Below are 144,179 nucleotides of genomic sequence, written 5' to 3'. Positions count from 1 at the left end.
TCAATCAAATAAATTGAATGACCTACCATGGTTTCAGGATGGATTTGTTATACATATATCAGACCACTATACAGATGGATGATATTTTGTATTAGGAGTACGGACTTTATATATTTATTATATGGGCCATGGTATGAGCTTGAGTCTCAGGACCATGGTTAGGGTGTGTATATTGCCTAGGATGGATAGCTGGACAGAGGTGTTGTTCCCTGGTAGGTCTAAATATACATGACCACAGTATGTGCGATTTGCATGGTATCTCTATTCAGGCTGAGACAGACCTTTTTGGAGTAGGTAGCGTCCTATAGTGTGTACTTATACATATATGGACTACTCTAGATATTGTTGAGTCTTTCTAGTATGTATCTGCGTATCGGATTCCTGTTTGGATTGTAGTAGATCAGGACTTGCATATGGGCCTGACCCACCCTTATATTTTTCAGGTACTCGTCAGTTCCAGGGTTAGAGTTTGATCGTGCAGAGCAGATACAGACTTTTATTCTACCGACAACGTAGGAATTCTTTCCAGATATTAGATTTGGATTTTATCTTCAGTTTTCTTCCATGCAGTTTGGGATTTTATTAGGGGTCCACTAGAGATGGATTCCCGAGTTGTTAAACTTATAGAGATTTGGATTGTCAAGATTTAAATATTTATATTTGAGGATTTATTTTAGTTTCTTTCCGCTCATTATATTATTTCTTTAATCACTTTGTATTCCATGTTCATTTTAACATATTAATTGTTTGATATCCCTCAGGTTCGGGCCTGGGCCTGATCAACCCGTGTCTCGAATTCGAGGGGTATCACACCCAGCCCAAGCAGAAGCTCTGATAAAAAATGCCGAACCAAAGACGATCAAAGAGGTACAATCCCTAACATGTCAGATAGCCGCATTAAGTCGGTTCATTTCTAAGTTATCAGATCGCTATAAGCCATTTTTCGAAACAATATGAAGCCATGGGAAACAGGCTTGGGGGGATGAGTAACGACATGCACTGACTAGTTTGAAAGAATATATGCAGAACCCTCCGGTTCTATCTGATCCAGAGCTAGGAGAGAAGCTATTTTTGTATCTCGGAGTATCCAGCATCGCGACAAGTGCCGTTCTGATCCGATGTAAATAAGGAAAACAACACCCAATGTTCTATGTTAGCAAAACGATGATTGAACGAAGATATCCAAAGGTCGAGTGAGTGATACTTTCGCTAATAAATGCAAAAAGGAAGCTCAGACATTATTTTGAATCCTACCCTATCATAATTCTGACCACCTTTCTTATCAGAGTAATCCTGTATAAGCCAGACCTCTTAGGGAGGATGACAAAGTGGGCCATAGAGCTAAGTTCGTTTAACATTACATATGAACCCAGAACGGCTATTAAAGGGCAAGCAGTGGCAGATTTCTTGTTGGAATGTGATTCAGAAGATGTGGAGGAAGACCTTCGAGGTTGTTCGTAGAAACTCTTTGTAGATGGCTCCTCGAGTCAGATGGGGGCAGGTATTGGGATCAAACTGCAGATGCCAGAAGGTACATCCCTAAGTTAAGCACTCAGACTGGAATTCCGAGCCACCAATAATGAGGCATAATATGAAGCGTTGCTAACTGGACTCAAGTTAGCCAAAGAGTTGAAGGTCAGGAAGATAATCGCTTTTAGTGATTCGCAGTTGATTATTCGGCAGGTGAATGGAAAGTACGGAACCAAAGATGAAACAATGGAAGCATACCGTTCTGCCGTCATGCGCGAAGCTAAGGACTTTGAGAAAACTGAGTTCGTCTAGTTGCCGAGAGAGCATAATGAGGATGCCGATCGGTTAGCATGCAGTGCGTCGAGTTCTGGAGAAACACTGGCGAAGGTGATTCCAATGGATGTACTGTGCCAGCCATCTATCTTCGAAGAACCTGCCGGCTCAGATTCTTAGCAAGTGAACGCCATTCCATATGAACCGAGCTAGATAGATCCGATCATAACTTATACACGGGATGGTGTTTTGCCCGAACAAAGGGATGAGGCTAGGAAAATCAAATCAAATGCTGCAACATACGCTATAGTACATAACCAGTTGTACAAAAGATCTTTTTTTGGGCCGTACTTGAAATGTGTTGCCCCCACAGAAGCTCGGCAGATATTGCGAACTATTCATAAAAGAGTATGTGGAAATCATTCAGGGGGGAGATCTTTAGCGCACAAAGCAATGACACAATGATATTTTTGGCCGAACATGTCGCGAGATGCAGAAGAATTCTCTAGAAGATGCGATAAATGCTAAAGGTTTGGACCACTGATTCACCAACCACCTGAAGACTTGCACGTAATGGCTACACCCTGGCCTTTCGCGCAATGGGGGATGGATGTGGTTGGCCCTCTGCCGATAGTGAGGTCACAGAACAAGTACTTTCTGCTAGCAATAGATTATTTTACCAAATGGGTGGAAGCAGAGCCATATCCTAGTGTGACCCAAACTCATGTGAGGTGCTTTATCTGGAACAATATTATTTGCCGCTTTGGTGTCCCAAGGTCGATCGTTATAGACAATAGGACTATCTCGACAGCAATCAAGTAAGAGAGTTGTTAGAAGAGTATGGAATCAACCAAAAGTTGGCAGCAGTAAGTCACCTGCAGGCAAATGGTCAAGCAGAGATTACAAACTGAACAATCTTTGTTTGCATCAAGAAAAAGCTCGAGGATCAGAAAGGAAAATGGTTAGACGAACTTCCAAACGTCTTATGGGCTTACAGAACGACCCCGAGACGGCCGACTGGAGAAAACCCATTCGCTATGGCATATGGTACTGAGGCAGTTATACCGGTCGAGCACTTGGTTCCAACTGTCAGGAGCTAAGCATGGAATCAAGAGCAGAATGATAGTATGTTGAGGTTTAACCTTGATATGTTGGAAGAAAAAAGAGATGCAACAGTAATAAGGCTCGCATCCTATCAGTAAACACTTGTAAATAGCCACAACAAAAGGGTGAAGCATAGAGATTTCGCCCCTGGCGACCTCGTTTTGAAGAAGAAGGTGGGGATGGTTAAAAAGATGATGTCACCCTAGGAAGGCCCATACAAAATTGCAGAAGTCTTAGGAAAGTGGGCATATACCTTAGAGACCATGGCTGGAAGGCTGGTCAACAAGCCACGGAATGCTACATCTCTGAAAAGGTACTACCAATAGAAAGTTGAGTTCCAATTCTGGCATTGTTCATCTTCAATTGTGTACGTATAAATGTACGAAATCTTGAAATGTATAAAAATATTATCTTCTTCCAAAAAGCTAATTAAGCAGAGGTATCTTAGTAAAGTAAGTGGCAGCTGGCACTATGAGCCGAATGCCAAAAACTTGCCAAAAATGAAAAGTGAAAGTGGCAAGTGGCATTCTAGCCGAGCGCAAATCACTTAGCAGTGTAAGTAAAAACTTGTCAAAAATAAAAAATAAAAGTGGCAAGTGACATTCTAGCCGAGCGCCAATCACTTAGCAAAGTAAGTGGTAGCTGGCATTATGAGCCGAACGCCAAAAACTTGCCAAAAATGAAAAGTAAAAGTAGCAAGTGGCATTCTAGCCGAGCGCCAATCATTTAGCAAAGTAAGTGGCAGTTGCCACTATGAGTCAAACGCCAAAAAAAAGAAGTGAAAGTGGCAAGTGGCATTCTAGCCGAGCGCCAATCACTTAGCAAAGTAAGTGGCAGCTGGCACTGTGAGCCGAACACCAAAAACTTGCCAAAAAATGAAAAGTGAAAGTGGCAAGTGGCATGATGATGATGAAATTGCTGATATACAGATAAAAACAATAGGAAATTATTAAAAAGTTGGATAGAGTACAGTAAAAAATTAGTCATTTCATTCATGATAAAGCTCTGAAGTTACAAAGATTAAGTATTCAAATGACATAAATACAAAGGAAAAATTAAGGCGTCATAAGGGCCCTAGCTGGTTGCATCAGCTCCATCAGCCTCCTAGTTGCGTTGAGTTGTCTCCTCACCATCATTGGTTGTCTCATCTCCATGAGGAGGAGAGTCGAGTTGAATAATAGACTTGTTCTGCTGAGTTCCACCCTCAGTAGCAGTGGCAGGAGGAATTACGGTAGACAAGGGAGGAACGTCCAGAGGCTGAACGGAAGAGGGAATAGGGATGACCCCAGAGGATGCAATCTCTTGGCTTTCTTCAAAGATGTGCTTGGCTGGAGCAGAGTCTGGGTCAACATAGACTCCTGGAGGATTGATCTCCAATTCCTTATTAACCTCATCTGGAGAGGAGCTGGTCTAACCCTCAGCAGGAAGACGTTTGGTGAAGCCTTCTCGGTACCCCTAGGCATACCTGAGGGCCCCGATCCTCGAAAAACGAGCATGAAGGGCCAACATTCCTCCATTCACCTTGCCAATAATGCTGAGCAAGGCATTGCGCTCATCCAGAGCTCTCTTCTCGAAGACCATTCGAGCGGTCTGTTCATCACTAAATAAGCGTTGAAGTTCTTCTTTTTCAGCTTTAAGAGCTTCACGTTCAGTCTACCAGACACTCTTCTCGATCTGAAGAGCATCCCTCTCATCTTAAAATGAGTCTGCATCTTTCTTCAGAACGTCCCTTTCATTCTCAGTTTTGCTAAGCTGCTCCATCAGCTCAACATTTTTAATGCTGATAATTTTATTTTCCTTTTGAGCTGAATCGAGATTGTTGGCAAGTTTGCGCACCTTGGTATTGCCTAACTCAATGTGTTTCTGCATGGTCATCATGCCAAACAAGGTCTACAGAGAGATAAACGAATACTAATTAAGCCGAGCCTATAGTCAGAGGAATTAAAGTATGAAAGCAGTTATAAATCAACCAGCCGAGGGATAAAAATTACCTCCATTGCAGACAGAGGGAAACGGCTGAACACCTCCTTCTGAGTCAAACCTCTAGCTACTTCAATGTCCTTTGGGGATCACAAGTGCTTGTAATAGGCTAGAGCGGTTGGGCCATCCTTGAATATGATCTCATTTGATTTAACGGTCGGCCCATTTGTTCGAATAAATCGAGGGGTCCATGGCACCACTCCTGAGGTGGAGGCTGAACCGAATCTAAAATGAGCATTTGGCCTAATTTGAGGAGGAATAGGCACGTTCGGCCCAGAAGACTGAACCCTCCTTGTCAAAGGAACATATTCGGGATCTACTTCACTGTTAGGCAGAGGCCTCTTTCCTCGCTCTTTATCCTGAACGGATACAATGGCAGAAGAGTTGTTGGATGGAGAAATGATGTTCGTGCTGACAGGTGAAGCATTGACGGTCGGGATAGCAGTCACCATGTTTGGAGTGGTGCTGGAAGTAGTGGCAAATGAGGATACCGATGCTGGACAAAGAGTTGCGGTAGAGGCAGCAGTAGTCTTAGGAGGGTTTTTCTTTTTGCTGAAGGAAGGGATCTGGAGTTGGCTCATTGTGCTGCCGAGGAGTAAGATGTCAGCAAGGTTCTCTGACACAAGGAGATCGGAGCAGGAAGGGATGTTGTTCAGAACGTATTTCTTCAGGTAGTTGACCCTATCCCTGCAAACACCGTAGCTCAATTCGTTACAAGGGATGCCCAGGGAATGGCATAGAAAAGTGCAGAAGCGATGAATACAAATTTCACAAGGGCAATCACTTTTGTGGGTTTTGAATTCTTATACAAGGAGACGGAACACTCGCCAAAAGCGCTTGGGATAGGGTAATCCCTTGCAGCCGGAGCAAACCAGGCTCCCTTAACCCTAACTATGTTGTTTTTCCAACCCTTTTCAGAATTAAGTTTGTCCGTACATATGGATCTTTTTTCAATTGGGTAAAAATGGTAGTACATGTGATCAAGACGGATCCTACTAACTTTATAGCAGAGGAGAAGATCTATAATATCAAGATCCAGACCCCTGTCACGATTCAGAAGCAGCAGAATGGATAAAACCCTAAGGAAATTGGGATTTACCTGAAGAGGAGAAAAAACGTAGTTGAAGAAAGGGTGCAGAGAGAATCTAATGATGTTCAAATGAAGAAGAGAAAACAAGATCCTGCCAGGGAGAAGTCCATCACCCGTTCTAATATTCACATTTCTAGGACATTCCATAATAAGAACGTCGCTGGGAAGATTAAGCTTCATATGAAGAACATCTGAGTCGATAGGCATGACGAAAATGAACAAGAATCCTAAGGAAGTAAAAGAAGTCTCTAGAAGAGAAAGAGAAGCAAAACTAACCTCAAGAATTGAAGATCACAAAGAACACTCCGAGATCGCTGAAAGATAAGAAGCTTTTGCAGGAATTCGCCGGAGAAGGTTTGACTTGCTTTAAAAAAGACAAACAATGATCTGATTGACAGAGAGATGAGATAGAGACGGTAAAGAAGGTTGATAATACATCTTTGGGGATTGTAAAGGCAAGGTAAACCCAGAGGCCGAGAGGTCAGGGAAACAAGGAGTTTTTGAATTTCAAAGCATCAATTCTAGATCCAACCGTTCATCCCCTCATACAATCGTCTTGAGCCGTCAAGTCATGATTAGCAACCATTGATAATCACTCCCTAATTAATTAGGGAGTCATCATGGGGGCAGTTGAGGATGCCAAAGACGGCATGGGCCGGATACGACCCGCGAAAGGCGCACCGGGTCAGATAGTTGATCTCGGCCCATACCAAAACCCTACAGGACAAGCCTAAAACTGAAGACCAGTTGAATAAAAGCCAAGCCCAAGAAGGAGAAGGCCCGAAGATGATGGCCAGCAGGAGAAGTCAATTGGGAAACTCCTAGAACACTTGTAACCCTCTATAAATAGAGGGGAAATAGAGGGAAAAAGGGGAGATAATTCTTGAAATGTAATGAAACTTTGTCAAAATTGAGAGAGGGAGATTTCTTGCATCTTCATATATATTTTCCATCCCTTATTATTATTATTTTTTTAATCATAAATGTAATATTCTACTTACCATTTTTCGAGGGTTTTTCAGTGGACCATATGTGTGTAATACCCCTAATTTTAAAAAGGATAAAATTGAAATTTCAATTATTTTTATTACATTTTTATGTGACTAGTTGCTTAAATGTTTGATTGTTTTATTTGTTTTAAACTGTTAGTCTTGTATTTGAATTGCCTTATTTGGTTAAATATATTTTAATTAAATTAATTGTATTTTTGGTTGCTGTAGTTACTTTAATTGTATTATTAAATATTTTCTTGCATGGACGTAACTGTTTAATTAGATTAAGTGTATGAATTATCTTTTAGGGTTTTAGTATTTTTATGGGCTTGCCGACATAATTAATTGGGTTTTAAGTTTAGGGTTTTTATGGACTTTGGAGTTGGATTTAGTTATAAATATATAACTTATACATCCCTAGGGTTTGATAACCCTATTCACGGCACAGTGAAAATACAGAGAGTTTTGAGAGAACTGAGCGAGAGAAAATAGAACAAAACTTAGGAGGAGAATAGAGAGGGCCAAGGGAGAGTTGTGGTGGCTTAAACCAAAACCATAGGAGGCTTGAAGGTGGTCAGTGGTTGCCGGAAATTAGGAAGACGACAACATAGTTTTGAGACCAAAACTACAGGCAAGTTCTTCTCTGTCTCCTTCTCTTTGGCTCGTGTTCTGTGCACCTAGATAATCTCTAGGGTTTAATCAATCAGTAACTGGAATTTACATGTTTAATATATGTTATATTAATGATCTAGTTGTGTTGAAATCAAAACTGTTACAATTTCTACATGTCTCGTTTCAGTTTTCAGTTCTTTAAGCATGTTGCTCTGTTGTAACTTTAGACTTTGTAATTTATTTCAACTACTGCAAACGAACCATGGGGATGTCATAGGGATTTATATAAGATCCTTAGGTTCAGTGGTGAAGAGGAACAGAGGGTTTGGAAGATAACTGAAATTTCTTAAATTAGTTTCAGTGTTGTTCTTCAAACATATTGGTTTAATGGCTTTGTTTAATCTCTGTAATTGATTTCAAATTGTTGTAAACAAATCATGGGGATGATTCTAGGCTTAAATAAGACTCTTAAATTAGTTTTAAAACCAAACTAAAAGGTAGCAACTGGCCGGAGTTGGAACAGAGGTCAGAACGAAGCTGAAACCGAGAAAGCTCACAGGGGGAGAGAGAGGGCCGGCTCTGGAATGCCAAGAGCCGGCTCCCACCTATTTAGAGCCGGCTCCAAGGTGGTTTAGAGCCGGCTCTATGCTGCATTGAGCCTGCTCCATTTTTCTAGAGCAGGCTCTTTCCTTGTTTTGTCCGTACAGGACCTTTTTAACTACTGTTTTGAGCACTTGGGGTTTCTGAACAGTTTTAAAATTCTAATGGGCTTTTCAATAATTAATTTAACATATAATCAAAGTCTTAGATTGTATAAAATACCCTCTTTGTATTAATGGAATTAACAGTGCGTTAATTAACAACTTGCGCGCGGTTAACTACCGGAAGGAAGTTAAATTGCCTAATTTCAATTTGACAATTTAAGGTGCTACAATATGATTCTAAATTAAAATTTAGATGTATGATGGAGACTTTTAATTAACAAAATTAGACTTGTAGCATATTGTGGCTTTGTGCTAAAAGATTAAACCGTATACTAGTATACAACTTAGCACGCTATTACCGGATGGAGAGAATTAAATTGCTTGAATTAATTTAGCAATTTTATTGGACTATAATATGATTGAAAAGAACTTATTTTAATGCATGATAGAGTCATTGATACATTAGATGTAATCTACGCATGCTTTGGATGCTAGTTGTTGAGCCTTTAAACCGTTTCCTGCAAATACATGGTTTAACTCTTGGATTTAAATTGCTGAAACTATAAATAGTCTTCTGTAATTATTTGGGATGGTTTTGGATTATAAATTGCTATACTGTTATTTATAGGTTGTAATTTACATAGTTTGGATGTTAATTGTGGGATCTTAGATATTATCATACAAGTAATTGGATTATGGTTTGGAATTGTACTTGCTGTAGTGTTGTATAAACTATTTTGCAATTACCTGACTTTTGGTTTTAGTTATTCAATTGCCGTACTGTTATTGATAGTCCGTAATTTTTGCATGGTTTTGGATTTAAATTGCTGAATAAATATATTCTGTCAATTACATGGATATGGAGGATTGTATGCACCGGTATGGGACGATGACATACTAAGGAACGGTTTAGCTCAAAACGCCTAAATCTAACCTAATGGATTAAAGGAATGGATTTAAAAATATTGAATCATAATTGTGTTAAGTCAAATCAACTACAACTAAGTTGAGTGGCTTCCTGGATTAATGGATGATGGTTAAGTCATATCAACTGAATAAGTTGATAGACTAACTAGCTTATTTATTGTATGTCAGTTCAATAAATATTTGAACTACATACCCTGGTTTTGGGACGGACTTTATATATATGTTTATGGTACCACGAGATGAGCTTGAGCTTCAGACTCGTTGGTTAGGGTGCGTATATACAGTGGATGCGTAGCTGGCTATAGTAGGTTGAGGTGTACCCTGTTAGGTCTAGGTACTCATGCCCACCTTTGGGGTGCGTTTTCGCATGTTGCCTTCTATTCAGGTTGAGACCCCTACTGTAGTCCAGTGAATGTCCCTTAGTGTGGATATATATATATATATGTATGGACTAGATAGCTATTGTTGAGATATCTAGGGTGTATCTGCGTATCGAGTCACTGTTTGGATTGTAGTTAGAGAAGAATTTGCATGTGGGCCTGACCCACTCTTATTTTTACAGGTGTTTGTTAGTTCCAGACTTGGAGCTGGATCGTGCTGAGCAGATACAGTTATTCACTCCACCGATGACCAGGGTTTTATTTCATATTTTAGACTTAGGTTTCATTTCCAATCTTTTGAGTTCAGTGAGATATATTAGAGGTCCACTAGATGGATTCCCGAGTTGTAATAGAAATGGAGAAGTAGGATGTATCAGAATCATTCTTTGTTAATTAAATTTTATTATGAGGTTTTTGGATTATTATTCTAATTTCTTTTCAACAATTTATTTATTCTTGTTTTCTTATTTGTATTCTGTGTTCGATTATTACTAATTGATTTGATATCCTCGGGTTATCGGGCGTGGGCGTGGCCAACCCGCATCCGAAAATTCGGAGGTATCACAATGTGTATATATATGGATAATAATTTAGATGTATTATTATTATTTGTAAATTATAAATATAATATTCTACTTACCTTATATATGACACCTATTAACTCCCGTTGCCTTATGTAACTCGCAAATGTAACTCTCGCCAATGTTGCTGACTTGTATAGGTCTCACCCACTCTAATTACCTCCTCTATAAATAAGCCTTTATTGTACGGTTTTATACTTGTAATTTGAATAGAATTTGGTGCTTGCTTATTCAAACAAGATGGCCAATTTTCTAACCTGTCTCTTCCTAACATTTTACATCCTCCTCATTCTCATGTCAAGTAACATTTATTTATTTTTTAGAAGGTCAGAGTAATTTTTAAAATCATAAAGAAAATTCGTGTAATTACTACAAATCTTAAGAGACTCAATATAGTTTTTTTTTTTTTTTTTTGTGGTAAATAATGTGTAAGATAAGTTTTTCATGTATTGACAAAATGACACACACACACACACACACACATATATATATATATAACTTAATTACGGTTGAGGAATAAATTTTGGTACTGCTTGCATTTTTATTGACGCACCTGATCATAAGATGATTAATATTGTTTTCATAAAAACGGTAACATATATTTATGTGTATAAATTAATGCAACTACGACGTCGACGCGCGTGGTGGAGGAGTCTGAAGGGGTGGGATTAGTGGGTACGGCGGCGGAGCCGGATTGCACCGCCAAGGAATTAAGTTCAAGCTTATGCCAAGGAGATCCAGCAGAAGCACAACAAAAATGTGATGCAGCGTGTAAGAAATTTGTGGCTAAAGGAAAATGTAAGGTCGGCCAATTTGGCCCGTGTTCATGCTACTGCGGCTAGAAAAGTCTCATCTCAACTTTTCTCTTTTTTCTCAAATGAATAAATGAATTATAAATTCTGTCTCTCGCATTTGGCATGTGAAGAAATTTGGAATTTGCGGGGAATGGTTTGATTTACAAGCTAGAGCCACAAACATAGTATATCGTATTAAAGTATTAATGGAGGAAAAGTATGACCATATAATAGGAAAAAATTATATTAAGAAAAAATTACATAATACATGAAGTAAAACTTTTTAAATAAAATAAAATAAATTATTTAAAATTACGCTTTGTGCACATAAGATTATTAGCATACATACTGTTACACTCGAACATTTTTGAAATAGTAAAAGGGCAAAACGAACATTACCATATTCCCTAATGTAGTATCAAATTTTGTGTTTGAAGGATGTTTATGCACAATGTTAAAAGAAAAAAAAAAAAATTATTTGTATATTTTTTTTAAATAGGGATAAAAGTGCTTACACGAAATATGTAATAAACTCCAAACAGCTCCTCCAATTTTACGGAAAGATACACACAATAAAAGCCCCTTAACTTATTTATTTATTTATTTTTAGTTTTAAAAAACTTGCTATTAAGGCCGAAATTGCCTAAATATATAGAGACAAGAGACAACCAAATGTGCCCTAATTACATGGTACCGAACTGTATGGCTGTATGCAATAAAAGCCCTTAACTTAAAAAATCTTGCTATTTATTTTATATATATATATATTCCTATTTAGGCCGAAATTAGCCTAAACACATAAAACACGAGTTCTCCAATTACATGCTACTAAAACTGTACGCAATATAAGTTCATTAACTTGGACATTTTTTGCTATTCAGGCGGAAGTTGGCCCAACCCAATATGCAAAACCAATGGTGGGCCCACCATTGGGGCAAACAATTGTTCTTTAAAGTTAGAAACCCACTATACCACATAGCCAACACTCTCTAACTGTTTATTTTTTATTTATGTGAAAGAGAAGTTTTCTTTCAGAAATTCAAGTAATGGCATAAGTTTTCAGGTATCTTTTCTTCTTCCTCTTTATTTCATTTGTAATTTTGTAACTTTTGTTGAATTTTAGGAGAGATTGGCATAATATACACCCTTGGCGTGGAGAAATTATTCGGGATCCATTTGACATGTAGTGGAGTAATATAGTGAAAGTTTATGTTAAATTTTTTTTATAATATGCTATTACACTCTTGTGATGTCATTTTTTTAATTTAATTAGTTCGTCAAATATTAATAAATTAAGACCATCTAATAATTTCTCATTGTTATGGATGTATGAAAATTTTGGCTTGCCTAAAATAAAAACAAACAAGATTAACTTTTTATTAATAGTTTAAGTTCAACTTGACTAAAACTTAGCTCGAATTTTAAATTCCTTTAATAAATAAATCGAGTTTTAGGCACATAAATTTTGCGAATCGTGAATAAGGCTTGAAGATGCAAGAAACTCCTTCTATTCTTTCTCTCTCTAGAATTCTTACACCTCAACCCCAAAAAAGATCCCCCTCCCCTTCATTCCAACTCCTATTTATAGATACTTACAAGATATTTACAAGATATTTACTAATTGCTGGACCTGGGCCTATTCCTCTGTAAGCCCTGGTCACCCTTGATGGGCTTACTCCCGCCCGGCCCATATGGCAGTGTCTTTCTATGGGCTGACCCAGCTGTTCGGACTGAAGGTTGTGTTTTGCGAGTCGGACCTGGCCATGTCATCCAGGGCCTCCTCAACTGCCCCCATAATTGCCCCTTATTTAATAAGGGGTAATTATTGATGGCGTCTCATCATGACGCTGACGGCTCGAGATAACCACGTGGGGGAGCGAACGGTCAGATCCAGAATCAATGTTCCGGGGTTCGAGGGATTTCTTGCCTTCCTGACGCTTCGGCCCTCGGGCCCCTTTGCCTTTATAATGTTCTAGAATTCCACTTCACTTCCCTTTACCGTCTCCATCATCAGCCAAATCTCCCTCTTTCTAGAACTGTGCTAAGCCTTTTCCGGTGAAATCCTTCGAGAGTCATTCTCCCAGCGATCTTGCAGTCCTCTGAGGTTAGTTTCGTCCTTTTTACTTTCGGCAGGCTTCCATTTTCCCTCTTTTAGATTCTTCTTGCACTTCCATCATGGTTGTAGATCTGGGTGTTCTTCGTATGAGACTTAGACTTCCTGACAACATCGAAGTTAGGGTTTGCCCCCAAGACGTTAATATTACGACCGGCGCCGGCCTCCTGCCCGGCGAAGTCTTATTCACGAACCTTCAACTGAATGTTGTTAGGTTCCCTCTGCACCCTTTCTTTAGTTACGTCTTCAACAGATTGGGGATATCCCCTCTGCAGGTCAACCCCAACTTCTTTAGGATCATATCTGTTATGCTATTATTGATGCGTGACAGAAATCTGGACCTTGACCTCATAGACCTCCTTCTGTGCTATAAGGTCAGTAAGATCCGTACCAACGAGCCCTTCTACCACCTCTACCCGTTCGAGAAGATGTCCATATGCACTGACACAATAAAATCTGAAAAGGGTTGGAGGGATAGCATAGTGGGTATTAGTGGGGCTTGGTCTTCGCCGGCTGCAGAGGATTACCCAATCCCGAGCGCCTTTGGTGTCTGCTCTGTCTCCTCCTATAAAAAATTCAAATCCCATAAACATGACTGCCCCTGTGAAACATGCGTTCCTCGTTTTTGCACTTACTTATGCCGCTCCTTGGGAATTCCTTGTGATGACTTGAGCTACAGTGTTTGCAGGGATAGGAGTAACTACTTGAAGAGATACGTTCTGAACGATATTCCTTCCTGCTCAGATCTCCTCACTTCAGACAACCTCTTTGCGTTCTCATCACTCGGCTACAATATGAGCAGACTGCAGATTCCCTCTTTTGGCAGGAGGAAAAATACTCCCCCAGCCATTCCTGCTGCTGGGGCGACCTCCTCTCCAGCGTCGGCTTCTTCTTCAGCCACCATATCTGACACTGTCCCGAGCGCAGTGGCTACTAACCTGTTGCCAGCGCCCCTGCTGCCAACCAGAACGCGCCCTCCCCAGCTACCATAGCTCCTGCTGCTGCGGGGGGCGGTCGGGACAAAGAGCGAGGCAAAAGGCCTCATCCTGACAGTGAAATCGATCCTGAGGAGGAGCCTCTTATTAGAAGGACCCGAGTCTCTGGGCCGGGCACTCTCTTGCACCGAGCGATCAGAGCTCCCTCTCCCTCTGGGCCTCCTGCAGCTGGTGGCTCTGCTTCTGCTTCAGGCCCCCCTTCTATCCCCAGCTTACCGCCATGGGCCCCTCGGTACACTCGAACGGATGGGACGTTCGTGAAACCGAACGAGACCATGCTGAAGGATGGCCAGACCGCTATGGCCTACTACAGGAGCATGTGGACTCCGAAGGACATTGAGGCGGCAAAGGGCCTTTCCCAGAAGGACGTGTTCAGTCGCTTTCCCCAATCTGCTATGGAGGTGACTTTTATTTTCTAACTCATGAATTCTCTTATATTACTTGGTCTTGCCTTCGCCCGTTCTGACTATTGGTTTAACCGTTCTTATTGTGCACCTATGCAGACATTGTTCGGGATGATGGCCATGCAGAAGCAGGTGGAAATGGGGAACGCCAGGGCCCGAAAGTATTCTGACAGCCTGGAGGTGGCTAATAAAGAAAACGACCTCCTTGCCATGAAGAATACCGAAGTGCTGGTTCGGCTTGACAAAGCCGAGCAAGAGAGAGATGTCCTGAAAAAGGAGAATGATTCCCTTCAGGATGAGAAGGACGCCCTCCAGCTTGAGAAGAGCGTCTGGCAGACTGAGCAGGAATCACTCAGAGAAGAGAAGGCAGAACTCCAACGCCTTCTAGCTGATGAACAGTCTGCTCGGATGGCTTTTGAAAAAAGAGCTCTGGACGAGCGTACCGCTCTGATCGACGCTATCAGCAGAGTGGGTGGTGGGATGCTGGCCCTTCACGCTCGGTTCTCCAGGGTCGGTGCTCTTCGGTATGCTCAAGGATTCCGGGAAGGTTTCGCCGACCGGGTTCCGGATGAGGGACAGACCAGCTCCACTCCGGATGAGGTAGACAAGGATCTGGGGATCGAACCCCTGGGGGTCTATGTCGACCCAGAACCCACCGAAGCGGAACGTATATTTGATGAGTGCCAGGACATCGCATCCTCAAGGATCATCACAGCTCCTCCTACCGCTCTGCCACTGACCGCTCCCCAATCGTCAACCGTGGCTCCCTCTGTAGCCACTGCTGACGCTGAACCCCAGCCGAACGACTCAGTTATTCACCTGGATTCCCCACCTCATGAAGGTGAGGCGGCTGATGAGGCCGAGGAGGCGAGTCGGCAAGACCAGGATGCTGTTGGTACTGAGGCGTCTAGCTAGGGCTCCTTCGAATTCTTCCAGTTCATATCTTCTTGTAATGATGGACATCTCTCTTTTGTAAACTAAATGTTCAATATTAATGAAATGGCCGAACTCTTTTTCTCTATGTGTTGTGCTCTGTTCAACTTATCTTCAGTACATATATATCTTTTCTCTCTTTTTCTTTTTATATTAGCTTCGCTGTGTGTTTGTACGGCAAGTGCCTGGCGCTCGGCTAGAATGCCACTTGCCACTTGGCTTTAAATTTTTAGCAAGTGTCTGGCGTTCGGCTTATAGTGCCAGCTGCCACTTATCTTGCTTAAGTGCCTGGCGCTCGGCTAGAATGCCACTTGCCACTTGGCTTTAAATTTTTAGCAAGTGTCTGGCGTTCGGCTTATAGTGCCAGCTGCCACTTATCTTGCTTAAGTGCCTGGCGCTCGGCTAGAATGCCACTTGCCACTTGGCTTTAAATTTTTAGCAAGTGTCTGGCGTTCGGCTTATAGTGCCAGCTGCCACTTATCTTGCTTAAGTGCCTGGCGCTCGGCTAGAATGCCACTTGCCACTTGGCTTTAAATTTTTAGCAAGTGTCTGGCGTTCGGCTTATAGTGCCAGCTGCCACTTATCTTGCTTAAGTGCCTGGCGCTCGGCTAGAATGCCACTTGCCACTTGGCTTTAAATTTTTAGCAAGTGTCTGGCGTTCGGCTTATAGTGCCAGCTGCCACTTATCTTGCTTAAGTGCCTGGCGCTAGGCTAGAATGCCACTTGCCACTTGGCTTTAAATTTTTAGCAAGTGTCTGGCGTTCGGCTTATAGTGCCAGCTGCCACTTATCTTGCTTAAGTGTCTGGCGCTCGGCTAGAATGCCACTTGCCACTTGGCTTTAAATTTTTAGCAAGTGTCTGGCGTTCGGCTTATAGTGCCAGCTGCCACTTATCTTGCTTAAGTGCCTGGCGCTCGGCTAGAATGCCACTTGCCACTTGGCTTTAAATTTTTATAGTAGACCATTGGAAAAGAAAATTCTTTTTTTTTTTTTGTAAATTCCAGTAACTTGCTCATTCATACGTATTTGATTGACAACAAATAACATCCAATTAAAGCCAGAACTTAGCTTCTATTGGTAGTACCTCTTCAGAGACGTGGCGTTCCAGGGCTTGCTGACCAGCTTTCCCGCCATGGTTTCCAACGTATATGCCCCTTTGCCAATGACTTCTGCAATTCTGTATGGGCCTTCCCAGGGTGGCATCATTTTTTTGACCATCCCCACCTTTCTTTTCAGAACCAGATCGCCCGGGGCAAAATCCCTGTGTTTTACTCTCTTATTGTGACTATTCGCCAGCACTTGCTGATACGATGCTAGCCTTATAGCCGCTGCGTCCCTCCTTTTGTCTATCATGTCGAGGTTCAATCTTAACATCTTGTCGTTCTGATCCCGACTCCATGCTAAGCTTCTGATAGTGGGGACTAAATGCTCAACCGGTATAACTGCTTCGGTACCACACGCCATTGCGAACGGGCTCTCCCCAGTCGGCCGCCTTGGGGTGGTTCTGTAAGCCCATAGAACGTTCGGGAGTTCATCCAACCACTTCCCCTTATGATCTTCCAGCTTCTTCTTAATGCAGGCGAAAATGGTTCTGTTTGTGATTTCTGCTTGTCCGTTAGCCTGAGGATGACTTACTGCAGCCAACTTCTGGTTGATTCCATACTCCTCCAGCAGCTTTCTTACTTGCCTGCTGTCGAGGTTTGTGCCATTGTCCATGACTATTGTTCTGGGAACACCGAAGCGGCAGATAATGTTGTTCCAGATAAATCGTCTCACCTGAGTCTGAGTCACGCTAGGATACGGTTCTGCCTCCACCCATTTAGTGAAATAATCCGTGGCCAGTAACACATACTTGTTCTGAGCTCTTGCAGTTGGCAGAGGACCGACCACATCCATCCCCCATTGCGCGAAAGGCCACGGCGAGGCCATTACGTGCAATTCCTCAGGTGGTTGGTGGATCATTGGTCCATATCGTTGGCACTTATCGCACCTTCGAGAGAACTCCTCCGCATCTCTTGACATGTTTGGCCAGAAATACCCCTGTGTCATTGCTTTATGCGCTAACGATCTTCCCCCAGAATGATTGCCACACACACCCTCATGAATAGCTCGCAATACCTGCTGCGACTCCGCGGGGGTGACACATTTCAAGTACGGGCCAGAATAGGACCTTCTGTACAGCTGGTTCCGCACGATGGCGTACTTGGCAGCATTCTTTTTGAGTTTCCTAGCTTCATCCCTTTGCATAGGCAAAACGCCATCTCGAATATAGGTAATGATTGGGTCAATCCAACTCGGTTCATATGGTATAACGTTGACTTGCCAAGGGTCCGAGTCCATCGGTTCTTCGAAAATGGACGGCTGGGTCACTACTCCCACTGGAATCACCCTCGCCAATGTTTCACCGCAACTCGAAGCACTGCATGCTAAACGGTCTGCATCTGCATTCTGTTCCCTCGGCAACTGTATGAATTCAATCTTTGCAAAGTCCTTGGCTCTACGCAGAACGGCAGAACGATATGCCCCCATCATGTCATCCTTGGTTGCGTACTCACCATTTACCTACCGAACAATCAGCTGCGAGTCACTATACACTGTCAAACTTTTGATCTGTAGCTCTCTGGCCAACTTTAATCCATTTAGCAACGCCTCGTATTCCGCTTCATTATTGGTGGCTCGGAACTCAAGTCTGAGTGCTTGGCTCAAGGAAGTACCCTCTGGGGTTTGCAGTTTGATCCCAATCCCAGCCCCCATCTGGTTAGAGGAGCCATCCACAAAAAGTTTCCAAGAGCCGCTTCTAAGGTCCTCTTCCGTATCTTCGGCATCACATTCTAGTAGGAAATCGGCCACCGCTTGCCCTTTAATAGCTGTTCTCGGCTCGTACGTTATGTCAAATGAACTCAACTCTATGGCCCACTTTGTCATTCTGCCCGAGAGCTCTGGCTTGTGCATGAGCGTTCTGATTGGGAAAGTTGTTAGAACAGCTATGGGGTGGGATTCAAAATAATGCCTTAACTTTCTCTTTGCATTTACAAGTGCGAGTACCACCCGTTCGGCCTTTGAGTATCTTCTTTCTGACTCCATCAGTGTTTTGCTTACATAAAATACCGGGTATTGCACCCCTTCCTTGCAACGAATCAGAACGGCACTCGTCGCGACACCAGATACTCCAAGATATAGAAATAACTTTTCTTCCGGTTCTGGGGCTGACAGGACTGGTGGATTCTGCATATATTGCTTCAAATGAGTCAATGCCTGACGTTGCTCATCCCCCCAGACCTGCCTTCCATGGCTCCGAATCGTGTCAAAGAATGGTTTGCAGTGGTCTGACAACTTTGAAATAAATCGACTTAATGCAGCTATTCGTCCGGTTAGGGCTTGCACCTCTCTGATCGTCTTTGGCTCGGCATTCTTAATCAAAGCCTCTGCTTGAGCGGGGCTAACTTCGATGCCCCTACGGTTGACCACGTGTCCCAGAAACTGCCCGGAACTCACACCGAACGAGCACTTGGTCGGATTGAGCCTCATCCCATATCGCTTTAGTACATCAAATACCTCTTGCAGATGCTTCAGATGATCATCCTTTTTCCTACTCTTTACCACCATATCATCAATATAGGCTTCGACAGTCTTACCCATTTGATTCTTAAAAACTTTGCTGACAAGTCGTTGATAAGTTGCTCCCGCATTCTTTAATCCAAAAGGCATAACTTTGTAGCAGTATGTTCCTCGCTCGGTGACAAAAGAAGTTTTTTCTTCATCTGCGGGGTCCATAGGAATCTGATTATAACCTGAATATGCGTCCAGAAAGGTTAAACGCTCATACCCCGTGGTGGCATCCACCATTTGATCAATCTTAGGCAACGGGAAGCTGTCCTTCGGACAGGCTTTGTTTAAATTGGTGAAATCAATGCATACGCGCCATTTCCCATTTTTCTTCTGCACCACAACGACGTTGGACAACCACTCAGGGTAGTGCACCTCTCTGATAAATCCCGCATCAAGCAGCCTATCAACTTCTTCCGTTATGATCTGATTACGTTCTGGAGCAAATCTTCGCTGCTTCTGTTTCACTGGTTTGAAATTAGGATTGACATTTAGGGAATGACAGGAGACGGAAGGACTAATTCCAGGCATGTCGAGGTGACTCCATGCAAATACGTCGACATTGTGGGACAAGAAATCCACTAGCTCTTGCTACTCTTCTCTGGTCAGTCTTATACCCACTCTGGTAGTTCGTTCTGGCCTGGACTGATCGATCTGCACATCCAGAAGGGGCTCCTCGGTCAAGTCGGCTGACTCCTCCACCCTATTCTGCTCGAGTGGAGGTTCCTGTAATTGCTATCTGGGGCTTGTCGACCGGACGGGCGCCTTTCCTTTCCCTGCATGCTTTAGTGTGACGGAATAACACTCTTTGGCTGCGACCTGATCCCCCCGAATGTCTATCACTTTATCTCCATCGGGCCCGAGGCACCTCATGACCTGATGCAGAGTTGAGGGTACACCTCGGACTCTGTGAATCCATCCTCTTCCCATCAGGAGATTATACGAGGGGTGAATTTCCACAACCACAAAAGTTTCCATAAGAGCTCGCTCTGCAGCTTGAACTTCTACTTCCACCATCCCGACGGGTTCCACCCTCTTCCCATCGAACCCTAATAAGGGATTTCCGGTGGGCTTGAGCCTCTCTGGTTTAATGTCGAGCCTGTCAAATGTGTCCCTCGGCATAACATTCGCACTGCTCCCAGGATCGATCAGAACTCTGCGCACCAAGCAATCTGCCACTGTCAAACTGACTACCAACGGGTCGTCATGAGGCAGTTGAACACGCTGCAGGTCTGTCCAGTCGAACTTTATCTGCATTGACGGGCTCTGTTGGTGTAGAGTGGTCACATTGCCGACCCTTTTCTTCATCTGCGCCTGCCGCAGGCGCACCCGTAGCAGCTCATCTGACTCTTCACTAGGCTCGGGTCGACCATGGATAGCATTGATTATACGAACTGGTTGCGAATTGTGGGAGCTTTGTTTTTGACTCCTTTTTATTTGTTCCACTGGTCGATTCTGCTCCATCGCCGAGCCTTGAACATAACTCGCAAACTCCCCTCTAGCTATCAACATCTCCACTTGCCTCCTCAGGTTCCTGCATTCGTTAGTCTGATGTCCGAAATCAGAATGAAAAGCACAATGTTTAGTTTGATCCCTCTGTTCGAGGGGTTGTCTAATTGGCAGTGGTGGATGAAACTTGTCCTTGTTCTCCTGATACAACCTCGCCAGAGTGACCTTCAGCGGAGTAATCAACTCTTCCTCCCTGGACCTTTTTTCGGCCTTCCAAGTGGTCTGACGTTGCGGCTGAGCCTGCTTCTGCCTGATCTTTGCCTTGGACTTTTCCTCGGTCGACACAAGCGACGTTGTCCGAGCATTAGCTGCCTCCTCTTCTTCGAGGCGCACAAAGCCATCGGCTCTCTCATTGAGTTCATCCATGGTAGCTGGCGTATTTACTACCAGACTGGTGTGAAACGGAGTTCCGCGTGTCATGGCTAACTTGAAGGCTTGAACTGCCGTAGAAGGATGGCATTCGATTACCATACTCTTAGTGAGATTAAACCTGGTAAGAAAGGCCTGGAGCCGTTCATCCTTGTGTTGCCGCATCGTGAACAGGCTCGAGATGTCCTTCGGCGGGCGTTTGTTCCCATAGTACTGGCTTATGAACCGATCGCACAGGTCCCTGAAACTGCCAATGGAGCTCCTAGGCAAGTTTTTTAACCAGCTGAGCGCCGGTCCGGCCAGGCTTGTAGGGAAGCATTTGCACATTAAAGAGTCGTTTTCCGTATTCAGGGCCATTTTCAACTGGATATGATACACATGATCGATCGGATCGGTTGTTCCGTCAAACAGAATAAAGACTGGCATAGCAAACTTCCTTGGATGCGGCGCATTCAAGATCTCGTCGGTGAATGGTGAATCCACCGTCCGAGCTGCGGATCGGAGAGCTTCATTCTCTCTCTGGAGTCCAGCGGTAGCTCTGTGAGTTACGGTTCTGCCCTCCGAACCGTGATGAGTGACAGTAACCATGGAGGGCCGGTAAGACGGATCGAACGACCGTTCCTCTATGAACTCTCTCTGCCAAGGCGACGCTACTCGACGGCGATCTACCTCCATCACTTCCTCTCGGTCAAACCTTTCCCGCTGCGGATCAACGTGAGTCGAGCCTTCGTGATCTTCAACTCGACGAACATTTGGCGGCAAATTGTCCATCATCCTTTCATCACGGTGGTGAGCTGACTGATTGTTCTCGTTCTGATCGCCTTGATGCGCGATACTAGATGGAACACCTCCTTCTCCGACCGGAAGCGGATGCGAAACTGCGGGTATCTGCCGATGCTGCAGTCCAGCTTTCAATTCTGCATTTTCTTTTCTGAGAGCTTCAATCAAGTTCATCAACTCTTCAAGCTTTGTTTGCTGGACAGCCTCCATCGGATTGGAGCTTTCACCTATCATTATTCCTGAACGGAGTAAAGGCATTAATCTCAAGTTCGCGAGTAGATCTGAGCTTCGTGAGTAGGAATTTTTAGATCTGGTTTCTAATTCTCCGAATTATGCTCACTGTTTACAAGATCTGAATTGTCTGAACTCTAAATCCGTCAGATCCTGCCACAATCGAGCAACTCGTGGTTGCATAGATCTGAAGTCACTCCTGCCAAAGCTTCAAGAATCGTAATTCCTCCAGAGTAGGTCACAATCGCTCAGATCTGGATTCAAATCCGCAAGATCGAGTCTCGATCAACCGAATTGGTTTGAATCCATTCGATACTCCTCATTGATCAACCAAACTTTCATGCGTTTCCCACAGACGGCGCCAATTGAAGATGCAAGAAACTCCTTCTATTCTTTCTCTCTCTAGAATTCTTACACCTCAACCCCAAAAAAGATCCCCCTCCCCTTCATTCCAACTCCTATTTATAGATACTTACAAGATATTTACAAGATATTTACTAATTGCTGGACCTGGGCCTATTCCTCTGTAAGCCCTGGTCACCCTTGATGGGCTTACTCCCGCCCGGCCCATATGGCAGTGTCTTTCTATGGGCTGACCCAGCTGTTCGGACTGAAGGTTGTGTTTTGTGAGTCGGACCTGGCCCATGTCATCCAGGGCCTCCTCAAGGCTAGTTAATAAAGACTACATGAATTTATAGCCCTCTCTCATTTAGTTGAACTGATACACGCTCTAACATTTAACCCTCCATTCTAATTTGTGAGTTGATAAAGTGATTATAAACAAACAAAAGAATTAAATCAAGTTTGATGAATGGACTAAAAGAACAAACAAACTGAGATCAAGTTTGATGAGTAATTTTTACACCAATCTAGAACACATTTTTCATGGGCTCAAGCTTGGCCCTTAGGCTCAAGCTCAACCCGACCCAACCTTGTTTGGAGCCGTATTCATTGCTTTATAAAAAAAAAAAAACCAAAGAGGTAAAAATATAAAATTAAAAAATTAAAAAAAAAAACCGACTACATCTGTCTCGGACGAGAACGGGAAACAGAATTGGGGGTATGTGTGCGCAGTGAAGAACGAAGTTAGAGAGAGAGAGTAGAGAGAGAGAGATATGCTGGAGACAGGAGCAGTTCTGAGCGGCGAGGCCATGGAATCCATATCGGAGAGACTGTCATCAGTCGAGAAGTGTGATTAGTCCAACAACAGAGGAATTGAGATCTAGGTCAACAAAGATAAAAAATCGGAGACGGGCCTTTATGGTTAAATTGATGTGTGATGGGCAGTACTTCTCCGAGGATGCGATGCAGGAGAGAGAGCCATACTTGCACCATGAGTACGTGGGACAGCTTCAGGATCCTAGTGGTAGGAGCATGTCAAGGAATAGAGGAAGCAAAATGTGGCATTGGAGGGATGTTGAGTATTATTTTATCTAGTTGTATGATTCTAAGAATTTCGTCTGTATTACAACTAAAAAGCAACTTCAGAAAGTTTTAATGGATAAAATTAATGCTTTTAACTATTTTTAAGAAAGTAACAATTCTATCTTTAAATGTTATATTGGGGCCAATTTATTTTGGTATCAAAGTCTAGGGTTTGCCATCTCCTTATTTCAATTGAAACGTGAGAGATTAACTTACTGAAACAATGAAAATAAAAATAATTTCATCCCTTCAAAATTTACTAGTTCTCTTCCATTCACAATTAATTAATCAATTAAGTTTTTCATTATGAAAATAATTTTCCTTAATCGTTATTGGTCTACTATTATTAGTGGTTCTAATCAAAGTTTGAGGGTTTGATAATGATTAAGAATAATTGTTGACTGCGGCAATCTAAGTTGTCTGACATGCAAATAAAAATCAATTTGTAATTTGGACAATAATCATATCATTTATAAAAGTGTAAAGAGTTTCAGTATTTATCAATTAATATAAAAAGGAGTTTTTAAAAGAGTTACTAGAACACACGTTTTTCTATTTATTATGACTTTTTATTTTTAAATCAATATAAGTTGTTTAGAAGAGTTTTAATCAATTATTAGATAAGGAAATATATATATAAAATAAATAATTTAGTTTATCTAATTAGACAAGAATGTATATAAAAAGTTTAATAACTGAATTCCTATTAAAAAGATTAATAATTGAATTCCTATTAGAAAGTTTAATTAATAATTAATGTTTTTACCGCTTTTACCTTGTATTAATTTTATGTTCATTGATTATGTTAGATTACATGTTTACTCATTTACCACTTGAGTTTCTTGCATACTACAAATTACCATAATTACACCTACAATATTAATATCTATAGTTTACTTATTCATCACTCACCTACCCCCAAACATTTTCTTATATATATGACCCTTATTTAATCTAAATCAATACAATGTAATATTATCTCTCCCTTTATTTATAGCATGGTATCAGAGCCAGGTTTTCTCTCTTCCAATTTTTGTTAGGTTCTTTAAATTCTTGGTGTGGTTCTAATAGCCCATCAAAGACACATATTATGCCTAGCATCCGAAATAGGTCATTTGTATGTTCGTTTGTCATTTTGATCATATCAAACGAAAGTACAGCCTTTGACCGTTTTGACGCCACCAGAAAAGGCTGAAAACAACACCGCATGTGGTGGTATCAAAGCCACTGATGGGGACGACAATATTAGTCCCATCCTCGGCGGCGGTCAACCAACAAACTCACGCTTCCGCACTCCAAGATCTTCATATGCCCCATTCAGGGAAGCCTCGTTGTTTAAGTCTTCATTCGGGAAACCTAATGAGATGCCTCATTTAGAGAAGCCCCCGCATAGGGATGCCCCATCTAGGGTAGCCTCGTTGTTTAACGAGATGCCTCCTCCAAAGATGTTCAATGTGTCGGATCAGCTTCGTCACGACGCCACCATGCGCCTCAAGCGGTAATCCCACTCTTTCATGCGCTTTCATGCGCACAAGCGGTAATCCCGCACATCACCCATCAGTTTATAGTAGTAATCACCAAGGATGGCAACGTCAACTATTTACGCTCCACACCTACCTCCAATATCTTCATATATCCATCCTATATCACTTGACATGTCAGCATTGGTGCAACGTTAGTCACATTCTGCAATGGTGTTGTAGTTGTGCCACATCAGTTGCCACGCAGTAGAGGTGCCAGAAGTAGTGCCAAGTCACCTGCCACTTCAGTTGCCATGTCATCAACCACGTTAGCATCGGTGCCACGTCAGCTACATCAGGAGGGCTGCTATAATATATTGTAGAATTTTATTGTTACCATATATAGGTTTACCATATAGGGTTTAGTTTTACTTGTTCTTCACATTTGTCGTCTCCTATATAAACCCCTATGTATTCTTATTTTATTTACATCAATACAATATATGTTTCATCTTTTTCTCTCTTTCTTTCTCTTTTATATTTAACATGGTATCATGGCCTTTTAATTTCTGGCAGTGTTATTAAAGGCTCAAGGTGCACCAAGGCGCTAGAGGTCCTTTGGAGCCTAAGCGCGAGGCGCGCGCTTGAGTGAAGTGAGACGCACAATTAAAATTTTAAACTACCATAATGACATTCATATCTCACAAGTCATATCAATATTCTAAAAATTAATAGCAAATATAAAAAAGTAAATCCATCAACTATATAAGCATTCATCTAGTTCAAGGATTAGACCTTGCTCGTCGTCCTTAACGCTGCCAGAACCGTGACTGCGAACCGCCATCACCGACACTCCAACCATGTTGTGCCTCGCCGTTCCGTGTACTTGCTGATTCGAAGTACATCGCCACCGAACAGTCCCAAATTCCCAACGGCATCCACCATCGCCGATGTGCACTGCCACCTCTTCCATGTTCGCAGTGCAGTTTAAGTCCTTTTTGGCTGGTTCAATCTTGCCGGAGGTGTCCGTGAATAACTCGTGGCGGTGCTCAGAAAGATCGATGGCAGAGAGCTCGGATGGTGGAGAGATGGGGACGGCGGGGACAACAGACAGCTCGGTGACCATAGCCTTGTAGTTGAGGTCCATTATGAGGACTTTACAGAAGTAGCATTTGTAATTCGTTTTTCGCTCCAATCCTGAATGTTATGCCGGATGGGTCTGTGCAGAGAGAGATTGGAGGAGAGAGAAGATGGCGGTGAGCTCGGCTTTGATGGGCTCAGCCAATGTCGGCTGTGATGGAGGCGACGACGAGCTCAGTTGGGATGAGCTTGGCTATGGCGGATGTCGGTTGTGGTTGGATTTGGGTCTGTAATTGGTTTTGTTGCAAATAATTTTGTGGTTTTTGCAGTTTGGTCTGTGTCGGCTGTGATGGAGTCTTAGTGGCAAAACCGTAACTTTAACAATACACAAAAAAAAAAAAGATTTTTTCATTAAACAAATAGTTTAACTCTAAGGACAAAAATGTAAATTCATATCGATTCACTAATCACAAACAGTTTAATTTGGGCCTTGCTGTTATATTGTGTCAATCTTCTATCTACATGTATAAGTTAAAAACTTAAAGGGTCCTTTGTGTAATTTGCCCTATAACTTAATTACCGGTGAGGAATAAATTTTGGTACTGCTTGCAATTTTTATTGACGCACCTGATCATAAGATGATTAATATTGTTTTCATTCAAACGGTAACATGTATTTATGTGTATATGTATATATATTAATGCAGCCATGACGTCGACGCGCGTGGTGGAAAAGGTCGGATTTTTGGAGTCTGAAAGGGTGGGATTAGTGGGTATAGCCGTGGAGACGGATTGCACCGCCAAGGAATTGAGTTTGAGCTTATGCCAAGGAGATCCAGCAGAAGCACAACAAAGATGTGATGTAGAGTGTAAGAAATTTGTGGCTAGAGGAAAATACGAGCTCAGCCAATTTGGCCCGTGTGTCTGCTACTGCGGCTAGAAAAGTCTCATCTCAACTTTTATCTCTTTCTCAAATCAATAAATGAATTATAAATCATGTCTCTCGCATTTGGCATGTGAAGAAATTTGGAATTTGCGGGGAATGGTTTGGTTTTGGCACTGATCTTTGTCCCAGCATTGTTGGTTCGGCGACGTGGTTTCTGTGGTTTTCTAGTGGGGCTACGTGGTGGCTTGTGGTTCATTCGTTTTGTTTGGCTATGTAGTCCTTTGAGTCTTTAAAGTTTTGTGACTGGGCTTTTCATTGGTTGGCCCATCGGGGTCTGGGCCTAGGCACTTGCAGGCTCCACTCTAGTTTGGGTTGCTTCTTGTTGGTCTAGGTTGTTTTTGCTATTTAATTTTGGTGGCCATTGTTGTTCTATTTGTTTCAATATCCGCTGCTGATCAGGTGCCGTCTCTCAGCTTCTCATGAAGATATTAAGTTGGAATTGTCAGGGAGGGGGAAATCCTCTCACCACTCGTCAATTAAAAAAATTGGTGATACAACATTCTCCTAATGTGATTATTTTACTTGAGACCAAAAATTATGGTGTTCATATGGAGCGGATACGTCGACAATTGGGGTATCGACACATGCTGTTTCAAGACCCAGTCGGTACTGTTGGTGATATTACGGTGTATTAGGATGCACAGACTACTCTTTAAATTTTGGATGTTAAAGACTTTCAAATCACTTGCACAGTTAAGGGGACCTCAGTTGACGAAGATTGGTGTTTTTCTGGGGTCTATGCTTTTGTGGACGATAGGCAACGTATGGAGCAGTGGTGATACTTACACCAACTTCAATCACGGCTTCTGCAACGATGGGTTCTCTTAGGTGATTTTAATGACTTATTGTACCAAGAGGAGAAATTTGGGGGGCGAAGGAAACAAGGTTGGCAACTACGAGCGTTTCGAGACATGGTGGAGAAATGTCATCTTGTTGACTTGGGCTACTATGGCTATCCTTTCTCCTGGTGTAATCAGCGGGATGGTCGTGCCAATGTTCGTGAAAGATTGGACAGAGCTTTAGCAACTCATGAGTGGGGTACTCACTTTACTTACGCCTTTGTTACCAATATTAGAGTTTTCGGCTCTGATCATTCGGCTATTATGTTGTCTTTAACTCAGCAAAGGGTCTCTAAAGGCAGATGTTTTCGGTTTGATGCTCGGTGGTTGACATCTGAGGAGTGTGCAAAAATTGTGGCAGATTCATGGCAGACAAGTTGTCGAGATACGCTTCAATTTCAACTAAAAAATAAGATTACTACCTGTCGACAATCACTCAAGAATTGGAGTCAACGTTCACAGTGGAATTCACAGTTCAAGATTTGAGAACTTGAGACTAGATTGAAGCAGATGAAAGAGCAATCAGGCCATTTTAATTCGGTTTAGTATCATAACGTGGAGAAGGATTTAGGCGAGGCTTGGAAGGCCGAGGAATTGTTCTGGAAACAAAAATCCAGAATTGATTGGTTAAAGTTAGGTGATCACAATACCAAATTTTTTCATTCGTCTACCTTAAAACGTCGTCGTCGGAATGCTATAGGGGGATTGGAAGATGAAAATGGGATTTGGTGCACTAATGAAACACAAATTCGAACTATTGCTGAGAGATTTTTTCAAAATCTTTTCACTTCGGATAGAGTTGTTGTGCATGGGTCTTTTTGGGATCTCTGGCAAAGCAAAATTACAAACCAAATGAATGAGTGTTTGTTGCAGGATGCTACAGAGGTTGAATTATATCAAGCTGTTATGGAGATGGGGGCTTTTAAAGCACCAAGTCCCGATGGTCTCAGCCCCATTGTTTTTCAGAGCTACTGGTCCGTCATCAAACTAGACATTCTTCAAGCATTTAATGATTTCCTTCACAGTGGTCAGCTTCTTAAGAGCCTTAATGCGACTAATATTGTTCTCATTCCGAAAGTAAAAGTACTAACAAAAATCTCTCAATTTCGTCCGATCTCTCTCTGTAATGTTATTCTTAAAATCTTTACTAAGGTCTTGGCTAATCAGTTGAAACCATTAATGTCATTAATTATTAGTCAAGAATAGAGTGCTTTTGTTCCAGGTAGATGGATTACCGATAATATTTTAGCCACCCATGAAGTGTTACATTATCTTAAACGTCGGAGGGGGAGAACCAGCAAATATCTCACCGTAAAATTGGATATGGCTAAGGCATATGATAGGGTGGAATGGGAATATTTGGAGTGGGTGTTGCTCAAATTGGGTTTTGCCGGCCAATGGGTGAAGGTGGTTATGGAATGTATTACTAGTGGTGATCCACTCTCACCATATCTTTTCCTTCTTTGCACAGAGGGTCTATCAAAATTATTACACCACATATCATTGATTGGAACCCTCTCTGGTGTTCAAGTTGGTCAAACAGCCTCTACGCTTACCCACATGCTTTTTGCTGATGATTCGTTACTTTTTTGCAAGGCAAGGGTCTGTGAAGTACAACAAATAAAACAAATTCTTCATCTTTATGGCAAATTGACTGGCCAACAGGTGAATTTCGATAAATCTTCAATTATATGTAGTGCCAATGTCACGAGGACTGAGAAGGATGAATTGGGTAGAATTTTGGGAATTTCCTTGGCTAACACCCATAATAAGTATTTGGGCCTTCCACCTGAAATAGGGCGATCTAAACGGGAAATTTTTTAGTTTCTTGAAGATAAAATGGAAGCTAAGATTCGAGGTTGGAGGCATTCTTTCTTTCAACTGGGGGGAAAACAGTTCTTCTTAAGGTTGTTCTCCAAGCCATTCCAAACTTCACTATGAGTTGCTTCAAAATTCCTTTGGGTGTTTGTCAAAAATTGCGAAGCAAACTTATTCAATTTTGGTGGTCAGGATCCAATGATCACAAAGGTGTGTGCTGGACCAATTGGGACGTTTTGTGCAAAAACAAAGCAGCAGGTGGCCTTGGATTCCGAGACTTAGAAAACTTTAATTTGGCTCTTTTGGCTAAACAGGGGTGGAGGTTGGAAGTGGAAGAAGTTCCTTGTTTTCAAAGGTGTTCAAAGCTATATATTTTTCCAATTTCTCCTTTATGCAGTCTCGTCTTAAGAGTGGGACTTCGTGGGCATGGCGTAGTATTTATTCAAGCAAAGACATCCTTCTAAAAGGTTTTCGGTGGAATGTGGGTAATGGTCGAAGTATTAACATTTGGAACGACTCTTGGATTCCAAAATCAATGGATTTCAAAGTTCAAACTCCTTGTCCTGTGAGCTGTGATCTTCAACTGGTTTCTGATCTTATTGATCACCATACCAAGAGTTGGAACTGTTCTCTATTACATCAATTTTTTGGTGTTGAAAATTACACGTTTATTCAAAGAATTCTTATCAATGAATTTGTTGCCATCTGTTCCTTGCCACACATGACTTCTGCTCTAATGGTTGAAGCTACAACGGCTCAAGAGGCTATCAAATGGAGTTCGGAGGGGGGCTTTACTGATTTAATTGTTGAAGGTGATTGCAAAGTTTTTCTTGATTCAAAGAGTCCTCAGAGTTGCGTAGCTGCTATTTGGGACGATATTAGCTTTTTGCTTACCAAGTTTCAAAGCATCTCTTTGAAGTGGGTTGGTAGAAAAGCTAATTCAGTAGCTCATGTATTGAGTCATCTGGGTTTGAAAGAGAAACGTGATATAATGTTTGATCTTACTATTCCCAGAGTGATTCAAGAAGCCGCCTTTATGGACTGCCATCAGTTGTAATGTGTTTTTTCTTTGAATCAATGACATCTTCTTTCTTCCCTTGAAAAAAAAAAAAAAAAATGTAGTATCAAATTTCTGTTTGAGGGATGTTTATGCACAATGTTAAAAGAAAAATACGGAATTATTTGTATATTTTTTTTAAATAGGAGATAAAAGTGCTCGCGCGAAATATGTAATAAAACTCAGCAGCTCCTCCAATTAACTTATTTATTTATTTATTTTTTAATTTTAAAAAACTTGCTATTTAGGCCGAAATTGGCCTAAATAGATAGAGACAAGAGACAACCAAATGTGCCCTAATTACATGGTACGAAATTGTATGCAATAAAAGCCCTTAACTTAAAAAATCTTGCTATTTATTATGAATATATATATTGCTATTTAGGCCGAAATTGGCCTAAACATGTAAGACACAACCAAGGGTGATTCCAACGACTTCTCCAATTACATGCTACTAAATTTGTACGCAATATACGTTCATTAACTTGGACGCGGAAGTTGGCCCAAACCAATATGCAAAACCAATGGTGGGCCCACCATTGGGGCAAACAATTGTCCTTTAAAGTTAGAAGCCCACTATACCACATAGCCAACACTCTCTAACTGTTTATTTTTTAATTTATGTGAAAGAGAAGTTTTCTTTCAGAAATTCAAGTAATGGCATAAGTGTGTTTTTTTTTTTTTTTTTTTTTATTCAAAATACGGCATGAATTGGTGCTGGGTAATGCGGATAATATAGCGCTCTCATTCAATAAGAAATAATTATTTTTTGTAAAGAAGAAAGGTGTTTGCAGACAAATATTATTGCGAAGTCATATTATGTTTAATAATCATGTCAAATAATTATAATATAATAGAATCTCTAACATAAGATCAAACAGGAGAATTCCTATATCATCATCGTGTCCAAAAAAATTGCGAAATACATGAAAGGTTACAAGAATGAGATACTATTGCAATAATAGATCTACGTTATATCAAACGTCACATCACGCAAAAGTTACTAATCGAAACGATTAGTTGAATATCTAATTAAGCTATGATTGGTTTTAGAAAGAAAATAGAAGAAGGTCATGTGCTTTTTTATCTTGGAGAAATATTTGGATTATTAGTGTTTATGGGTGAGGAACATGCTTAGTTGCTTTTTCTTTTGCCGGCCCATTTGTAATTCTACTTCTCTCTCATCCCCACAATTAAAATACAATTAATTCTTAATTACCTTTCTATGTAGTATAAATTAGTCAAGCCCTCTCTATCATGTGATCTTTCCTACTCTCCAATTGGTCTTCTTTGTTTTTCCCTCTCTCACTCTGGCTCAGATATGTTAGTATCATATACTCCGTAGTATTGATTATATATTATATGTGTGTGTATATATATATAGAGAGAGAGAGCCCACTTGGTGGTCTTGGATCTGGTGGAGTTCGTCAATGGGGCTGTGCTCGAGATTCTAAAAACTAAAAATGTTAAAAGTGTGAACCAATGAAGACAAAGGATTATGCATGTTCTAATGAAGCATCGAGTCCAGCTCCGGTCTCTTGCCTGCCGACATATGATCAATTGGTGACACCTTTTCTATTCGTTTACATTTTAATTAATAGGGGTCAAGTTAATTAATTACCATGTTGGTATGATTAATATAGTTGCAATTAACAAAACATAAACTAGGCAAACTATCTGCATCACATATTAATTGTCCCCTTCAAAAAAATGTGAGTTAAAGTTATCGAAATAGACATTTTATATGTGATATATGTAATATATAAGTATATAAAATGAATGTTCCTAAAAATGATCTCAAATGACTCAAAAATAAAAAAATAATAGTAAGTCAAAGTTTTCAAAATAGACAACTATTATGGGATGGAGCTACATAAAATATAGCGAATTTGAGAGCAAGAGTATAAAAACAATAAAATTAAGTTACAAATAGTGGGAGCGTGAGAGCGAGAATACATTTTGAATGTGAGAGCTACACATTAAAAATGATTGTTTAACTTAGTTCTAATTTGTGATTATAATTGACTATTATATTGCCTGCCTCTTTCTCCGTCGAACAAGCTTACTTTGTTAAATATACACCGCAACCTATGTGATAAAGGAAAATGATTGTTACACCGAATAGTTGAAGTGAATTGCTAGACCTACCGTTCTAATTGGTCAATTATGAAACAAATAAGAAAATTGAGCCTTCCACTTAGTTGTATTTGATATAAATTACTAATTTAAAATTATTCAGTTAAGTAATTCACTGTAAGTATTCGGTGTGAGTATTACTACCCTGATAAATGAATGAAATTAGCATTCTCTACCTCTAAATTGTATATACACATTGCATATCATAAGTACAAGTAAAATTACATAATATCAATATCTAAACCTTTTGCTTCCCAAAAAAAAAAAAAAAAAAATTCTAAGCCTTCCCATTTTTGATAAATCAGATATGTGTTGAATATATGCACTTTCTACATTAGACTCCGTATTATGTATCAAAACGATATTATTTTGATACATCCTGTAAACAGTATTTTCCCATCTCATTGTAATTATTATTTTTTAAAAGTCTATTTTAATTTGAAGAAACACCGTTCCATATGAGTGTAAATGTACCTTCAAAAATTCATGTTACATTAATTTTTCCTTTATCATTTCTATTGCAAAGCTTCATCTTTAAATGCGTTTGGGAAAAAAATATTTCTATATATATATATATATATATATATATATATAATCTATGTATTTGTATCTCTTTTCACATCATTATGATCAACATCACTTTCATAGATTGGGTTTTAGTTAATCATGTTCCCCAGGTAAAGTAATTTCTTCCCCCGCCCCCACTCCCGCCATTCCATTATTGGCATAGTAAATTCGCTTTCAAAATCACTCACCAACTGCTCAAAGCTAAGCTTACTTAAATTATTTTTAATTTACAAATAACAATCCTAAACTTTAAACTTTCTTAAACTATAAGAAATTTTAAAATTACACGTCAACTATTAATAAAGTGAGTGATGAAACGACATAGCCATCCTTTAAAAATGAGAATGAACAAATTAAGTTAAAAAATGATTTTGAAATAATAAAAATAAACATAATTGAATTAAGACTTTAATAGAAATAACTAATTTGATCCAAAAAAGTTGTATTTGTATATTTAAGACAATACTTTGGTTCTCCCCAGGATAAAGTTTATCGGAGATGTGATCCAATATAATTTAGACACATGTTTAAATTTTTTAAAAATAATCACTACTCATTTTTTTAGGGATTAAATTGAATCCCAAAGTAAGTTTGTTTGTTTATTTTATTTACTATACCTAACCTCCATTTGAAATTAAAAAAAAAAATTATATAGAAATTTTTTGTTAACCTATATTCAAATAGAACTTTTCTTGTATATCTAATTCTAGTAAGATTTGGAGATCTATTTTTTATCATAGTTAGATTTATCGTCTATCTTTTGCATCTCTCCAAAATTCCTAACACCTTCAATTGATAGGGCTTACGGTTGTATTGTGTCACTTATGAGTTTATGTTGACTTGTATATTGTTTTACATATTGAATAAAAGTTGAGTGTTTGATTGATGCAGATAGGTTAAGGTTTCATATGAAAATTGATAATAAAGATATGTAGGAGAGAGAAGAGAGTCCTGCTAAAAGAGGGGTTCTAAAAATTTTAAATACCAAATTTGATTTAGGTTATAATTATTATTAAAAAAATTTAAAATTTTGACCATGTGTCTCAATTTTATTGTCCATTTAGTTATATATGGACCGGCTATTTTTATTTTTATTTTTATTTTTGTTTATAAATGATTATTTGTGCGCTTTTACCTTTTGACCAGATTCATCAGCAGCAATGATTGATTGTACCAACAGAAACAGAGAGGGAGAGAGAGAGAGAGAGAGAGAGGGAGAGAGAGAGTCACATTTTCTCCCTTGTTTTTCTCCTTTTCCTGTGCCCATTTCAAAGGCTTTGAGTTTCCCCCGTAAGACATGTTTGTTTTTTAATTTCCCTAACATGAGAAGACCTCCTAAACAAAATCTAGCAAATCCCGCACTGCATGTTATATTATTAATATAACTAATTAACAGATTATTTTACTTGTTTTTCATTCTGTTCAATGTGATTAACAAATGGTATATATATAAGAAATTAATAAAGAATATAATGATTGATTAGATTCTTTGCAACTTAGATATGTCTATTATTTATAAATAAAATTATTCATTTCAAACAAGTAGTCAATATTCGTACTCTTTAGAGACATTTGTTAAAATTTACTCTCTATCTTTTATTAAAAGAGTTGAGTCTCAAATGACCAAATAAATTTGTGAGTTTCTTGCCGAAGGACAAGGAAAAAGAAAATTATTATCCTTGTTTTATCTTTTCCTTTTGCAAGATCCTTATTTAATTCTATCACATAAGTTTCAAATTCAACTATTATTATTATTATTTAGCATTTCAAATAGGCGAATTTGTTTCATCTGTTGCTTAATATTATGGCTTGTTCCACTCACTAATGTCTTAAAGATGGTATTATAAACTAAACTCTCCTTGTAACTTACTATTACTAGCTTCTCCCACACTATAATATGATATTACAAATAAAATTTTCACTCATTTCATTCTCCCGATTTTAAAATATTATTTTTAATTTGATTCTCACACTTATTTTAAAATTCACTTTAACTCACACACCCACTGAATTCCTCGTATCAGATCACACGCTCACCATTATGTGAATTCCTCGTATCAAATCACACTTATTCACACACTATTTTATGAATCTCTCGTATCAGATCACACACCCACTCATATTTGTAATTCTACAACAATTAAAATACCAAAACTATAATTCTACAGCAATTTGAATAGAAAAGTTCATGAAATAGAATCATAGGCTTCCTCACCCCAGCCTCAATGGATGAAACAGGATCAACATTTATCTCCCTTTGTTACTTACTATTGCTAGCTTCTCCCAATCACTCGCGACTATAATATGATATTAGAAATAAGATTTTTACTCAATCTAGCTCATTTCATTTTGGGGTCCTAAAACATCATTTTTGACTTATTTATTATACTCTTATTTGAAAATTCTTGTAACTCACGTGCTCACTATTTTGTGAATTCCTTATACTAGATCACGCACTCACTATTTTATGAATTTCTCGTATTAGATTACACACTTGCATACTATTTTGTAAATTTCTCAGATCAGATCACGCACACCTACTCAAATCTTGTCATTCAAAATTCAATCTTTATATATTAAAATACCAAAACCATAATTATACAGTAATTTGAACAGAAAAGTTCAAGAAACAGAATCATTGACTTTCTTCACTCCAGCATCAAAGGATGAAACATCAAGAGCAGCATCAACATTTATCTTGACATGACCCATTGGTGGAGGACTCCATTTTAGTCTATTTAAACGACTATTAGTGCAAATCTAACTCTACAAAATTCTTTCCTATTTTAGAATATTTCTCTATGATGAACCATTAGGATGCATTAGAATTAATGGTTGATAACTCTCCACCTAAATATGATATATAGTAACTCTAAAAAAAGCCTCATACTTTTTAGGAATATTTTTCAATCTCCCAACTACTGCGTTGCACAGATTCCATGCAAATAGACACAACTTAAATACTATATTTACCAACTCTACAAAATTCTCTAATCTTTGCCAATCTCCCAATTTGTGTGGTGGTGGTGCAAATCCTTGCAAATAGATACAATGTCACAATTAGCCTTCCAATGAAGGAAAACTGACAATATATAAATAATATATATACATAATACTTATATATAAACAAAACATATATTATTATTTTATATCATTCTGAAATATTGTAGGATAAAGATGTTGCCACAGTACTGCTTAAAAACTGGTTATGCATGTGCATGTCTCTCTTATTGATTATTGTGCACAACTTTAATCAATAAACCCATTGATAAATTTTGTTAATTACTCTAATAAGCATGTCAGGTGAATTATTTAGCGAACAAAAATGGCGGGTAAGATTATTAAGCTCTAATTAAATATACTTGTTAATTGGACCATTAAGCTTATTATTTATATTAATATATTGACATTTTATGATGATATACAGTGGCACACTGTTAAGTTTCATTGGCTTTATAATGATTACAGTGGCATACTGTAGAAAGATTCTTCTGCCTTTGATTTTTACTTTTTGTTTGAGTTTGTTATTATTCCAAGAAATAGTTTCGAAACTTGTAAATTGATGATAATGGTATTTCCTTGAACATCAAGTGCATGTCTCAAATTGCGTGTGCATCTAAATTTCCTTCAACATCGAGTGTTTTTTTCTGTTGCTAAAAGCTTCATGGTAAAAGACTCATATTTGTATGCTAGGTTTTGAAAGAAGGTGTTAGACTGAGATTTAAGTTTTTAAATGGATGTTTTGTTGCAAAGCATGGATTTGTGATGATTAATTTGTTTAGTGTTTTACTTAAAATAGTCTCTCTCTTTTTTTTTATCTCCCTTAAATTCAACAAAATTACCTGGAGGCAATGACGACCCGGAAAGATGTATGAGAGGGGAACAACAATAGTACATGGTAGGGTATCATTAAAAATTGAGTGAGGGCAACAATAAAATGGGAATATTTTTAAAATTTTCACAATATTTATAGGTAATTTTGTAAATAAAAAAAATTCAGTGGGGTGACTACCCCACTGGGCCCTTCATGGGTCTATGCCTGCCTAGAGAGTGGAGGTTAAGTGTTTGAGGTTCTTGTTCCTAGTCGGATCGGGCTGGGGAGAGTGTTGAGTATATATGGGCAGGTATGCAACATTACCCGATAGATTAAACTTTTCTGTCAGCAGACAAACGTTTGATCTTTTATAATTAGTATCAGAATCAGTTCTTAAACCGGAGTCACACTAAGCATTAGTCCCCAAAGTGTCTTCCCAATGGAAAAAATGTTGAGGTTTTCTATAGGTCACAAATATTGTATTTTTTATTAATTATAATTCAAACTCTAATGACGTGGTTGATTTGTAGGATACATTTCAATTTGGATTGTTGTTTGTACTACAAATTAAATTAATTTTTGATGTGAAAAGTCGCTGAAATTGTACTCATATGAGATTTGTAGTAATGTCCATTCCAAATATTACATCCATATATTATAAATGTACTAATGACTAATTTGTCTTGCTTAAAAATGGATATTCTCACTTGATGAAGGTAAGATTAGTGGAACCCGTGAAGTACTAGATTGTGACCAGATCACAGCATTTTTTAAAGATAATCATATATGGTCAACAGTTTAAATTTAATGAAATTTAATAATGTAGTAGCTTTCAAGTATTAGTTTTAATAGATTTGAAATTGGACATTGAATTGAGAGCTCAAATACTAAGTGATTATTATGTAAGATTTTCAATTTCTTAGAGCCACACAAGTCTCTATATGTGTGGGTCTTAGACTCTTAGCGCATGCTTGGTGCCTTTGGGAAACTTCCAAACCACATTTTCAGACTCTCTTTTGATAGCTTGGATTTAGTAAAGACTGTCTGCCTAACTTAACCAGTTTTACAAGTGACTTCTTTTTTAAAAATCTATACTAAAACTAGCAAACTATGACTAATCTATAAATAGACACACACACACACACACACATATATGTATGTGTGTGTGTGTGTGTGTGTGTGTCAGTGTGTGAGTAAGAGAGCCCAGCCTCTTGATGAAATGATGTTTCATGTTACAAGCTCTTCATGCACAGCAAGCAAGCTGTAAAGCCAACTTCTCCATGATTGATGCCCAATTTGATACTAACATTAATGTCTTATTCTCTTGCTTCAACTTTATTCTTATAATATCATTTTATTGCATTCAATCAATCCAATCTTGTGACTGTTCATGGAGACTTAAACTTAATTCTGGCATTTATATCAGACTTGACTTGAATCTAAATCGCTTGTGCAAAGTACTTATATTTTATTACATCAATAATGTCGTGACTAAGTATAAAACACGGAAATTATACAAAACACGAAAATTACGATATAATGTAATTGTAAGCGATGTAAAATTTCACAAACAGTGTAACAAAATAGGACACGACAGAAGATATTAAATGACTCCGTGTTGGACTTAATAATCTATTCTTATTATTGGGTTTGAAGTTCGCTCTACAAAGCTTGGTTTTTTATTCATATATATATATATATATATATATATCCAAGCTACAAGAGGCAGATTGGAAAATTGGGAACTTGTGGGGTAGCTTCCACCAATGATAGCTGCATCCAATCAAGACTTATAGGACAATGCCACGTGTGTAGGACCTCCATAGTCTCTACTTCCCTTACATTTCCTTTACAGCAATGCCAAAATCTGTTATTTAATCATTTCTTTTTCTCTCTCTCTCTCTCACACACACACACACAGAGGGGGAGAGGCTTTTAAATATGAGGAATTGCCTGTGAGAGTTACTATAGTAGGTTCTCTAGCTTCCTTCTGTTCCTCTAACCATATTCTTCTTGCTTTTTGATTTGGCTAACAAGGCTGCCTTGTAATTCTCAGTCTTGAAGAAAGAAAGGGTTGGTTTAGCTCTAATGCATAACTCTCTGATCATAGAATCCCAAGCTTCATTAGTCTTTCCTCTGTGTGTGTGTGTATGTGTGTGTGTGTGTGTGTGTGTGTGTAGATAGGTTTATGTTAAATAGTAGTTGATGAGAAGTTGTGCAGGTACTAAAAGATCCTATATAGAACTTAGATTTTTAAAGTTGACTTGTATTGCCAAGTATGCTGCTAAACTGTGATCCAACTGACAATGAAGCTGGTACAAAGCTTTTGGAGGACTTGACCAGAAATGCCAAGCAAGTACAAGAGAAGGTATTGGAGGAGATACTAAAACAAAATGCAAAAACCGAATATCTCGGGACCTTTCTTGATCATGGCAGCAGCTTGGACAAGGAAACTTTCAAGAAAAAAGTCCCCATTGTGAATTATGAAGATGTCAAACCCTATATTGAGCGAATCGCCCTTGGTGAGCCGTCAGAGATAATATCGTCTCAACCCATCACCGAGCTCCTCACAAGGTAAGGAAGTGATTTATATATTGCTACTGCAATTTTTTCTAAAAAAAGAGAGAAATTAGAGAAAAAAAAAAAAAAAAAAAAAAACAGTTACCGTCTTTCTTGTGTCATTACTTGATTCCTTGAATGCAGCTCTGGTACGTCAGGAGGGCTGCCGAAGATGATGCCTTCAACTGCTGAAGACTTGGACAGAAAAACATTCTTTTATAACCTCCTTGTACCTGTGATGAACAAGTAAGAAGCTTCTCTCCTTTTTGTTCTTCAAAATTTCTGTACAGTTTTAAAACTGAATGTAACAGTAGAATTAAGCTTTCTAAACAGTTTAATTACTTGTTCTAATACAGGTATGTAGATGGGCTGGACCAAGGAAAAGGAATGTACCTTCTGTTCATCAAGCCAGAAATCCATACACCATCTGGTTTGATGGCAAGGCCTGTCCTAACCAGCTACTACACAAGCAGTAACTTCAAAAACCGGCCTTTCAACCGCTTCAATGTTTACACAAGCCCGGATGAGACCATCTTGTGTTCAGATAGCAAGCAGAGCATGTACTGCCAGTTACTTTGTGGTCTAGTACAGCGCCACGAGGTTTTGAGGGTTGGTGCAGTTTTTGCATCTGCTTTCCTCCGGGCCATCAAATTCTTGGAGGATTACTGGGAAGAGATGTGTTCCAACATAAGAAATGGTCATGTCAGTGATTGGATCACTGACCCCGGTTGCAGAAATGCTGTGTCTTTAATCCTCAGCAAACCGAATTCTGGTTTAGCCGATTTGATTGAGCTCGAGTGTTGTGGGAAGTCATGGGAAGGGATAATTAAGAGGCTTTGGCCTAGAACAAAGTATATTGAAGTTATAGTTACAGGGTCCATGGCACAGTATATCCCAACCCTTGAATTTTACAGTGGTGGACTCCCTTTAGTTTCGACAATGTATGCTTCATCTGAATGCTACTTTGGGATCAATCTGGAACCACTAAGCAAGCCTTCTGACGTCTCCTATACTCTCCTCCCAAATATGGCCTACTTCGAATTCCTCCCTATGGAAGAAAACCACGATGGAGTGCCTCATGAGGGCGGATGCAATTGCATTTCGGATTCAATTTGCATAGGAACTGAAGAGGAAGAGGTCGAAAGTGAAGCTGTTGATCTTGTAGATGTGAAGCTCGGGAACTTCTATGAACTTGTCGTTACAACTTTTACTGGTAAGCCTTTTTAATCTCCAGATCCTGTCCATAAAGGGCCTATCCCAAACATGGATAGAACAGAATTCACAGTTTACAGTTCTTTTTAGTAGCCTGACTCACTATGTAATTTCTTTACATTCTTCTTCTTCTTCTTCTTCTTCCCTCCTCATATCGCCTTTTTCTTTAGTTTATCGTTTTAAAGACGGGGTTTTCTGGATTCTAGATCTATAACCAGTGTCTCACTCCCTGGGATTGAAATTTCCATTTTTGTCTGACTAAAAGGAAATTCCTATTTGACCATGCTGGTATGATAGTTAATAACACACAGCTCACAAGCTTGTCTACCAGTTGTTACACATGCTTTATGGAACAAAAGAATCTACCCACCAGTCTAAATCATAAAAATGTACATTTGACTCGAATGAATTTCCCTGTGAACAGTCAGTCGCAAAGCCAAAATGATAAATTAATTTGAGATGGAAAATTAGTTCCTCCATTCTCAAAGACTGAAAATAGTAGTAACCTTAATTTTATGCCCTTCTAACTCTCTGTTATTTTCTCAGGCCTATATAGATACAGAGTTGGGGATATTCTCATGGTGACAAGTTTTCACAACAACGCTCCTCAATTCCGGTTTGTGCAGCGTAGAAATGTGGTTTTGAGTATCGACATGGACAAAACCAACGAAGAAGACCTGTTAAAGGCCGTAGCACAAGCAAAGCTCGTCATAGAACCGCTTGGCTTCCTTCTAACAGACTACACTAGCTATGCTGACACGTCATCAATGCCGGGGCATTATGTACTGTTTTGGGAGCTCAGAGTGAGAGGAAACAGTGATCGCCCAGAACTTGACCCCATCATAATGGAGCAATGCTGCTCCGCGGTGGAAGAGTCCCTGGACTCGGTGTATAGGAGGTGCAGGAGGAAGGACAAATCAATAGGTCCTTTGGAGATCAGGATTGTGAAGCACGGCACGTTTGATGTGCTCATGGATTTTTGCGTCGCTCAGGGGTCGTCTGTAAATCAGTACAAGACATCAAGGTGCATTAAGTCTGAGGAAGCTTTTGAGATATTGGAGTCAAGGGTAGTGGGAAGGTTTTTCAGTAAAAAAGATCCTTTATGGGAGCCCTTCAAAATTGGGAAAAAGTAAGAAAAAAAACAAAAACAAAAACAAAAAAAAAAAAAAATTACTGTATTTGACAGGAAAAACGGCTTCCTATGTTCCTTGCTGGAGTCTGGCATGTGTTGATGTTTTCAGGGTTGATTTCAGTTGGTGCCAGTAGTCAATTTAGAATCTAATTTGTAAAAGCTCTTTCTTACTTCTTTGTTGTGTGTTTTTTAGAGCCTGTACTTGTATGCTTGATTTGTATGAAACTAGAGTGCTAGTCATTTATCTGTATCTGCTTGTGCAAGTGCAAGATGATGATGTTTCCAAACTTAGGACAAGATTTCCTTGATGGGGATTGGTTTATCCTAAAACAACTAGGTTTCTCAATGGTAAAACCTGTTAGAAAAATGGGAAATAAAGAGGTTCAGCTCTGCTTCATCAGCTACGGGTTCGAAATAGGAAACATTCTATCTGCTTGCGGAGATAAGGTTGCGTACATCTAACCCTCCCTAGCTCCCGTAACTGCAGGAGCCTCGTGCACTGAGCTAGCCCATGTGAAATGGCTCGAGGCAGATGAAAAAAGTAGATCCAAGATAAAGGAAAAGGGAAAAAATTGGATGCTATGATGATTTTAGACTACCAATGGGCAACAGGATATATAATCAAGCATCAAATTAGATACTATGACTATGTCACAAAGAAGAAGACCAGTTAATTCAAAGCTTGGGAATAGAATGGTCAACAAGTGATTGAATTAGTAAGACCATGTATGAAACTCTCATGCATTAACTGCAAAACATTATTAAAGTATGCTGTTGGAACAGTAGTAGGCTTGAGACTCAAAGGCACTCAATCAAGTAGGGCTGCAAATAAACCGATCCTCACGTTTATTGGAACGGGATAGATGTAGTTGGAAGCATCCTTTAATAACTTAAACTTTTGGAAGGATGAGTCATCTAATAGGTAGGCTATTTTTTTGTCTTCAAGGTAGGAGGGGGGAGCCATATTACAGTGATAGAGGCAGAGGCTAACATAAAGCCACGATAATAGGAATTTGACCATAACAAGGAGACAATGAGAGCAACCCAAGGAGACAATAGGAACTGTTCATGCAGGGGGGGAAAGAAGTGTGTATAAGCAGGGCCTTTTGGCTTTGTCTATAGCATTTATGTGAAACATGTGGCCTTAAACACCACCAGCTCTACCTCAATTACAGAGGTTGGACCCCTCCTCTCATCTCCTCATTACTACATTGCATGTACAGCAAATACATTACTGGCTCCACAACCATTTCTTCTCTTCCTTCTCACACTTTTTTTTTTTTTTTTTTTTGTAGCTCATAGAAGGCCATAATTTTCCTACATTTGTTATCTTCTTACATTGATGTTAATTTTCTTCTTACATTGATGTTAATTTTCAGCGGTACAAATACTCTAAAAGCACCATCTCATTCTTGATGATCAAAGAAAGCAAACAGTAAGTCATTTCTATGCAAGGTTTACAAATATGCCGTGTTAATCTCATCTAACATTTTAAGCAGGAAAAGAATGGGTCAAGCAATGTATATCCAGCTCTAACACACCGTGCTTGAAAGACATCACATACACACACAAAAGGGACAAATCCAATTACCACAAGGACTTGTACATTTCACCATATAGAATGGATAAAATATAAGTGGAGAAAAAAAAAATTAGGCCACCTTATCTATGTATGTATGCATGTACATTCACTTTTTCTTTCAGCATTCATTAAAAGTCTCATCCCTCTCATGTGGCCTATATATTGTGATTGGACTTCTCAACTCAAGAAAGGAACTACTTTTTCATCATCAATTCAAATGTAGAGTAAAGTGTTCCAATCGATGTCCCAAAGTTGATGAGAAAAATACAGGTAAGATGGCGCATGGGGGTTGTATGTGACCCCAAATGTATATTTGATTTGATTGTGGTTGGCATTTGGCAGCATTGGCCTAACTGGGGAGTTAGTTAAGGGGGTATAAAGACCACGCACACGTGTGTGTTGAACCAATGATGGAGACTTTTTCGAGAAAAGACAAGCTCTGTAGACTGTAGCTGTCTTTAACTCACACCCCCCACAGGGTTGCGAGTCCTTTTCAGAGCCATACACCCCCACACACACTTCACACAGTAGCATGCAAAATAGAATGTGACTGAGACGTTACATACCCCTCTCTGTCTCTTTCTCCTTCTCTCTCTCTCTCTCTCTCTCCCTCTCGCTGTGGATTAATTGGGATAAGGTAGTGAACCTAGAGAACCATATTTAAGATATGCGCACACATACATTATATATGTATATGTTATAGTAGTGGCAGTGACAGTGAAAGAACTGCATGGTGGGTCATCCATGTTTTTCCAATCCGGGAAGTCCCGGAGACATGTCCAGGCTGACCTGACCTTACATAACCAATTTGATTCCAAACAAGAGTGATCCGAACCATTGGACTGGGTCGCAATTTTTAACATTGAGAACAGGACTTTCTGTTAGAGTAGAGCCTCAAGCCCCATGATTTTAGGGATTTGTCAATTATTATTGTACGGATTGGGAGAGAGCACACAGCGCCATCACACCCACTTAAAAAAGTGGTAGGATGAAATACAACATATATTTTTTCAGAGTTACGGTGAAAGATTCACTAAATCGTAGAGTAAAGAATGGGTGCAACACAAACACAATAACAACCATCAATGACGTGTGTATTTACGGACCTTGGGATGTAACTTTGTTCGCAATTTTCGTAAGAAATAGTGTCAGTGAAATGAGCTATGTTATGATTGAGTTCAGATTGAGTTCTTTAATTTTGGGGAGTCAATATTTTCTTAATTTTCTAGAACTTATATTATTTATAAAGAGATCTACATATATGAGGTTTATTAAAATATTGGAGAGGCCACGAGTCCCATATATGTTCTGCCCATGGAGAGTGGGAGCTGAGAAGAAAGTAGACCAAAGATTAACAATAATCCCAACTACAGGGAGAAAAGAAAAAGAAGAAGAAAAGGCTTTATTATTTAATTAGAAAAAGGTTACATTTTTGAAGAGCAGGACAAACGGTAAATAGCACCTGTGGGGGGTAGTGGCGGCTATTCTACAATAACCCACCGCTCATACATACCCGTGTCATAGACTTCAAACGTAGAATAAAATATGGAACAAAAATAAAATTAAACAAGGATAACTAGGATTTACAGACACAGAAAGTACTGATCATAAGTTAGGAGTCAGGTTGCTCAGATTTCAACGGTGCACCTGATGAGGAGGCACAACTTCCATTTTGAAGGTACAGACTATTGGCCACCAACGAGTCACTAACCAATCCAACATCAACATCGTCGAAGTTGAGTGTGCCTCTGAGCTTCCGTGTCCTGCAAATGGAAGAAAACAAGAGTATTAACAGTACCGAACGAGCAAAATGACGAGATGGTCAACATCAAGTTCACCTAAACTAATACTGAACCACCTAAATTTCACAAGGATGGTCAAGATCAATTATATGTACCCATTCAAGCGGTTATTAATGGCAGTCAGGTCTTTTGAAGGGCTCTGATAAGCATGCGTGCTCTCTCCTACACAAGCATAGTAGCTTCTAGAGCTATGTGAAATTAAAGCATCCTTCTGTAGACATAAAGATCATAGTTAGAAACTATAAGCAAAATAATTAGTTCATCAGTGGCAAACGTCTCTACCAAAATTTAAAATCTTTCACCATCTGTAGACATAATTAAAGATCAAAGCTAAAATATGAACCAATTAACTAGTTCAATGGAGACAAAAGTCTCTTCAAAAAGTTTCATAAGCAAATAAATTCCTAGTTTTGATGTGCTTTAGTTTCTGAATTCATAATCACCAACATCATCTGTTGCCAACATACATATTGGGACAAGCGAGACGGGCACTAGAATCAATATGGTTTTCATAAATGAAAGAATAACGTATGCAAGACCAATTAGTGGCAAAAATCAGCATCTAAAACACTTTAAATAAAGTAGCCCAGCAATGAATGGGAGACAACAGAAGAGCTGGATACCAGTCTAAAGCAGTGAAACTAAAAGAGAAAATGTCCTCACACTTCAGTGTACTACAGACCAACTTGTGGTTTTGCTAACATACAACCTTCTATTTTAATTTAATAGCAACGAATTATCAAGGTTAGGTCAATCTCGAGTCCTACCTCCCACCCAGAAGAACTAGGTAACATCCCTTTTAACAATGATGTTGAACAGTAACAATACTTAGAGAAACAAACTTGGCTTCATGGTAGAAACTAATGATATTGATAAAAACTATCTAGTGTAGTCAACCATCTAATTATTTTTAATTACTACATTATTGATCTCTAGTAATTGAGGGTTCCTTGAGTATCTGATGCGGTTGAAGGGTACATATTGGATATTCCTATGACCTTTTCTTTATTGGCATAGGTTAGATAGAATTGCATTTAAAAAGATACTACAGCATGGAAGCCAAAAAGGCCTGAGAGGCCAACTCCAGGAGGCATTACCCGCCAACAATGCAAAATGGCTCCCATACATCCAAAGCTTGGATATTGCCCTTTAATTTCCAGCACCTGAGCACCATTTGTTTATTTACAGTTTTTAATTGAAACGACTCGTATGTCTGCAACTCCAATAATTCTGAACAAACTTTAGTTGAATTTCTCAGGCTAATTTAGGGTCAATAATAGTCTGTGTCCGATGACACCTCTCAGAACCACCTTGTCACTGTCTGGAATCTGCCTTGCAATGAAATTTTTAAGTATCTAATTTTTTTAGTCTGTGTCCGATGAAGGATTTTGTAAATGGAAGTCAACAAGAAAAATTAGTTTTTTATAATCCCAGGAATCAATAAATTTTCAGGTTCTCCATGATTGTTGGGTACAAGAGGCTTAACCAGAAAAATCATGGACTAAATTTATGGCAAGGAACTGCGAAGAGCAAAGTAACTAGAAAATATTATAGGCCCAATTTATCCAAATCCATTCAGCATTCAACTAGAAAACCTCATGTGGATCTAATAATAGAACCGACGATTTAGAAAATTCTAAAGATATGCAAAATAATAGGCAACAAACCAGTTGTAAACCAACTAAAAAGCAAAGAAAAGATGATTTTTAAGGTTTTATTACTAGATGACAACCTTATTTTTGGTTGGTAATTGAAGTGCATGGTGTAGACAGTCCCAATTTGATATCAAAGAGGCAACCCATGAGATTGAGCATCAGGTCAATTTTTTTGAACTCAACCCTCAAGGATTAACCTTGAAATTTTTTCTTAAGATACTAGGGTGAGTGACAGACACAAGGAAAAAGAAAAATGATATCTGGAACTGGACTGATTCTTTGATAAGTCGTGAGGAGCCACTACTCATGAAATTAAACCAATTTTAAGTGAAGTACCTAATATAATAACTATTAAGAGATCAAGGTGCTATGATGACAAAACGTCTAGAATACCACAGAATTAGGAAGAGGAGAACATAAAACCAAGCTGACCTAATGAAATGGGTTCTGGTTAACTAAACTTTAGGTTCAGGTATGGACGAGGCGCTTCAAAGTTTGAGTAGTACAACCTATCGAAAGAAGTATTAACTAATAAAAGTAAAGACGCAGAATCAAGCATGATATTGAGATTGACATAGAAGAACCCAGTTTCATCGGCAGATGGTATTATCTTTTGTAATGGAAAACCAGGCAAATGAAACAGGATCCACATAACAACTTCAAGTAGATGAACTAAGCATTGTCCATGTTATAGAGAATTACTTGAAGTATCTAACCAAGGACAAAAGTTAGATACTGAATTGAACACATGCTTTTACAATTGAAATTAGAAGCAAAACAAGTGCATGCTAAGAAATCAAAATAGCTTATCCAACAGGAAGTGTAATAATTACACATCCAGCAAAAGATAAAATTTGAAAATTTTTACACTGCACTTGGCAAAATTTTAGAGGGAACATCTCCCGGTTTCTCCAAATGAATATTAATATGAGACATGAAAGACATGAAAATTACAGAGACAGCTAAAGATTTTGCTAGATCTGCATATATAAGGCCAAAATCGCAAATAAAGAAAAAAACATAATAGAAGTCAATTTCAAAGGAATAAGGAAGAGAAATAAACAAATACCTTTGATGACCGCAATGGAGAAACATATACGTTATGTGCCGCAGACACTTTTTTTGGGGACATATCAGGAAGAGCTGGAAATGGAGATATCCTAGGTGATCCAGGGCATTGACCTAATTGGCCAAGAAAAAGAAAAGAAAAGAAGATTGCATCAAGCCATGGCTCACAAGAGAAGTGCTTGAAGAGGAAATCAAAGAAAAAGAATGAGAATTACAGATAAAATGAAATCAATGGGCATACCATCAGTATTACTGTTAGCTTCGGGAATCCGGTTAGGTTTTTGAGCAGTTCCAGAAGGAGCAAGGTCCATCAACAGTGGCTTAACAGCAGGAATAAAGATTTCATTGTAAAACGTAATTATATCTACATGCTCCTGGCCCGTTTTCTGTTTTCAGAACCATTTGAAAGATTAGGATTTCCTTAAAATATATACATATATATATGTATATGTATATATAAGGACCAAAACGGAAGATATTGAGTAACATACACCATGACGCCGTGTTGATGACCAATCAACAAACACACTACGAAACACTTGAGGTTTACATTGCGGTTGCTTTCTATAGTTGTAAATAATTTCTCGAAATGTAAGGTTTAGTTGAGAAATCTGTACGACAATACATGAGAAGAGCAGGAGTTAAAGAGAAAAACCAGGCAGTAGGCTGAAGGATTTTATGTGTCATGTTCTAGCAGCAAACCTTTGCAACTCCATAAAAACAACAGAGGATGATCTGATCAATATGATGGTTAAAGAACAGAGTTGTTCGTTGACCAAGAATTTGCTGAAAAAGACAGTAAACGCTCTCCCTTGTCTGCTGAGAAAGTTGCATCCTTTCAACCATACCATTGATTCTGACAGCAGCTAGCTTTGCAATCTAGGTAACACAAGGAGTTTGCAATGTGTTAATTTAGAAAAGAGAAAATAATAGAAATTGATAGGGAATGTCATCATCGTCGTCATCATCCTGCCTTTATCCCAATTTTTTTTTTTTTTTTATATTTTATTTTATTTTTTATAAGTCATCCTGCCTTTATCCCATTTGAAAATTAATAGGCAATGTACAGTAAGAAAACTAATTCCTGTTAAAGATCATGATATGATCAAAATAGAAAGTCAGGCCAATGTAGCAAATTTTTCATCACAACAAATTGTTGAGACCAGAGGCTATCCGCACCTTGCTACCTTTTAAGATAACTATAAAACCAGTGTACATTTAATTGGTCTCATATGCAGTATATGGCACATCCACCTTAAATTGCAATGGAAACCTCAAAGTGAAGAGCTAAGAATAAGCTGTAACAGTTTGAACTACAAATGTTTATCTTCTGGAACAATGTCATCCAAACAATAAATGTTAAGTGTCGTGTGCCCCAACAAACGCCACTCCCTCTGCACACTGTGAGAAAGTGGAAGAGACAAAGGATTGCAAAAGATAAAACAAATAAAAGAAAATGGAAAAGAAGCCTGCTTCGACCTCACATGCACATAGTACGTCTATCTGAAAGAATCTTGAAAGTTATTGTATCACTGAAATGGTGGAAGTTACCATTAGAACATTCGAAGTGAAAAACAATACCTTGCTAAAGAATATGCTGACTGCAGTTTCTGCACATGTTTCCCCTCCACCTCCTGGATTTGGCCTTGTTGGACTGCAGATAATTATCAAATTGCGAAATGCAAATTAGAGTGAAATGAAAGAAAACCACTAACATGCTGAAAATAAATTAGATTTGTAATCTCATGCCTCCCAGAGTTATTACGAACAATACCTGGCAAATGCAGACTGCAAAGCAGGCGGTGGTAGTTTTGATTTGAGATTATTGAAGGTCAGAAGCCGATCCTTCACTGGCGATGTAAACGAATTTCGCTCAACCAGCACACTTCGATGTTCGGTACACAGTCTCTTTGGTGACCGAATATCTCCATTCTGACCTGGTTAATGTCAATTTAACAAGTTTATAAAAATCCAGCTACTTCATCAAAAAGAAACAACAGAAGTCGTGAATCCTGTGTTTTACATTATCATGTCATGGGCTACTTCATGATTTGTGTCCAAGTAAAAAAAAAATTTCTTTACTTTATGTTTATGCAACTAAGAACCAATAAAGAATAAGAACGCCATGTAAAGACTATTTAAATTTTTACCAGGTAAAGTTTCATGTTTCTGTAACGATGGCACAGGAGGTAAGCCTCCACAAGAAATGTTCATATGCATGGCAATTGCATCCAAAGATGGCATAGGTTCCGCCAACAACCCAAGACAGTTTATTTCTGTGGCAAGGGCCGGTCTTGCCACCATCAAGGAATTGTACATTGAAGAGCCCTTTTCCCATACCATGCTCTCCAAAAGTCGCTCTTCCAACGAGTTAAGATGTCGCCTCAATTCTCTTGGAAGAGAATCCTCATGTCTAATGAAACTCTCTATCACCTTGCTAAGATCAAAAGCTGTAATTCCAGTTCTCTCCAACACTGCAGGAAATAGCATCGTTACTGTCTTATGTGTCGCAAGAACTAGTTCTGCTGAACAGGCAAGCATACATCTATGAAATCTCTCATTGGTTAATAATGAGGTCAAATTGCTTGCATGAAAGATCTGGGCCTCTGCTGTACACATTGCTTGCAAAACCTTATAATATAACTTGAGTGCTTCCGATCTTCGTTGTTCAGCCCATATGTTGTCCATCAGGTTTGTAAATTGCAAGCTTCCAGGGACACAACGCTTTCCCAGACCACTGTTAGGAAATATTGCTTCTAATATTACACGAGCCCTGCGTATCACATCAGTAGTTAAATCCCTATCACATGATGACAGGAATCGCTCCAGTTCAGATGAGGGTTTTGATGGAAGTGGTGAAATTACTGTCCGAAGCCACTTTGCAGTTGTCATTGCTGTGCTTACAGGAGTAGCTGCCATCTTTGAACTACTACCAGGAAGAATACCATTTGCATGAGATGCAGATGGAGAGCGGTACGGGGAAAGTGGACTTGTGATTGTCTTTGCTGGAGACGCTATTGAGTCAATTTTCCGCTACACAGAACAGAAACAGCCACAAATAATTTAGTCAATTGCATTAGTATGTGAGTTTTGTTGAATTGCATCCATCAACGAAAACATACCTTCTCCCCGTTGACATTCATAGCACCCCCAGACAAGCTCTCAGAACCAAGCAGGCTGTCCTCCTCATTGAGAAACACCCTCTCATCCAGTTCACCATTACTACAAAATGCATCAACATAATCCTTTTCTAAAATTTCTAAACTGGAAGACAAAGATGATTCCTCCATTAGATCTTCAAAATAGATCAAACCATCTGCATTAAAGAGAATAAGAATTCCAGTAAAGAAGCACAAACTAAAAGGTATGATTGATTCAATAACAAAAATCCAGTAACTAAAATTGGATAACCAACCTGTATCGATATTGTCTAGGTTTTCTGTTCTACATTCTGAAGCTGAACGTGGTTTTTTTTTCAAAATATCTGCTATTAAATTATTGGCCTTTTCCATTGTTTTCCTCAACTCATCTTCTGACGTCTCATGTTTTTTGCAAAGTGATGCAACCAGGTCCACACCTTTGCTGCCATTCTTAACTGCAAAGGAGTCAGCACTTGGCACATTAAGAAATGCAAACATAGAACTCCCAATCCAACCCCAGGGAAAAAAATTTAGAAAAAAAAAAAAAAAAAAAAAAGTTACCAAACCATGGCGAGTCATCAATACAGAAATTCCTTGAGCGAATTGGAACGTGAATAATCAAGATAGCCTGTCAAAAATTTCATTAGGCATTAGCAAAGAACATTTATCTTATTAAATATCCTTTTGTAAATACTCAAAGGAAACACATAAAACTAAGTTTTATTTATTTATTTATTTTTCCTTTAGTAACAAACAACAAATCATAACTACAAAACTAACACAGCTGATATATCTAGAAGTGTAACTGACCAATATAGCAACCAAACCATGAGTGCAAGTCACTAGGGCTTCAAAGCGACTAAATGCATGGATACGGAGTGCTAGAAACAGCAACCACCCAAATCGATGGTAGTCCGACACGTAGCCTGTGGCATCCGTAACAGCTGACTGCTTGTCAACATTTACATCACTTGTCAAGAAGAATTCCAGGTATGCACGTTTGTAGTACCTTGTGTCATGCAATCAACATAGTTTAACACTATTAATGTACACATCCATCAAATAGAAAAAGAAAAACCGCATACCATAAAATGAAGCTTTTCCATGCAGTAACACATTTTTTATAGGCATGAATTGAAAACCTGATGTGACAAATTCATTTTAAATGTATCATGCATCATGATCAACGGTCTAAACTATATGCAAAATCCATTTAAAAGAAGCTACTACATAAATTCCCATGTTCAATTAAAGAAAATGTAATTATTTCACAACCAATGGCTACAATGTACCTGGTTTGTTTCACTGACGCAATTACATCGTCAGAATTTTGCTTCATCTAATAAAAGATTTGTGATGGATCATATTGAGAAGGTGTGACAATATTGCATGACATGGAAAAGAAAAATGTTCTGGTAGCCAACACCAAATAACTGTAGAAGGCCTTTTGAGAAGAATTAAATCAATAAATTTGATAGCTTTCAAATTTTATTTGGCAAACACTCTACACTGAAAGGTTGACCATGGTTCGGGTCCCAACAAAAGATATGGTTAAGTATGATGTTTAACCAATTGGCATTTATTCATGACAGGGTTTATGTAACTCCAGGCCCAACTGAAAGCACAAGTCATCTCCAACCAACTCCAGCGTCCAATTCAAACTGTCTAGAGATGATGCTGGTGTCATTAGACAAGTTCACATCAAAAAAGTTTCAGAATTTCATATGAGCACCTAGGTACACCGTACATCCCCCTTGGCATATCCACTAAGGGGCCACAGGGTCAGAATAAGACAGATGTGGCCTCCACAAAAGCGATTATAATTAATATTACACAGCCATCTGATGTTGGTTATTTGTTCATTTTTGCTATGCGAAGGTAACTTGATGTGTAAAACGATCTATTTCCATAAGCCAGGACTGGAGAAAAGAAGGAAATTACTAAAAAAATAATAATTCATAGGTCAAGACACAACTTAACTCAACAAACATTAATTTTAACTAGTTGGGATCAGCTAACGCAATCGATTCAGCCCAATTTCAAGCAATAGCTTCCACTAAATCCTTGAATTATTATTATTATTTTTTCACAGCTCCATGGCCTTGCAATTGTTCTTTTTCCAACGCAAATTAAATCAAGTTAGTCTCTCATACTAGTGCAATATAGGTTTATTTGAACAGGGCTAAACCTTTTTTCCCCATTCTATCTTCAATCGATGTCACCTCTAACTTTTTACAAGTGCAATTATATCTTATTATCTTTTCCAGTTGGAACTCTTACTAACCAAAAAATTCAAAAATCTCATAATAAAATTACAGGACTTGTAAGAATTTAAACCGTTAAAGTAATATATCAAAATTTGTTGTTAGCAATAACATTACTCCACAATGTCTTTTGCTTATAGAATAACTGATCGGATATAAGTACACTCCTACACCAAATAGAACCTAATATAGCACTACTTCACTAAAACCTTACGTTACAACTTACAGATTAATAAGTGCATTCAGTAACAAGAGTTTTCTTCCACCACTCCCCAAATCACACCACCACCAACAACAAGCAATGCCACTCACACTAACACCACTTCTTCCAATTTTAAAACCACCAGAACTACATTCAGTACCATGAAACACTGACACACCTATTAATGATAATAAAGGTTTTTGGGACTGCTTGAACTAGCATTAGCCACTCACTGCACCAGCATTCCTTTAGGTATATTACTCACAATAAATAAATGCAAATAGAGAGATCGCCAGTTTACATTTTTAATAGCAATATGACATAAAAGACACAGTTAAAAAATGTGGCAGCGTGTCTAATTGAGAAACTTTTATAACCTAAATTAATCAACCAACTGTATATTACATTATTAAAACATCAATAAGACAGGAGAAAAAAAGGTAAAAATACCCACTTGCTTAAAAGGCTCAGGTGCACAAAATTAGCCTGCAACTCCTTTGCCTGATTGGAGGGGAGAAAAAATAAGCATAGAATCATGAAGCTCAAACAGAATAAACATATGTAGAAACTATGCAGGCACGCATTGGCATAACAGCATAACCATATTGAAACATAAGTTTAACTCTCCACAGTGTTATACCTCAAGTCTCTTTTCCCAGTCTGCGCCATACATGGTACATAAAATTGGACCAACCCTGTCAATGAACTGAGGAAGTTCTTTGAAGAAGTCCACAATGCTGTGAAGGGGAAAGAAATTTTAATCAGAAACACGACAGAAAATTTATCAAAAACCAAAAACAGAAAGGAAAACTAGACCGACATACTTCAACTTTGCAACTCTCAATATCTGGCATAAAGTAATTCCGTTGTTATCAATCCCCTGATTCATATTATCTGCAGTCATCTGAATTAATCTTTTTGCAGAATACAAAATGAATGCAAACCAATACCGTTCTGCTTCCTCTGGCTGATAGAGAAGTGAAATTCAGTTACTCACACAGAGAAATCACCTTCTATTTCAATTTCCACAAAACAAAACATAGAAACAATTCACAGGAAGAAAAATGAACAAGAAATAAACAAAGAAAGAAATTGACAAAGTTAGGGTAATTACAGCGCCATTTCCAATAGCCGAAATAGTTGTTGACAAAAGGTGTTTGCTTTCATTAAACAGCTTCATGGTTTGAGTGTAAGTTTGTTCATCTAATGATAGTCCATTCTATGACAAATCGCAACAATCAAATCAGCATAAGAGAGTTGTTCTAGAAACCAAATAACACATGTAATAAATTCTTTATCAAAAAAAAAAAAAAAATTTGAAAAAGAAGGAAAAAAACACTAGTGAATTTAAAAGAAAAAACCTTAAATTAAAAATAACTAAATAAATAAATAAAGACCTTGCAAAAATCTTCAAATCGAGCTTCGATAGAAGTGCCATTGTCGGAATGAGAATTATCCGTTTTCAGGTCTTCCATTTTGAAAGTAGCTGGACTGAGAGCCAGCAATCTTTCACAAACCCTAAGCTGATCTGCTAAGCATCAATTAGAACAAGGGAAAAAAAAAAAAAGGAGGGATGACAAAACTAAACCAGAAATTGATTAAAATAAAAATAGGTTAAAATGAAAGGAAGAAAGAAAGAACTTACGATTCAGTACAGAACCAAGACTAGGAGACCTCTTCAAATCTCTGATCCGCAGATCCGCAAAGCAAAACCCTAGCTTTACCAAACAATTCAACAACGAATCAAGAGGGAGTTTCCTCAGATCGAATCGAAACTAAAGTCAGGAAGCAAATCAGAAAAAAAAATAAACACACACAAAAACACCCTTTCTTTGTTTCCCCTCTCTCTCTCTCTCTGTGCTCTTTTCCCCCTTTCTCTCTCCTCTCTCTCTCTGATCCTCCGTGAGATTAGCGCGGGAAAAACAACATAACATGGAATATATTATGCGCATATATCATGACATGGCATAATAGAATAGCCGACACTACATACAAGATAGACCAATAATGGCGTGACACATCATGGAGGGTTTGGAGGATGCTTTTACCGCCAAATTACGAGATATGCCGGGAAATTACCGTTAGAGGAGGGAATAGGGATATAGAATGCCTTTCCCCAAAGGTATCTCTGCGAGTTAGGTTTTCCACGGGCCCACCTATTGGTGTCTTTATTCGGCTGCCACATCTGTTGTGTTTTTAGCTCCTTTCCAACCTTTTTATTTGCGTAAATAATTTTTACAGTACTTCTAAAAACAATTAGGTTATTGGAGCATCCAATTGGAACCTTTAATTTGAAATTGAAACTTTTCAACTAGGTTAGTTCTAATTTTAAATTTAATGTGCCTATTCAATCCTCCTAAACATATGCATATGTTTTAGTTTTAGTCATTTAAACCTAATTCGACTTCAAGTTTATTTATGTGAAGTGATAAACCGAAATCTATTAATTTAGGATGAATTGAGATGGTAAATCCAACCATTTTAGTTTGTGTCTATTGACTTGGGCAGAAAGCCAAAAATAGCAACAATTTTTATTATTTGGTTTGTGTCTCTCAGTTTAGGTCGAATTTTGCTAAAATTACTACTACTATTATTAATTTGTGGCAATCATAATCTACCATATAACATAGCCATGGATGTCAATCACTAATAAGGAATGAAGCATCCAATATATATATAATATATATATATTAAAGGTAGTAACCTAATGATATATTCTCTATCTCCTAAAATGAAATGTAAGGGTTCATATCTTATAAGAACAGTGTCTTGCCAAAAAATATATATATTTTCAATTTTGACCTAATGTTAAGTGAACTAAAGAACGAGGAGCCAACTGTTGCAACATCAATTTCTTCCTTATCATCTTGAGCAATTCTTGAGCAAAACCCTATCAAACTGCACTCTTTATTGAACAATTATTAAATAATCAAGAATTACATGGTCCAATCAATTATAACTAGACATGTAAACAGACGCGTCGATTTTATTTAAATTTTTATTTGCTTGTTAAGCTGTATTTATTGAGACCGGACAAAAATTTATTCTCTTTATAGCCATTGAAGAGCAATACCTTCAGCCACATGAACATCCATTGCATTGCATGAAGCCATAAATTAACCACACATTAACAATCTACTAGCATGGGAATTTAAAAAAAAAAAAAAAAAAAAAAAAAAAAAAAAACCATAAGCGTTGAGTTGGAGAGCTCCATTGATTTACCAATACCTTTAGCAAAGGTAGTAATGATTTTTGGGCCTCTAGGCCACCATGCTCCGCCCAAGCTGTAGCTTATGTAATTATTTCATATATTTATTATAAAATTAGCTTAATTTAAAAAAAAAAAAAAAAATGGCGTCTTTCTATAAGAGTTATAGGCTTCTATGATCTTATGTTTCTTCAACATTTAAAAATTTGGATAGCAAGAAAATAAAAAATTTGAGAAAAAGTTACTTTCCATAACCATTCGTTCTCCCATAAAATTTTGCTTTCTTGATAAAATTAAATTACGTAAACTTACAATTATGCCCTTTTTATCTTTCTAAATAAAGTGAGTTTACTCTTCAAAATTAATTATTTAAATTCTTAAATTACTTTTATTCCTTGAAAAGAGCGAAAAATGGTTATTAGGTAATTTTTATTTAGATTTTTTTGCTCTCTTATAGTAAAAATACAGACAATTTAGGTAAAACATAATATTTTCTTTTTAACTGTCATGGATCAAAGTACGAAATGGTATTTTCCACAAATTTTTTGAAAATTGTTCCTGTTAATTATATGCCTGATAAAAAAAATTAATTGTCTTTCATTCATTTCAATTTCAACATCCTCATTTCAATCAAGGTTGTTAAAATCGAGATTCTTCGCAGAATTGTTTTGGGCTCCGTAGAATCGGAATCGAAAAATTGGATAGTAAATAGTAAGATTTTATCAAATTGTAAAAAAATAATTGAAACTAACTTCTTAAATAATAAAATGTGAAAAATATAATAAAAATAAATCCAAAACACACAATATTACATATCCATGAGTTCACAAATTTCAAATCCTAACAATATTCCAAAGTCCGAATATATATAAAAGAAAATGTACTTCAAAATAACATGAGTTCACAAATCCCAAATCCTAATTCATCCATCCCCAAAAAACTAAAATTACATATCAAAAGGAATTTTTTTTTTAACTCTATGCAGTCCCCCCGGGGCATTTTTTCCTGAAAAGTAAATAAATAAAAAGACCTTTTTGTCCACCAATCCAATTGTTACGGTATATGTGACCTTATTAGTCACAAGTATGAAATTAATTAAGAGTTAGCACAACAAAATTAATGAACCACATATTAACTCAATGTCATTATACTATCAATTTAGACTACAAAATTATACCTTGGCTGGCATATCCGGCAAGTCTTCTAAGCTTCTAAATTATTTAATTTTTAATATATATGATAAGCCTTCATTTTTTTTTTTAAAAAAATTAGTCAAATGAAAATATTGATCATGAAACCAAAATTTGCCTAAACCTGTTAGCCATAAGTATGCATCCTTGAGATATAATTGATCATTTTAATTTTTTTATAATTAAACACAAAATATATTATGGAACATCGACCTGCATGATAATATGCATATATATATATATATATATTTCTTTTTCTGCCACTAATGAAAAATAATTGATATTGATGTGACTTAATCCCAACATGTTAGCCACGAGTATGCATCCTTGGGATATAATTGATCATTTTTACTTATAAAAAAAAAAAAAAAAAGATATAATTGATCATTTTAATTTTTTATAATTAAAATATTATGGAGCATCGGCCTGCATGGTCAAAATAATTGATATATATACATATATATATTTCTTTTTCTGCCACTAATAAAAATTAATTTATATTTTATAAAATAAATATTTAACTTTGTATACTATACTTAGGCTAGGCCTCTTTTATTTTGTAGCCGGGAAGAAATCAACCCAAAAATAAAGGAACCAGCCCAAAAATAAAGGCCAAAACAACCAATTTTGTAGAATTGTGTAGAATTGTACGATTTTACTCCCAATTCTACCAATTTTACCTCCGATTCTACCAAATGAACGATTTTACTAAGATTTAGATCGATTTTAGATTTTGACAAATTTCAAAATGAACATTAAATGACAATAATATCCCTTCTTATTGAATTACATTTAATATACTTTTCTTATTTAAATAAATTATATAAAAAAAAATTCATACTAATTTGATGATATATTCTCCATCAACTTTGCATAAATTTACCTTTAATTTTTTTAATTAATTGTTTACATAAAAATCTTTAGTATAATTTTTTTTTTAAATTAATTAATTTTTAAAATTTTAATGAATATATAACATGAAAAAGAAGGTATTTTTTATTTAAGAAATTTATTAATTTTTCATCAATATATTATATGAAAAAGAAGATATTTTTCTATGGTAACAAAAGTTTAAACATATTATAATAACTTTTATTATAAATAATAAAATTTTAGTAATAAGTTCATCATTTTAGAAAATAATAGTTACAAATCTATTTATCTTTTTATTTTATGATAAATTGATACTAATAATAAAATTAAGATAAATAAAATAATTAATATTTAAATAAGGGAAAACATAATAAAAATAATTCAACAAATTAATAATAATTATTTGCAAAACACAATAGTTCACAGGAGAATGTCTCTCTCTCTCTCTCTCTCTGTAGTTGGAAAAATTCAAAACTGAAAAACTAACCATATGAACCATTAACGGACAGTTGCTATATACTCCAATAAAAGTAATCCCATTATAACCGCAAATCAAGGTGGCCGTTGGTAGCGCAAAGATTGGTCCATCCCTAGACTATATCCTCTATCCCTCCTACAAGTCAGTACAATCTTCCACCTGGACCACCCCATCGCGGCTGTTGTTACTCTCTCTCTCTCTCTCTCTCTGGCCACCTGAACCACCCTCTCTCTCTCTCTCTATATATTTATATATATATATATATACACACACTTAATCATCCCCAAACTTTCACTCTCTGTTTGACAATTCTTTTAATTCGATCTCTCTTTATATTTTCACGAGTATGGCTTTGAGAGCAACGGTGAGCACTTCCATTCATTTCCCAGAATCTCATTTCAGTTTTTAACTAAAATTCTCTCCAATGCACTTGTAATCTGTGACTGTTACTGTTACGTTAATGTACTGGATTGATCCAGTGCATTACGAAATACAAATCACGGAAACATTCTCTGAATTTCATTATTATTAATTAATACACATTGGTTCATGTAGAGGTGTTGGAGATCAATGGTCAATGGACTGAGAGGTAACCGGTCATATGCAACCGCTGCCGAAACTTTTCACGCTAATGACAAGCCAAGGTTAGTAATCTTGATTATGACTTGTATAATATAAATAAATATATACTAGTAAAATGCGAGAGCTGGCTGTTTTCGATTTTGAACCCTAGCTTGACATCCAGAACCTGCATATATAAATATATGAATCATATATATGAAAGTGAAGTTGTTATCCGGTAATTAGGAGCTCTTTGAGGGGTGAGTTCGCACCAATCTACATGATGTTCGGGATGATAATGGTGGCCTTGACGATTGGTGCGCACACGGCCAAGCAACAACTGGTTCACTCCCCAGCGGTTAAAGTGAACAAGAAGAGGAGGGAATCGATGCAGGAGGTGGACAATCCGGACGCTGTGGTGGGTTCTGCAGACAAGTTTGTGAACAAGTCTTTCTTGAGGAAAGTGGCTCGCATCCAGGACCACCAGGTCCTCCGTGATTCTATGCGCCCCGACCCTTTCACTCGGTACGTACATAATTAGGTGTAACGCGCTCATAAATCATACATATTTATTACGAGAACATAACACCCATACAACATATCGCATCAAGACCTAATACACAAACATTTTTCTACAAATTGATGCAGCTCTCGAGATGTTGAGACATTGAAATCAGCTGGAGTCCGTACAAGCAGAAACTGAGCCAGGCTAGGGTTTTCATTTCAATGCTGCCTTCCATTGAAAGTTGATGATATGAGTTTGTTTGTTTTTCTGATGTGTGTTGAGGAAGAGGGGGGGTGTCTCATTGTAAATAGCATTTCATATTCTACTACTACTACTGCCTTTCAGCATTTGTTATCTTTATTCCTTGCGTTGCAGACTTCTTGTAGAACCCATCAGTTCAACAGCTTTGAATGCTGTAATGTCATTGTACATATTGCTTGTTATTTCTAACTCTAAACAGGGTAATGTGATTTCAATCCCTTGTATTTACTTGATTTCTTAAATAAAAGGAGACACCCACCATTTTTAAATTATTATTATTATTATTATTATTTTCCCTTATTTTTCTTAACTAGAGTGTATAAAATTTATGGAAATTTCAACCTTATTCTTAGGCCATACCAGAGTTGGATTGAACCAAAAAAGGTATTGAACCAATAACAGTGTACAACTAGTGTGCATTGAACAAAAGCAACCACACCACTAAGAAGTATTATAGTGACATCTGAGACCTCTGGCTCTTTAAACCAATCATAGTCACAAATAGAACTGAATTATAAGCAAACAAAACAAAACAAAACAATTGTTAATTGAATTATCTCTATTGTACAAATGAAACATCACACACATCTAGGAATATGTAATGCCCCGATACAGGAATTGGAATTGTCAACTGAAGTCTCTAGCATCACAACTTATTGGTTAGACTGGTGTCTGAACTGAGGAGCATCAATGATCCGTGAGGAGGAAGGAATGCCATAGTTGGACTGAGACACAACTAGTGCATACGTAGTAAACACACACACACAAAAGGGTCTGAACATGACATGCAAATTCATTTGAGTGCAATTACGGAGTAAAGACTCACATGACCCGCATATTCAGCAATCAGTACTCTCCCCCCACCTATAAACTGAAATAAGAGCAATTCTTGTGTCCTACCAACCAATATAAAGCCACCCATCAACTTCAAAGCAAGTCTCAGTCACTTAAATAAGATATCACCAATAAACATGGAGTGGAACATCTACTGAATTTACTTTTAAATTGAAACCCTTGACATCTTCAAAAATCAAAAGTGCATTGGATGCCAAAACCAAGTTTGGTAAGGGTAAAATACGCATAACAAATTAAGAAAGAGAGTACTTATCAAAAAAAAAAAAACCCACCTTTGGAAAGGGAGCTTAGAATAACCCCCAAAAGGGTCAAAACTATAATTAAAAGAATATACATGGCTAAAGAATGAAAGAGGATTAAGCTAATCTTATTGAAATGAACTTCTGTTAAAACAAATAGTTTTCATTGCAAGGAGTAAAAGACAATGATATACAGGCCTTGTCTGCTTGTTTCTCACTAATTTCACCAAACGAGGTGCATTTTAGAATTAAGGTATCAAATTCCAACCAGAGGCTTAAAATACATTAATGAATTTGATCATGAATGTTTGGTTAAATTCATAGATTTGCCATTAAAATTTCTATTTTAAGTTTATGTATGACTAGGAATGAAATTTATTAATGTACTGAAGCTGAAGAAAAAATAATGATATAATCAATAATATGGATTCAACAACGTAACATAAACCAATTTAAAAGGCAACAAGACGATGCCAACAACTTCAATGCCCATCCAGTTCTCCGTTACATGAAAAGCAAGCAGAAGCAACAAAGCACATACTACACAGCACTATGGCAATATATCAATACATGGATCAGATTAAAACTAATAAATAAAAATACATGCAAGTTTAAAAATAATCAACAATCAGTGATGAAGTGAGCTTAAGAAGTAGAACTAAATGCAAGATGAACAGAGGAGAAGAAATTAGAGAGAGAAAAAGAGTGAGAAACCGAGGAACAACTCAATGAAGAAGATAGTGTAGAGCTGGAAAGATCTACGTACAACAAGGATGAAAGTGAGAGAACAAACCTCCTGGAGGAGAGAGAAAAATAGCAAAGTAGTTCTTCTCGCCGCTGGAGGAGCTTGCGGTAGATGTAGGAGGAGATCGCGACAGATGGTGGAAGAGATTGGCTTTGAGTAAGAAACGATTTTGATCTAGGGCGCAAAGCTGAGGCGAACTGAACTGGTTTGTCATTTGGCATAAAAAAGTCGCTACAATGATTTTATCTCCGCTAGTGTCATTTTGCTCCAGCATCCCGCTACAGTATTTCCCTAACATAAATGGTTTAAACATCCTTTTGGTGTTTGCAAAATCATGCCTGGAGCTACTTTAAGAGTGTTAGAACTATTTATAAACAACACAAATATTATCAAACATGTTTTTTTCCTCAAATCTGTTTAACTAAAAATTAAACATCAAACATAAATGGTTACCAAACGAGGCCTAAACTATATTATTCTGATTTTGTTTGCTAATCCGGACCAGTGGCCTACAACTAGATGTGAGTGCTCCACCCCTACTGTTATTTTTTTAAGGCAGAGTAGTACTGATCGATCATCTATAAGTAATGCAGTGCCTCCTCGTCTAAGTTCTGCAGTCACTTTGTTAGGGACTGTTACTATACTACTTTGCGTGCATTCACTTTACACCCAAGCAATGTCTAGCTCATGGTTTGCTTGCTGTGGCCAAGTCCTCTCAGCAGGTTTAGCCTATCTACCATGTCTGATTTACTTCTAATCAGCACAGGTTGCTGCAACTGCAACTGCAACTGCACCTGACTGCATGTTTCTAATTTCTAATGTCCCCGAAGGATCTTGACAACATTGCTACATCATTCCACAAGTATCTCAATGGCTTCAACATTCGCTATCTGCATGACTACTCCCCTGCACCTATTGCAGAAGCCTCTGTTTGATCAGAATGTCTGTTTTCTGCTTTGTTCGGTAGGAAGGAAGGAAGTGGGGTGGAAGGAAAATAGTAAGGAAGGAACAAACTTCCCTGTTCGGTAGAGATGATATAAAGAAAGCAAGGATAATATGATGGATGCGTCATCCTTCCTCCACAAATTTTCATCCGTCCAAATATGGGCGGAAGAGAGGAGAGAATACAATTGAGCCTATTATAGAAGTTTTAAATTCCTATATCATCCTTCAAAATATTTAACAAATCCCACAAATAAAGTAAATGATGGGTTTAATGGTAGAAACAACTTAAAAATCTCTCTTTCCTTCTATCCTACTGATCAAAGTAAATTGTCATTTTCTTCTCTTTTCTTTTATCCAACCTAACAAAAAGAGGAAAGACCATAATCTCTTCTCTAGGGATGGCTCATTCATCCCTTCTTCTATCACTTCCATCCAATTTTCTTCCTTCCTACCGAAAGAAGCATTCAGCTACAGCATGCCTCTTTATACCCATGACACATCAAAGGTAACGTTGTGAAAGCCTAACACCTAACACATGCAGCAACAGAAAAACCATTTGCTATATCTATTTTTACAGCATTAGTTACTTGCAGCACTATTACCTCAAATGATATGACCCTACCATCCATATGATACAAATATGAAATAACTGTTAAGGGTCCTGTGGCCTAACCATCTACCTCCCAAAGTGAAAGGTGAGCTTTAGAGTCCCCAAAGAGACAAAATGGGTGTGTGAGTAGGGTGTGTGTGTGTTGCTTGCCAATAAAAAATAATAATAAAATAACTGTTACATCAAACTCCTCCCTCCTTCCATATGATAAGTTGAGGGTTCAAGTCCTGTTGGGACAAAGGCGTGTGTTTGATTTACAAAAACAGAAGTTCAATCTAGGAATTTATGTCAACTACAGCCTGTGGTATTAACGGCAATGCCTAAAGTAATCCCTAAGTTGGGTATGCAAAATACTGCTCATCAATTTAGAGCATGTAAGATGAGTACATCCCCCTGGCATCAAAGTAAAAATTCTACCCATTGATATCAAATTGGAGTGAGCTATTCCCAAACATCAAATTACAAATTCACCACCTCCATGTTCAGGGGAGGTACATTAAAGAGTTAATATCATCAGCAAGACAAATGGGATCTCCCACACAAGATTCCTGAAAACTTTAAGCAAAAATTGTACAATCAAGGGTTGCTCATATACAATTTATGAGGTCAAAAAGGTCAAAAGACACTGATAAATCTTTTTTTTTTTTTTTTGATAAGTAAAAAGGCACTGATAAATCTTATTAAACTCCCAACAACCAGATTTTCTGGCACTAGTTCCTCACGTTTGATACTTGGAGCAACCTGCTTAAGAAATTATCGCCCGATCTCTCTTTAAGATTATACATCCTCCAAGGTCCAATAAGATTACCAGAAAGCTTACTGAAGTAAGCCGTATCATACAGAAGTGATACTGCTTTCATTGTTAATGACAGAATGAATCATCTTTATGCCATCAACACCATAAGGATGACTGATTAAGAACTTGTGAAGGAATGCGGGAAGTTAATGTTAGTAGACAATTTCCAGGAATATAATAGCTAAGCATGAAGGTAAACAAACACATTCAATATCTGCAGACATCTCGTAAGAGGCATAAAGCAACATCGGTATTATGTACTGTAGTATGTAATTCCATTTGACTGGTGCTGTTGCATCTGTGAGAGATTTTTTTTTTTTTTTTTTGATAAGTTCATCCGTTAGAGAGATTTTCCAACATCAGATTGTTTTTCCACCGTCGCTGACCAAATTCAGAATCTTATGTTAAGCCGTGCAAATATTTAAATATGCCAGTCAAAGAGAGAGAAAACCTTGCAAAGTTTCTTTCCAGAATCCAGGTGCAAAATACGGTATAAGGAAGCCTTACAAGTACACCATCAGGTACTGATAAGGAGAAATGGCGACATGGGATTTAGTGTGACATGGGATTTAGTGTGACAATCAAGATGAAAAATGAAGTGCCGTGGAAATGCAGTGTGCTAAATGTTCCCATCCAAGTTAAGATGCTAAAATCCTTAACAACTACACCTGGTCACACAATCATGGCCATATTTCATCTCTAGGTCTTTTCTTAAGTTGCAAAAGTAGATTAGATGTTATAGATACAAAGTGAAATAGTTTAAGTTAACTTTGTGTCCTTTCAATACTGAAAAAGATTAAAAGAAAACATACAAGCAGAAATAACCACAATACAAGCTTACCTGTTTCGGGCATCATTCTCCATACCAGCCGAGGCGAGTCCAAATCCAAGACTCACTGATATATCGGTGGATATCGCCACATCTAATGATCTGAAAGGTCAAGAAATTTCTATGATGGCGATAATCAAAGCGACAAGTCCATTACAAAGCGTTGGCGTTAGCATCTGCATTGGCGGCCGCGTCCGTGTCCTCGAACCATGGGACTTTCAGGTGCTCTAATGATAAATCATACAAAAAATGGCTTTAGCACAAAGTTGCATTCTCAGATTTTTTATTTTTTTCTTATATTTTTATAAGAGTATTAAAAAGCATTCAAAAGGGGGAACCCATCCCTCATAAGCCACACAAGGCCAAATAGGGCTCTACACTCTCAGAGTTCTAAATATTGACAATCTCTCCATGGATTTACAAATTCTCCCTAGAAACCAACAAGAAAGAGTGCTAATAATTGAGAACTTCAGCTCCCTAATAAAAGTGCCCTTTCCTTATAAGGATCTCCGGTTTCTTTCGAGCTATAGACACCACCAGACACACACAGGCGCTACCCTCCAAAAATCATGGACTTGGGCCACCACTCTCTCTTAGATTTGAACTCACGGCCTTGCACTTGCCAGCTAGAGCCTTGATCATTGACCAAGCAATGAACATTAATATTCTTCGAGCAGAAAGAAAATTAAGTCTTAGTTTCAAAAAAGAGCCTATAACTTTATGTAGGTGACACTTTCCCTCCCCTTCATTCGCTGATTTTATGTCTTTTTCTTCAAAAACTTCAGGTCTATCTTAAAGGCATGAATACAACATCTATCGGTAACATACTTATAAAACACGATTACCAAAGCCATGGAAGTTTTTCTCGTCGCACGGCCTCCACATGTACCCATACACATGTCTAATCCCAAAATCCAGTTATTCAGCTTTTAATTATTTTTGATGCATTTCACTGAATTTTAAGTTGTTACCAAAAAAAGCTTAAACACGTTTACCTTTTACTTTAATTAATGACCACAAAATGCACTTAAACAACAATTACTTAAAAAGTTGCTAAATTAATTTAAAACAACATTCCAGCCTCAATCATACAAACATACATAATCCTCTAGTGACCGCTCCGAATTGGCTGATAGGGAAAATATAAGAAGCAAAGGAGAAGAGAAGGAGGAAGAAGAAGAAAATAAAAGCAGCAAAGGAAAGAAGAAGAAGAAGATTGTGAGGAAATGTTTCTTCATAGCTTTCAGGTGGTCAATAGTAATACTGGGGAGACCCCGAGTATTCAGAGGGTATTACAGAATTCGACAAGGGAAACCATATGCTTTACATGCATAATCATTACCCTATGACGGTCGATATGGTGGTTGTGCACTTGGCAGCATTGACTATCACTAGTATAGGATGAATCACAAAGTCAAAAGACCTCCAAACCGAAGTACCGAACAACAATAACTGAATCGTCAAATGATTACGTTAATGTCGTCTTCTTTTTTTCTCTTTTCTCTGTAACCTGTCCACTTTTACCAAGAAATGACCCCTTCTAATAGACACATATAAGAACGAATCCAAAAGTTGAAAGGACTATGCTCTTAGAAAAATCAAATTCCACTCTTAACATGATAGTATAATTCAACAGACCTCTCATGCCTTGGTTAATCCAAGTAATAAGCAAACTAAAAAAACCATTAGTTTCCATAAAGTACCATAGAGTGAAAATAATGCTACCATTCTGATCTTTTATAAATTATTCAAACTGGCTTGAACTGCTGAAAAAGCAAACACCAAAATTGGATTTTCAACTAGTTCTTTAAGGAATGAATGCGATAATGAAAATCGAGATGCAACATGAAATAAAAAGATCTAGGAGGAATGAATGTGAGAATGAAAATCAAGATGCAACACAACACAAAAATAAATCACTCTACAACCAGCAGACCAAAATACAATAGTGATGCAATAATAAATTTTGTCCATGATAGCCGCTGTGGTATCAAAGACATCTTATATATACCTCCATTTTCTTTTTGTAATGGAAAGACATCATGACAAAATTAAAATCTATAATAATCTATGCTGGAAGCCACAAAACCCGGGAAAAAGCAAAAGAACGAAATATGAAATATAACTATGGGCACCCAAATAGTGTAAATTGGGTCACAATGAGAAGAATGATCCATATCACAGCCTTACATGATAAGCACATGAGAGCAGAGCGGCATATACTTGAAGCACACAAAGCCAAACATAGCTTTCTGAAAGCAACTGTGAACTATGTTAACTCTGGCCTCTGGCTAATGATTCAGAAGTCCAAACAGCAAAATGGAAACAATAGACAAACAATTTTAACTTTACATTCAACAACAGATTAGACACACACTTTTACTACCATAGCAGTTAGAAAGGTTAATTTGTATCCAACATACGATGCAAGATGGTAATAAATTTCAGATATATAAGAATGAATAAAAGTTAAATAAAGATAAATTATCCACTTAAATCAGCAAATACAAACTATCTACCAGGAAGGAGAAAAAAAAGAAAAAAAAAAAGAAAGAAGATTAGAAATTGACAGAGAGAAATCCTTGACAAATATATGAATGAAAGTCCACCAAATTGAGAATTAGTGATAGCATGGCAGCAATAGCACAAAGAAGAAAGAAAGAAAGGGAACAATGTCATGGCTTACCACTTTTAGACCTTTGGTATTCTCATTATAACAATCTAGGTGCTGATATTCCTATCAACCTAACTATGTTCCTAGTATTGCATAGATGTTGGACCATCTTCAATGAGCAAAAACCGTGTCATTGCGCCTAGGTGGTCTGTCAGGAATTGATCCCGGTTTGAATTTTGAAGCCTCGTGTCTGGCCAGTTCAGGAGGCACAGGACTGTTACTCTGAACAAGCATCTGCTTTAGATCATAGAAGACCTCAGTGTCATGCAAAGTCAAGAATGTTGTGGCAACACCCGTCTTCCCTGCACGTCCAGTTCGTCCAATACGATGCGTGTACGTTTCAATATTTCCAGGCATATCATAATTTATGACTTGGGCCACATCAGGAATATCAATACCACGCCCTGCTACATCCGTTGCAACCAATACATTGTATCTTTTGGTCCTGAAGCCTTCAAGACTAATCTCTCTCTGCTCCTGTGACTTCCCACCATGCAAAGTTGTCACCCGATAGCCAGCCTTATCCAAATTCTTGGAAAGATTATCAGCAGACTTCTTAGTGTTGATAAACACAATTGCCGTCTTATCCCCAAGTTCATCCAACAATTTCTGCAACTTATACATTTTCTCTGATTCCTTCATCATGACGACATGCTGGGTGATCAAATCAGTTGTCTTTCCTGCCGTGCCAATGGTGACAACCACGGGATTCCTTAAATACTTTCTAGCAAGCCGCTCCACAGCGGGTGGCATCGTAGCACTGAACATATAAGTTGTCCTGTAAATCTTTCTCTCATCAAGCTCCTCATCTTCATTCTCTGGTTTCAAATTGCTAGAAGGCATTGCATCCAGGACACCCATAACCTGTGGCTCGAAACCCATATCAATCATGCGATCAGCTTCATCAAGAACAACATAGTTGCATTGATTCAGAACAGCATAACGCCTCTCCAAGCAATCAATAAGTCGACCAGGCGTCGCAATCACGACCTCACACCCTTGCCTAATCTTGAAACCCTGTTCCTCAATTGACTGCCCACCAACAATTGACACCACTTTGATACCCAAATAATGTGCAAACTTCACTGTTTCATCCTCAATCTGCTGTGCAAGTTCGCGAGTAGGTGCCATCACAACAGCATAAGGCCCCTCCGCCTCATTCTCTTCACTCATAGGAGGAAGCCTAGTAATGTATGTCAACATGGGAAGAACAAAAGCAGCAGTCTTACCCGAACCAGTCTCGGCTACGCCAATGACATCACGCTGCTGCAGTCCAAGAGGAATGGCTGCCATTTGTATCGGAGATGGCTTCTGGTAGCCTGCCCTTTCCACAGCCTTCAACAGCTCAGCACCCAACTTACTCTCTGCCCAACTCCTCATAGGCCGAGGAATCTTGGAACCCTTGTAGGATATATTGAAATCTTCCCTGAAAATTCTCCAGTCTCTCTCTGTCATTTCTTCCAGCTTCTTGTCTGACCAATGTCTATCGACCCTCATGTCGAAAGTATCATAGAGATCAGCAGCCTCTTCCATGAGTCTCTGGGCAGCAGCCTCTTCCGGCTTCTCCTCAACCCCATCCTTCTTCCGAATCTCCTCCCTGAGCTCCTTCTCATTCTTGGCAGCGAGTTTCTTCTGTTCTCGCCGATCCATGCCGGCACGAAACCCCCGGCCAAACAAGAGACGAGCCTCGTGAGGGTTCTGGTAGAGGGCATTCATGTCCCGAGACGTGTCCTCGGTGTTCTCCCAATCGAAAGAGAATCGGAACTTCTCGCTAGGCTTAATTACCCGTTTCTTAGGTTTCTTGGACCCTAGGTACTGTTCCTTGATGGAATCAAGCTCCTTCTCTCGCTCCCTCTCCGCTAGCTTCTCCAACCGGGCTCGCTCCCTAGCCTTTTGATCTTCCTCGCGCTCACGCTCGCGGTTCCGCCGCTCCGAATCGCGGTCTCGGTCTCTCTCACGGTCGCGCTCACGGTCGCGCTCTCGGTCTCGGTCGCGGTCGTAATCGCGGGAGGAGCGGTGGTGGTTGTTGTGGTGGTGGTGGCGGGTGGTGGTGGGGTCATGATCGGAGGGTTTGGCGGTGGGGGAGTCAGAGGAGGAGGAGGGGCGGAGGAGTTCAGTACGGCGCTTCTGTTGGGCGATGTCGTCCTGACGGCGTTGAAGGGCCAACTGCTCTCTCTGAGCCTTGGTAAGAAACACTGGCTTGTTGTTGGAGTCTACTGCTTTCGATCCCATCTCATGCACAGTAGGCTTTGTGAGAGATGCAGATTTTTGATTTGAAGTTGAACCCAAACCCTAACCCTAGGGGAGTGAGAGTCGCTTGGATGATTGCAGGAGGGGAAGAGAGAACTCAACGCCAAGGATTGTTTCCTATAGGTTGTAGAAATTATTTGAGGATTTCTTTTCTTTCCTTAACTTATATATTGAATATATAAGTTTCTTGGGCCCCAAGTAGGCATTGTGGAATCGTGTGGGCCGGATCGGATCAGTCCAAGACGGTTTGGGATTTGGATATGAAAAAGGAATTGAAATGGAATTCTAACTGTATGTTTGGAACAAATTGGATTGGAAAGAAAAAGATTTCCTTAGTAACAAATCTATTAATCATAAACATTTACATAATGTTATATTTATACATAATAAATATTGGTTTATACAAAGTAGAGATAATACTGTATTTGTATAGTTCTATAAATTTTTACTTTATAAATTTAAATTTATAAAATACATAATTTTCGTTTTGTGATTATTTTCTTTTGCCCTCTCCATCCAATTTTGGAGAGCTTTTAGTTTCCTGCTTGTGAGAGGAAAGAGAAATCATCATTTTTTTTGTTTCCTTTTTTTCCTTTTCATTTATACTTATGGAAGGAGATTTTTTTATTATTATTATTATTATTATTTTATTTTATTTATTTATTTATTTTTATTCTTATGTGACTTAGCAAAATTAAATTCGGAAATTTTTGGTGTTCTCTCTTTCACATTACCTATCATTACTATTAACTTATTTACTCACTAAACTAAACTGAATATGGGGTTGGAAGACATGATATGCAACTTGAAGTATTCAAATTAGTTGAAAGAATACAGAGACGTATACGGGCAAGAGGGTTGGAAAGACCGCAGAGGTATAAATAAAGGTTAAATACGAGATAAAATATGTCAAATTTTGACTTTTTTGGACAAGACTTGAACAGATAAAAAATCTGTAATTGAAATGTCATCAATTCCAAATCTCGTTTTTAATTCCACTGTTCCAAACAACCAAATTCTTAAGAATCCCAAATCCAAATTCAAATCCCTTGATTCAAAACAAGCGGTCTTCGCTTTGATGGAGGGAATTGGAAAGTAAGGAAACAAGGAAAAAAAATAATATGGAGTAACAGCAAAATGGTACTATAATAAATTTAATAATATAGTTTTCTTTTTTATTTTTTCTATTCTATACATTTTTCTAATCATTTCTTTATTCCTTCTTTTATCTCATCATAGCTAACGCTGTTCTTTTAATGATAATGGTACAAAGAGCATAAAACAATTTTATATTCTTTGGTGTTTAGTATTGACCATCGTAAATTAATAAACACCTGCTAATATAAATGAATATTTATAACAAATTTACCCACAAGAAACAATTTATTAAAAAAAATATATAAAAAAGGCAAATAAATACATAAAGAAGTTCTAATTGATGAGTCTAGAAACAATTTCCATAACACAAGTATACATTTATATAATTGTATCAAGACTTACATCATATGCAACCAACCAAGTTGAAGACAGTTGGAAGCTGAATAAAAGAAAACACGGACGCAATCTTAGCAGCTCAGTGCAGCCAAAAATAAACAGCTGACTTTTCGGCCATGAAGATATCCACAGCAATTTTTTTTTTTTTTTTTTTTTTTTTTCTTTAAAAACACACACACATTTTCAAAAAACTTTTCTTTCATACCGGCAAGGAGAGAGATGAACGGAAAGGAAAGTAAAAGAAGCATAAAAAGGGGGAAAGAGAAGAAAAACCATTACACCAAAAAAGAAAACAAAAAAAGTAAAAAAAAAAGGGGGGGGAAGACCTAATTACAATTTTCTTCTAACACAAAAATTTACAGATTCAAGAGAAAATATATAGGCACCGGAATTTTTTTTTTGGATAAGTAATATAGGCACCGGAATTTACAGAACAGTGTTGATATGAAGGGCTTTAAGCAGTGAAGTAGCCATCTGTTTCACCAAAACTTGTCCACCAGAGCGCTGCCCATCTCTGCGCTCCTCAATCAAATTCTGAAGTTTCTGAGGCAGATCATTCTCCACAATCAATTGCTTCGGGCGTGGGTGGTGCTCATACACAGCCTGACATAATAAACTTTAAAGTGAGCAATATAAAAGGCAGAAAGCAGTTGCTAGCATTACTTTAAATGAAACATCAAATAATAATGGTGAACACGCACGCAAAAAACTTTCTACCAAAATTCTTGGCAACACCCAATTATACATGTAAGTTATTATTAAAAGATATATGCAATCTTCTTGTGCAAATGTGGTTCTTCTTGACCATATACCATCAAATCTTATGAGCCCTGTTACTCGATCAATGCTCTACCAAACAATAATAAATCAGATATACATTTTTCCTCGTATGTAAACCCAACTCAACTGAACTCAGCCATATTTGAACCCCAATTGTTACATCAGCAACAAACATCTTCCCACCACCACCTCATCCAGAATGGCCTTCTATTTGGGCAATTCAGTTTTACACCAAGGAAAAGATGGAACATCAAATGACTTGATAAACAAATAAACTGGAGTCTGAAATGGATCTCAGCATCATAACAATTGCGCACAACCATCGGTTCACGAGCCCGCTCGAAGCTGGCTGAGGTACGTATTATACAATTAACTACTCTTTATGAAGGTGAAACAGTTGCAGGGCAATATATACATTTTTCCTTGTATGTTTTTGAATTTAAATTTTTACTTGTAGCATAGGTAATGAGAACATAATGGTAAAAAAATATATAAAAAAAGTTTTCCCCTTCCTTACCAAACAATAGAAAATATTAAATCCTGCTCTTCTCTTCTAGTCAACCAAACAAAAAGAGAGGACAACTCTCCCTTCCCTAAGGATGCCACCCTCCCTCCCATCTACTTTTCATCCTTTGTACCGAACAAAGCATAAAGGTTAGTTATTGCAAAGGTGTTGCTTAGCATATACTACCACCACTAGAAACAGCCTTCAATACCATGAGCTCACTGCTAGGAACATCCTTCAACCACCATGAGCTCATCAAGATCCACATCAAATATATACAATTTGGTCATGTCAAAATGTCGATATCCTTTTCGAATTAGGTAACCTATATAAAATAACATTTGCTGAAAACAAAAACGAACGCTCTAAAGTTATTACTAACTTTTCCTACACGACACTAAATTATTTGTTCCCTCCGAGTATACTATCAAACTTGAATGATGGGAAGGAGCTTCACAAATAAAATTTCAAGCCATGGCAACTCGAAAACCCATAACCCAACCAAGGGAAAGCTAGCAACACCAGTCAATATATTTATACACTAAGAATTTCCAAGAGACCAAGTGTTAATAATATAAACTGCATAATGTGCAGCGTAAAAGAGCACAACAAAAGCACAGTTCCCACCTTTATTAGTTTGAGCAGATTGAGACGAGCTATAGCGTCCTGGTGGTCAAGCCTTGAAATAAGCAATGGTGTCAAGCCATTAACAGCCAAAGTTGTATTAATTCGAGATGATTTCCTGCATTGGAACAATCTATTGCTTAACTTTCTCAAACTTGCATATCAGAAATAGAATTGTAAAACGTGACACAGATAATAAGCTTCGTTGATAAGCTCTCATGATGGTATTATAATTTGAGCAGCTCTAAACAATTTCCAACATCAGTGGCACAATGGTGCACATTTGATGCATCAATCAGGGATATCTAGAGATCTACACACTGATACAACCATACGGTGACAAAATGATAAACAAATCTGTTCTGGACAGCCATTAAGACACAGAGTAGTGTGTGTGTCCGACGGGGGAACCTTAACGATGACAGACAGGAACAACCATCCATCAAATTCAATTTCAATAAATTTATTCTTTTTGGCCGATAAATGGCCAAAGCACAGATGAAAGCATCCCCTTCTTCAATGCAAATCATATACACCAATGTGATGTTGATTGCATTGCTGAATCTAGAATATCAAGATCTTGAAGGGGAAAAATATGACCTTAATCTATGCAGATGAAATATATAATTAAAATGAAAGATTAAAAACCACATACGTAATAATTTTCAAGAAGGGCTCCAATATATGCACAAAATGCTGTTCCGGACAGCACTGAAAGAAATTCACCAATTTCTGAACTGCATCCTTTTTCAGTAAAGCTTGTTCTACTTTTCTGTTGTCATTGTCATGTGCCAAGCAAACAGCAATAGAATCTAATGCTGTCACTGACCAAAACTCATCTTCAAGTAGTCTCAGGTACACATCCAACCCACCGTGAGCCCTTAACTGCTCCCTAGAATAACGTGATGCATGAGCCATATCACATAGTAGAGGCAGTGCATATTGTTTCAAGGGAGAACATGACATGATGAAATGCAATAAATGTGGAATGATTCCGTTCTCTGCTGCTTGTTCCTGTCTCCTTTTATTAATCTTGCAGAGGTTGAACAGTGCATTAAGGACCTTCAGTAAATGAACTTCAGTGAGAAACTATCCAAAAATGGACAATTTAGAAAAGCTTAATAACTAAAAAACCAGCACAAAAACAGGTAGATCATCCACATTTGAAACACACATACCCAAATTTTTTTATCAAAGTGTTAAACAAAGCAACTTACTATAGTCTAGAGAAGAGGAAACATCCATATATGCAACTTCTTTTTTTTTAGTTTATTTAATATCATAATTATCAGTCTTAATGTGTGCATATGACAATAATAAAAAAGAACCTTAGACAGTTAAACAGTGATAAAATTGTAAATGTAAGTTCCTTATACAATAGGCATTAAAACCTTCCACTCTTCAACTAACTTTCAAGTAAGAAAGGTGAACGATTTGTAAGCATCCACCAAACACGTGTCAAGCATGGATACGTATATAGGATATTGACATGAAATACTACAAATAAGGCAATACTACAGATTCTTACAAAGTAACACAACAATATATTAATGTAGAATTGTAGATATGTAAATTAAAATATATACGCACCTATGTTTAATATAGGTAGGTATATACTGTTTCTAACATTTCATAATAAAAATTATGAAAACGAGAATTACATTACATAGACATAAATGTTGGACTAAATTTGACATGGCTATATTTCCAACATACTATACTTTTTTCAAACAATGAAACTATCATATTATACTTCAAACAAAAGGTTATACTTCAAACAACATACTATACTTTTTTAAATCTAATCTTTTTTCAAACAATGACACTATCATATTATACTTCAAAAGGTTATATTTTAATGTTCAAGACTTGTAAAACATGTGTCACAAGGTATCTGAAAAGTATTGGATACGGGACCGAAGTTCTGAAAAACATCAGATAAGTGTTCAAATTTTATTTTTTATTTTTTAAAAAATAATTACTTCCAAATTAGGGATAGAAAGTATCAGACACCATCCACTAGTATCCGATAAGTGTCGGTATAAAAACACGATACAGATATGTACTCATAAATGTATTTGTGCTTCATAGGTCAATAAGTCCAACAAGAGAATTGTCAACAGGGAAAATTGTCCAACATATCAGAGGAATAAACAAACCCACTAAAACTCTACTTTGTATTAAAATTTTATTCCACATTCCAATGAGTGAATGGAAATATATTATTAGTAGATAAGAAGATAAAAAATAAAAAATGAAAGCTATAATTAATGACAAATTATGCTAGGAAGAACTAAAATATCAATGCAACAAACCACAAAATAGGGGAAACAGGCACATCCCAGAAGATCAAATTCAAAGCTTCCCATGATTCTTTGTTTGTACAATCAGCTTTTTATTTCTTCTACTCGTAAAGTTATTAAGAGAAATCTAGCTATCCATAAGATGTTACTATACTATCCAGATGTCATTTGGATGGCTGTAATACAGAAGACAAACTCTTCTCCTTCCTACAAACACACACACAACTATCTACATGTATATATATAGAAACACAGGGAAAAAAAAAATTCCCAACTAGCAGCTTGTTAGGACAGACCTAACACCTTGCCATTACTTTGCATAAAGTTGTTGCTGTGAATCAAACAGGAAAACAAAAACAAAATAAACACCAACACTACCTGCCAAGTGCCAACTAGAAGTAGATTCAATAACTTAGCAACATTTTCAAATAGAGCAAGTCCACAAAAAGGGCACATGCGCTCTAAGCCCTCACTCTCATAGCCATTGGATCAAGAGGCTGAGTAAGCGAGAGCACCCTCGTAGTAGCTTTTTCCTTTCATATATTTCAGTTTGCACAACCTTTCTACGATAACAATAAATAAGATATACAAGTTAGGGGCCTACCTCGTAATGTATTTGAGATGTAAGAGGCTCTTCTTTGAGGTCAAGGTTTGGGATCAAATATTTAATAGCATCTGCCCGCTGAAGATTCTCTAAGCAGTGTGGGTCGGTTGACAGATGATTAATACACTTCAACAGCTACACAATAAAAAAACGAGTTGCATGAAAACATAATGCAATCAGAATCTAAAGGGGCTGAACTTAATGTTGTGAGTGAAGCTTCTTACCTTCAAAAGAATGGGGGGCTCTACCCTATTAAACATCTGAAAAAGACGACTAAGCAAGCTTTGGCTACACATATAGGATTTCACTGTTGTGTCTGCTCTAGCAAACTCAAGTAGAAGGTCTGCCACCTTTTCTAGATATTCCCTGGCAACATCAGCATTCAAAGTTGATACCGTATGGGAAAGTAAACCAGATGATGTTGCACTCCCAGGTCTAGCATTTAGAACTCCAGAACCAGAAAGTACACCAGATGCAGTCTGAGATGCCATTCCAGAAGTAGAAGAAGCTCCCTCATTAGATGTTGGAGTTACTTTCTTATTTACCGTCTTTTGTGAAATTCTAGACATAGAGTCGACGTTGGCATTTTCTCTTCCACGTTCAGAGACCTCTGTCCAACCATGAAAAAACAAAAAGTGTGTACCCTTTATCAGAGATATATTCTGTAGGTACCCCCAAAACCAAAGCCTATATAAGAAGTGCATCAAAAATTAATATAAATAAGACAATGTAGCTAAAAAATAAGTAAATGAAGCAAAGCTGGCCTATACAGAAAGCGCTCTCTGAAGTTAGGGAGTGTCAAATAAAAGTCAATATAAGGATGTTAGGTTACAGAACTCGGTGGAGCAGGGGGTTCAACATTTGGAGGAGAGCAAAATATTATGTGGTACAACTACTTACCCGCAAATTCAGCCATCAAAAAATCTAGTCCATTTGTTTTCTTTTCATTGGATGCATGTAAAAGAGGCAGTATGCTTTCATGTCTTTCCAACCCAGAGAGTTGACGTACATACTCAAGCTGACCAGAGAAATGTCGGGAAGGGGGTTCCTTATCCAACAAGCTAAGAAGAGGTCGAACATTCTCTTGTTGACTAGCTGTTGTGGTAGAAAATCCATTTGATGCACCTTCCATCAATTTTGTAGGCCTGTCTGTGGATGTTCTACTGGTGGAACTAGTGACTCGCTGCTGTCTAAAGTCAACTTCTGCTCGAGAAGGATCATTCTTCCATCGGTCCAAATTTTCTCTCTCTTTAAAAGTAGTTGCTGAAGATTCCTTCATTGCTACATTTGCAACTTTATCCAAAGATGTTGGATCTGGCAGCTTTGAAGCAACTGAAGCTTCCATTGTGGCATTGCTTGACTGAGGTCTGTCAGTATCCATGGAGAAGTACCTGGAATCTGGAGAGTGTGCGGCCGAAGCACGCGAAGGTTCTTGTATTCCAGTTGACAAGGGGCGATCTCCATGCTTAAGCTTAATGTGATCAGCCTGATCAGTTGCATTAAGTGGTGCCTCACTCTGAACAAAAGCAGGACAGCTAGGATCCAGTGGACCAGAACGTGGTCGTGGAGCCAAAACATCTGCCGGGAATCCACCACCAACTGATATGGAAGCTAGTCGAGTTGCCTCATTCAAGCTATGAAGAGTATTGCTAAGCCTAAATAATATTCCATTCTTTGCAGCTATACGACAAAAATCATTTCTGGGAGTTGAGCTTTGAAGCTTAAAGATCTGCCACATGCCATCAATAGCTAAATGAACCATTTCCCTGGACGCAAAGGAACCTAATCAATACATTGAGGGAAAAGTAGATAACATACTAACATATTATTGCATTTCAAGTATTAATATGTGGTTAATATGAAAACATATGAACAAGGAAGAAAAAGGAAGAAAAATTTGTTGTCAACATGCTGATTTTGCAAATCAGATCACACACGACGATAGGAATTCAAATTTGCATCCAAGTTTTCCAACTAGAAACTTTATCCACATCTAATATATACACTTCACCTGGTAGTAGTTTAAATAAATTCATAGAAATGTTTGTTATTTATAGATTTACAAACAAATCCCTAATTATGCCTATGGATTCACCATTTCACAAACTATGAAATTAACACTATGGTGCTGTTTGATAAAACTGAAAATTAAGCACTGAAAATTTCAAGTACTGAATTTTAAGTGTTGAAATATTAAGTGCTGAATGCATTAATTTGAAAATCTGTTTGATAATGTTTTGATTTTAAACACTGAATTCATTAAGATTGTTTGTTAAATATAAAAGCTGAAGTTTGAAAGTTGTACATATTACATTTTTGCCCTCATATCTGGTACTTATAACAGTTTTTATATTTATAATATAAAAATATTAATAAAATAACCACATTCACTCAATAAAATATATCAATTTAACAGTGAATGTTAATGTCAAATCTAATCATAAAAAAATGTCAATTTAAACATAAATAATTAAAATTATTCAAGCGGCACTCATTAATATAATTATAAACGTGAGTGTCTCAAAACTATTAAATTAAGCTATACGTATAAAATTTTAAACTTGAGAACTAAACAAATCATTTTCAAAGGTAACGACGATAAATAAAATTTAAAATATATGGGCTCCGGATTACATAATATTTATACAATCCATTGTGTATCAAAAAGGTGTTACAAAGATTAAAAATTGCAAGTAAAAAAGAATTTTGTTATAGAAATAATTGTGTTCTATAGTGAATCAATTTGAATAGGTAACCAAAAGGCTGTGTTTAAAAGATAGTATGTAGAATTGTATCTATATATATTATTTTTTAGGAATTTGTTCTATCATGTAAAAGTAACAACCAACCAAATATATATATATATATATATATGAGTTTTCCAAAAGAGATAACTTACCTATAATGCTCTATTTCCAGAAGCAAAGAGGTAAAAAAAAAAAAAAAAAAAAAAAAAAAAAGCCCTAAAAAAAATTATTTAAGGATAGGGTAGTCATTAAAAAAATATTTTAAAAACCGAACCACTTACCGTCTTCTACGATAAGCGATAAGCAACATTCCCCTCACTTAAAAAATTGACCTATTTATCAAAAAAAAAAAAAAAAAAAAAAAATTGGCCTATTTCAAGTGGTACTTACCATCTTAAGCGGTATGCTAAAATTATTTTATCAAACGCACTTATTTTTAAAAATCACTTACCGTGTTCTGCATTCAGCGCTGAATTAGGAAATCAAACAAACCCTACATGTCACATTGTTGTAGCACCACTAATACCTTCATGTGCCATTTTGATGCAGATAATATATGGCATGCCTTGCTATTTAATGAAGAAGTTAATGTTCACCATTTTTTCTATATAAGTATTATTTAAGGTCCGGACTTACTAAATGATAACTTCGGAAAGTAGTAAGAGTGTAATTAAAGTCATTCAAGGGAAAATCAGGGTCATTAGTAGCTATACTTTAAAAAAGGACAACCCTTTAGCCTTTCAGAGTTCAGACGGTAACAAATTCAGAATATTGTCAGTTTGTTATCTATTATTCAGGTTATCTACTTTCAGGTTTTTCTATAGGCTCCAACAGTGACCCGGGTGTGATGTTGTGGCTCGAATTGGTTCCAGCTAGTGTTGCAACCCGGTTTTGACCCCTTTTTCGTGGGTCCTATTTAGTACTCTCTTGTAGCTCGGTATATAAGCATTTAGTAGGGAAGTCAAAATCACCTGCCCCGCCCCTAATAGGACGGGGTTGGGATGGTGTAAAATAGTATAGGGGCCAGTTTGGCTAATTAAAATAGAGCCCGATAGGGTCGGGGACGGGACTAGGAGCAATCAACCCCGCCCCGCCCCTCCCCGATATATATATGCATACAGGACTACCCTTTAATATTCTTTTACTTTTCTTGAAACTTACTTTTTTATTTATATACATATATATCACAAAAATAGGGTTTTTAACCTCTCTCTTCACGGTCTCTTCCCCTTCCTCTCCCTCTCATACTTTCACTCTCTGTACTAAGGTTTCTCGTCTAATAGGGGCACTATCCCTCTCTTTGCCTCTACAAATCTATTCGTTAGATTGAAGAAATAAAAAAGGTCGCAGCACTGCACCACTTCTTCAGTGTGATTTCACCATCGCTGCTAGCAATTTTCTCTCCACCCTTTCTGTGCATTTTTTTTGTTCAGAATTCTTTATTCTTGAATGTATTTATTTCATCAATTCTTGAAATGACTGGTCAAATTGATTACCTCTTTCAAATCGACGAAAACATATTGAATTGTAGTATATAGTTTTTACCCAAAATCATAAACTTCTCTGTAAATTGATTTACCAAAATTTTCAGCGACTGTCGGAATGATTGCGGGGCAGGGACAGGTAAGCCAAAAGCTATGCGGGTTCGGGGATGGGAGAGACCACCATGCGGGGCGGGGTAGCAATTTCGTTAGGTGGGGTGGGTCAGGATACGGATGCCTTGTCCCATACCCGTCCCGTTGACATCCCTAGCGTTTAGGGTAGGGAGTAGAGAGAACACTGAAAATCAAAGAAAAAGAGAGAGAGTGAGAGATAGGGTATGAGGGCTGAAACTTGTAATCTTGATTTTCGCACAGTGAAAACTTTTGTTGGATCTTCACAGTGGACGTAGACACAACTTGTGTCGAACCACCCTAAATCATTGTGTTCCTTGTGTGGCATGTTTACTTTTCTGTCTTGATTCATGATTTGTTCTTGGTTCGCTGCGTTTGTTGTAACATGGGGTAATACTTGTCTTTCTTATAGTACCAAGTGGACTATTTTCACTCTCCATTACTTCACATTTTCACTTCTTCAATTCAACAGTTGAAGATTTATATATATATATATACATATATAACAACATAGGTTCGTGTATCATCTTCTCTCCATCCTATTCAATTAATTATTTCCAAATGATTTCTCAGTTGTTGAGCAGTAAAAAATGTGATAAGCATATTTGATTCCATCATGTTCAATCATTAATATGTCACACCTAGATTTTTATTTAATGCTTCCAAGACTCCAAAATTTCAGACTATATTGATCACATTCACAACATGCTTCTGTTTCCAAGAAGACCTAAATAACACAATGAAGCCAGATCAGATACCCAAAATGTCAAAACTGCATTCGTTACTCATACGAGTACAAACCTATACATATACATACATACATACATACATATATATATATATATTGGTAGTACAAACCTAAATTTTGCATAATCAGCCTCCAGAAATCCCACCAAAATCGGTATTCCACGGCAAGCAATAAACATTTGCAATGTCAAGGAACTGCCAAAAAGAACCTCTGAAGTCAATCCACAATCCATTAATTCTGATGCAGTGTGACAAAACCAACACAAATAGGAAAGGGATAGGAACTGTAGAACCTGGACTGACAAAGCTGCTGCAAGAAATAAGCTGCTTCCATACGGACTTCCCGGGGACGATCCGGAACAGCCAAGCTCATCACAACGGGAATCTGTGACGTAAGTTGGAAAAAACTATTACTGCAACAATACTCATAGTCCTGGTGCCTTTAAAGAAGAGGGAGAAAAAAAGGCTATTATAACCAGTGCTAATCCAGCCGACACTGGATGCTAGGAGGGGAAGGTAGATAGGATACAAACCTACCCTATGGCACTATTTTGCACATTCTTGAAGCAAACATATGAAGATAAAAAAATATTTACTAGGACATCAACATATCATATCTTCTAGACCAAAACCATAACTGCACAGGAAGGATCCCTACCCACCATCCAATATTAAAATGGGTCTAACTTAGAAAGTTGCACCGTAAACTTAATATGCAAACATTCTACTTCCAGAACTAGTGCATTTTTTGGAAGGTTCAACTGGAATAGTAAAACTTTATATAACGTGGGAATTAATGCGACAACTTTTAAGCTAAATAACTTAGCCAATTTGAAGTTTCAGCTAAGAATGTCTGATGCAGTTATTAACTACTTATCTTCATAACTGTCCAACCTAGAACTTAAAAACCTGAATGTAAATGGTACTTACGAAGCCAACAAGGCAAGCGTTTTCCTGAAAATTGCTATTATCTTTAATGATCTGGTTCAGAACTTGCAGCACCGAACATATTACCTGCAATTTTACAGAACTTTTATCTTCAAAGTCAAAACGCGTTGAGTTGACAATAGTAATAGAAGAACAAGAAAATTGAATAAATCCTTGTAGTAGCTGACATACACGAGTTCGAGGAACCTCAAGTAGTTCCATTAGAGGGAGCAAACCATGCTGAGTGACAAAAACAATTTTCTGCTCAGGACGCTGGTGAAAGAAATTTACTAATTTCTGACAGGTAGATATGATCACATCTTCTGGTTCATCCGGTCTCAATAACGCAGCTAATTTACTAAACTCAACAGCCTATAATGCAAACACATAATGAATTTCCTGATCTCCACAATAAAGAACAAGAAGTAAATGAAATTGCTTTTAAATATAGTATTGCAACAACATTGATTTTTCCTAGAACAGATCCAACAGACAAAACAGGGATGTGCTGGATACATAATTTAAATGTTATATGAATGTATAATACGTGGCAAAATACCAATAAAAGTTCCACTCCTATTAAAGGAATCTGATTAAATTATAATAACAAAGTCAATCGGAGCCTCAGCAAATTTCACCACCAAGAGATGTACAGCAACCTATTAGGCAATGGAACTAAAGACAACATTACAATATAAGATCAAAAAGTAATCATAATTAAATTTTTTTTTTTTTAAAAAAAAAAACACAATAAAAAAAGGAAGGAGGAGAAAGAAAAGGAAGAAAGTGAATAGTTGGAACAGACAAGGAGTCAGAACCGGAGGAACTCGCAGTAAACCATGAAAAAGAGACACTGTATCCTGAGGGACCAGCTTGTACTTTGAGTCAGAACCGGAGGCACTTGCAATAAAAAATGAAAAGAGACACTATATCCAGAGGGACCGGCTTGTACTTTGAGTCTAAACTCCAACCATGGGTTCCCAAGCATCCTAAAAAACTAATGTCATGTATCTTTGGTGTAAGGCCACACACAAATTACTATAACCAAACACCAACATATGATTTGGGCCAAGAAACATTATGATGAATTTGAAATTCTTTCAGCTTATGTTATGCAATAAGATAGCATGGTTCAAATTCCAATTCCATATAATGTTTCTAATAATTTATATACTTGGGATTTAGATTCAGTAGGGGGAACATTTAGTACTGGATCCTATTATATTATTTGCAAACCACAAGAACAAAAAGGTGTGGCCCCCAGGGGCGAAGCCAGGATTTCATTTCAAGGGGGACGCAGTGTAGTTGATAAAAAATAAATAGAAAAATATTAAAAAGAAAAAAAAAAAGTAAACGGACTTGCGATGGTGTAGTTACTACTGACTAGTGGAATATCTAATAAAAGGATGGTGACCAACGGGTCAATGGCCTAGCGGTATCAAACTCCTACTTCCCAAAAGGGAGGTCATGGTGTAGTGACTAGTGACTAGTGACTAGTGGAATATCTAATAAAAGGATGGTGACCAATGGGTCAATGGCCTAGCAGTATCAAACTCCTACTTCCCAAAAGGGAGGTCATGGGTTCAAACCTCAACGGAGGCATGTGTGTGTGAGTACCAAACTAAGAAAAAAAAAAGGATGGTGCGGCGGTTGTGTTGGTTAAATATTGAGCACGTTGATTTTTTAGTATACAATACTGACTCACAATCAATATCGGGCACTTTGGTTTGATTATGGCCACAGAAATCAACCTAGGTAGTAGTAGTACTATACAATTTGACTCTTTTACGAAAATCACAGCAAATTAGTAAAAATCATTTCGACTTACCTGAAAATGGAGTTCGTTGAAATAAATATATAAAGGATTAATCTTAGAAGAGTATCTTTAAGCATATAAGGTCAAAATAACCTGTTCAAAAAAATAGGGTTTGATTAAAAAAATAATACAATTTTTCTGGGGAAAAAATTGAAGAGGAAGAAGAAGAGTAAGAAGGAAAAGAATGAAAGAATTAGAGAGATTTTTAGAATATATACATGTATATATAATTTAGTGAGCCAGCATTGTGGGGGAGGGGGGATTCTGCTGACTCAAAATAATTGCATATTCAAAATATTATCTATATGGATTAAGTTCATAGGCCCTCTTTGACCTTTGGAGGCTGGTGCAAGAGTCTAGTAAAATCTGGGTGCCGTATCTTCATGATAAAGTAGTGAAAGTATAGAACTCACTTGTCAATGAATGCAAAGATACTAATGCATGCTGTTTGAACATATAGCGGGGACATCGTTGGCTGTACCGATATGATATTGACAATCATATAACAAAGAAAAAATGGAAACAAAAGAAGAAACAAATATAAGGAAATCAACGCTGGAACTCATTTAAATAGAAAATGGATAAAAAATAATTCAACACAACCTGCGGGTGAGTCTTTCTTCCATCTGAAAGCATTGGGATATATCAGGATGTTCAAAACCAAAACAACCAGGACTGATTGTGTCAAGAAAGAAATAAGGTACCAAATCTAATTGCAGTATATCCCTAATGATATCAGGCGAGGGAAGCTATTTAACTATAGTTATTATGCTCCCTTATGCTAAAAGGATGATTCTTGAAGGGACTTCAGCGCTAACATTCCCTTATGGTAGAAATTGAGGCAGCAAGCCACTGAAAGATTTAGATACATAACCAGACTCAAAAAGATCCCACTAGCTATCACTGTTTAAAATATCGACCTTTTCTCTATCTTTAGAAAATAAGATAGAATGTCAAATTGAAAGAAAACCCAGCAATAAGCAGATTTTTTATCATAACTAAGTGGATGGATATACAAGATGCTAGCTGAAATACCGTTCCTGACATCTTCACCTCAAAATGTAATCAAAAACTACTTTAAGATCAAGAAATTACTCAAACTGTGTCCAAAGGAAAAAGAATAAAGATACCTGTAGAGGAAAAATATTTTCTGCAGGCAATTTATCATCGAAATCCTGAGAAGCAAACATTCAAAGGGCACAAAACTGTCAGGGTTAGGAAATGAAGACCTCAACCATGTCAACCAATATATTAAACATACCAAACCGTCAATGTCGATTACATCCTCCTTTAAAACGCCCATCATTAAACTTAATAGGTTGCCGCCATTTGTCTGCCCTGTTTCGTTCTCCATTTGTTTTATAGCAATTGTAGCCCTTAACTTTGTTGCCAGGTCATTGTTTCCAGGGTCCACTACAAAAGCATTGCTTTGATTCACATGTGATGAGGATGCAGATGTTGAGGCTTCTGCTTTTTGATTGTCCAGGTTTTTCTCAAGTGAGTGAAATAAGTCATCCAATGAAGCATCTCCAGGAGTATCACTAAATCTACTCAGCTCATTTTCTCCAAGAGCTACTGATGCCTTGGCAGCCTTCAGAAGGGACCGTTCACATAAATTCATGAGAACTATGACAACATAATAAAATAAAACTCTCTAGATTGTATAGAACCTAAGATGCAGTAACTAAAGCACATACAAGAACAGCATTATGCAACATAAAGGAAAAGAGTTTTAGCTACTCATACAGAGAGAATAAATAATTTTGGAGATACTATAAGCATCACTTATTATATTCAGAAACTTCCTTTTCTCTATTAAGAAACTTAATATAGATGTAGATGCCACACAGGCAAACATAAGTGAACTACTAAGAAAAAAACAAATTTAGTATCATCGAAAATTTGTGATGCACATAGTTTCTAGAATTTGATATAGATCTCCATTCTTCTCATGTGATAGAATAAATCAAGGTAATGATCTGAATATAAGATTTCTAACTGTCAACCAACTGGATATTATCTGAAAACAAGGAATGGCCGGACAACCAATGAGAGTAAACATGGTTGGAGAATAAGTATGGTGATCGACAACAACAGTGGTCAAGGCTTAGAGCTTTTATGTTAATTGTTGCATTCGTTTTGTAAACATATGTAGTCTTTAAATATAATTTAGAAGCCTATTGAGTGTAGGTCCAAAAGAGATTTATTTCTTTTAATTTTTTTAACGACTAAAAAGAAATTTATTTGTAAACTGAATTTCACAAAATCCAAGTGTCAATCAATTGACACATGACCAATGCCTTCGATGGATCTTTCAATCAATCAAAGTGCTATCTCATTCTATCATTATGGATTTAATTTAGGAAAATTTCAATAGCGTATTTATGCACTTCAAAAAGGACATTTACAAAACCCTAGTGGAATGAATGCCTGAAAAACATGAATCCTAATGGCAAGTAAAGTCTGCATATATGAATGTTAAATTTACCTTTTTGGCCATGATTGTAACTTGGACTTCCAACTATGCCCTTATCCAACTAACTCTTAATAAACTCTTAAAATACAATACAAAAGTTGAGAAAAAAAATTATAGACTCAAAATTTTGTAACGAATTAGTGAACATAAAGTCCTATTGACCAACACATACATTTTTCTAATATACCCAAAAAATAACATTGTGATTTAGGTTGTTACTACCAAAGATACCAGATAACTTTCTTCATTGCCAAATATTTAATAACTAAAATTGATGACAGAAATATAGTGCCAAAAAAAGAAAAACTGTCATTCTGGTAAAAACAATGGTTAAAAAACGAACCTTTTGAGAATTTCCAAAATCAAATGAACTATGCTCAACATGGGCAGAACTTCCCTTCCCTTCATGTTTTCTAGCTACGGTGTTTCCCTTTCTTGACTCATGAGGAGCCAACACACCATTAGTCAACACTTCATCCTTGCCACGCATGTGTAGTGACTCATGCAGCTCCGCCGGAAGAGAGGGAACCACTTCACCATTAGCAGACGGTGTAACAGAACTAACTTGTAGTGGTGACTTTTCGTGGATAGCCAAGGTGGGAACTTGATCAGACAAAACACCATCAGAATTATCTGATCTACCCTCAACGGGATTACAACTTGAATCATTATCCACATCAGACTTGCTAATATCAGCAGCCTTGGGTAACAACTCTTTACTAGAGCCCTGAAATACAAAAGTTAGTCACCAAAAATAAGGCATAAAGCACTGAACAGTATGAGCTGCTTACCAAAGGCTGTGTAGCCTAGCGGTACTTCCTCGCCTTCCAAATTAGAAGGTCGAGGGTTCAAGTCCACGTCCACATAGGGGCATGTGGGTGTGCAAGTGTGTTTCTTGCCATGAAAAAAAAAAGTATGAGCCGCTTAACATACTATCAATTGTATAACGGTGATATTAGCAAATGACCAGGACATGGAGCATAGGTGAGTCCAGTTTACAAGACCCTAATTCCAAAGCCTGAGGCACTTACTTTTACTTTCTCAACAGAAGGGCCCTCACTGGTGCTTTGATCATCTCCATTAGAAGTATCTGTATCCACAGAACCATCTTTCTCCATGTTTCTGCAGGAATTAGGGCTCTTTAGATGACACATAATATTTCCTAGAGTGAAAATTGTAAATTGCTAATACTCATCAATAGCACATTGATACTCGATCTACTCATAAAATCTGGGTCTCTCTCCCACCACCACCAAACCCCTTCCAAACCCAAATCCGCCGCCACCAACGTCACTTCCAACCAACACAAGAAGGCACAATTGCAAACAATATAAGAAAAGGTAAAATGTGGAGATAAGGTCTTAACTAATCAATTAAATGATTCATTTTAAATCAAATTATAAATGAATGGTTACAAATGTATCATACATGAGTATCTTCCAACTCTGAGTAACTTAGCTGATTCTAAGGCTTCTTTCAAAGAGCGTAGGGCTTTAAAGGACTCTTCAGAGACTCGCTCTTTGCCTTTGGATATCTTTAAACATTGGAATTTCTGTTAAATTTAGAGATTTACTGTTTGTAAGATAGGGACACAACAACACTGGACATTCTGCTAAATTTGGATAAGTTTGAAAGGTGGCTATGGCGTCAATAATTGGGTAGTGCTGGTTGTGTTGCCCAAAACTGATGGAGAGGTTGGCTTGTTTGTCCGTCTCTACAAGGGAGGCCAACGGCGGATTGTGGTAGCAAGTAGACTACAGTTGTACAAAATATGGTGGTGAGTGGACCTTGAGACGGCATCTAGTGGTGAAGGGGTGAAAGGGGCTACCACAAAGATGGAAGGACGTAAAGAGGGCAAAAAGAGAGATGGAGGGTATATTATTGATGGTAATCAAATCTCTCTCTCTCTCTCTCTCTCTCTCTCTCTCTCTCTCTATATATATATATATATATATATATATATATTTGTGTGTGTTTTTTTTAGATGCGTCTCTCTGAATTCTTGGACCTTTGTTTTGTTTCCTTTAACTTACTCCACTTTGATTCATGGGTGATCTGGTTACTTCGTAATTTTGATATGGGTTTATTTTCTATGTATTTTGCGCTTTAATTGCATTCAAATTCTTTGGTTACTTCATCATTTTGATATGGGTTTCTTTTCTGTGTTTTCTCTTTAATTGCATTCAAATTCTGATGTTTTTCTGTACTTTTTTTTTTTTTTTTTTTTTTTCTGTTTACGAAATTGTGTTTTGTTAATTTCTTCTGTTTTCTGAGAAAATCTCTCTTTCTCTCTCGTTAATGGTGACTTGGTATCTTTGTTATTTAATAAATTACTTTTGTTCAGTCTATAAAAATTGGAATATGTATATCAAATATATATTTAATTTCTATTCATAGGTTTAATAGAATAAATTATATCAATAGAATTTGTACATTTTTGCACAATTTTCAAATTTTCATATTTTTAAAATTTTAAAGCATGAAAATTAAGTTTAGATTTAATAATTATATTTAAATAAAATAATTTCGAATGTATATTTAATAAAAATGTCTGGGTTTCAAATTGAAATAAATATAAATGCAAATGTCTCATAAAAGGTATTTTTGGCCTATCAAAGTGGGTTGAATTCATCTTTTAATATGATAGGGATAATTAAGTCAATTTGCTACAATGCAATTTCAACACACAGACAAAAAATCTTCTAACAGGCTTAACAAACCTAATGGATAGATGTAACTCGACCATGGCCAGCCGGCCTGTTCTGATAAACAAAAGGGCTTTGGTCCATGGAGATGAATACCCATAGATCAGGGCTGGGTAATCTGTATTTTTGACATCTCAGCAAAGGCTGAACATAATTGTAGAGGGAGTTTACATGTTGGTGCAAGTAGCAAATCTCTGGGGAGGTCAGGATACTTTACCCAAAAACATAGCTTAAAAGACACGCTCGTAATATCTACCTCAATGTTCCACTATGACGGAGAGAGGATTGCAGAGCACGCCTTGAGTTCTGCATCCAAGGGTGCGAAAGCAAAGTCTTTGCATCAGGCCTCTGCCTAGCATCCTGAAATATGTCAACACCAGGAATCAATTGAGAAGCTAGCAACAAGGAACAAAATGAATGGAGAGGCAAATCAATTGAAACCTTGTTCCCCAATACCACCAGGTCATTGGCCTAGGTAGCATAAAGGGGAGGTGAGAGTTCAACCCCATAGTGGGCATTCATGGGAATGTTTTGAGTGTGTGTTCGTCCTTAACTAACAAAAAAAAAAAATTATTGTTCCCCCATTATTTTAAAGCCACCAATCAAATTTGTATACTTCATACAACCTTCTGATTACAATTCAATAGATGTTATCTTTCCTTCCATTAGCTGAGGCCCATCAAGAATACATATAACAATATTCATAATTGTGTCATACATTAGAGATGATATATTATGGCATTTTTCTGAATATATCCTCCTAATATGGAAACAACCGAAGACACAAAATATGATCCAAAAAAGAAAGAAAGAAAAAGATTAAGATATTAATACTCCTATTAGATTCCGGTATGCGTTTCCTCAAGAAAAGATGGCGCCGTATCTTGAATGGAGCAACTACGGTTTGATTAACAAGAAATGATTACCCTATTAAAAAAATGAAAAAAACATAGAAAAAAGGAAAACAATATACTCCCATGAAAGAAAACAAAATTGAGGACCAAGGAAGACATCGATCCAATAAAAGAATCTCCAAGTGTTAGCTTATCCTAGCAAGACAATTCAAGTGAATGAAGAACCTATGGTCAGTGTTAAGTCAATAGTTTTCATATAAGAAGCATAATAGATATTGGACACAAAGGAAGTAGGAATCTACTTATCAAAAAATAAAACAAAAGAAGTAGGAATCTAAGTCTGATTTTTTATTTCAGCCAACAAATCAATAAGACTTACCAATATTCATATAGTAACACCACATACAACAGCCCCTACCCCCGGTTACGGGGGAAGGGGGCGATTAATAAGAATAAATCTCCATATTCTAAAGCGCAAATAATAAATCTATCAACCGCAAGAAATGTTCTAATAAAGAGAAAAATCAAAAGCCATAAGAGAGAATGTTTAAAACTAGAGAGAGATAGAGAGAGAGAGAGATACCTTTGTGTTATCAGGACCCTGGTATGGGTGTGTGTCTAGGGGTCTGATTCATCTATTTACCAATTTATAGGACACATGGACACAAAATAAAAGTGTCCAAAAATCGGACATGGGAACTTGGACATAATTCCCAACTCGTATAATAATGCAAGTAAAATTACTAAGTAATCCAATACTATCATCATACTTAAATTTATAGTAATTCATGAGAACTTGTATTATAAATCATGAATATGAGGTTCTAAATGAATTAATTGAATTTCAATTTTGTTAGAAAAAGTGTAATAATTATGTTTACTCAATGTTATTATAGGCTCAAGGCACACCAAGGCGCTAGAGGTCCTTTGGAGCCTAGGCGCGAGGCGCACGCCTAAGTGAAATGAGACGCACAATTGAAATTTTAAACTACTATAAAAGCATTCACATCTCACAAGTCATATCAATATTCTAGAAATTATGTTCAAATATAAAAAAGTAAATCCATCAACTATATAATCATTCAAGAACCATAAAACAGAGCACAAATTTGTTTTCTTGAAAGGAAAAACAGAGCACAATAAGAAATAAATCTATTAAAAGAATTGCTAACAAGAAAAGAAAAAAAAAAAAATAGAGCCAAAAAAAAAAAGAGATGCAGAGACAAGAAGTAGATGAGAAGAGAGAGAAAGTGTTAAAAGAACAAAAAGGAGAAAAAAATAGACAGAGAGAGAAGAGAACTAGACAGAGATAGAGAAGTAAACAAAGATGAGAAGAGAGGAGAGAAAGGTAGAGGAGAAGAGAGAGAAGAAGAAGAAGAAGAAGAAGAAAGAACTGACATGGCTTTGTTGTTCGTTGTTCGTCTCTACCACTAGGGATTAGTCGTTGGTCTCAAAATCTCACTCTTTCTATGTTCAGTCTTGGACTTTCTTATTTGTTTATTCTTTTGAACAAAAGTTCCTTTTCTCATTTGCTTAGGCTTTCTTATTTGTTTATTAAGTTGCCAAAAGTACCTTTTTTGGCTTAAGAGAAAGAATAATCATTTAAAAAACAATGAGGCGCGCCTGACAAATAGGATGAGACGTGCCTAGTAAACATCAGTGAGCCTAGGATGACAACAGGCGCTCGACCTATGCCGCTAGCCTAGGCGCGTCTTTATCAACACTGTGTTTACTGATTTGTATATCTTTTTTTTCAAGGTTGGTGTATCAATTTGCTTTTTGACATGAAATGACCAATTTGCATGAAATTATCTCCTACATTCGTCTGAGTATATTCTTTTGCATTACACTGATACATGAAATATTTGACTTCCATACTTTAACTCAAAAACGGAAGGAAGGGAAGGGGGTGTAGTTCTATTAATTAGTTGAATACTAGAAGTCGCTCTCTAATGGAACCACCCCCTCAACACACACACAAAAAAAATAATAAATAAATAAAAGAGTGTATTATATATGTTTACATTTATTTGGAGTAGTCAAATAAACTAAAGAGATAGAATCAAGTAAGAAGTTGAAGGGATGAATAATAAATGGATCATCTTCCATGCACAGCAGAAGTATTCAATTACAAGGATCAAGGTAATGGCTCCAGTATAAATAATTAATTGTAGAAGTTCAAAAGCTAAAATGGACCAATGTAAGTGTTAGACAACTCAATAATATCAACCTGGCAGTATCACAGCCATCAAAAATTTGACCAAGCCAGGTGGTGTAAATCAGCAGAGCAAGTGAAAAGCCATTCTTTAGTCAGATTAAAAACTCTTGCAAGCCAACACGTGATCCTAACATCTTCAACCTCTAAATATCGCCATTTTCAAACCAGCTGCGTTTTTGTTTTTATGAAGACAAGAATGGCATTAGAACACAAACAGAACAGAACCTCTGCAAAAATTTCTTCACTCATAGCCGAGTCCAATAGATCGTAGAGTGTCCGACACATATCTCATGTTGGTGTCGTGGCATGTCGACACGGATACATTGGGCATCAATGGCGAGTAAAGAGGAGTTTTAGAGAAAGAGAGAAAAGCCTCTTAAGCCTCTCACTATGGAAACTTCACGACCAGGCTGGTTGCAATCTGTGGCAATTAGACTACATAAAGTACTGAACAAATATAAGACGTCTACTCCTCTACTTCTTACTTTTTTTTTTTAATATGTTCAAAATTACTGCTTTAATTCTCTACTCCCATAGTTCTCTTTTTATACTAGCTGAGGCTTTCTTTTGAGCTCCATATGAGTACTTTCCACCTCAACAGATGTCCTATTTCTTTATATCAGTTTTCTTCTCTTTCCATCAACAAATTTGTGTTTCATATTTCAAAAAACAAAACAAAAAACAAAACAAAGAAAACGGAAAATAAGAAAAAGAGAACGATTTCTATGAGTACTGTATACGAATTGACTCGAGTAACAACGACAAGTTTAAGAATATAAAACAGTTGGTACTTCTTCCACTTCACCTTCTTAAAGCATTGACGCAGAAAATCAGTAATGGCAGGAGAAAGGCCATCTGGTATTGGAGGATGCTCATCCTGAAAGAATGAAAAGGAAATTCAAGAAACTGTTGCTATCCTCAGAGGGTAATAAATCAACCACAATTAAGAACCTCATAGAACTTTCTCCAAAAAAAATATAATAAATACACTAAGAACTTCAGGATGATATCCATCCACTTGAAGCAATTCAAGCAACAGTAACAACAGCCCATAAACCTTCACATTATTTATAGGTATCATCTCGTCATAATAAGAGATAATCAAATTTAGCCAGAGATAGACCACCAAAAAAACCTGCACAATCCGAAAGAGAGCTGGCATAGGCTGGAGATCATAGTACGGAGGTACACATGTAAGAAGCTCAATCACAGTGCAGCCAACACTCCATATGTCAGATGCAGCACAAACCCCTGACATTTCGATCACCTGAAACATCAATCAGTTTTAATAATAAGACCACCAAACCTTCGTACCTGCATTACAAATATGAGGCACTTGTTTCCTGGCCACATTATTGAACAGACTAGCAAGCTTAGAATGTAAATTCTACCCATGTAATATTCATTGCATACAGAAAGTGAAAGTCTTTCGATCACTCAAATGGACAACATGATCTGATCGTGCTCGCAATACACTTTTATGGTGTTTCTTATGTCTGTCGCAGAAAGTAAAGTGTACGTGACAAAAGCAAATAAGAACAAGTATAAGCAAATATCATATAAGGCCTAGCACAGAATTGAATATATTACGCAAACAAATACAATGTATAGAAAAAGAGATCAACATCAAACAGATGAATACTTGGCACATGAAAAATGAATAGTCTAAATGGAAGCAGATAAAAGAACTTCAATAAAAAATCCTATTACCTAGTCATATTGATAAAGAAGGTGCAAGGATATATACAAAAACTCTACACATGGACACCAAGAGCAAAACACGTTCTACCTAATGAATAACCAAATAAACACAAAATGTATATGTTACGAATGCCTATACTTCCCATTTTCAATTGGTCATTAAAAAAAAAAAAAAAAAAAAAAACCTAGGAAGATATATTGGATAGGAATGGCAATTCTGCTCAACCCGGCGAGAATGGGATGCTATAAATGGGGTACTTTAAGTAAAAGCCAAATCAGGCTCCGGACAGGTCGAGATACAAGTGCAACCCATTCTGCCCCTCCCCGTTAGATACCAGAATTTCAGAAAAGCCCTTGATTTATTTTAATAGTTCTAATATGCCCTTCATATATATAAAATCTTAATCCTAGGATTTCTCATTTGGTTCCCATTCCAGCAGTGCCTCTCTCCAGACGCCTCTCTCGGTAGAATACAAAGACTTCCTTCTCCTTCTTTCATGACACCGTTGCCGGCATCAGTCACACGGGCTACATTTCCGTACTCCAAATAGACCATCATCAGCACTGATCTAAAAGCCTCTCTCTAGAAGATTCCGGCAACTTTAGGAATAGTCAATATCTGTTTGATATTGTATCTTTGTTTGTCATTTTGGTTTTTGTTAGTTACTGTTGAAATGGAAAACCCCCATAATGGAGTTGATACAGGGCTACCATCGCAACTGATACACGGGGATGGGAAACAAAGTTCAAACCCGTCCCGCATTCAGGATGAGATAGGGTTCAATCCATCGACGAAGAGATTCAATTAATTCAAAAGAGAAAAAAGGAGCTCACTGAATCACGCTTACTAACTCATAGAACTCATAGGGGATTCAGTCCCTTCAAGAAAAAAACTCATGTTCCTCTCATCCCATATGCTCCACCAAAATAGAGGCAACTGATAGAAACCCCCATTTTCCCATCTTTCCCAATTTGTTCTCTTTCCAAATGATATATACTCCCGCCAAACAATGTCTAAAGACTAAATCTGCATTCCAAAACTCGAAAAACAACATATTTGAACCTAAATCTTGAACAAAAGCCTTCCATAATTCCATTACTTCAAATAATTGCTTGGATTTCATTTTTTTAATAATTATATATGTTTCACTTAGATCTAACATAAAAATAGTGTTTGATGTTAGATCTATAAGCCTTATTCAAGGATCTTGCTCTGAAGCTTCGGATCTCCTGTGTTTTTGTCCATTTCTTTCTATTTTCTTCAAAAGGGTAAGTAGTTTATACTTTAAAAAAATTCCAAGTATTTTAGATTTTTATTGTAATCTTCAGTGAATTTTTTAAGCTATTTATCTAAATTTTCTATTTCATTGATTTTTATAAGTCATTGTATACTTCTGATACTTATAAAAGAAGGAAAAAATAGTAATCACTACTAAGTAATAAGCCTAAAAACAACAAAGAAGATCGCTATCATCAACAATCAGAACTAAATCCAGCCCAGAAATTGATAAAAGGACAGTACGATCAGTACCTCAGGGGCCATCCAATATGGTGTTCCAACAACCGAATGTGTATTGACATCCGCCTCAGTTAGTTTTGTTGCAACACCAAAATCTGCAAGTTTCACGAGTCCCTGGAAGCATAAATTAATTCAAAAAAGTAATCCGTGAAAGGCCAGCTTAAAAGAAGATCCTATACCATTCTATATAATCTACAAAAGCAAACAACAAAAACTTGTTATGAAGTATGCATATAGACAATCACGTGCAATGAAAATGTCCTTGGCCCACTGAAGCTAAAATAGCGATCAAATGCTTTTAAGACAAACTATAAGTAAGACACCTCTTTGGTTGTCAATATATTTGCACCCTTAATATCCCGATGAATTACACCCTGCTCATGTAGGTAAACCAAGCCTTCCAATACCTGGTTGTAAGTAAAAATCCATCAAAACAAAATCTTGGAAGGAAGCAATAAACTTCAAGATCATTAGCAAACCTGAGCGATGTAAACAGCCACCAATGATTCTGGAAATGGACCAAATTTATTTGGCTTAATGATGTTTGCAAGTGAGCCATTCTCCACATACCTTTATAAATAAAATTTAAAGAATTGAAACAGAATTGACGCATCATTCATGAACAAATACATTAAATAAAGCAAAAAATTATGAATCCTTACTCAAGAATTATGTGAAGATGAGTCTTCGTCTTCAAGGACCCAAGATATTTCACAATATTTTTGTGGTTCAAATTCTGTACGAGAAAATTTATGCCTCGAATCATATATATATATTAACAGAAATCAATAATCTCATGCAACTCACTTTGTCTAGGAGGGTAAATAATCAGGTGAACCCAAATGCTATCCAACAATAGCACAACAGTATATTCGCAGCACAAGGAAACCGGACAGATAAATATGAGATTTCCCAAAATATTTTAATCAATCAGGATGCCAGTAACCTTTCATATATTGGACTTTATGTTGAATCAATGTACCTTCATTCTGGGTTGGGGGGTGGAGGGGTTATTATAACCACCGCCAAAAGAAATTATTATTAAGAATGTCAGCATATCTAAAAGGAGTACCCATTAGAGGGTCAACACCTAAGAACCTTGATTTGCAGTGCATAGGCATGGACTGTGGTAAATACATACTGGTCTGCCATAAAGATATACAGTATTCCGGAAATATGAGAGAACATTTTCAGAGCAAATAACTCAAATTAACTCATTTCAACATTACAAGAACAAACATAAGAGGAAAAGTTACCTTGAGCAAATCAATCTCTTGCTGATACATTAATGCGTCCCACCAATGACATAGTAATCAAACCCAAAAAAAAGGCAACGAGTGAGTCAATTTTAAAGGAATTTAACAGAAGAGGGGGAGGAAACAAAGAGAAGAAACAAGAAAACAATGCATTAATAAAAGGGAATATATGTGAAGTAGAAAATAAATATGCTGACAGCTGACTTCAATTCTAAAGATAATTTCGCTAATCTACCAATATCACAAATTCAACCCACAGGAAAAACAATCTTTTTTTTTTCTTTTTTTTTTTTTGGGATAAGCTGGACTGAGTGGTCTCAGAGGGACCACGTCCTTCGTGATGAAATCACATGCACGGAATATGTGTGGACATGTAACATCCATAAGAATTTAAGTCAACATAATTTGCAGAGAAGCCACTCTGCAGCTCCTAAAGCAGATTGATGCTTTTAGAGTGGATGTGGCTCCGATCCATGAACTGGTTTCCAGAAATCCACAGATTGAATTCCCCAAGTCATGGATTCACATTATTTCATCAAATCATCTATAATTTAAAAATCAGGTTGCAACCGTTGCATAATACCAATTCAACATCACTGAATTTTTTTTTTTCTGCAATAAGATTTGTAGAGCTTCTAGGCTTTTGCTCTTTGGAGGTGAAGAGAAGGATGCTGCCACAATATTTTGGGGAAGAATGTTCCAGGGCTATGTCGAGGAAATAGCTATTTCGGCAAAAGGTAAGACAAGTTGTCGTCCCTCTCCTCTTGTTTCTAGATCCTCTATGTTCAGATGGTGGCTTCCTTTCTTTTGGTAAAAGGAAACCAACTTCTCAGATTGATTTACTGGATACCAGTGTTGTTAAAGGCACGCCTAGGCTTGAGGCGCAGGTCTAGCGCCTGTTGTCATCCCAAGCTCACTTATGTGTACTAGTCGTGCGCCTTGGTAGCGCCTCGTCGTATTTGTCAGGCACGCCTAGGCGCACCTCATTGATTTTTTTTTTTTAATGATTATTCTATTTTTTAAGGCAAGAAGGGTACTTTTGGCAACTTAATAACCAAATAAGAAAGACTAAGCGTATGAGAGAAGGAACTTTTGTTCAAAAGAATAAACAAATAAGAAACCCAAGAGTCAAAGTGTCAATCGAATATAAAATGTGAGATTGTGAGACCAACGACGAAGCCCTTGTTGCAGAGACGAACGACGAAGTCATGTTAGTTCTTTTTTCTTCTTCTTCTCTCTCTTATCCTTTCTTCTCCTTTACTCCTCTTTTCTCATCTTTGTTTACTTCTCTCTTCGTCTAGTTCTCTTCTCTCTGTCCTTTTTTTTGTTTGGGGTCTGTTTTTTCTCCTTTTTCTTCTTTAACACCTTCTCTTCTCATCTACTTCTCTCTCTTCATCTACTTCTTTTGTCTCTGCAACTTTTTTTTTTGCCTTTCAAAAAAACAAATTATGTTTTGCCTTTCAAGAAAACAAACTTGTGCTCTGTTTTATGGTTCTTGAATGCTTATATGGTTTATGGATTTAATTTTTTATATTTGATATTAATTTTTAGAATATTGATACGACTTATGAGATATGAATGCTATTACGGTAGTTTAGAATTTCAATTGTCCGCCTCACTTCACTCGGGCGCGCCTCGCGCCTAGGCTCCAAAGGACCTCTAGCACCTTGGTGCACATTGAGCCTTTAATAACACTGGTAGATACACAAAAATACCCTCTTACTTTTTAAAATTTAACATATGGAACCAGATAATTAATTATTGTTGTTTTACAATTTAAAATTTTATTTATTTATTTCTGGTGGCAGCTTTAATATTCAATTTTGTATCAAACAAACCCATGACTTAAAAATATAAGATTAATACTCACACTCCAGCGTGAGACTTAGGTAAATATACTGACACTGGCCTTATTGTTCGTTTCATTTCATAAGAATGAGACTTCTTCACGAGAAGGAAAAAAAAAATACGGATGGAAATTTCAAAAAGGTTACATGATTTATACAGGAACAAAATTATTTTTAAAAGACAACAAAAAATTTCACCAGTGTCCTAAAGCATATCTGATTAGCTCCTCTCCTTTGACCAACTGACCATCATATCATTAGATGGTATCAACATTTTCTGCTTGAAATGTTACCGAACCATCCAGCCAATAAGATACTGGTGTTGCTGACAAAGAATCAGGAGAACATTTTCAGCACCTTAAATGGTTTATAGACACTGTGATATCAAGTTTCCACAAATGGGTCCTTTAAGGTATCTATTCTCATAGGATACTAGTAAAGCCTCTACATGCTTGGCTCAACAAAGTGTAGCTGGTACAAAGAGTAATCGACTTCTTGTGGCATAGTAGCTGAATCCCAGGAAAAGAATCTAGAAGCTATGAGAATTAGTAGATTGGAATAGCACTCAAATCAAGGTCAAAACTTAACGAAACTGGTTTTAGAGCAGTTTTCTGAGATTTCCAAAAAGAAAAACTCCAATACCACAATACATGGGGCTCAAAAGCAAGCCAGGAGAAGAAGAAAGATAGGAAGCGAAAAATCCATCTAAAACTAAAAAATTTCCTTCCAAAAAGTTCTTCCTTTATGGTCCTATGCTCAATGGCGAAGTACTTAAAAGTAGCATACGAGTGGATAACGAGAGTTTAAAAGCAGCCACCACAATGACAAGTAGGTAACAGTTAGTCTACAAACAGCCTAATCAAGGACAACTTAGAAACAGCCACTGTAATGTCAAAACTTATAAAACATATTCTCACTTAATTCCAAACTGCAAGAAGATACAAAATGACACGTAGAACTTTCAGATTACCTCTCAAGCAGAAGCAGTGAGCATTCTGATGGAAGGTCAGAGGAGTTGGGAGATGCGTTCTTGATGATACAACGGAGTCTTTTTTGGTGGGTGTTCAGAAATTTTGCAAAACAGGAGAAAGAAACATGTAACTGCTATGAACTCCTTTATTCTCACTTAATTCTAAACTGAAAGAAGATACTAAGTGACACCTAAAACTTTCAGATTACCTCCCAAGCAGAAGCCGTGAGTACTCTGATGGAAGGTCAAAGGAGTTCGGAGATACGTTCTTGATGATAGAACAGTGTCTTTTTGGGTGAGTGTCCAGAAAATTTGCAGAAGAGGAGAAAGAACATTTTTTTTTTTTCGGTGGGGGGAGGAACTTTAAAGCCTCATAGCACAAAATTTATTATATCTTCCTTCTTATGGACCCAAAAGAAAGCAACTACTACAGCCTGGAGGTTCCTAGTGCACAAGAGACTATGGGATGACCCCCATCAGTGATTTCGATCATCACTTATGCAATAGGTGGTTTGGTTTTAGGTTGCTGCTCTCGGTTGTTTAACTTTGGTACTTTGATGTGTAATTAGTCCTCTCCAAGACTCCAACCAACTTGAAGGATTCTAGCTCACGCACTTAGAGGAAATGGAGATTCTCTGACATGGAAAGGCAGCACTCAAACATCTACCAAACAACACCAAGAACAAAGCCATATTATGCCCTCGGGATAAACTAGTGATGATTGCCATGAATGCTGCACTAAAGGATGCGTACAAGGTCTTCACCAATGCCTATCAGCATGGTGCTTTGATGTAGGCAACCTTAAATAGCTAAGAACTCAAAGAATTCAGAGGCTGAAAGTTCAAAGAACTAGGGCTGAAATTTGGAGGTTCGATAGTAGAAATGTAGGATAAAAAAACAAGAAGTGGCTGGAAATTCAAATAAACAGATTGGTAGAGAGAAAGGATTGAAAACAACAAAAACCTATTGGAATCACACAAATAGGGCCTAGGCATCACACCTAGAGAAGGCCTCACACCCTCATAATTTGTGAATCACTCACAAAGAAATCTGAAAGATATTTTTATTAATTCATTGACTGTCTCACCAAGTTTACATCATACCCTTCTTATAGCAACTTATGACCCTGAGATTACCCCCATAATTGAGGTAATTAAAAGTTGACTCTATAGCATAATAAAAGAAAGTAATCACCCCATAATTGAGGTAATCAATATTTGATTCCATGATTAGCCCATAATTGAGGTAATCAATATTTACCTAATAGCATAATTAAAGTAACTAAAAGTTGACCAAATCTCCCAATTATTCAAAACTCCATGTGGACCCCTATTATCTAGCCTATGCCATCTCGAATCTTAGAATCCTCCTTTTGGGGGGCTTTGGGGCCTTTTATACTTCTTTAAAGAACTCTGCCATTGATCTCCACCAATTCTCTCCGGATTGGAAAAACTCGACTCAGGTGTTCTAAAGGGCTATTGCAGGGACACCGTATGAAGAAGAAAGTGATTTTTCCCCCTATTCGCAAAAAATGGTCTAGAAAGGAAAAGCAGAAGTGGATTCCGGTTTCACATGACTTTGGATCAGGTATGTCTTTTGTTTCGCCTTCTCACTCTCCTTCTATTCCTTCTTCTTCCTTTGCTCACCCTTGCGGGGTGTCTCGAAGGAGTTTGATGCCGAAAAAGGGAGTGGTGTCTTCTGTGTCTAATTGCTTGTCTACGGTTTTTGAAAGAGAGCCGGTGCTTGCTCTTGAGAAAAGACCTGGTGATGACGGTGGTATTGAGACGGATTCTTCTCGGTTGTGTGATGTTAAGAGTGACAGAATTACTGTGTGTGGGGCGGGATGTGAAGATAAGGATTGACGATGTTTCAGCTGCTGTACTCTTGAACGAATTGAGAGCTCATCTGGTCTTGAAAGGTTCTATTACTGACTAAAATGATCGAATGGCTGATGAGGTGTATGGTACTCCACTTTCTATCTGCTCTCCTTCTAGGTCATCTGTTGAGTATGGGGAGGATGGGTCGTGTTCATCTGTTCATGGGGATGCAGGTATGGTTTTGTGGAACGGATGTGAGTCTGAAGTTGATTTGTTTACACCTTTGGCAGTTGTAAGACCTGACGGGAACTCTACGGAAGGGAAAGGATTTGATGCAGGGCTGGCTGATTTGGAGAATAACTGGCTGAAGGATAATGGTGTTGAGATAGGCTCTCTTTTGGGTGTGTCATTTGAGGGTCGGATGGAGGAGGCAACAAACTTCTTCCTCGATGTTCTTAATGCTCAGTTTGCTGATAGAATGGATTGTGGGGGAATGTTCCAGTGGAGAGGGAGGAGAGAGGGATTCAAAGTCCCTCGACTCTTGTTACCTATGAAAGGAGGAGGAGGGGGGCTAGGGAGAGGTCCAGTGGGAGGAAGGGTGAGGTGGTCAATTCTACTATTTCCCTATGAAGCTACAAATTCTTTCATGGAATGTCCGGGGTCTCAATGACCCGGCTAGAAGGAAAGTGGTGAAATCGGTGATTCGGAAAGTGGGTGGTCATTTAGTATGTCTTCAAGAAACCAAGATTGCCTCTATGACGGATGTGATTGTTCGAGGTTTATGGGGTGGAAGATTCATGTAGTGGTTTGCTTTGGATGCGATTGGCTCTTCGGGTGGTATTCTGATCATGTGGGATGTACGTTGGATCTCTTTGTTGGACTCTCAAGTTGGGCGTTTCTCAGCATCCTGTGTTCTATCCATGGTGGAGGATGTCTTTCGTTGGTTGGGTTTTTTCTGGAGTCTATGGGCCTACGGAGGATTGTGATTGCCATTTGTTCCTGGAGGAGCTGGGGGAGATCCGAAGGCGATGGTCATTACCTTGGTGTATAGGGGGGGTTTCAATGTTGTTCGTTCCCCTTTTGAGAGGTCGACAGGGGGCAGATGGACAGCTGATATGATGGCTTTCTCAGAGTTTATTAATGGTTTCTGTTTGCTTGATTTGCCTTTGGTGGGTGGGCCTTTCACCTGGTCCAGTGGACGCTCTCCTCCTACTCTCTCTCGTCTTGATAGATTCTTGGTGTCGAGTGATTGGGAGGAAAAGTTTTCTGATGTTGTTCAGGCCACCCTGGCTCGTCCTTTGTCTGATCATGTTCCATTGTCGTTGGACTGTGGCGGGCTGCGTAGCAGAAGTCCCCCTTTTAGATTTGAGAATAGGCTGAAGGCTTTTTGGTGCGAGTCCGATCCTGGTGGGCAGGGTATGGAGTGGTTGGCACTCCGAGTCATTCTTTGGCAGGCAAGTTGCGTTTTTTGAAGAATGATCTCAAAGTCTGGAACAAAGAGGTTTTTGGTAATTTGGCTTGGAGAAAGAACCGGGTTCTCTCTGAGATTGCTGACATTGATAAGATGGAGAATCAGGGTCTTTTGACGGGTCCTTTGAAGCTTAGGAGGGTGTAGTGTCAAGCAGAGTTTGCTGAGATTGCTGTCATGGAGGAGATTTCATGGAGACAGAAATCTAGAGCTTTGTGGCTCAAGGAAGGAGACAATAACACTAAATTCTTTCATAGGCTAGCCAATGCTCACAGAAGGGGCAACCACATTGGGACGATAAGGGTGGATGGGGTGTTGATTAGTAAAGAGGAGGAGATATGTAAGAGTTTTTTTGAGTACTTTTCGAGGTTGTTCACTGAGTCAGCCGATTGGCGCCCTTTGCTGGATGGGCTTCAATTTGATTCTATTTCGGGTGAGGAGTGCTCTATTTTAGAGGAGCCTTTTTCCGAAGAGGAAGTTCTCTTTGCTCTGAAGAGCTGTAATGGGGATAAAGCTCCTGGACCTGATGGTTTTTCTATGAGGTTCCTTTTGGAGTGTTGGGAGGTGGTCCGTGAGGAGGTGATGGCCTCTTTTCATGCCTTCCATGTGCAGGGCTCTTTTGAGAAATGTTTGAATGCAACTTTTATTGCTCTTATTCCGAAGAAGGGAGAGGTAATGGATGTTAGAGACTTTCGCCTATCAGTTTGGTGGGATGTTTTTACAAGTTGATTGCGAAAGTTTTGGCCTCTAAGTTGAAGAAGGTGATGGATGGTGTCATTTCTGATTCTCAGAATGCTTTTGTGGGAGGTCGGCAAATTCTAGATTCAGTTCTTATTCCTAGTGAATGTGTTGATTCCCGCTTGAGCAGTGGTGTTCCGGGTGTTCTTTGCAAGCTAGATATTGAAAAGGCATACGATCATGTGAGCTGGAGTTTCCTTCTCTATCTGTTAGAGAGGATGGGTTTTGGTGGGCGGTGGAGGAGATGGATTCTTTTCTGCATTTCTAGCGCTCGTTTCTCTGTCCTTGTGAATGGAGCGCCAACGGGTTTTTTCTCTAGCTCGAGGGGCTTGAGACAAGGGGATCCGCTTTCCCCTTTCCTGTTCCTTTTTGTGATGGAGGCTCTTAGTAGATTGTTGAAGAGGGCTGTGGAGCTGGGTTTTTTGAGTGGTTTTCGGGTGGGCAGGGATGTTGCTAGTCAATTGGAGGTTTCTCATTTGATGTTTGCAGATGACACTATTGTGTTTTGTGATGCGGATGCGTCCCAGCTGAGGTATTTGAGATGCGTTTTGATTTGGTTTCAAGTTGTTTCTGACCTTAAGGTTAATGTAGGCAAGAGTCTTCTTGTGCCTGTTGGGGATGCTCCTGGGATTGAGTTGTTTGCTCAGATCCTTGGATGTTGCACTAGCTCCTTTCCCATTTCTTATTTAGGATTGCCTTTGGGAGCCCCTTCCAGATGTGTGGGGAGTTGGGATCCGGTTGTGGACAGATTCGAGAGGAGGTTGGCGGGTTGGAAAAAGCATTACTTGTCTAAGGGGGGTCAGGTTACCCTGATTAAGAGCACTCTTTCTAGCCTTCCTACATACTTCATATCTCTGTTTCAGATTCCTTCTTCAATGGCGGAGAGAATTGAAAGATTGCAGTGTAATTTTCTTTGGGGGGGAAGGAGAAGAGTTCAAGTTTCACCTGGTTTGGTGGGATCAAGTGTGTCGTCCAATTCAGTTTGGAGGCTTAGGGTTAAGGAGGTTGTTGCCTTTTAATAAGGCTCTCCTTGGTAAATGGCTCTGGAGGTTTGGAATCGAGAGGCATTGGTTATGGAGGAGAGTTATTGCTAGCAAGTTTGGGGAAGGTCGTGGGGGGTGTTGCTCTCGGGCTATGCGTGGTCCAAGGGGGGTGGGAGTATGGAACTTCATTCGAAGGGGTTGGGATGACTTCTGCAAGCATGTTCGTTTTCGCATTAAAGATGGAAGGAGGATCAGTTTTTGGAAGGATCTCTGGTGTGTGGAGCTCCCTCTTGCTCTCGCTTTCCCACGGCTCTATAAGATTGCTTCTCATCAACAGGCCATGGTTGTTGACTGTTATCATCTTGATAACGGGAGACTGACTTGGGATATTCAGTTCAGGAGGCATTTTCAGGATTGGGAGATCGAGGATGTTTCTCGTTTTCTGGAGCTTTTGTATAGCCAGGTGATTTCTTTTGGGGAACCAGATGGGTCGCTATGGATTCCTAACTCGCAAGGCCGGTTTGAGGTTAGGTCCTTTTTTAGATGTCTTTCGGATGGTCAAGGTGAACTCTTCCCCTGGAAGTTTATTTGGCATTCTAAGGCTCCCCGCAAGGTCGCCTTTTTTGCTTAGACCTTTGTCCTGGGTAAGATTTTAACCCAGGATAATTCGAGGAGGAGGAATCAGGTGGTGGTCAATCATTGTTATATGTGCTTGTGTAATGAGGAATCAGTTGATCACCTCCTTTTACATTGCAGTATGGCCAGAGGCTGCTGGGATTTGATGCTTCATTTATTTAGGGTCCATTGGGCCATGCCCTATTCCTCTAGAGGGTTGATTGAAGCTTGGAGAGGCGTCTCTGTTGGGGTTGGTGTTAAGGATGCTTGGAGGGCTACGCCGCTTTGTATCTAGTGGTGTATTTGGCTCAAGAGAAATAGGAGATATTTTGACGGGAAAAAGAAGCCTATTTCTATGCTTAAGTTTTCTATTATTTATACTCTTTTTTGTTGGGTTTCAGGGAGAGATTATAGATCTATGGAGGAAATCATTGTTTTCTTGGCCTCTCTGAAGGTCTAAGGCGCCTTTTGGCCCCTTTTTGTTTTCTTTGGGTTTCGCTCCCCTTTTGAGCGCTTTTAATAAATTCTTACTTATCAAAAAAAAAGGTCGGGAACTAGATATTGGAACTAACTATCAGCAATCCAAGTACAATAAAAATTTGAACGGTTCCTCCAGGTAACAAGGAACATCTGATAACCACTCTGAAAAACAGCTTGTGCTCTGTGACTCTCATTGCTTATTGCAATCTTCCTTTGAACTTCAGCATAAATATCTTGGATTTGCTTACTTAAAGCATCAGTTTCAGCACTAGGGTGTGCCTCAATAAGTAAAGGTAGTAGGTACTAAGTCAATTGGCTTCCTAGGATGTAAGCCTATTACAATCTCAAAGGGACTGCGCCCAATGGTCCTGTTTACAGAACTGTTGTACACAAATTCAGCAATAAGAAGAATTTGATCCCAACTAGTAATATGGTCACCAACAAGAGAATGAAGCAAGTCACCCAAGCTACGATTAATGACATAGGTTTGGCCATCAGTTTGTGGGTGAAAAGAAGAAATTTTCAGCCTTGTATTCAGCAACTTGCATAATGTCCGTCAAAAATAACTCATAGAGTTCATATCTCGATCAGAAACAATGGTGTTGTGCAACCCATGAAGCCGGACAGCGTCTTGAAAAAGAAGTTTGGCAATGTGGACAGCATCGGAAGTCTTAGAATAAGAGATGAAGTGCTCCACTTTCAAGAAACGATCCACAACAACGAATATGGCATCATGTCTTTGACTTGGTCTAGGCAACACAATTACAAAATCACCTTCTGACTCATCAACCTCATTTTGACATCCACTTTGCTGCAACTGTGAAATAAAGTGAGTACATAATATATCAGTTGTACCTATCTGGTACCATTCCGCAAATAGTGCGGAAATCTGAATACTAAAACCGGTAGGATCTGCTTCCTCAGACTCGATATTGATATAGTTGACCCTGCTTGTAATAGCATGGTCAAAGCCCTTCTTTTCTCTGGATTGCTTGACCCTATCACCTTTGCCAGCAGCAAATCCAGTAAGAACTACGACATTAGCAACAAAATTACTTGCAATCTCAATCAACTGTTGTAAAGACTCATGAGATCTAGGTTTTATTTGCAAGCTTTGCCAAGGCCTCAACCAAATTGGGAAGTGCTGATACACTTACTCTTGATTCCTGAACCAAAAAATTCTGTCTAAGAGATATTGCAAACTCTGGAGCAGCTTTATTCCTCCCAACATCAAGAACCTTTGCCATGCACATGCTGTATTCTGTAAGGTTCAGCAAGTCCTTGTGAATAAGGCCAAGAATTATAATTGTGTTAAACTTCCTCTCCTCTGAATAAATCACTGGAATAGAAGTACCATATACCCAAGCCACTTTGAATGGTTGTAGATGTGGTTGGATTGAAAATTTGAGGTGCTTAATCATGGCTGTGGAGACAACACTTGTGCAGCCATCGCCATCAATAATAGTCTTCTGAGCTTGGTTTCCACAACGAACTTGGATCTGCCATGTTATAAAAAGATGCATTTGAACCATCATTTGGCACCATTGTTGTTGTCGGTGTGCTGCACGTTCCATCACTTGACTTCTTTGTTATATCTCCAGCGGCATCATGTGGCTCATGAAGATTCACCTCTAAAGTTTTTTTTTGGAAACTCCAACATAGGATGTAATGGTGGATCTGCCTTCAAACTACCATTGCCGAGGGTTTAAAGGCTGTTGCTGCTGCCACTTTCTGCCATCGGTAGTACCAAATGCATATCCTTGTTCAAGGGCTGCCAATTTGTTAGAAGGCCGCGAAATTTGAGCTCCTATCTTATCGCATCGAGCATTCAGCCCCTTTAAGTTGTTCCAGAATATGTGACAACAACTCAATCTCCTGATTATCATCCAATGTTTCATTGCCAGATCGAGTAAACATAATGTCTACTTAGGCTCTGATACCAAAAACTAATGTGGGACAAGAGAGCAACCTTAAATGGCTAAGAACTCAAAGAATGCAGAGGCTGAGAGTTCAAAGAACTAGGGCTGAAATTCGGAGGTTTGATAGTACCAATGTAGAAAGAAAAAAAAAAAAAAAAAGAAAAAGAAAAAGAAGTGGCTGGAAATTCAAATAAACAGATTGGTAGAGAGAAAGGACTGAAAACAACAAAAACCTATTGGAATCACACCAATAGGGCCTAGGCATCACCCCTAGAAAAGGCCTCACACCCTCATAATTTGTGAATTACTCACAAAGAAATCTGAAAGATATTTTTATTCATTCATTGACTATCTCACCAAGTTTACATCATACCCTTTTTATAGCAACTTATGACCCTGAGATTACCCCATAATTGAGGTAATCAAAAGTTGACTCTATAGCATAATAAAATAAAGTAATCTCCCCGTAATTGAGGTAATCAATATTTGATTCCATGATTACCCCATAATTGAGGTAATCAATATTTACCTAACAACATAATTAAAGTAACTAAAAGTTGACAAAATCTCCCAATTATTCAAAACTCCATGTGGACCCATATTATCTAGCATATGTCAGCTCGAATCTTAGAATCCTCCTTTTGGCGCCTTTTACACTTCTTTAAATAACTCTACCACTGATCTCCATCATGCTTTGTATACATGAGCTATGTCCTACACGAATTCAACTAAAGCAAGGGAAAAAAATAGACCTCAATTTTCTACACTTGGAAACCATTCTGCTGATTAAATTTGCTTCCATTCACTCAAAGGTTGCAGTAAGCTACAGCGACTGACTATTCTCCAGACAAAAATATGTTATTGAAAAAGAACAGAAACCGTTAAATTCCAGAATTTGGGAACTAATCGTTGTTGATTATACCATAAACATATAAGAAAATCCAATTATGTCACTTTAACAAACAAATATAAAGAAAAAAAGTTTTGGGGAATTTTATTATACAACAAGCTTTAAAGGTTATCCAAAAACAAAAACAAAAACATTAAAAGTTCAGGAGGGGGGGGGGGGGTGGGGGGGAGAGCGCAAGAGAGAGAGTGATTAAGATCATACCATGATAATGTTGAGATCTTCCTGAGCAATATTTTCCAAAGAAACTTGTTTAATCGCAACAAAATCTCCATTCTCCAAATCCAAACCCTTGTAAACTCGGCCATATGCTCCTTTGCCAATCTCATCTCCAAGCATCTTCAACAGAAAATACATATAGCAGCAAAAAGTTCACATTAAAGACCCAAGAATCTCAAACCAATAACAATCAATCCTAACTGGTAAATTGTAACAGAATGACAAGCAAACCTAGCCCCCACTAGGCTGCCAAGGGAACTTAAGAAAATAAATGAGAATAAAATTTGATCCTGTTTTCTACATTGTTTCGAGTTCCGAATAATGGAGAAACTAGCATCAACAAAGACAAATAATTGAATATGATCTCAGACAGAACATAAATAAATAAATAATAATAATAATAATGAGGGCAAACCCAATGCACAAGACTCCTGCAATTGCAGGTTCTGGGAAGTGCCAGATAAATCAATGTTTACTAACAACTTCTCAATGAACAAGAAGAAACAATAGAACAAACGATTGTATTGCAACTTTTCCAGTGGTGTTCGTTGTTCTCTGGAGTCCTAAGTGTAATTTTCCCTTATGATATATAGTTCTTTTTACGTCCAAAATCTCCTAAAAGCCAAGCAGAAAATAAGAAGAAAGACACATTGGGCAATTAAGATTTTCAAGTAAACTGAAATATTTGTTCAAAGAAGGGTCCAATATTATGGAAGTTCGAGCTTCAATATTGTAGTTTGCTCTCTTCTCCCACATTTTCCTTGGCAACCAAACAGAGCATCAAAAAGAACAAAGAGAGATCAAAGCAATTTAACAAACGATATAAAACGTCATCCAATTCAACAAAGCCCACGTTTAAAATCCAAAAACTAAATGTTAAAGTAATTTCAGAATTTCAACTTCTACTAATTTATCCTCAGTTTTCTTGGAAACAAAGAATTTCAATTTCTACTAATTTGTCCTTGGTTTTATTGGAAACCAAACGATCAAATTAAAACCCTACAAAAATGAAGCGATCAAGAACCCTAGAGAGTGGATGAGAATGATTGTTCTTACGTATTTGTTATCGAGAGTTTTCGATTTGTGGAAAGCCGTCGAGCCCGCGTGGCGAGACATCTCTCTTTCTCTCTCTTGCTGGGTTTTGGAAACCCTAAGTTTGTTCCATTATGAGAAATGGGGGATGAATTCAGAGAGAGATCGCCCACAAGTGATCGGAGTCCAAACCTCCAGCGAGTTGTGGAAGCGACAGCGAGTTGTGGAGGCTCCGATTGGTGGAGTGGTGCGTATTAAAACGCCGACGTAACTGTTTCCACTGAGATCGCGACTTGGGTCTCAATGTGACAGACTATATTTATACGGTACTCTTGTCTTTTCACTTTAATTATAAAGTTTCCAACTATATATATATATATATATATATATACTGTATAATTATTGTGACCGTTGAGGGCAAAATGTAAAAAACACTTCTTAGTACCTTCAAAATAAAATGTACGGAGTAGTATTAAAGAGAAGGTCGGTCTAATCAACGAACACACGCATGCATGCAACCATGTACGATAGTTTTAATTATGTTAAACAACTATATTCAAAATGCTAAATATATTTGTGGAGATTTTTTGGCACATTTATTAATTAATAATCGTAGACACACAGCAGGCACTAATTTTATAATGTGAGTCATGCGACTTTATCATAGACGTGTGTATATATATATTTATGCTTTTTGAAATATTGAGTAATCAAAGGTTAATTAGGCTCCTTTTGTTTAGGTGTAAAATATTTTTTAAAAAATATTTTTTTATTTTTTTTAGTGTTTGGTTGTCGCAAGAAAATATTTTACAAAAAGAATATTTTTCGTCAAAACAAACGGAGTCTAAATGTAATTTTTTCTAATAAATGAATTAAAAATCTTTACAAGTGACTGATTCTTTTAGTTTGGAATAATCAACCATAATTTGACAATGTGAGTCGTGCGATTATTATGCCAATCAGGCATGGAGATGTGCCTTGCCTTTGTGATTGTGCCACTTGTAAAGATTTTTAATCAACCATAATTTGACAATGTGAGTCGTGCGATTATTATGCCAATCAGGCATGGAGATGTGCCTTGCCTTTGTGATTGTGCCACTGTCGCATTAAAAAAATAAACCTTAGATGAATTTCGCCTATGGTCTCATTTATGTTTTGTTTTGCATTGGGTGTGTGCTTTAGTGAGTTGACAAATGAATACATTATATCCACTAAAAATTGCATATTTTACACTTAGATTTTATTTATTTTTTCTTATTTCAAAATAATGATTTTTTGTTATTCTTTTTTAATCGGAAGTTGATTTTTTGTTTTCTTGTTATTCATCTATTTGTACCAAATTTATTTTTGGTGAGTTTTGTGACAGTACAACAATAGCGGTTTAATTTTAATACCAATTGTAATGGTATTATCTTTTAATCCACAAAATTAAATTATTAGATAGTATTATACCATATACTACATAAAGGTTATATTTCAAATAGATGACAAAAAGAAAATAAAAATAGATGGAATGTGTTTTTTATTATCTTATACAAATTTATTCACCTAAGAATATCAAAATCAACTTTTTTGAATGAATATTATATGGCCAAATTGGAGTGAAATTCTTATCTAGTGTCAAAAAGTTGCGAAATACCACTATGCTATTTATGTTATTTGTATTCTTTTGTCAACAAATACCCTCAATCAATAAAAAATAATAATCAATAAATAAATAATAGTGTACATTATTCCCTTCAGCAAATGCATATTGAAAATTTGGTGTTAAAATGGCCACCTGATATATTGATTGACTGTTTTTTATGAAAATATTACGGAGTATTACACTTGCAACAAATACCCTCAAATTATTATTTATAAAATAAATTTTAAAATAATAAAATAGCATGCATGAAGATATTTTTATCAAAACAACCAATCCACGTGTTCATGTGCACCCTTTTAACATCATAATTTAAGCGTTCAGTTATTTTTATTTTTTGCAACATCACTTTTAACACAAAAAAAAAAAAAAAATCAACATTCTTTTGGCACAAGGTGATAATTTACAACTCTTGGTGAATTGAAAGTGTTTGTTGTTAATCAAAATAAATAAATGTTAGATGGAGTATTTTGCAACTTTTTGATACTTATGAGAGTTTAGTGCACTTTGGACATTTTATCTCATGAGCAATCCCACATACTACTTTACTCCACCTGAAATTACAATTGTAGTGTTTTATATGAAAGTAATTGAAAATTACAAAGAATTAATTGCTAAAGCCTGTATGATTATACTGTAAAAATTAGTTTTTTAATTTTTAATTGTTTAAGAAAAAAAAAACTAATGTTTGAAATTTTAATCGGTAATAAATTTTTTTTATTTTTATTATTCTATAAGAAAATAAGTGTTTAGCATTTAGAGATAAACGAATTCATTATTGTTCAAAATTTCAACTTATTTTTTAATAGTGGTTTTGTATGAGTCAAAAGACACCGGACACAAGATGAATAATTTAAACACATGAATAATTTAAACACATCCCGTCATTTCTTATTTAACTATGCTTTATGCATGATTTCACACCTAACTATCAAATATTGATTAATATTGTAATCAAGTAATATTTTCTCAATTTCAAAGTAGATTGGATTTTCCTTCGAAATATTTAGGTGCATGGGTGTTTTTTTACCGAGGAAAAAAAGTTTTTTATTTTATTTTATTATATACAACTTAAATTTAAATTATTAGAGAGGATCCAAATCCAAGCCGGGCTTGGATGGTTAGGGTTACCCAAAAAAAAACAAAGGATAAAAGGGAAGAAAAGCCCTAACTGTATGGGTCGGGTCTAATTTTCAACACAGAAAGACCCAAACATAAACCCGTCTTGAACCATAGCATAGGGTTGTCCGTGTCACAGAGTTACCAGATCAACGCACCATTTGGCATTTGCCATCATTGCTTGCTTTATCGACAACAGAGACTGCAATCAGCACTCCCTCTGTCTTTCTGTCTCTCTCTCACGTCTCAGACAGTGAAAAAAGAAAGAGAGCTCTGAATCAAAGAAGAAGAATAAGAAAGTCATCGGAATCGGTGCGTGTGCTTTTGTGATGAGAAAATCAGACGGTGTGGGCGTTGTTTACTCACCATGGACAACACCGTCGTTGCTGGTGTTGGCTATCCTCATTTCGTTCTCATCATTTCGGACCGTTGATTCACAATCAGACGGCAACAAACTACTCCAATGGCAGATTCTCACCAAACAAAACTTCTCCTCTCAGATCCGACTCCACCCACACCTCCTCCTCATGGTCACCGTACCATGTAACTCTCTCTTACTCTCTCTCTATATATGTATAAAGATATATCTGTACCAATACACTCAAATTTGATTATGTAGAATTGGGATATCTAATATTGAAAAGAAGAAAGCCTTTTAATTGTTTTTCCTTCTTGTACGAAATTTACACATTGAAAATTTATGTATGAACTTGGGAAAGAAGTTTTAAGTAGATTCTCTAGTAATTCCAGGACTTCAAGTACATATTTTAGTAAATGATTCATATAATTCGTGTTGCAAATAGAAGTTAGTATTTTATTTTTACACACAGTGTCTTGCTCGGCTATTTATTTATTTTAATTATGATCATGCTAGTTATATTTATACACTTCATGATATGCAATGGTTTTTCTATCATGTCTTGTGTACCTTAGACAATCAGCCATTTGCAATGTCAATATCTGCCACAGTGATGATCAAGCACTTAGCCAATTACAATGTTATATGTTTTACCAATAAAGGGAGTAATTTTTATTTGCAACCCAAAAAGGGTGAGTTAGCCTTAATTATGAATGAAAAAAGACTATCATGAAGGATTTTTTAAATTTATTTTTCCATTTATCTGATGAAATTGATTTTTGATGGTCAGGGTCCGGCGAGTCTCGGTCTCTCATGAAGCAATTAGCTCACATGGCTACTAATAAGGAAGATAAGTTTGGCACCCTAAAGCTGATGGTCTTGTATAGAAGCACTGATAGTGCGCTGGCAGATGCCATTGGTGCTACAGAGGGAATATCAATTATATACTACCACAATTCCTTGTCTTATAAGTATCAAGGGAGACTTCGAGTTCAAAATATATTATCATCCATTTATTTTTTTATATCGCATTTTCCTGAAGAAATTCCCCTCAAATCTCTAGATACACCAGAGGATTTGAAAAAATTCCTTGAATCAACTGACAAGGCTCTGCTTCTCCTTGAATTTTGCGGATGGACCCCCAGATTGCTGGCCAAGGGCAAGAACAATGAAACTGAAAATGCTTTCGGTAGCCTCACTAACTATTTTCTAAATTATTTATTTTATATTCTTTAATTTCTTAAAAAGGTGCAAAGAAGGCCAATACAAGGAACTTGATAGTGTAAGATATTTTTTTTACCCATTAACTCTTCATAAATTGAACAAGAAAGAGGTCTATTAGAGTACTCATTTGATTAATGATTGGCTTGAGCCAATCAGTTTGCTGCTTGGTTTGCTTTATTGCATATATGCCAGTTTTCGTAATACTGAAAATGATTTCTTATGGGATTCTTGCGAGCTTGAACGACTGGCCAGATTTTCCAAGGAATTGATTCTGACCTCAAAACAGCAGATGATTATTTGTAAATCCCTTTTCCCGTAAGAACATTTTGAAGTTGGACTGAGATGGAGTGTGCTAGTAACCACTTAAATTGCATTTGTTGTTCCTCTTTAGTTCTTAATATCAGTCAGAAAGACTTGGGAGCATCATTAAGTATTTGGTTCATGTCTTGAAGTGCTAGTTGGACATTTCAAATCATATTTGCATGGGACTTCGGAGTTTGTGACCTCTATTTATCTTGTCTACATGGTGTTGGGAGGGGAAGACTGGAGCATACCTAACTTTTGGCACTATTTGGCACAAAGTGGCTATTCTCAGACTCGAGCCCAAGTACTTAAAAGTTAAAACATGTCAATACAAACTTTTACCATTGCACAAATCGGTCCCATTATTTCAGTGTCTTGTATTACTACTTATTTGTGGTAAAGCCTCATGTAGATGTGCATTGCATATAAGAGGACCTAATACAATGCAGCTGTTGGAGTTCTTCAATTAAATTGTTTGTTGGTGTCGATTATTGTATTATTATGAGAAAAGCAATGATAATGGCAGTACAGCAATTACATAATAGTAATAGAGAAATATATTTTAGCCATGTAAAGCATCATTTGGAAATGATTTCACTAGGCTAGGTGTTCTCTCTGGAGATTTATTTAGTACTGCATTTTCGTAATTGTGCTCTTATGAGTTGCCTTATCTTATCCTTTCTATACTGTTCTGTGCTAGCAAGCGTATGTGCATGTCAATCATGAACTTAAAGTAAATCAATTTGTCCATTAAAAATTTTCCTGAACTGCGGCCACTAACATTTTTGGTGGTATTGTATGATCTTTTTGTCCCTCAACGATGCTGATGAGTATTACCCTGCAGAGGAACTTTTTGGAACAGGTCTGAATGGAGAGACTAATAGAACACTAGCTGTCGAAGGGAAGAAAAACCAGAAGGTGGATGATAGTTTCTTGTGAGACGTTAGTATGATTCTAAATTTGATCTTGAACATATATAAATGAGAATTTGTCATTAATTTCTTTTTTTGAAAACAGGGGATTGAAAATGAGAAGATGACATGTGGAACTGAAAATGGGTTTAATGGAATTCCTTGGCTTGGGGAATTGAGCTCTGTAATTGAAAGTGCTTTCCTGAAGTCTGGGAATATGAGCCCTAGTGTTGGTTTTTCCTGTAGCTTTGAAGAGTTCCAGAAGTTTGAAACTTCCTTCTCAGAGTTCATGATAGTTGTGAGGGAAAATCTTCTGTCTCCTGAAAGGATAAGATTTGGTCTGGTTTCTGACAGATCATTACTTTCATCTCTGGGTGTTGAAGAATCTAGTTCATGGTTGACAATGCTTTACTTTGCGGGATGTCCTAATTGTTCGAAGTTTCTCAGAGAAGGGGATGATCTCAGAAGTGTTCTACGGATGCATAATTCATTAGTTACTGAGGCAAGTTAATATATTATGGTCTTCAGCCATTATCTGTTTATCCAATTTCTCCATGATGTTTCTTTAACACGGGGGCTTTTCCCCAAATCCTGTACAGCTTTGTCTTGTCCAACATATCATTTATGACTTGGCTTAGTCACAGTGTCGATTTGTCAAATACTAATATGGACTTTGAATTGGGATGACTCGTGTATGTTTTGGTCAATCCACTGAATAGTTTAATTATTGGAGGATTTTTATGTTTCCTTGAGCAGGATACAATAAATTCTCACCCCCTTAGCAGTTGAACTTAGCCTGTCCTTAACAGAGTGGTAGACTGGTCACCTAGAATCTTGTAATATGCACGTATCAATTTGATGGAATCATAAGTTTACACCTTTGATATCTTTCCTTGTCCAATTACTGTAAAGTGGCTATTGCCAAATTCCTTGGGTGGAATAGTCCAATTATCCATTGTTATTGTTCAGTTAGTCGTATTGTGATAATTCTTTGTAGGATTTGCACTACACTCATGTTGTGATCCAGGCACGAGACATGGGGGTCAAGCCATGTTGACAGCATTTTTTTATTCTAGAATCATCATGTAATCTCTCTGCAAATTCTTCAAATATACATATACATTTTTTTTGGTCTTTTTTTTCGGAATATTTACACTATTTTATCTTTTATATGTTTTTGCATGCTACATCTGTTTTTTACATTTATAACAAAATCAACATCAAATCACAGTCAAAGTATGTTTGGGTTTAGAGGTTGTGCATCAACCTAGGTGGGGGATATATTTGTTTCATGCACTACATTGTGTTGACATTATATAATCAGTGTCATTTATTAAACTTCATGTGGAAATCCATACCCTCACTAAGTTTTTGTTTTGCTGCTGTTGGTGTTATGGAAGCATGTTGATCCCTTGTACTGATCATGGATGTGTTTTCAATATCATGTAGCTGGAAGATGATGGACATGATCTTGAACCTTCTTTACCTGCAGATAAGCCATCAATACTTCTTTTTATTGATAGATCATCTGACTCATTAGAAACTACAAGAAATAGCAAGGAGGCTCTTGGTTCTTTCAGAGACTTAGCACTGGACTATCTGACTTCACATCAGATGGCTGGATCAAACAATTCCAAGCCGCTGAAATTGTTAATTGAAGCTTATCAAGCATCAAGGCGTACATCTGGACATAAAAAAGTAGAACCTCTTACATCTCAAAAAATAACACTTGAGGATAAGATTTCTGTCATGATTATAAATGGGGAAAAACATGTCAGTTTAGATAATATTGCTTCAGATTTACATGGTAGTTCCTTGCATGACATCTTGGCTCATGTTCTTCAGCGTAAGAAGGAAGTAAAATTAAGCTTACTTGCAAAAGAGGTAGGCTTCCAACTTTTATCTGATGATTTTGACATCAAAATACCAGAAGCTTTACCGGCACCAACAGAAGTAGTTCAGTCTAATCAAGCATCAGCACAACTTCCCATGGAAAGTTGCCTTAAAAGCAATGTTGATTTGGGCAAGGATCAGATATTGGATATGGCCGGTACATCTACTGGGGAGCACGAGGAACAACCCAAACCTAATGTTGATGAGACTTCTCAGTATAATGATGAGATGAAAGCTTTTGATACAGGCACAGAGTTCCCTGTAGAGCCTGGCCAGTATAATAGAAATCAAGTACTTGATAGTGCTGAAGATGAGAAGGCTGAAAAGCAAACCTCTTCACAGGTAGAGAAGTCAGAGGAACAGGAGCTTCTCACAAAAGGTGTTAGGTTTCCCTTTTTCTTTTTTGATGGTGGATATCGTTTACTTAAATCTCTAACTGCCGGGTCAAAGATTCCGTCGGTGGTTATTGTTGATCCTGTATTACAACAACATTATGTCTTTCCTGAAGAGACTGTTTTCAGCTATTCTTCCCTATGTGATTTTCTTGATGGGTTTCAGAATAGAAGTCTTCTGCCATATCAACAATCCGAGTCTGTTGTTCTGAGGCCTAGGGAGGCTCCAAGTCCACCGTTTGTTAATCTGGATTTTCATGAGGTGGATTCTATCCCTCGGGTCACCACCCATACATTTTCTCAGATGGTTCTCGGTTTTAATGAGTCTGATGGTACACACGTCGCTCATGCTTGGAAGAAGGATGTCTTGGTCCTTTTCAGCAACAGTTGGTGCGGGTTCTGCCAAAGGATGGAGCTGATAGTTCGTGAAGTATACCAGGCGGTCAAAGGCTATGCGAACATGCTGAAAAAAGAATCTAGGAACCAAAAGTCTATGTTTAGCAGTGGTAAGTGATAAAAATGCATCAAGTCTCATGTTATAATTCAAAAAAATTATCCCTTTGCATATATTTGCATTTCCAATGAAGCATTTTCTATTGCTTCATATGGAGAATTTGTCTTTAAACCTTCTAGGGAACTATTTCGATTGATTTACTGTAAAAGTAACTGCCACAGAAGACTTGTCATCCATTTGTTGTGAATGTTGAGTTGTGACAATTGGACAGCACTTAGAAATTTTTTATTTTGCATGCACCTCCAAATAAAACACACGGTCTAGGTTAAAAATCTCTATTTTGGCTGTCCATGCTGAACTGGAGGCCATTCATGGAAGATTTTGGAACTTAATGGAAGTTCAACAGGTTTTAAAAGTTCAATTGGATCAACTTTTGGAGTTTAATATATATTAAGGTGGTGTTGGATGTCCAGTGAAAATTGGTACGGTTCCATTTTTACGTATCTGGAAATATTCTGATGTCTTCTATTTTCTTAATTCCCCATTTATGTGATAATTTTTACCTCAATGGCAAACCATTCAAATTCAAGGGGATGTTCAAGAACCCTAAGAAGGTGACTGTGAATACCCAGCTCCTTTATTTTTTCAGATTTCTTTTAGGGATATTATGGTTAATATGCATCTCTATTTGACTCGAGGGATGGAAACCAAGTTGTGAACGAAGTAATAATATAGACTGGGAAAGTGGAGTCTGACTTAGGATTCAAAATGGTGTATTTTTCTTCTTAATGCTTCTCCATCTATGTGAACCTTAATTACACCCGACAGAGGTGGACGCAGAAATTTTAATTTGGGGGGGGGGGGGGGGGAATAAAAAAAGGGGCTAGTTTAATGCACAAGATTCCCGTCATTGTGGATATGGAGACCGAACTAGTACTATGTAATTAAAAATTAAAAAGTGTATAAATCAATTGAAATATAATTTTCTTTATATTGAGGAAAATACAATCCAAAAACTTAAAAAACCTAAATTAGTAGTTATGAGAACTGATATGAAAAAAAAAAAAAAAAAAAAAAAAAAAAAAAAAAAAAAAAAAATTAGGGAACAGGAAGTGATAAGTTACATGCAAAAGAAGTTGTAAATAAAAAAAATATTGTTCAAGAGTTAAATTTTATTCAACAATTGTTTTAATTTTGGAATTTTTTTTTTATTACTTTGATTTCACTTTGAGAAATATATGTCATTATAACCTTGATGAAATACTAAGAGAAAAAATATAACGTTTAACTAAACAAAATTTAACAACCAGAATTAGCAAGAACAAAATAGATAAGTGCTTTATTAATTTGTACAAGGAGTAATTATAGAGTTTGTCATCTAACATGTGACAACTAAAAATATTAGCATATATGATAATATTATTGTTGTTGGCATTTTTGTCGTCTTGATATCACAATATTTTAATTTTTACTACTTCTCACAAAATAGACTGGCAAAGAAGGTTCATGTATTTTTATTAAATACAATAAGATATTAGAGTAATTTTTTCTTCTCTCTCTTTAATTCATATAATAAATAGATATTATACTTGTGTATATGTAAATGTAAATAAAACAATGATATATTGCAGTAAAATGTACAACAATGAACTTATATTTTTATTTTACAAGATTTTGTTTTTCAAAATTAGGCTAAAAAGGTCCATATTAAATTTGTATAAGAGTTTTGAGATGACACAAGTTATATTTATTTCTGAATTCATAATTATTGGGGCAATAAATAAGTGTTTTGAAAAATTTTGGGGGGCCAATTAATTTAAAAAAAAAAATGAATTTTAGGGGTCACAAGTAGGGGTATTTGTATAACATAACAACTTTTTGGGGGGCATAAGAAGAAATTTGAATTTTTTGGGGGGACCTTGCTCCGCTCCAGCTCCGTCCCTGACACCCGAACACCCACACGCGGAGGATGGGATGGCCGGGCATCACAGAATAATAGAATAAAATAGCACAAACTAGCCAGGTTTTATGAAGTTAACAACAGGGGAAATGGTTTATCTTCATTTTAAGTTTTTTGATCTTTCTGCACTTATATCACATTAAATGGTGCAGAAAATCCTCCCCCCCCCCCCCCATTTTTTATGTTCTACCACAGACAGGCACGCTGCCATACACGCGCACAGAAGTAAATTAACAAAGCAAGTTATTTTTCTTAAAGTTAATTAACTATAGGATGATGTGATATTGTTCAATTGAAGTGATATTATTCTATAAACCTTCATGTTTTAATAAGTGTTTTAATTTTTGACAGATGACTTAAAGGATAACATATTGACGCTTCCGCTGATTTACTTTATGGACTGCACACTGAATGACTGCAGTTTGATCCTAAAAGCAATGGCTCAGGTATGACTCGCAGAGTCTACATCTAACTTCTTGTATAATATTTACAGATGTTACTTATTTGTATTAGACTAATTTTTTTTTTTTTAACATGTTTGTATCAGTGATAACGGTAAATATTTGTATTAGACTAGTTTGGTTATATGTATCTCATCTTTTGATTTGTTATGCTGGCATGATCAATAATACAGTCCACCTTCTAAGAATTAATATTTAGTAACTTAAGAGTTCTAACAACTGATAATTTTTGTAGGAGCTGACTCGGTTCCATGATAAATAATTTTAATTCTATTATTTACTAGTTAACGGTTTTGCAAAATTTCTGCTTTTGTTATCAACAATTAGAATAAAAACATACCTATAGGAATATAGACACGTGTGAAAGAAAATTTCATAATAGTCTCACATATGTCATGTTTTGAATAATGATACTTTTAACTAATCAAGAATTAATTAAGGAAAAAAAAAAAAACTAATCAAGAATTAGTTGCCTATTTCACTAATATTTTAAGTTAGGCTTTGTCTTTTGTTTTTTGTCTCAAAGTCTGTTTAGCATAATTAAGATAAATTTATTGCTTATGAAAATTTTGGAATATTTCTGAGAAGGTATATCTTCTCTTCCTTTTTCACGTAGGAAGTTAAAACAGATTATCACTAATTATAATTGCAGAAAAAAGGTAATACATGATAATCTCCCACAATTATTAATTATTAAAGGTATCTTATAGCATTTGATTGCTCTCTTTACAATTTTTGTAAAAATGGGAAATGGTTGAGATTAGATGGTGCTCAAAAACCTCTCCCTAATGTATAGCTGGATCATTAATTTGCTTGATATTAGCGGCAGTGATTTAATTAAATTGGTCCTCGCTTTTGCCACTCCAGTTATGACTTGAAAATTTAAAATGAACTTACCTGCTTTTTGTTTTTATATCTAATGCTCGAATCATATTGTGAAATGAGTGGATAAAACATAATTCAAATTTCTACAACAATAATGCGAGCAACAAGTGCACATTATGTCATATATATAAGTGCATATATATATAAGTGCATATATATAAGTGCATATATATATAAGTGCATATATATATATGTATATATATATAAGTGCATATATATATATGTATATATATATAAGTGCATATATATATGACATATATATATATATGTATATATATATATGTCATATATATATGACATATATATATATATGTATATGTATATATTAAAGAATCTGGGAAATAAAAACAAATAAACAACTAAAAAGTCCCTTAATTACTCATTGTATATCTATAGTTTTGGTCAGAGCCCAGCCGTTCAAATAAAACTGGAATAATTTTTCTTTCATCCATGTCCTCTTTTTTCTTTTCAAAATACAAACATGGGAATATGACCTATTCTGTTGAAGTTATGCATGGGTTGTTTATTTTGTTTCTTTTGATGTGCTTGAAATTTACAGAGGGAAGTCTATCCATCTCTGCTGTTATTTCCAGCAGAAAGGAAGAATGCTGTCTCTTATGAAGGAGATATTGCAGTATTGGATATTGTCAAGTTTATAGCTGATCATGGAAGTAATTCTCATAGTCTTGTCAAGGAAAGTGGTAAGCTTTTTTAAATCATTGAATTCCTTTAGGCAGTTGAACTCCTCTCCTTGTTTCTTCTCAAAATGATCCACTGTATGCATTACGCATCCACATAAAATTGAATTAGTTGTGGAATTAGATGGCTATATACGATTCGAGCTGCTCCTTTTTTTTTTTTTGTTTAATTTATAAATGTCCTTGGTCAACTCTAATTTTGCAAATAATGACACTTGATGCTGTTTTCACTTATAATAATATTTCCATACTCAAACTATGTCACATTTGTGGCTTAAGAGTTTAATGTAAAACACATTCTTTGTCCCACATCGATCAATTCAGTAAAGTTGAGGCTTTAAGGCTTCCATAAAAGATCTCTCCCCATGCCTCCAAAAAATACCTAATTTGCAACCTAAGAAGCATGGATATGGACATGGGACACAGAGACTATACAACACGGATACGTCCATACATCAAATTCCAAAAAACGAGGTTGAAAATAAATATAAATTTCCATTTACATGTCTATTCTTTTTAATTTTTATAGACCGTGGACATGGCTAATATAAACATAAAATTCCATTTATATATCTATTAAGTTAGGCAATTATAGAACTTTAATTAATTTATAATTTTGATACTAAAGTTTCTTAAGTTAGAAGATGAAATCCAATGAAACAATCTCATATAGGGAAAAAAATAAGTTAGAAGATGAAACTACTTGAATATAAAAAATAATATGTTATATTATTTATTATATTATTGTCCTATCATGTCATTATAATTATGTTTTTATTCATTACATACAACATGTCTTAAATGTTAATTTTTTAAAGAAAAAGAGGTTGGTATGCTCATAATGTTGTTTTCAGGATTGTCCTGTGTTTGTTTTATATACAACAAAGATTGTGGGATGTGTTGGTCTAGTGTCCGGAATGTGTTGACCAAGGGTCCAAGATGCGTCGGCCAGGTGTCCGAAATAATAAAAATTATTTTTAAATTATGGATATGGCCATCAAGTGTCGGATTTGTGTCTAAGAGCATCCATGAAGTGTTGGTGTCAGACACGACACCTTCATAGAAGAGTCCGTGCTTCTTAGTTTACAACCTTAATGTTATTAGGTCTTGTAGTTGAGCAAGTGTTGCCAGTCCTAAATCTATGCGGCAATTCGAGTTAACCTGGGCCGTCACTTGTCTTCTCCTCGTCATCATCCTTGCCTTGGTTCCATTTGAACAGGGTTAGCCACATTAATTCTCGTTTTTCATTATTTTCTATCTATTATAATCATGTCATTAAAGGCATGCCTAGGCTCCAAAAAAGCTCCAAGCTCATTAAGGCTCAGCTAGAGCGCTTCAACCTAGTATAGGCCAGACCCCTTCAACCAGGCTCACATAAAGTCCTCAGGCTCCTGCTTTTTAGTAGGCTCCAGCCTTAAAAAAGGCGGGCCTTTTATTTTTTAATCATTTATTCATATCATTTTGTTTTTTATTTAATGAATAGTAAATTGAAATGTTATTTATCATAGCTTGATTCTGAATATATATGATAATGTATGTATAAAACTTGCATGATTATAGTTTTTTATTGTTTCAAATTTTGTAATCACATTTAATTTTGTTAATGCATATGCACATGAAAGGATTTTTGAGCATATAAAGGCAATTTTTAGAGAATTGTATATTATTTGTGTGGCATATCTTGAACTGTTCCAAATGTGTACATTAATTGAATTCATATGCAAATAGAAAAGATATATGTATGTTGATTTAGCTAATCCATTAAATTGATATGCTGAAAAAAAATCCTTATTTTGATATTGACAAGTTTGTGTTGCACACTTAATAATATGCATTATTATCAGACAAGCGCCTTACTTTGATTAGGCTCGTGCCTTATATTGTGTCTTGCGCTTAAGCTCCATAAGACCTTTGGCGCCTTAGCGCGTCTTGAACGTTTAACAACTATGATTATAATCCTTGTCTGTTATTATATCTAGTTTTAAAAGGTATTTTATTTATAACTTCAAGTTAATTTTGGTCTATCTCTTTGCCTTGCATCATCTACTTTAACTAGCGTTTCTTTCTTTGTGCATAGTCTGGTCTGCGTTGTATATGACCTTACCATCGAAGCCTACTTTCTTATTTTTGTCATTAATAGGTGTCACACTTAATCTTTCTCCAACTGGGTGATCACTAATCTTATCTCTTCAATTTACTCGTGTTATCCATCTCAACATTCTCATTCAGCAATATGAATTTCTTGTTTCTTTTAGGTAACCGCTTATAGGTACCTTGTATCTTTTAAAATTAAATAAAATAAAATTTCCTGATGTGGAAACTGGCCTCTCATGTGAGAAGCAATGTACTATCCTGCCTCGTCTTGGGGTCAGGATGATTATTGTGAATTGTGTTTGCCTAAGGGGTGTCTGGTACAAACCCAACCATTGCCATCCCTATCTTGCAACATATTTTTAGTTTTCTCAGGCAAATATGAAAGAATAAAAATCAAATCTGTAATTGAGTGCATCATGGCTCATCTTTAGAGATCCATGAAAATAATTGTTTATCATATCACAAGTCCATGATCTAATGATAAAAAATCGTTTCTATGATTGATTATAATTTAAACAATATATTTCTTGTCGTGTCTGCCATATTTGTATCCTGTTTTTGCAGAATTTGTTTGCATTGAACCACGTATATGATGCACCTCATATCTGTGTAAATGTTTTGTTGATTGTTATTCGTTCTAACTTCCAAATAATGGTTGTTGTTGTCCATTTGTCCATTTACTTTCATTATGTTTCAAAGAAATCCATTTCCTTTGTCACACCTATCCTCTCTATGGGAATTGTTCCATCCTCTTTACTGTGCACCTCTGGAATGCTTATTCTGTTCTTATATCTGCTTTCTAGCTAGCACAAAGGTTTTTTTTTGCTTCTTAGTAGAAATTGCAAATTTACAAGAAAAGCATCATCAAAGTTTCTCTTAATATTTCTGCGTTTTAGCTGAAGTGGGGATGCCTCTTTATAGAATTGCATTTCATCAATGAATTGACATTAGCAAAATCAGCTAATTCTCCAAATTCGTTGGTACTTTTGTAGATTTCTCCAGATCTTTTTGGTCATGATGACATTAGAAAATTTAAGTGAAAACCTACTCTAAATTGATAGGTCACTGGTAAATAAGGTTGACTAATTTATTGTGAAAATGTTCCTCAAAAATTGTTTTGATATGATTAATTATCAAAAAGAAAAAGAAAAAAGAAAAACCTTGTAGTATACTTTTCCAAAGAGGACCAATTGTTGATGCACATCACTATTTAGAATGAGGGTTCAGGTGTAATATTTTCAGAAAAATAGAGAAGTGGGAATTTCTGCATTCATTTCCAGCAAAAGATCAAAACAGTTTGGAAGAGTCCCCAAAGAGCAGGGAGAGTTGCTCTGATCCATTTGCTATATATACGAATGTGCATGTGTTTGCACGCGCACTTAATATATAAATGAGGTAGGGAACTCTCATGTGTGAGAAGTTGTGTACGCGATTATTGGAGAGTTGTCCCACATTGTGTCTGGTGGTGCATATGGAAGGAGAGGAATAGTAGAATGTTCAAAGGGAAAGAGTTGTCCACGGCGACGCTGAAACTTCATATCATTCGCTCTCTTTTCAGTTACGTGAAGAGGAAGTCCTGTTCCTCTTCTGATGATTTAATCATTTTTTTGGATTCCTTGGGGCCCCAGACCCCGGTTCCACTTTTGTATAAGGGACGCATTCCCCTCTTGAATGCCTTTTATTTTCTTATTACTTATCAAAAAAATAATAATAATAAGGTAGGGAACTCTCACGTATGATTCCAAATGGGGAAAATTGACAGCCTTGTATCACTGGGGAACAGGCTGTTCAATAGGAAGATGAAATGGTGGGATTCTGGTTCAATCACAATGTTGAATGCTGGGAACTAGCTTTAGTAACACATACATCGTATATATCTGTAATATCTGTGTTATTGGCTGTCTAGTTTTCTTGTCACCTTCATTTTTGTTGCCACCTGAATACGGTTTATTTTTGTCTTAGATAAGATCTAATTTGCAACTTGTAGGCAGAATATTTTGATAATAAAGTATGATAGTGGCTAATGAGACAATAAAATGACCTTGAAGAAAAGGGTGAAGCTGTGCTGGAAAATGTGATCGCATCATCAAAAACGTTATCAAATTCTGCATGAGCAAGAAACCCAGTTTTATCACTCAAGGGTGGAGTAGAATTTCATCGCCCTTCAGGACATACTCTTTATATGCATCCTACTCCTCATTAGGCCTTAATGTCTACAGTGGAATGTATATTCTGCTTCCACATTACAATTCAGATTTTTTTTTTCTAAATGTTGATAACTGAGAATAAACTTTTGCACAGTTACATTTCCACATTCCAATCCTTGTATTTATTTCTCCATCTGCCATCGTTTTGTTCCTGAGTGAAGAGAACTAAATTGACGTTCAATCCAGTTGCAGCATTATCATTTGGGCTGCTTCTTTTCACTAATAGTTTGTCTTTTGTGTAATAATAGTTATATATGATGCATTTGTTTCTTTAAGATTTGAATCAATATATTGACATGAAGTAATCAAAAAGTTGTTTCTTACAATAAATTTTTTAAAAAGTATATCATGTGGAAACTGATGTCTTATTTCCACATGATGCATATTTAAGTACATCCTTTTTTGTAACCCTTGGTAGATTGGTTGATTTGGTGTTTCTCTTGTATAAATATTCTTTGCATTTTTGGTAGGAATTCTATGGACTGGAGTAGGACAAGGAAGCAGGAACCAGAATCTATGTAAAGATGGATTACAAACTGCAGTTCATGAGGAAGCTTCTTTGACAAGGGACAAATACCATGAAGTTCTACTGAAAAACAGGGCACCAAAAATAGCAGGTAGATACAACCGGATAAGATCACACACACCAAATGGCCTACACGAAACAGCTTCTCAAGTGGTGGTTGGTTCCATCCTTCTAGCAACAGACAAGCTCCTCAATGTACACCCTTTTGATGAATCGAAAATTCTCATTGTGAAGGCAGATCAAGGTACAGGATTTCAAGGTCTCATTTTTAACAAGCACATCAATTGGGACTCTCTTAATGAACTTGAGGGAGGTTTAGAGCTGCTAAAAGAAGCTCCTTTGTCCTTTGGGGGTCCCATGGTAATAGGAGGAATGCCTCTTGTTGCATTAACTCGTAGATTAATTAAAAAACAACACGTGGAAGTCTTTCCCGATGTTTATTTTCTTGATCAACGGGCCACCGTTCAGGAAATAGAAAGGCTCAAATCAGGAAACCAATCTGTTACTGACTACTGGTTTTTCTTGGGGTATACGAGTTGGGGTTGGGACCAACTATTTGGTGAGATTGCCGAAGGAGCTTGGAACTTGAGCAATGGCAATACGAAACAATTCTATTGGCCATGGAGGTGACTTAAATTCATTGCTTTGAAGAACTAGATAGGAGTGGGTCCTGGTATCTGGGTTTTAGAAGTTGGCGTCAACAGCAGTTTTGAATCTAGTTGGAGTTGACAACCGTCCTGTGGACAGTAACAGCAGCTTATACATGCATCCATGTGAAATAAACACCTTAGATTTTCTTTTGGGGGATCCAAAGGATGAAAACCAATCGAAATCTGAGTTCGGGTGAGAAAATTATCAGTTGGTGTCGATTGGAGTATTGAGCTTCCTTGTTTTGTGTTGACTATGGGCTGCATATTCTTGGTTAACGATGAGAGGTCATTCACTTGCAATTTGGATAACGTTCTGTTGTGCCATCAGCACGTGTTGAAGCAGCTGCCGCTGGCATTGAAACAAGATTACTGTTAAAAGTATCCTGATAATTTCATTAAATTTGTGGAAGTGAGTGTTTAGTCCTTTGGTGAATGAAATATTGGCTTAGTTTTGCTGTTTTCTGTTTTACAGTTCGACCTCATTTTCTGAGTTGGACTGAAACGATAAAATGAAAATTTATGGTTCTCATTTTTGTTCAATGATTTTTCTCTATGAACTCCGAAATGAAGCCAAGTGTGGGTGGGTCTCTTTCCTTTCTATGATTATTGTGATCACCCTTTATGGCTTCGTGAACCTTATGCACGCCACAAACGTTGTCAAATTATGTATTGGATGGGGGCTTAGATAGACGATCAGACAATTCCCAATCATGCGCATCGGAAGATATTTGATATCCTCTTTGAATAAGATCTCAGTTCCAGGACGGTTTCATTAGATATCTTCCAACTAGAATTCCTCTTTTTTCTGATCCAGTACCTCCACCACCGCGCTTGTTCATTAAAATCGGTCTAGTTGGTAGGGTGCATAGCTCCCCAGTGGGTGCTCATGAAAAATAACAAAAATGGATGTCAGTTATTGATTTACCTCATAACTTTTATTTTACTTGCATGTTTTGTGTATGTTATTTCAATTTATAAGTAGATAAATTCAAGTTAAAAAAAGTGGACAAAACCAATTCACCATTCATCTAGGTCTGGAATTCAACTGGTTTTACTGTATTTATTTATTTTAAATCTACGATATTCCGTCTCACATGCACCAAGCAATTGGACTATTCAAATAAGAATCAATTTTATCTAATTAAATTTGGTGCCAGAGTAAAATCACCAAAGTGGAATCAGAACACCCAGATCCAATAGTTGCAGCATAAAAAAATTTATAGCAATCCTTGCAGAAAATCGAGAAAGAGAAGCTTAATTGAATAAATCCTGTCGAGATTGAATCTGTCAACTTCTTGGTTCAACTGTTAAGTGCTTGGCTCTGCAATTCTGAAAACATAAGCTCGACTCTGAAAGGAAAAAAACTGTCTGCTAATTCTATGTTCAAATATGTAATTAATGACGACGGTTTGGTATACTAAGGCTAACTTATTTTATCAACACCCTACCATGCACACCTAAGGAAATATTGGAATGTTTAACAATTATTATTATTGACATGAATTCCTTAGCTCCAATAGTCTTGACCACCTTCTATCAATAGAAGCAGCTTTCTGTTGACCAATATCTGCAAATCAAAATTGGGTGTTAACTACTTCGGTTTTTATCCAATTTTTACATAATTTACATAATTGTGATAAGCCCTTACACTCCAACTTAGGTTCAGATTTCTCACATGACTCTGAGCAAGTGTCCTGCAAATGCAAAATCAGTTCATCAGTACACATTCTACCTAATTAATTAATTGCATATAATATATATATATATATACTTTTACTGAGGCTTTGAGCCTAAGTGTGTCTTGCACAAGTGAATCAAGTTCAGCAGCTTCATATCCTGGTCTCACATATATCACCTGCAAAACCAGCAATGTTAGATCTCTTCTCTCTCTGCCCGTGTTCGTGTGTGTATGTGTGTGTGAGATAGAGAGAGAGTTTAGAGACTTAATGATGGATCATCGCCACCGATTTCAGGTAGCTGAGTTGAGCTGCTGCGTCTGCTTGATGGAAGAACCCAAACATTGAAGTTTGCATCAATCTGCAGAGTGATGCACTTTTGATGTTAACAAATGAGTATATATATAATTCTACAGATTTGTGTAGCCCAGTTGCATATTTTTGAGCAATTTAAAAAACAATTAATTAACCGATTTTTCTTTCTTCTTCATTTAATTTAACAACCCGAAATCATGGCACAGTGATATCAAGTTCCTACTTTTTAAATAAAGGTCAGGAATTTCGAGCATGTGTGAGGCATATGTATGAGTACCAATTAAAAAATAATAATAATAATAATTAATAATTAATTAATACCTCTCTGCAGTATGGGGAAGAGCAGTTTCTACATTTTCTGGTGAAAGATGTGACGATCCTTCCTTCCACCGAGAGGCCAAAGCTCGCGTGCTGCTCAAATCATATATATATATATATAAATATATATATATGTGTGTATGTATATGTTAGTAATTGAAGTAAGTTGGAGATTTCTCATGCATAGATATATAGGATAGATAATAATACCTTGTGAATGCATAGGTTGATGGAGACCTGTGCATCATCCTCATGGCCGTCTTCAACCAAGTCGTCCAGGTGAAGTTGTTGAAGAGAGAAAGTGTAGTGACGGCTCCATTTGTCATCCCATCTTCCATTTGATATGGTGATTAGAGGTCGTGAAGCTGCCTTATTATGACTAGTACTAGTCTTTTTCGTGGTTATCTACCTTATCCAATTAATACGTAATTGAAGCTCAGTCTCACAAATACACACGCACAATTTATATATAAATGGGATATAATTGGCAAGAAGAAATACAGTGTTTAATTGGCATTACCAGTGAGAAATCATTTCTTCTGATAGAAGCTCTGATTTTGGAGGTTGGGCGTAGCATGTAATGGACTGAGTATGGACTTCTTCTACTGCTGATGGGGCTCATGTTTCTTGCTGACATCCAGCAATATCCAGTCTCTGCCATCTCTCTCTCTCTCTCTCTCTCTCTCTCTCTATATATATAGATATATATATATATATATATATATCTAGCACTGGGATGCTAATCACACATGGAACCTTATCTTCAAGACTGGATGGCACTTGGATGACCACGACATACCAATTTTTTCAGTATAATCATATCTGTCCAATGGTCTCTCTCTCTCTCTCTATTTATATTTCCCTTTACCGTAGAAATTATCTTCAAATCTGCGTCCCCTCTTGTATTCAACTTTAATGCTCTACAGTCTAGTTGGGCTCAAATGCCTGGCCCCGTCTATGCCCCCACCCATACTTAAAACATTTTTTTTTTTTTTTTTTTTTCCGCACCTAATTGGCTCCGTGAACTTTAACCCTCGACCCTCTATTTAGAAACAGATATTGAGTATCAGAAGTATGGGATTATAGAACCCCCTTACTCATTTCTTATTATCAGGCCTTTAGTGATTCACATGATGCTAATCTCATTTTGAAATTTCTAAATTTACTAATATGCAATTACATATCAAATGGATGGAGAGGGAGATGTGAAGAAGGAAATGTAGTTCAGATTTGCCAAATTTCACCCGATTTCTCTATATTCTCCAAAGATTTATCCTTTTCTTCAGCCAAATTCCCACAAAGAAAGCTACACATTCATTCAAACTAATTATCTCATAACAAATTCAGACAACCTGTCCAAGCCTATAAAACTAATGCAGAAAACTTCATGCACTTGCATCTAAAGAATATATATATATATATATTGATTGATAAGTATGCATCTAAAGAAAACTACATCCTTGTATATATATAATTGAAAAAAAGGAAAGGAAAGTAGTATATGAACATGAATATCATCCTGTATTAGATTACAGAGAGTATTAAGAATCGAAACAGATCAATTCTTTACACGACGCTTTGTCAAATGAATATTTCACAGAAATTTTGTTAGCTCGTGCATGCCATTATAGAAGGTTTGTAAAAGGCCAAAAAAGAACATAGAGAATTTACGAGGCAACATGGCTTCAATGTCCTTATATTGCAGCTATTAGAACACCGTTAATCAGCTATTAGGACTTTTCCCGGAATAAACCCAACCAGTTTGGGTAAATGGGGGCAAGAGTTGTTGCTGCAACCACAGGTTCCTCCTCCTTTATAAGCTGTCACATATTAACCAACTTGTGAGAAATTCTAGCATGTCTGAACTATCTACTTGTAAATCCATTCATTTGCACGGCCTCCAGACTCGTCCATGTCTATGAAAATGCTGACTGCCTGTGGCAAAAAATTAAAACAAATGACATCGCACTAAAAATAATGAATTGAGGAAACCTACTTATTTGTTTCTGTTACACCATTGGCCATTAAACAAAGTAGGGATTATATGCCTGAGGCAACAATTTAGGTTATACATCAATCAGGCCACCAATATGGACAGATAAAGTTGTAATGTCTACAGTAATAAAATTAACTTCCCTATGCCAATGAAAAAAAAAATTTACCTTCCCTATCCGAGGCCTTTCTTTCATCTTCTGTAGGCTATTCCGTATATGTGAAACAGCTCCCCAGCATTTCAATGTATTTGCCACATCGTCAAGCCTCAGTAGATACTCTTCCTCAGTCAGTGGAAAGGATCTCTAAGAGAAAAGATTATGAGCAAATGTGCTTTAGATGGGAAATTCAAACATCAGTACCACGGTCAATTCCAGTAGCAGTAAAACATCGAGTACAAAATGACATCAGAAAATAGCATATATTGGCTATTTAAAAATAAAATTAAGCTTTTATCTTCTTCCACAAATCTCAGACCATTAAACATATTTCTAAAACACAATATTTGTCATCACACAATGACAAAAGTTCAGTTCTATCTATAAGCAGAGATTTCCAGTAAAAGTACTCACCTGCTCCATGTACTTCCACATGACATTCAAAGCAAGAAGATTTCTCCCCATAAATTCCTACAACAGGGCATTCAAAAGTAACATGTGCAAGTGCCAAAACACGGTCTCAAAATTCACTTCAGGCAATGGCAATAATGAACAGAAGACAAATCTACAGACTATATAGACCTTTCTCCGAAAGTGCCAAAACCCATGGAAAGTGGAGTCATTCAACAGAACAGAACCCAAAACTTATGCCAGGCCATGCACTACACATGGAAAGCATACCTTTTTTATCAATTGAACATCATAGGACCTCCCATATCTGTTCCTTATAAGAGTTGCCAGGTCTATCCCACTAAATGCAGAGTCATCCGTACCAACAATTCTTTCAAGATTTTCTCTATACGTTTCACTGTTCGCCTGGAAAATGTAAAGTAGGTTTGCTTATATCAGAACCACACAATATATATGTTTGAAGAGATGGATGATGGATGGATTATTCATGATTATTCCAGTAATCGTTGTTCATAGAACTGCATAAAATTACAAACTTAAAACATACAAGCAAACACATCAATTAATGCAATGTTTTCATTTAACAAGTCCCAGCGTGACTTTACCATGTCGAAAGTCGTAAAACCAATTAAGAGCCACCCAACGCGCCCTCTCCCCAACTTAGTTGCTACCAACATAAAAACGGAAGGGAAAAGTAATCATTCATTAGCTTACATGAAAAAATTTAGGGTTTTAGCTCATTGGAACCAAGCTCAAATTCAGTTGGAAGAGAGCCTACATCGTTCACAATATGTAACAAATATAATTAAAGGATGCCAAAAGCGGGGGCAATCTGTGAACACACTATGTATGCAATGAAACAACCACAAACCCCTACAAACGAACAAAAGAATCAGCAGGTCCAGATAATCCAAAAAAATCTCTAAGTAGGGGTTCACCATTCCTGTTACCCAACAAAATACCCTACTCAAGAGTCTCCTTTCCAATGAATGGGATCCTCGATGCATCAAAAGATTGAAGATGCTTCTCTTACAAGATGCGACAAATCAAATAAAGTGGAGCAGCATCCCATGTCTTCCTTTACGCACAACTAGCTTTACTCCCTCTCCAACTATGAAGTTGGTCATCGAAATGGGACCCATCACTCCAACCAATCTAAAAGGTGATCAATTGATTCCTGTCTCTTTACAAATATAAACCTAATTAGGAAAACTTGCTCGCAATCAAGTTATCAGTTAGAATCTTCATGTGAGTTGAAGACTAAACAAAGAAAACCACCTTGGAAGGAACTTCAACACTCCAATATCTTACCAAGAACAAAGACTCAGCAATAGATATTGCCAACACCTTATGATGGGGCCTTCTCCTCAAATTTACCCGATCCGGAAGTTTTCTACTGCATATCATCCTCTCTCCACTTCCACAGACGTCCAAACTGTAGAGAGCATCCAATAATGCCACCAAAACCTCCCAATTATTGATTACTCTACAGAAAGCACAAAGCAGTATCCCAGATCAAAACATCTCCAACCAGTCTACAATTATTTCTACCTACAGCATCCTTGTCAAACATGATTCTAAAAAATCTTGATAGGATTCCTGTACAGGAACCACCCTGCACCAATTATCATGCCAAAACCCGCTCCGATAACCCACCTTTTCTGGCTTAGCATCGCTTATGCAGTGCTCCATTCAATGGTTTCATTGTGAAAAATTCATTTACTGTAGTAAAACATACAGGGTCCAGAAGAAAATATGACATGGTTGCAGAATTTATCACCCCCTTCCCTTATGCCTTCCCAAAAATGTTACCTCAATCATAGCCCAGCAACACCATTTTCACCTACAATAGTACCCATTGATCTCCTCCACAATTGGTCCCACTCTCTTGCAGATCTCCACAACCAATTTCCTAAAAGAGCCTGTTTAAATTATCTCTGTCTTCTAACCCCCCAACTATCATTCTTGCCAAGGAGAAAGTATTGGGTACCCTGGGGGTACCAAGAATATATTATCCCCAGACAATGGTGAATTGTTATTTCTTATTATCAAGGGAAATGGGGAGTTTTCATTGGCCAGGGGTACTACATAGTAGGTACCCCGGGGTATTGAAAACAATTCCCCTTTCAAGACTACCCAAAGACAGTTGCTCTATACTTTCTCAGGCCTCCTGGCCACTGGAATTAGGAGTCTAGGATTGTTAACGAAGATATTAAGTATATAGGAAGACTCAAAAGCTTGAACTAAATAATGTGCCCACCTCCTTTGGAGAGAGAGCCTCTTTCACCTTGTCAATTTTTAGCATTTCTGCTACCAAATCCCAGAGCACTTTGGCTCTGAAGGACAAAACAAGCAGTAAACCCAAATAAGATGCTGGCAAAGTATCAACACGAAATTTGAAGTGGATGCTGAGTCTTCAGTATCAACCACCTCTCAACCAGAACTAGTTCCATTTTTCCCAAATTAACTCTTGCATAAAATATAAATGGCTAAATGCATTTCTACCTAAGAGAATTAAACATCAGGAATAGAATGCCAAAATAGAAGAGCAATCCCACAAACACAGAACAAAATCTGGATGTAGTTCATCAATCAGAGAAGTCAAAATGTTTTGCTGCACCTTGGATGAAATTGTTTGTTTTTCGGTAGATAAGTTTACACAAACAAACAACCATTGTTGCTTCTAAGGGAACTTGAACCCTCAACCTTCCATTTTGGTAGGACATAGCACTTCACCCTGTTTACCGATTTACCATTTTCAAGGAATTAAAACATTGAACTCATAGTTGGATTTTTTTTGGGCGCACAACATAAATTTTATTAACCTCAAAAAGCTAGGAAAATATACAATGAAGCACAACACACTCTCTTAATGGATGTTGTACATAAGAAAATGCCAAATGTCAAGAGAAAGCCCAAGCAACCAATGATGATGATGGTGGTGGAGGTGATCCTGATGATGACAGAACCTAGTTGGACAGTTAATTTTTTTATGTCTTCAGTTTACAAATGCAAAAATAAAAACATAAGAATAGCAATAGAAACAAAGAACTTTGGTTATGGCCCATCTAATGGTTAGCCCAAGTACATTGTGGTAAACTGTAATGAGAGTTATTTTTTCTTCTTCTTTTTATTTTTATTTTCTTCCTCTCCTTTTTTGGAACAAATATCTACAGACAAACATCAATATGGATGAGCCATATTTCACTTAAACCATGAGTTTCCTCCAAGATCATTTGAATTTAACAGGTGAACTGAGTGAAAGGAATACGCAACTTACTTTTCCAGTTTCTCCTTCACAATTTTTATCCTTATCAATACTATCTTCAGAGTCATCTGGGGTCCCCCCATCATCAAGTGTACTGCAAAAAATTGGATGATATTTCCTAGCACTTCGATTACAACCACTTAAAACGTGTTGAACTTGAAAAGGAACCAATTCTTTGGAAGGAAAATCTAGAATTGAATATCCAAAACATGGAACCTTAATAAATCTTCCCTTAATAACCTGCTCTCTAACTCCTGGAGACCAATTACAAGGGTGGCTTGCTAGAATACTCATCATATACTGCAAATTCATGGTACCACAGATTTAACAAGTTAGTTAAGCTGGTGAGGTTTTTATAAGATAAATCAAATTTAGTAAATTTCTGTACAGAACAATAAAAAGATGTGCAATCAACAAATTTATGATGATTATGCAACGGAAATAAGTGCACATAGCATATATATTCACTGGACTCATATTGCACAATCACTAGATAGGAATGAATGAATAAATTGGGGGTCTCAAACGAAGCCCAATTTAACCGGCATCGTTGAAGGACTGTTGATTACTATTTAAGTCCAAAATAGTCAAAATATCCCAGAATGAGTAAACTGAGTATTTGGTTCAAATAAGGGATGTCAGGCAGCATGTATTGAGAACAAGGTGCCAGTTGAGCAACTAAGATAGCTGTTCATCATGTTCCCGTAAAAAGCCATAAAAATGTAATAACTGGTCAAATGCATGCATGTTTACATGTCGCAATTATAACTAATTCTAATCTTCAGCATAATTGGTGGTTTTCTTATAACTTCCCCTCCCCCCTCCTCCCCCCCCCCCCCCCAACACACCAAAAAAAAAAAAAAAAGGAAAAGAAAGAAAGGCAGACTAAATGAAACACCGGTTTGGCGCACCGTAGAGATGTATCACTAATACAGGGCGTTCTCTCCTCAAAAAGGAAGAAGTGTAGAGCAGCCTAATGACATTGATAAGTGACCCATGGAGCCATGATAAAAATTGGTTCAGTGTAAAGTTCATTATCTAGCCACATATTTAAATTGTTCAAGATAAAAGAAAATTTAAAAATGCTTCCCCTGCTAACCATGGTTTCTGAATTAGTATTGTCACCTCTAGGGTTATTCCTCACATATCATCTATTTTTTCCTTACTATTGGAGTTTAAGCCTTTAAGTCATGTTCAGTTTGAAGGATTTTCCAGTAATTTTTAATTTTTTTTTTTTTAAATGCCAAACCTTTGTGTTTATAAATTATCAGAAACCTACCAAACAAAACAGGGTATTATCCAATTATTTATTTATTATTGATGCCCACTTTCATATCTTTTAAATTTTTAAATTTTGATCTCCAAACATGACATAAGAGTGCAGTGAAGTTCTTGGCATTACCAAATTTATTAAAAATGACAATCTTACCTCAATATGCTTTACCTTCACATGGAACACTAAATTAATTGCAATATTATAAGTGTCTTGATTACTGCATCTAAGAATCCAATTTCTATGAAAAGGTTCTTCATTTTATCATCTTGATCTCATTTATAAACAGTATTTACTATTTCCACCTCACTGTGTTAGCCCTCACAGTCATAATTCTCCTAAATGATTAGAATAAAAGAGAAAAAAAGTGATCTGTGTTCAACCCAAGAGTAAAACCACAGTTGAGAAAATAGGAATCATTAAAAAGAAATTGTGTGAAGGAAAGAACCTGGAAATTAAACAGAGAAAAGAAGGCTGTTCATACGGCAACAGAGGCGCAGACTAAATTGAGAGAGAGAGAGAGAGAGAGAAAATGAGGGCCTCACGTTTGGGTTGCAGTAGCCACTAGCAGCGAGTTGAGATTCCCACAAGCAACAGTGACCGTTCGTTATGAATTTTGGTAAAACAATTATAAAATATCTATCTATTTACAGGAAAATTTGCTATTAAAAATTATAATGAGGTGTAAAATTAAAATTTAAAATCCATTTACAAGTATACCACAAGTTTTTTTTTTTTTTTTTATAAAAATTTTGTAGTAGTAATATTTTTCTTTGATTAAACTCAAATTTAACTATCTTTACAACTTACCGTATTTAACTTAAATATCAAAAAAAAAAACTCAAAAATTATCTTTAACTAGCTTTTATATTTTATTTTAAAATGTTTTAATAATGACATTTTTACAACAATCATTTTACTATATGAATAAAGTGATGATATGATTAACTTAAATGGACGGATACTATATTTTTAATTTTTATACTCCAATGAGCTAGCTCGCGACAATTTTTAAACCCTCTTTTCTATTTGCATTTTGAATTAAACTTTTCTTTTTATTTATTTATTTTTGTCAAAAAAATTCCCTTAACTATCTAAGGGAAGTGACTTAACAAAAGAACATTAGTTGAAAGGGAACTAAAATAGAAATTGAATTAAATACTCATTAGACCTATTTGAAAATCTAATTTGTGAGTGTATCTTGAATTTTTTATTATTATTAAATAAACTAGACAATATCATTTATAGAAATTAACACTTCTATATTTTTTTTTAATATGTTATCATTTTACTAGATTGTCAAGTGAATTAGTCACATGGAAGAAATAGTTTTTTTTTTTAAGTATAAAAAAAGAAAAAGAAAAAAGAAAAAGAAAAACATGTAGGCATAAATAATAATAATAAAAAGAAAAAAAAAAGTATTATTTCTCATAGTGTCCCTTTAACAAATTTGTATAAAATGAAATCAATAAAAACCAAAGAAATTAATGTACACCATAATTCTTAAATATATATATCTATATAACAGATAAATTTTTTTAAAAACATTCCATATTTATATAAGATCTGAAGGCTGATAGAAATGTAAATATAGTATAAATAATATTTAAAGGTACATATATATTATATATATCATTTGTAACGACCCGGTCATTTGCCTTCCTTTCTTTTTTCCTGAAATTTTACGAATGAATTTTTTTCGTTTAATTTTCTTTTCTGAGCTCTGTTTCGTGTCGCTTAGTGTCATCTCGAGTGCTCGGAATTGGTTCCTAAGACTCTATTCTATGGATTGACAACTTCCTTTGAGGATCGAGTCATTTTCACATTTTTCATTTTTCGACACTATGCGCTATTTCGTCCTTTTCCTTATTCTGTTTTATCTCCGTTTGTCGGTTTTTGGCACAACCTCACTTCTCATGCTCGGAGTTGGTTTTTGACTTCACGTGCCTTCATCTTGAGTGGTTTCCTCGAAATACGTATCTTTACTTTTGCAAGAAAGTACTCTGGTTGCTCCCGGTGCCCACAAGGGCATGGATGCACAATTCTTTAGAATCTTTTTCATTTCTTGGGGTGTTTTTCGTAAATATCTTTTGAAGATATTTTATTTCAAGGGTTTTTAAGAAAATATTTTTAGAAGATATTTTCATTCTGGGCCATAAGTGCAGTTTTCACTTTTTGGAGGGGCCATTGTGCAATTAATGAAAGTTATTGTAAAATGTCTTGTTTTGAGCCTGGATTCTCGTACGAGATTCATTTTCACATTTCGTCGAGTTGTGTACTCTTGGAATTTCCTCCTAATTGATATTTTCCAGTTTCAGGGTTTTTGGCCCCGGTTTTCGCCAAACTTGTTTTGGGCATAACTTTATGCTCGGGACTTGGTTTTTGACGTCATCTCTTCCGTTGTTCATATTTTATCATTTTGAATCTTTTTTGTTCACAAAGTTTTGCCATTTGAGCGTGTCTGCTCAAATTTTACTTTTTCGGACCCGGCGGGACCCGTTTGGAGCACTTTTTGAGATTTCTATAAAAGGGGGGTGAGATATTTCATTTTTCATCTTCTCCCCTCTTCATGCACGACCTGAAGCTCCCATGGCAGCCCAATGGGTGCTGCCATCTTCTCTCTCCTCTTTTGGTTCACTTTTCCTTGATGGAAAGTCTTCGGCCTTAACGTTTGTTATTCTCCTCGCCGTACTCTACCTTTCCCCCGTATTAGAATTCAGTTTTGACCATTTCTTGAGTTTGGTTTTGAGGTCAAGTTATGATTTTGATAGGGCTTTCATGGGGGTTATGTTCACGGCATTGTCCCCGACAAAACCTAGTAGTTTCGTCGGATTCGGAGCCGTTCCATTTTGATGGCTTTTGAGATTTTCATCTCAAATTGAGGTAAGGGATGTTCTAGGTTTAAATTCTTGTTATATAGCATGCTTGTGATGCTTATACTACTTGCTTGTATGATTAAATATGAAATCTAGAGATTTTATTATTTATTTTTCTTGTACGGGATCTAATTTTCCCGGTTGCTCGTGACTTGGTTTAAACATGTAGCATGATACTTTATTGCCCCATGATATGCTCATTGTCGTGTATTAAAATTAGAGCATTTAAATAGGTACTAAAGCTTTTATTTAATATTTATCTTAGGTGAAAGATTAATTCACATGGCCTTAACTAACTTGAAATCAATATGTGTTAGCATATTAAATTAGGCCTTAGCATGCTCTCCAACATAGTTGAGTTTGAAAGTAATTGGAGGTGTTTTGAAAATTAGTAATTATTAATTAATTTGCCCCAAATGCACTATTCACTCTATTTGAATTCCGACTTGATATTCTTGATTTACATGCCATATAGCTTTACATATATTTGATTTAGAATATTCGGTTAGGTTTTGAAACCTTTTATTTAATTAAATTCCATGTTTAAGATTTAATCCTCATGGTGATATACAATTTGGAATTGTAGTGGCACGCTAGAAAATTAAGTTTTGGTATGGTTGTTCACATGTATTAAATTGGGATTTATTGCATGAGAATTACAACTTTTGTTTTATGTTTAACTTTAGTGAAAGTTTAATTCGCATGGTCGTAAATTGAATGAAATAAACTTGTAATGTGATATTACATTAGTCCTTGACATGTTTTCCAACATAGATTAATTTGAGAGCATTTGGTTAAGTTTGAAAATTTAGAGATTTTAATTAAAAGAATTAATTAAAATCTATTTTATAGTCCTATTAGCTTAATTAAGGTTTTAACTTGATATTTGTATTGGCCATGACTTGTTTACTAATATATATTAATTTGGGACTATTTGAAATTGTTTTAGAACCTTGGGATTTAAATTAGCATGATTTAATTAAAGTTCTACCTTGTTGTTGTATTTAAACTCATGAGCTTATGTTTTCAATATTGAATATATTGTTATCTTGCGTAATGATTTGCACACTTCATATTTAACATCATTCATGCATAGCGTGTAACGAATCGCACACTGAAGATTCGACATTTATCATATCATATTAGTTGTGGACTTAGAGCATGTATTGTATAGGTTTCCAAATTTGGTTGTGCTTGGTAGATAGTTAATTATCTTGCATATTCCTGTTGATATATGCGTTGTTGCACAACTTGTTGATTTTGAAAACTTGGGGATGTCGTTGTTTGGCTATGGCTAGGACATGGTTCTAGTATGGGGGATAGTCCCTCTATGTAGTCTAAAGCGCACATAGGGAGGTTACCTATGGGTTAGTAACCCTAAAGTAACTATATTGTCGGTCTGATCCGGCGTGACGTCCGAGTATCCACTTTGTTGACTTCGCATTTCATTTTCAAGTTGATAACTAGATGATGTTGTAACTTGTTATTCCTTATTTGTCTTTCCATTTTAAGTTACATGATGTTAACTTTGCGAAATTGTGCTTTATGTGTTGTATTGGAAGTTTCAATGTTGATTAAATTACATCGATATTGAAAATTGTGTTTTGACGTTCTAACATAGCTTAGGAATCATCCTATTGACTTATTTAGAACTTAGATGTTAGGTAGCATGACCCACTACTGTTATTTTGTGCTTCAGATTCTAAGTTGATGATTTTGAGAACTTATACCTTGTCGCATTGTATAACATGCTCTTTTGTTGTTGAATTGTATGGATAATATAATTCTTGTTAACTTGTATTCAAATATGCTTTTGTCATGTTGTATGAATTCCTCTAGACTTTGTTCAATTACATTGATAATGTGATCCGTGGTAACTATAAACTCGTTGTCTTAATCGGATTACTCCAACTTTGATTTGTTTTATTCATGTATGTATATCATGATTCTTGTTGCTTTGTATAACATGTTTCTATGTTGTTGAAATGCATGGATGATGTGATTTATGCTAGAAACACTCTAAGGTAGCTTAGGATGCTCCCTGAGTCTCATTTCGATATAGACGTTAGGTGGCATGAACCCCTTTAACATGTTTCACCTTAAGGTGATAAATTTGTAAAACGCTAAGTCGATGCATGCTCATCTCCTACGAGTAACTTTATGTTGCTCACCCCTACGATACTGGGGCATATTTCAGGTACGAAGACTTGGTTCGTGATGCCTAGCATTCCTTGGATGTCGTGTAGTTTTCAAGTTTCCATTTCATGCAAATGTTAGCAGGAAATGTCATTTTGTAGACTTATATGTAAAATTTGTATTCTTTGATTCCACGTATGTAATATGTACAACTTTTTAACTTCATGAAATATTATGAAAATCTTAAAAAATCGCAAGTCATTACTTCACCATAGTTGTATCGGGTATGAGAATTCTATTTTCATTCTTTCATAGGGTCTTATTAATCTTGTATGAAGTGTGGCCAAGGGCCAAATGGTCATTTGACTCTATTTTACATTTTTGGATTCCATATTTTCCATTCCAAGTCCATTTTTGCCTTTTTGCCCGTTGGGGGGTCGGATTTTGCATCGGCTATATTTTTAAGCTATGGACCATTGTAGCATGTCTAAATAGGTAAGTTACGTTTGTGTGCATAGTCGTTTACTGGCAAAACCTCATCGTTTGTGTTTTAAGCCTCTTACGAATTCATTTTGTTTTTTTGTTGCATATTCTGATCTAGGGGCATTCTAGATTTTTTAATTCAGTTTTATTTCCTTCTTTCAACATAGTTGAATAGAAAATGTGATTTTAGGGGGGGTTTCTTTTTTCATGTTTTTCCAGAAAATGTCGTCTTGGTGCCGGAAATCGATCGCAAAGTTCAGTTTTCAGTTTTTTTTTTAGCAGCTTTTTGGACCTCCATGACTAGATTTCATGGAGGGGCATTTCGGGCATTCTACATTGCGTTTTTTTTTTTAATTCTCTCGCAAGTCACGTAGAAAATTCAATTTTGAGGGGGGTTTCTTCTTTATATTTTCCAGAAAAATTCATCTACTAGCCCATTTTTACTCTCTGTTCTGGCTGTTTCTGGAAAAAAATACTTGTAGCAGCTTTTTGGGTCTATCTTGACCTAGGTTGTTCAAGGGGCATTTTAGAGACTTTACATCATATTTTTTTTGGTTTCTTCTGTATAGTCGGGTAGAAAACGTGATTTTAAGAGGGGTTTCTTCTTCGTGTTTTTTTCAAAAAAACTCGTTTAAGGGTCCGTTTTTAGCCTCGGTTCTGGAAAAAAAATTTAATTAGTGCTTGCTGTTAAAACACTATTCCTGCCTAGATTTCTTACCCGGAAAATAAGTCTAATTTTTTGAAACTTTGAGGCTTCATATCTTCTTCGTCCCGACTCCAAATCAAGTGATTTTTGAGTCTAAGTTTATTAGTTTTTGCTTGTCTATCCAACGGTATTCACGGTTGCATCTAATTATATCTGGAAAGACTATTTTACCCTTTGTAAAGTACCCTTGCCGCATTGATTTTAAACTCAAAGGTTGGTTTTTTTGAAACTTTGACGTATCATATCTTCTTCATCCGGACTCCGAATCAAGTGATTCTTGA

At 36.9% G+C, this 144,179-nt stretch overlaps 9 protein-coding genes across 11 annotated transcripts; 4 read left to right on the top strand and 5 right to left on the bottom strand.

Moving 5' to 3' along the window:
• Nucleotides 1–27,667: 27,667 nt before the first annotated feature.
• Nucleotides 27,668–28,081, top strand: LOC132278193 (uncharacterized). Its single transcript, XM_059780000.1, has one exon. It carries the CDS (start codon nt 27,668–27,670, stop codon nt 28,079–28,081), a length of 414 nt encoding a protein of 137 aa, XP_059635983.1.
• Nucleotides 28,082–38,870: 10,789 nt separating this feature from the next.
• Nucleotides 38,871–42,011, top strand: LOC132276139 (indole-3-acetic acid-amido synthetase GH3.17-like). The gene is made up of 4 exons (XM_059777420.1): nt 38,871–39,561; nt 39,691–39,792; nt 39,903–40,759; nt 41,305–42,011. The coding sequence occupies exons 1-4, from the start codon at nt 39,266–39,268 to the stop codon at nt 41,889–41,891; spliced, it is 1,842 nt and encodes a 613-aa protein (XP_059633403.1). The 5' UTR covers nt 38,871–39,265; the 3' UTR covers nt 41,892–42,011.
• A 2,837-nt stretch (nt 42,012–44,848) lies between these two features.
• On the bottom strand, nt 44,849–55,530 carry LOC132276138 (retinoblastoma-related protein-like). Of its 2 annotated transcripts, none has more exons than XM_059777418.1 (19): nt 55,249–55,530; nt 55,001–55,131; nt 54,718–54,822; nt 54,428–54,570; nt 54,244–54,340; nt 54,058–54,104; nt 51,948–52,146; nt 51,699–51,765; nt 51,413–51,592; nt 51,120–51,313; nt 50,148–51,030; nt 49,772–49,934; nt 49,579–49,651; nt 48,700–48,876; nt 48,489–48,608; nt 48,239–48,383; nt 47,999–48,111; nt 45,370–45,485; nt 44,849–45,235 (listed from the first exon to the last, which is right to left on the bottom strand). In XM_059777418.1, the coding sequence occupies exons 2-19, from the start codon at nt 55,076–55,078 to the stop codon at nt 45,085–45,087; spliced, it is 3,051 nt and encodes a 1,016-aa protein (XP_059633401.1). In that variant the 5' UTR covers nt 55,079–55,131; nt 55,249–55,530; the 3' UTR covers nt 44,849–45,084. The 2 variants fall into 2 exon arrangements, with proteins under 2 accessions (XP_059633401.1, XP_059633402.1); XM_059777419.1 differs by having other exon boundaries at nt 55,001–55,126.
• A 4,123-nt stretch (nt 55,531–59,653) lies between these two features.
• Nucleotides 59,654–60,914, top strand: LOC132279652 (uncharacterized). Its single transcript, XM_059781678.1, has 4 exons — nt 59,654–59,716; nt 59,908–59,996; nt 60,160–60,438; nt 60,562–60,914. The coding sequence occupies exons 1-4, from the start codon at nt 59,699–59,701 to the stop codon at nt 60,614–60,616; spliced, it is 441 nt and encodes a 146-aa protein (XP_059637661.1). The 5' UTR covers nt 59,654–59,698; the 3' UTR covers nt 60,617–60,914.
• Nucleotides 60,915–61,171: 257 nt separating this feature from the next.
• LOC132276137 (DEAD-box ATP-dependent RNA helicase 21-like) lies at nt 61,172–70,758 on the bottom strand. Its single transcript, XM_059777417.1, has 2 exons — nt 68,385–70,758; nt 61,172–65,925 (listed from the first exon to the last, which is right to left on the bottom strand). Exon 1 carries the CDS (start codon nt 70,602–70,604, stop codon nt 68,484–68,486), a length of 2,121 nt encoding a protein of 706 aa, XP_059633400.1. The 5' UTR covers nt 70,605–70,758; the 3' UTR covers nt 61,172–65,925; nt 68,385–68,483.
• Nucleotides 70,759–72,076: 1,318 nt separating this feature from the next.
• LOC132276136 (MAP3K epsilon protein kinase 1-like) lies at nt 72,077–110,837 on the bottom strand. Its single transcript, XM_059777416.1, has 24 exons — nt 110,531–110,837; nt 109,460–109,594; nt 97,512–97,532; nt 96,918–96,991; nt 96,735–96,825; nt 96,579–96,662; nt 96,268–96,369; nt 94,171–94,302; nt 93,841–93,912; nt 90,220–90,323; nt 88,290–88,380; nt 87,602–87,985; nt 86,044–86,373; nt 85,913–85,957; nt 83,159–83,338; nt 82,970–83,053; nt 82,333–82,424; nt 82,151–82,234; nt 77,833–78,698; nt 77,157–77,542; nt 76,933–77,067; nt 74,681–75,087; nt 74,029–74,143; nt 72,077–72,719 (listed from the first exon to the last, which is right to left on the bottom strand). The coding sequence occupies exons 1-24, from the start codon at nt 110,588–110,590 to the stop codon at nt 72,543–72,545; spliced, it is 4,251 nt and encodes a 1,416-aa protein (XP_059633399.1). The 5' UTR covers nt 110,591–110,837; the 3' UTR covers nt 72,077–72,542.
• A 2,573-nt stretch (nt 110,838–113,410) lies between these two features.
• Nucleotides 113,411–128,826, top strand: LOC132276133 (uncharacterized). The gene is made up of 8 exons (XM_059777412.1): nt 113,411–113,813; nt 114,419–114,817; nt 116,000–116,073; nt 116,173–116,568; nt 117,516–118,857; nt 121,117–121,211; nt 122,671–122,812; nt 127,581–128,826. Exons 1-8 carry the CDS (start codon nt 113,600–113,602, stop codon nt 128,264–128,266), a joined length of 3,348 nt encoding a protein of 1,115 aa, XP_059633395.1. The 5' UTR covers nt 113,411–113,599; the 3' UTR covers nt 128,267–128,826.
• Nucleotides 128,827–129,515: 689 nt separating this feature from the next.
• LOC132276134 (large ribosomal RNA subunit accumulation protein YCED homolog 2, chloroplastic) lies at nt 129,516–131,288 on the bottom strand. Of its 2 annotated transcripts, XM_059777413.1 has the most exons (7): nt 131,116–131,287; nt 130,806–131,000; nt 130,599–130,688; nt 130,234–130,323; nt 130,058–130,141; nt 129,935–129,980; nt 129,516–129,853 (listed from the first exon to the last, which is right to left on the bottom strand). In XM_059777413.1, exons 1-7 carry the CDS (start codon nt 131,254–131,256, stop codon nt 129,777–129,779), a joined length of 723 nt encoding a protein of 240 aa, XP_059633396.1. In that variant the 5' UTR covers nt 131,257–131,287; the 3' UTR covers nt 129,516–129,776. The 2 variants fall into 2 exon arrangements, with proteins under 2 accessions (XP_059633396.1, XP_059633397.1); XM_059777414.1 differs by lacking the exon at nt 130,058–130,141 and having other exon boundaries at nt 131,116–131,288.
• A 750-nt stretch (nt 131,289–132,038) lies between these two features.
• On the bottom strand, nt 132,039–138,273 carry LOC132276135 (uncharacterized). Its single transcript, XM_059777415.1, has 6 exons — nt 138,146–138,273; nt 136,437–136,724; nt 133,427–133,561; nt 133,160–133,216; nt 132,758–132,892; nt 132,039–132,530 (listed from the first exon to the last, which is right to left on the bottom strand). Exons 2-6 carry the CDS (start codon nt 136,719–136,721, stop codon nt 132,465–132,467), a joined length of 678 nt encoding a protein of 225 aa, XP_059633398.1. The 5' UTR covers nt 136,722–136,724; nt 138,146–138,273; the 3' UTR covers nt 132,039–132,464.
• Nucleotides 138,274–144,179: the final 5,906 nt, after the last annotated feature.

This window comes from Cornus florida, unplaced genomic scaffold, assembly GCF_030987335.1.
Source record: "Cornus florida cultivar Cherokee Brave unplaced genomic scaffold, ASM3098733v1 CherokeeBrave_3.0.0_Hap2_Chr10, whole genome shotgun sequence".
NCBI lineage: Eukaryota > Viridiplantae > Streptophyta > Magnoliopsida > Cornales > Cornaceae > Cornus > Cornus florida.
Note: the sequence above shows the minus strand (reverse complement) of the source record. Positions and strands in the feature narration are given on the sequence as shown.

Excerpts from the sequence above, each read along its gene's own strand:
- LOC132278193 (XM_059780000.1), top strand. The coding sequence starts at position 27,668 with ATGGTGGAGAAATGTCATCTTGTTGACTTGGGCTACTATGGCTATCCT.
- LOC132276139 (XM_059777420.1), top strand. The coding sequence starts at position 39,266 with ATGCTGCTAAACTGTGATCCAACTGACAATGAAGCTGGTACAAAGCTT. Across the intron at positions 39,562-39,690 it reads ATCACCGAGCTCCTCACAAG|CTCTGGTACGTCAGGAGGGC; the intron begins GTAAGGAAGTGA and ends CCTTGAATGCAG. Across the intron at positions 40,760-41,304 it reads TGTCGTTACAACTTTTACTG|GCCTATATAGATACAGAGTT; the intron begins GTAAGCCTTTTT and ends TTATTTTCTCAG.
- LOC132276138 (XM_059777418.1), bottom strand. The coding sequence starts at position 55,078 with ATGGAAGACCTGAAAACGGATAATTCTCATTCCGACAATGGCACTTCT. Across the intron at positions 49,652-49,771 it reads TTGCAGTCTGCATTTGCCAG|TCCAACAAGGCCAAATCCAG; the intron begins GTATTGTTCGTA and ends AATTATCTGCAG. Across the intron at positions 45,486-47,998 it reads CTCCATTGCGGTCATCAAAG|AAGGATGCTTTAATTTCACA; the intron begins GTATTTGTTTAT and ends TTATGTCTACAG.
- LOC132279652 (XM_059781678.1), top strand. Across the intron at positions 59,997-60,159 it reads CACGCTAATGACAAGCCAAG|GAGCTCTTTGAGGGGTGAGT; the intron begins GTTAGTAATCTT and ends TCCGGTAATTAG. Across the intron at positions 60,439-60,561 it reads CGCCCCGACCCTTTCACTCG|CTCTCGAGATGTTGAGACAT; the intron begins GTACGTACATAA and ends AAATTGATGCAG.
- LOC132276137 (XM_059777417.1), bottom strand. The coding sequence starts at position 70,604 with ATGGGATCGAAAGCAGTAGACTCCAACAACAAGCCAGTGTTTCTTACC.
- LOC132276136 (XM_059777416.1), bottom strand. The coding sequence starts at position 110,590 with ATGTCTCGCCACGCGGGCTCGACGGCTTTCCACAAATCGAAAACTCTC. Across the intron at positions 87,986-88,289 it reads CTTCTGTTGAGAAAGTAAAA|GGCTCTAGTAAAGAGTTGTT; the intron begins GTAAGTGCCTCA and ends TTTGTATTTCAG. Across the intron at positions 85,958-86,043 it reads TAATCGACATTGACGGTTTG|GATTTCGATGATAAATTGCC; the intron begins GTATGTTTAATA and ends TTTGCTTCTCAG.
- LOC132276133 (XM_059777412.1), top strand. The coding sequence starts at position 113,600 with ATGAGAAAATCAGACGGTGTGGGCGTTGTTTACTCACCATGGACAACA. Across the intron at positions 114,818-115,999 it reads TGAAACTGAAAATGCTTTCG|AGGAACTTTTTGGAACAGGT; the intron begins GTAGCCTCACTA and ends ATTACCCTGCAG. Across the intron at positions 122,813-127,580 it reads TAGTCTTGTCAAGGAAAGTG|GAATTCTATGGACTGGAGTA; the intron begins GTAAGCTTTTTT and ends CATTTTTGGTAG.
- LOC132276134 (XM_059777413.1), bottom strand. The coding sequence starts at position 131,256 with ATGGCAGAGACTGGATATTGCTGGATGTCAGCAAGAAACATGAGCCCC. Across the intron at positions 130,689-130,805 it reads TCAACCTATGCATTCACAAG|CACGCGAGCTTTGGCCTCTC; the intron begins GTATTATTATCT and ends TGATTTGAGCAG. Across the intron at positions 129,981-130,057 it reads GGCTCAAAGCCTCAGTAAAA|GACACTTGCTCAGAGTCATG; the intron begins GTATATATATAT and ends TTGCATTTGCAG.
- LOC132276135 (XM_059777415.1), bottom strand. The coding sequence starts at position 136,721 with ATGATGAGTATTCTAGCAAGCCACCCTTGTAATTGGTCTCCAGGAGTT. Across the intron at positions 133,562-136,436 it reads GTGAAGGAGAAACTGGAAAA|GCGAACAGTGAAACGTATAG; the intron begins GTAAGTTGCGTA and ends TACATTTTCCAG. Across the intron at positions 133,217-133,426 it reads ATGTTCAATTGATAAAAAAG|GAATTTATGGGGAGAAATCT; the intron begins GTATGCTTTCCA and ends GCCCTGTTGTAG.